The 103,293-nt window shown below is 46.0% G+C and overlaps 1 protein-coding gene across 4 annotated transcripts; it reads right to left on the bottom strand.

Annotated features, from left to right (window-relative positions):
• Positions 1 to 9,576: 9,576 nt before the first annotated feature.
• On the bottom strand, positions 9,577 to 95,064 carry ZC3H7B (zinc finger CCCH-type containing 7B). Of its 4 annotated transcripts, none has more exons than XM_060189032.1 (23): positions 95,020 to 95,064; positions 57,664 to 57,722; positions 53,871 to 53,904; positions 53,556 to 53,753; positions 52,653 to 52,811; positions 47,116 to 47,196; positions 46,135 to 46,191; positions 35,563 to 35,605; positions 34,753 to 34,946; positions 31,086 to 31,407; positions 30,144 to 30,199; positions 28,987 to 29,086; positions 23,373 to 23,534; positions 21,014 to 21,219; positions 19,226 to 19,326; positions 18,155 to 18,336; positions 16,139 to 16,224; positions 13,834 to 13,967; positions 13,599 to 13,704; positions 13,387 to 13,495; positions 13,043 to 13,176; positions 12,752 to 12,915; positions 9,577 to 12,407 (listed from the first exon to the last, which is right to left on the bottom strand). In XM_060189032.1, the coding sequence occupies exons 2-23, from the start codon at positions 57,714 to 57,716 to the stop codon at positions 12,155 to 12,157; spliced, it is 2,934 nt and encodes a 977-aa protein (XP_060045015.1). In that variant the 5' UTR covers positions 57,717 to 57,722; positions 95,020 to 95,064; the 3' UTR covers positions 9,577 to 12,154. The 4 variants fall into 4 exon arrangements, with proteins under 4 accessions (XP_060045015.1, XP_060045013.1, XP_060045014.1 ...); XM_060189030.1 differs by lacking the exon at positions 95,020 to 95,064 and adding an exon at positions 84,249 to 84,418; XM_060189031.1 differs by lacking the exon at positions 95,020 to 95,064 and adding an exon at positions 84,130 to 84,417.
• Positions 95,065 to 103,293: the final 8,229 nt, after the last annotated feature.

Here is a 103,293-nt window from a genome sequence, read left to right as displayed (position 1 = left end):
AGAGAAATGGAGAGAGGAGAGGAAGACAGGGGGAAGAGAAAGATAGACACCTGCAGACCTGCTTCACCACTTATGAAGTGACTCCCCTGCAAGTGGGAAGCTGGGGGCTCCAACTGGAATCCTTATGCTGTCCTTGTGCTTGGCGCCACATGCGCTTAACCTGCTGCGCTACCGCCCAACTCCCATTAATTCCAACTTTAAAAAATTATTTATTTATTTATTCCCTTTTGCTGCCCTTGTTGTTTTATTGTTGTAGTTATTATTATTGTTGTTAGATAGGACAGAGAGAAAAGGAGAGAGGAAGTGAAGACAGAGAGGGGAGAGAAAGACACCTGCAGACCTGCTTCACCACCTGTGAAGCGACTCCCCTGCAGGAGGGGAGCTGGGGGCTCAAACCGGGATCCTTACACTGGTCCTTGCGCTTTGCACCATGTGTGCTTAACCTGCTGCGCCACCGCCCGACTCCTCTAGTTTCAACTTTTAAATACAAAATCAGCACATGCTCAAAGTTCAAAACTTTTAATAAAGGTGTGCTTTAGAAATGCCATTCTAGAGTGGTCCGGGAGGGTGACACAGTGAATAAAGCATTGGACTCTCAAGCTTGGGGTTCTGAGTTCAAATCTCCAGCAACACATGTACGAGAGTGATGTTTGGTTCTCTCTCCCTCTCTTGACCCCTCTCCCTCTCTCTTCTTATATCATAAGAAGATAAATAAATAAATAAATAAATATATAAAAAAATATATAAAAATATATTTAAAAAATATATTTAAAAAAATATATATATAAAATATATAAATATATAAAAAATATATAAAAAGTATATATACTTTCATAAATAAATAAAATATCTTTTAAATGTCATTCCTGCAGATATTCTCAAGAATAAAAGTTGTACCCATGTGTCAATAACTGTCCTGTAAACCATTATTTCCCCAATAATATAAAAATAAATTCATGGGAGTCAGGCGGTAGCACGTGGCACAAAGCGCAAGGACCCACATAAGGATTTGGTTTGAGCCCCCAACTCCCCACCTGCAGGGGAGTTGCTTCACAGGCAGTGAAGCAGGTCTGCAGGTGTCTGTCTTTCTCTCCCCCTCCCTGTCTTCCCCTTCTCTCTCCATTTCTCTCTGTCCTATCCAACAACGATGATATCAATAACAACAACAATAATTACAACAACAATAAAAAAATACAAGGACAACAAAAAGGAAAATAAATAAATATTAAAAAATAAATTGATATAAAACAACTGCTCTGTAAACCATTATTTCCTAATAAAATAAAAATAAATTTAGAGGGCTAGGGGGTGGCACACCTTGTTGAGCGTACATTGTTACAGTGCTTAAGGACCCAGGTTCAAGCTCCCAGCCCCCACCTGCAAGAAGAAAGCTTCCCGAGTGGTGAAGCAGTGCTCCAAGTGTCTCTCTGTCTCTCTCCTCTCTACCTCCCACAGCCTCTCAACTTTGGCTGTCTCTACCCAATAAATAAAGATAATAAAAAAATTAAAAAGTAATGTTTATTATTTTGTGAAAAAAATTAAGAATGTATTTAACACTTATCTTTCATATAAATATAAACTAAAATTATAGTCAGTTATATAATATGAAAGATCACAATTGGGCAGGGGTAGTTATGCAGAGACTCTCATGCCTGAGGCTCTGAAGTCCCAGGTTCAATCCCCCACACCACCAAAAGCCAAAGCTGTGCAGTGCTCTAGTATTAAAAAAGAAAGAAAGAAAGGTCACAATTAAGATCATGAAAGTTGTCAATAAGACTATCAGGATAGTTCACTTGGACAGTGTATCTTCTCCATACACGTGAGCCAGGTTAGAGCCCAGCCTCTGCTACATTGAAAGGAATCTCATTGCTGTGACCTCTTTCACTCTCTGCCTCTCTATCTAAAAAAAAGAAAAAGAAGAAAAAAAAAGGAAAGAAAAAAACAATAATCACTAGTAAGTCTCTCATATCCCTAATGAATAGCTCTGCAAAAAGTAGACTATGAAAATAAAATATTGATAAGATTTATATCCTTCCAGTTTTGTTATATATTGTTGACACTTAAAGGGCACAACATTATGATTTGATATATACCTACATTGTGAAATGATTTTCAGAATCAGTAAGTTAACACATGTATCATCTGTGGTCCAGGAGGTGGTGCAGTGATAAAGCTTTGGACTCTCAAGCATGAGGTCCTGAGTTCGATCCCCAGCAGCACATGTGCCAGAGTGATGTCTGGTTCTTTCTCTCTCCTTCTATCTTTATCATAAATAAAATCTTTAAAAAAACTATCATCTCGGGAGTCGGGCTGCAGTACAGCGGGCTAAGCGCAGGTGGCGCAAAGCACAAAGACTGGCATAAGGATCCCAGTTCGAACCCCGGCTCCCCACCTGCAGGGGAGTCGCTTCACAGGCGGTGAAGCAGGTCTGCAGGTGTCTATCTTTCTCTCCTCCTCTCTGTCTTCCCCTCCCTCTCTTCATTTCTCTCTGTCCTATCCAACAACAACAATAACAATAATAACTACAACAATAAAACAAGGGCAACAAAAGGGAAAAAATAAATAAAATAAATATTAAAAAAATTAAAATAATAATAATAATAATAAACTATCATCTCACAGAATTCTTTTTATGAATGAATGAATGAATGAATTATGCCTCCATGGCTATTGCTGGGACTCAGTGCCAGCACTTAAGAATCCATTGCTTCTGGCATCCATTTTTTTCCATTTTGTTGGGTAGGACAAAGGGAAATTGAAAGAGTAGGGGGAGGGAAAGAGGTAGAGAGAAAGATAAACACCTGCAGATCTGCTTCACCACTTGTGAAGTTTACCCCTTGGGGGGGGAGGGGGATAGTGGGGGGGAGACCTAGATCCTTTCACAGGCCCTTAGTATTATGTGTGCTTAATCAGGTATGCCACAGCTGGGCCCCATTGAATTTACTTATGTCTTCTCCTTGCAAATCTCAGGCATTTATGATGTAACTTTAAAAAAAATTTATTTATTCCCTTTTGTTGCCCTTTTAAAAAAATTGTTGTAGTTATTATTGTTGTTATTGATGTAGTTGTTGAACAGAGAGAAATGGAGAGAGGAGGGGAAGACAGAGAGGGAGAAAGATAAGACATCCGCAGATCTGCTTCACTGCTTGTGAAGAGACTCCCCTGCAGGTGGGGAGCCTAGGATTGAATCAGAATCCTTACACCGGTCCTTCGCTTTGCGCCACGTGCACTTAACCTGCTGTGCTACTGCCTGACTCCCATGATATAACTTAAAAAAAATTATTTATGGGCGTCGGGCTGTAGCGCAGCGGGTTAAGCTCACATGGTACTTCTTCTTCTAGCGTTTGCCCTTCTTCCGTAGCCAGTCAGCAGCGTCAGGTTGAGCCTGATGTAAAGATTGGAAACCTCCTTTGAATCTGGAGAGGTGGCAGTCGTTAACTATGTGGGTCATAGTCTGTCTGTAGCCGCAGGGGCAGTTCGGGTCGTCTCTGGCTCCCCAGCGATGGAACATAGCGGCGCACCGGCCATGGCCTGTTCGATAGCGATTGAGGAAGGCCCAATCATAACGTGCTAGGTCAAAGCCAGGTTGACGCTTGCATGGTACTAAACTCCAGTATCAGCGTAAGGATCCTGGTTCGAGCCCCCAGCTCCCCACCTACAGGGGGGTCGCTTCACAAGCGGTGAAGCAGGTCTGCAGGTGTCTGTCTATGTTTCTCTCCCCATCTCTGTCTTCCCACCTTGCTCCATTTCTCTGTCCTATCCAGCAACAACAGCATCAATAACAACAATAATAATAACCACACTGATAAAAACAAGGGCAACAAAAAAGAAAATAAATAAAATATTTTTTTAAATTTATTTTTCCCTTTTGTTGCCCTTGTTTATCGTCTTTGTTGTTGTTATTGTTGTTGTTGTTATTGCTGTCGTTGTTGTTGCATAGGACAGAGAGAAATGGAGAGGGGGGGGAAGGCAGAGAGGGGAGAGAAAGACAGATAGACACCTGCAGATCTGCTTCACCACCTGTGAAGCAAACCCCCTGCAGGTGGGAGGAGATCCAGGGGCTGGAACCAGGATCCTGATGCTGGTCCTTGCGCTTTCTGCCAAGAGTGCTTAACCAGCTGTACTTCCGCTGGACTCCCTTTTTTTTTTTTTTTGCTGAGGCTCAGTGCCTGCACTATGAATCCACTGTTTCTGGAGGCTATTTTTTCCCCTTTGGTTGCCCTTGTTGTTTATCATTATTAAACGATGTGGTTGGATAGGACAAAGAGAAATCGAGAGAGGAGGGAAGACAGAGAGGGGGAGAGAGAGATAAGACACCTGCAGACCTGCTTCACTGCCTGTGAAGTGACTCCCCTGCAGGTGGGGAGCCAGGGGCTCAAGCCGGGATCCTTAAGCCGGTTCTTGCGCTTTGCACCATGTGCGCTTAACCCGCTACACTACCGCCCGGCCCGGATGTACTATATATTTTTAAATATTTATTTATTTATTTATTCCCTTTTGTTGCCCTTGTTGTTTTATTGTTGTAGTCATTATTATTATTGATGTTGTCATTGTTGTTGGATAGGACAGAGAGAAATGGAGAGAGGAAGGGAAGACAGAGAGGGGGAGAGAAAGATAGACACCTGTAGACCTGCTTCACCGCCTGCGAAGCGACTCCCCTGCAGGTGGGGAGCCAGAGGCTCCAACCGGGATCCTTACATCGATTCTTGCGCTTTGCGCCACGTGTGCTTAACCCGCTGCGCTACCGCCTGACTCCCGTAATATTTTTTAAAAAGTCATTTTATGCACATCCCTCCTCCCTGTAACACATTAAGTACCTTATTTATCTTCCTGGTGCCCTTTGCTTCTGTGACGACCCAGGGGTGAGTGTTGGGTGGGTCTGGCTGTATGGAGCCCCTGTGACTTGCAGGTGGTGGCAAGCCAAGACTGGACTGGTACATTGCCCAATCATTGCTACAAGTTAACGTCTGTTGTGCAAGACTGGCTCACCACAAAGGTGGGGTTAGAGTTGTCTGCAGACCGTGATTGCAAAAGCTGCAGGAAGCACCCTGCATGTTCTCAAAATGCCCACCTGCTATGGCTGGGAACAATGGCTGAAGGGCTTCTTTGCATGCCTGAGGCCCCAGGTTTGATTCCTAGCACCACATATACAGGAGGTGTTGCTCTGACTTCTTTCTCTTCCTCTCTCATGTGAATCTCCTATCTCTTGTGATATAAATAAAATACAGCTTTAAAAATGGGCCCACCAGGGAGTCGGGTGGTAGCGCAGTGGTTAAGCGCAGGTGGCGCAAAGTGCAAGGACCAGCGGAAGGATCCCAGTTTGAGAGCCCCGCTCCCGCCTGCAGGGGAGTCGCTTCACAGGAGGTCTGCAGGTGTCTATCTTTCTGTCCCGCTCTCTGTCTTCCCCTCCTCTCTCCATTTCTCTCTGTCCTATCCACCAACAATGACATCAAGGGCAACAAAAGGGAATAAATTAATATATATTTTTTAAATTGTGCCCACCGGTTGCGTGACTGCACAGCCTCAGAGCTTGCTTTCCAGGAGCTCTCTACAGATTCCTTCCAATGTACACAATTCACTAAAGCCTTTAAAGGCCATGAGTGGTGCTTGCTGCAGAGCTGGCACTAGCTAGACCTTGTGAGGAATCCAAAACTAAACCACAGCCCTAGCCAGGCAACTCGCTACTCAGAGGAATCTTCATAAGACTGAAAGCCAGTCCATCCATGTGGCACCTCACTCTGCACAGAGCATCCAGCTAGCAGTGCTGCCTGTGGTCGACCAGGAGCCATATCAGTAGGTTGCTGAGCCAAGTGTCTGGGAGGGCAAACGGAGACCACTTAGCTTGAGACATTTGCAGGTATGGTGAGATCATCTGAACTTCTGGGTCTCCTGGCTCAGGAGTCTGACTGACACCACACGGCAGGTGGTCTGGGGCCCTTCTGGATGATTCTGAATGCATCCCTAGCTGGAGACCCTACTAGGTTTTCATCAATTACATTTGCCCCCAGTTCACCAGAAACAAAGTGTCCTTTTTTTAAAAAAAAAAAATTTTATTTATTACCTTTTTGTTTCCCTTGTTTTATTTTGTGTAGTTATTGTTGTTGCTATTGATGTTGTTGTTGTTGGATAGGACAGAGAGAAATGAAGAGAGAAGGGGAAGACAGAGAGGGGAAGAGAAAGATAGACACCTGCAGATCTGCTTCACTGACTGTGAAGCGACTCCCCTGCAGGTGGGGAGCCAGGGGCTCGAGCTGGGATATATAAGTGAATATATAAGTTCCAGGTCCAAAGGAAGCTACCAGAGGTTGACACACCTTATTGATCACCAGCCAGGCAGGTCCAGTGACTCAAACTGCCCTTGTTGAGGCCTGCAGGCATCTTCCCAGGAGGTGCATGTGGCATTCTGACAGTGGACATTTGTGGATTTGTGGATGCAGTCCCCCCCTGACCAGGGCTGTGAGCGCTCGTGTGTGTGTGTGTGTGTGTGTGTGTGTGTGTGTGTGTGTGCGCCATTCCACTGTTCCCTGCAGGTATTCTATTTTTAAGATTTATTTATGATAGAAAGGGAAGAGAGAACTAGAGCATCACTGTAGCACATGCAATTGGATTAAACTCAGGACCTCATGCTTGTTATATTCAGTGTTTTAATCACTGTACCACCTCTTGGACTATGATTTTTAATTTATTTTTAATTTCAGAAAGAGAGAAAGAGAGAGAGAGGAGAGAGAGAGAGAGAGACATTACAGCACTGCTGCACTGTTCATGATTTTCCCTGGTGCAGGTGCTCCCATGTGGTGGCTATGGGCTTGAAACTGAGTCCTCATCCATGGAAAAGTGTGTGTTCTGTGTGAGCTATCTCCCACCCCACAAGTGCTTTCTTTTGAGAAGTCCCTCAGCAGGGGCCCCAGAAGTCATCCACCTACCTAAGTGGTTTTTGCTCTGAGCAACTTCTGAACAGGGGAGCAGAGAGGAGCCCACTGGGGCACAGGGACTGGCTGCAACTCCCACTCAGGATCAAAGGCCAGAAATAACCAGGGTTGGGGGCTGGACAGTAGCATAGCAGGTTAAGCGCACATGGTGCAAAGTGCAAGGACTGGTTTAAAGACCCCGGTTTGAGCTCCTGGCTGCCCACCTGCAGGGGAGTTGCTTCACAAGTGGTGAAGCAGGTCTGCAGGTGTCTAGCTTTCTCTCCCCTTCTCTGTCTTCCCCTCCTCTCTCCATTTCTCTCTGTCCTATCCAACAATGACAACATAATAACAACAGCAAACAAAAAGGGGGAAAATGGCCTCCAGGAGCAGTGGGTTTGCAGTGCAGGCACTGAGCCCCGGCAATAACCTTGGAGGCAAAGAAAGAAAGGAAGAAAGAAAGAAAGAAAGGAAAGAAAGAAAGAGAGAGAAATAACCAGGGTTATTCAATATTCAAGTCAGCTCTAGCTCCTTGATTACTACTGATGGTAAATATCTAAACTATATTGTACTGGGGAGTGGAGACACATGTGAAATATAATTAAGAGAAAGATGCATAACAGTTAAGTTGATGACAATAATACAGGCTTTTTTTTTTTTTTTAACTACAATTCCATTTTACCTCCTCCAGGAAACCCTCTGGTCCGGAGAGGGGGTGGGGATGTGGCTTAGCTGTATAGTGTGTGCCTGATAGGCACAAGGGGAAGTTTGACCCCCAGGACCACATGCAAGAAACAAAGATAAAACAAGTGGAACTTAATGGGTAGAAGAGCAATGCTCTGCTCTCATTCCAAAATAAAAATTGAGCTGGGGAAATTCTCAGCAGTAGAGTACATGGTGTAAAATTCTGGACTCAAGCCTCAACAATGCACTAAAAAAATAAAATAGGGAGTCGGGCGGTGGTGCAGTGGGTTAAGCGCACGTGGCGCAAAGCGCAGGGACGGGCGTAAGGATCCCGGTTCGAGCCCCCGACTCTCCACCTGCAGGGGAGTCGCTTCACGGGCGGTGAAGCAGGTCTGCAGATGTCTATCTTTCTCTCCCCCTCTCTGTCTTCCCCTCCTCTCTCCATTTCTCTCTGTCCTATCCAACAACAAAGCAACGTCAACAATGGCAATAATAACCACAACGAGGCAGCAACAACTAGGGCAACAAAAAGGGGGAAAAATGGCCTCCAGGAGCAGTGGATTCATGGTGCAGGCACCGAGCCCAGCAATAACCCTGGAGGAAAAAATAAAATAAAATAAAATAATAAAATGAAATAAAATAAAGCTGTCTGATGAGACACAATCCAGATTTGAAAAAACACCTCTCTAGGGGCCAGGCAGTGGATATGTGGCTGAGTGCACACATTACAGTGCACAAGGACCAAGATTTAAGCCCCTGGTCTCCACCTGCAGGGAGGAAACTTCCTAAGTGGTGAAGCAGGGCTGCTGGTGTCTCTCTTTTCCTCTCCTCTCCTTCCCTCTTGATTTCTGTCTCTATCCAAAAACAAACAAACAAACAATCAAACAATCAAACAAACACGGGTGTCAGGCAGTAGTGCACCTGGTTAAGTGCACTCATTACAGTGTGCAAGGACCCGGGGTTCAAGCCCCTGGTCCCTACTTGAATGAGTGGTGAAGCAGGGTTGCAGATATCTCTCTATCTCCCTCAATAAAGAAATTAATTAATTAAAATTAAAAAAACATCTCCCAGCCCAGTAGATATAGGCATCCTCTAGTCTCCTACTAAAGATGAGGAAGGTGGGTCTGGGTGGTAGCGCACGTGGCGTCAAGCGCAAGGACCAGTGTCCTAGTTTGAGCCCCCGGCTCCCCATCTGCAGGGGGGGTTGCTTCACAGGTGATGAAGCAGGTCTGCAGGTGTCTGTCTTTCTCTCCCCCCTCTGTCTTCCCCTCCTCTCTCCATTTCTCTCTGTCCATCCAACAACAATGACAGCAATGACAAGAACACTAAAATCATAATAACAGCAACAATGATAAAAAACAAGGGCAACAAAAGGGAAAAAATAGCCTCCAGGAGCAGTGGACTCGAAAGTGCAGGCACCGCCCCAGTGATAACCCTGGAGACTAAATAAATAAATAAATAAATAAATGAGGAAGCTGGCCCCTATACTTAGGTATCCCCAGCGTCTAGAAGAGTTTGGGGGTAGGGGTACCACATAACAGGGTCCTTCTCCTGCCTGAACAAATCAGACCGAGAAGGCACAGAGCCAGCCCTTTGTCAACTAGACAGGGCAGTGCACACTGCAGGAGCAGGGAGTACTGCTGACGAGCCCCTTGTGAGCACCCTGGGCACACAGGTTGCAGGAAAGCCAGCTAAGGGTGGCGTCCATCCGGGCCACTTGAGCAGAGCACAGCTTGTCCCTGCCAGCTGCAGTGTGCTTGAGCGGGGGCCAACCAGGCTACCCTGTTTACACAGGAACATGAACCTCGGCCCTTACCTCTCACCCCTTGGAATGTGTGCTTGCTTTGAGGCCTGCCAGCTCTGTCCCTAGAGCCCACAGCAGCCTAGGTGCCAGGGAACAAGGGCCAGGCTGGGACGAACAGGAGTGACACCTTGGGGACAGAGGTCAAAGTGCACATTTATTTTCTAGAACAAAGGCTAAAAGAAGCAAGTTTCTTTCATTTTATTTTAAGAAGGACAAAAGTTGTTATTTAAAACATCTACATTATTATCAAGATACTAGACCTTATGAATATTTAATATTAAAGTGTGGTATTCTTAAAATTTTAATACACAGACATTTTTAAAGGACCATTATGTTGATTACTGCTCAGCTGAGAAATGCAGCCTCCCTCTTTGATCCATGCCCCCAAATGGACGCGCACATGAGGACGCCTGCCCCCACTGCCACATCTGCTGTGCTGTCTTGTCCCCTGCCTGCAGTGCCGGGCATAGGTCTCCGATTTCACTCTGAGCCTGCCCACTAGGGTCAAAGCTGAAATGACCACCCATAGTATATTCTGATCTGCCCCACACCCCAGTTCATCCCAATACCTGTGCCCCAATTCTCCTCCTGTTTTGGGGCATCCAGCTTTAGCCAAGCCAGGAGACCCCAGATTTCAAGGTCCCCCAAAGAGTAGCAGGCTAGAGGGGACTCTGGACACTAAGCCTGTGCTTTGAGGTGGGAGACAGACACCAGTCATCTACATTCCCTGAGCATCCCGCTTGCTCTCTGCCCACCTGGCTAGGCGGCCCGACAGTGACTGGGTCAAAGCTGGGTCCAAGCAGGGATCACTGGCCCCCCTGCTGCCCAAATGACCTCTGACTCCTGGTTCCAGTCCCTGAATCCTCACAAATGGTCTGATGGCCCCCACAGTCCTTCTAATTACATTGGATGGCTGCATTTTCTGGCCAAATTCTTTAGCTTTAGCCCTCATTAGAAGTGATTCCTCGGATACCACACACATATATAATATTATATAGAGCGATATATTTAATACCTGTGTATATATGCATCACAGGGGCAACATATATACACACTAAAAACAAGGCTGGTGACAACAGACTGCAACACCACGGACCAGGGAAACAAGTGTCATCGACGTTCACAGCCACAGCCCCCACCTTGGTGTGGTCTCTCTTCCCTCCAGCCACACCAGCAGCACCTGAACACGATGGTGCTGGCCTGCTGGGGGAAGACGGAGGTTTATGCCATGATTATCAGGATGAGGCTGGGCAGTGGTGCCAAGAGAAACTGGGCTCCCTCCAGTCCATTGCCCACCATCATACCAGCTCAATCCTTGCTTGAGGAGGAATAAGGGGTAATTCGTTCTCTTCATCTCACCCCGACTCCAGCCTTGCTCCCCGGTTTCTTCTGGGGGAGGGGCCTACTCCTTGTACCAATGGTATGGGAGCATTCTGGAATGTCTAGGGAACCAGGGGGAGCTGTGTCTGCCCAAGGGGAGTGGGATGGAGAGGAGGGGTGCACGAAGAAACGTCAGACGAGAAGGATGGAGAGGGCTGGGTGGGTGGAGGCAGGGGCTGGGGGTCGGCTGGGGTCCTAGACAGCTGGCAGGGCCAGGGATCAGGAAGGGGCTGGAAGAGGCCACCCTAGTTGTAGGAGAGAAGGAGACGGTTGTGTTGGGGTCCCAAGGAAGAGGGTCCCGGAGTGACCCATAGAACCCAGTCAGGTTCCCCTTCTCTCCATGTCATCATTTCTAGCTAGCCTCCCCTATCTCACGAAGAACCTGAGTTCCTGGCTGGACCATGATGACTGGGACCATGGTGCCCTTCACCGTGATGCCACAGGCACTATTCTCAGGAGGCAGCTGTCCTTCCAGAGGTGCTGGCATGACCCCCTAAAACCTCCCTTCCCAGGCCCCAGCAGTGCTGCCTGGGACCCCAGCTCACACAGATTCAGACTGTCACATCCCTGCCGCAAGCCTAGAGCCTCCTGCTGAGACCTGGCCCTGAGGCTTGACCATAGTGTGAAACCCAGTTCTGCCCCTGTGCTGGGGCTGGAAATCCTAGGCAGATCATTTCTCTTATGAGCCTCAGTTTTTCCATCTGCAAAATGGGGAAATGGGCTGGATCTGCACCAAAGGCTCTACAATCTACAGTCAATGGCCCATGAGGGAGAGGGTTGGGTTGGTGGTCTTGGGAAACTGCCAGGTTCCAGAGATCATGCAACTCAGCCCCTCCCACTCTTCCAACTAGAGGGGAAACCGAGGCCCCAAAGGGAACAGTGTTCCTAGCTCCACTCTGGGGCATCATTTTAAAGCTAACTGGGGCCTCCCACCTTCTGTTGTGATCTGTCCCCAGGAAGGTGGAGGTGGGGTGAGGGAGGGGTAGGGAGAAGGACCCTCCTGCTGTAGATTCAAGTGGGGACCCCAGGCTCCCCAGCCCTGAGCTTTGGACCCCTTGAGGAGCAGACAGAAGTTAAAGCTGTAGGCTGAAGTCAGAGGGATCAGCTAGCCCCTCTGTCCCCAACCAGGTGATCCAGGGTGGGTGGATGTAAGTCAGCCCAGGGTCTCATCAGCAGGAGCACGGGCCCTGGGATGCCAGGGCTGCAGCACGTGCACAATGGGCTGGAGGGGCTGAGGGGACAGATGAGCCCCAGAGAGCTGGGGCAGCCTGATGAGAGGGGTCCCCCCAACCCAGTCCTGGCCCATCTGTCAGACTCTTCATCCCCACCCCGTCCTGCCCCATCCCACCCCGAGGACTTCACCCATAGCCAAGTCCTGGCCCTATTCTCTGGTAACAGCGGCAGCAGCAGCAGCTGGGGCTTCTGGGCTGGCACCAGAGGTGCCCCCATCCTCTTGCAGCAGGAAGTTGTATTTGCCAAAGTCGTCATCCCGTGGACACAGAAGCATGTCCTTGCGGGCCTTGGCCAGCTTCTGCTTCAGCACCTCGCGCCGGTCCAGCCACTCGTTGAGCTCCTCCTGCCCGTGAGCGCAGCGACACTTGTCCCCGTCAGGGCAGGCCTTGCCCTTCTGGAGCCTGTGGGTGGGCAGCAGGAGGCTCACTGCCCCAGCCCCATGCCCTTCCCACCATGGCCTCTACACCCGGGGTTCAGGCTCCCCCCTGACTAGCCATACCCCAGGCGAAGCTTCCACCCCACAAAGCCGTGACCACTCCAGGGTCTGACCCAGGGCTGTGAAGCAGGGGCGGTGTGTGTGTGGGGTGTCCCGTGCCTCTACTGCACCCTCACACACAGCAGGAGCTGCAGCTTCTAGATAATATACCCCAGCAGGATGTCTCCAGACTGGGAAGAGCTGGAACCAACTCCGCCCCCACCCTGCATGTCCCCACGGTGTCTGCCCGAGCCCTGCCCATCCCAGCACCTGTCGCAGAGCCGGAACTCGCCCATGGGGAAGCGGTAGGCCCAGCCGTTGGTGTCGCTGTCCGACGTGAATACCTTCTCCTTGTGCTTCTCCGACTGGATGTGCTGTTGCCACTGCTTCTTGCTGTTGCTGTTCTTGCCACAGAGCCAGCAGTGGTAGCCCATCTAAGGGTACAACCACCATGGGTGCCCACTCCCCACACCTCTGCCAGAACCACCCATGAGGAGGCCCCCCCAGACACACCCCACCCTGTGGCCCACCCACTCAGGCCCCGGAGGATGGAGGCGTCACCATGATGTCGGCATAGTCTGTGGGCATCTGGATTTGCTTCTCCCCTTCCCGGGAAGTGATTGGGGTCCCTTCTCCTGGCTTTCCTGGATTGTGTTTCTTTAGCCACATGTCATAGGTCTGCTGCATGTCCAGGACTGGCGGGAAGTAGGGGACAGACAGAGCACCTGATAAGGAGGTGTCCACCTCCATCTGCTGCACAGACCGGAGCTGACTTTGGGTGTGTCTGTGCCCCACCAACCATGGGAAACCCAGAGCACACAGCTGGGCAGGCACAGCAGACCTGCTAACAGCTTGGGGTGTCTGCTAAGAAGGGAACACTGGGCAATCCCCTCTTGTCCACTCACTCTTGTTCTCCTTCATGAATGTCCACATGTCCCTCTCTTCTGGGCTGTGTGCAAAGGAGCAGTTGCCCACATACTGGCACTTGCGGCCATTCTGTGCGTGGATGCAGAGCTGGGGATGAGACAGAAGAGTCTGCTAAGTATGCCCCCCACGGGATGCCAGGAACCACATCTGAGCCCCCCCTCCAGCCACCCTCACCACTTCTGGTGCTCACATCATATTGCTGTGGAAAGTTTCGAATGGAAGGCAGCGGCCTCACTGACACCCACTTCCTCTTGGCCTTGGACATCACCAGCAGGACCCGCCGCTCCTTGGTCCAGCTGCAGGACAGCACAGGGCACTGGTTAGAGGCTTGGGCTGTGCGACCTCCAGACAGAGCCCTGGCATCTTTACATTTGGTGTGTGTGGACCCCCATCCTGCCCGTGCCCCTGCCAGGTTCCTGCCTCACCAGTGTCGGGCCTTGGCACTGCAGTACTTGAGGTCTTTGTCCGGCTCCACCACCTGCCCATTTCTCCAGCACTGTCCGCACACAAACTTCATCTGAAGGTCAAAGGTGCTGGGCCCATGTGTCCGGGGAGTCCCCTGGGGAGTGGGGGAGGGGAGGGAAAGGGCCAGTGATGTTGCAGGAAACAGGGCTGAGGCTCCACCGTTTGTGAAGCTTCTCTGTACATGGTGATCCCATATGATGTCTGGGTACTCAAACCCAGGTCCTTGTACATAGTAAAGTAGTGATTTATCTCCCAGTCCCCAATCTAATTTTTTAATGTTTTATTTATTTATTTATTCCCTTTTATTGCCCTTGTTGTTTTATTGTTGTAGTTATTATTGTTGTTGTTATTGATGTCATTGTTGGATAGGACAGAGGAAGGGAAGGCAGAGAGGAGGAGAGAAATACAGACACCTGTGGACCAGGAGGTGGCACAATGGATCAACTGTTGGACTCTCAAGCATGAGATCCTAAGTTCAATTCCCTGGCAGCACATGTACCAGAGTTCTTTCTCTTCCCTCCTATCCTTCTCATTAATAAATAAATAAATAAATAAATAAATAATATATTAAAAAAAAAAAAGAAAGACAGACACCTGCAGACCTGCTTCACCACCTGTGAAGCGACTCCCCTGCAGGTGAGGAGCCCGGGGCTCGAACAGGGATCCTTACTCCGGTCTTTGTGCTTTGCACCATGTGTGCTTAACCTGCTGTGCTACCCCAGCTCCCCCAATCTAATTTTTATCAGAGCACTGCTCAGCTCTGGATTAAGATAGTACTAGGGATTGAACCTGGGACTTTTGGTGCCTCAGGCATGGAAGTCTGTTGGAGGGCTGAGTGGTGATACACCCGGCAGAGTGCACATGTTACCATGAATGAGAGCCTAAGTTCAAGCCAATGTTTCTCACTTGTGGGGGGAAGCTTCACTGTTTCTCCTTGTCTCTCATTCTCTATAAAAAAATATAAAAGAAAGGAAGAAAATAAAGAATAAGGAAAAGAATGGGGAAAAGATCACCAGGGACAGTGGAGTTGTACAGGCACACAGCCCCAGAGATAACCCTGTTGGCAAAAAGAAGAAGAAAAAAGACAGGGCGGGTTGTAGTGCACCAGGTTAAGCGCACACAGTACAGAATGCAAGGATCCAGGTAAGGACGCTACTTGGAGCCTCTGGCTCCTCACCTGCAGGGGGGTTGCTTCCCCAGTGGTGAAGCAGGTGTACAGATGTGTTCCTTTCTTTCTCCCTCTCTATCTTACCCTCCTCTCTCAATTTCTCTCTGTCCTATCCAAAAAAAAAAAAAAAAAAAGGCTGTAGGAGCAGTGGATTCATAGTGCAGCATGGAGCCCCAGCAATAAATCTGGAGGCAAAAGAAAACAAAATGTGTTGAATTACCAGTGGAACTATCTTCATGACTGTCCTTATTTTTAGGAAGAATACACTGATACACTTAGGAGTCACAGGGCACCATGTCTGCAACTTACTTGCAGATGGCTCAGGAAGGAAAGTGTGGGGCCAGGAAGATGGCTCACCTGGAAGATGGCTCGCCTGCTTTTCCATGCACAAGACCCAGCCCCTATGCGTGGTGGAGGGGCGGTGAGAAAGGGGGGTGGGGTGGGTAGGCTTTGGTGTTACAGTGTTTCTACCTCTGTCTCCATCTGGAAAAGCTGGTCCAAAGTAGTGAAGCTCCAAAGACAAAAATAAATAAGTGGGGAGTCGGGCTGTAGCGCAGCGGGTTAAGCGCAGGTGGCGCAAAGCACAAGGACTGGCATAAAGATCCCGGTTCGAACCCTGGCTCCCCACCTGCAGGGGAGTCGCTTCACAGGCGGTGAAGCAGGTCTGCAGGTGTCTATCTTTCTCTCCTCCTCTCTGTCTTCCCCTCCTCTCTTCATTTCTCTCTGTCCTATCCAACAACGACAACAACAATAATAACTACAACAATAAAACAACAAGGGCAACAAAAGGGAATAAATAAATAAAATAAATATTAATAAATAAATAAATAAGTGTATGATTGTTTTTTATATATGCAACTGTGTATTTGTATATGTGCATAAAGAGAAAGAGACAGAATGACAGACTTGGGATGACACAGTGAATCAGTGAATGTGGAACGTTCTGCTATCTGGAGAAAACAGAAAAAAGTAAACTTGCAATCTTTGTACTGTCCGTAGAATGCTCTGGTTAAGTTTAGAATACGTCTAAGTGAACAGATGGGGGATGGCCCTTGTGAGGCTGGAGCCTACTCCCAAATGCCCACCCAGGGTCTTACCAAGCTGCTATTGGCTTTCCCTGCATGGATCTCTATCTGCTGCCAGTATTTCTTGGATTCTTGTACGATGTCTTCATGGGTCATTCCTGGGAAGGGTAGAAGAACACATGAATGTCACTGAAGGAGAGGAAGGAGACCCGCTAGACACCAGTGCCACCCCCAGGCCCAGGTGGAGGAGCTCCATTCTCCATTTCAGCCCTGCCACAAAAAAACATGGGATACAGGGAAAACATGTCTCCTTGGGGCATATCTGTTCTTCTGCAACTGGGAATAGAAGCCGGCTCCATACTCTGATGGACTGAAAATAAAATGCATTGGGAACAGGGAAAAGCAAGAGAAAAGTGTTGGCTCCGCAGCATAGCATGGTGACCCATTGCCCCCCCACCAGTGAACTTGTGTCTTGGCCCAGCTGTTTGACAGACTTTGACTTCCACCACCTCAGTGAAGCTTTAAGACTGGCCCCTGCTTGCAGGCTTTCAGCACTAGTTCTTAGGACTCTGTGCCTGACCCATCCTGGCTCACCCTCCAGGGACCACAGCTCTTCTCTGGCAGCAACCAAAGGGCAAATGACCCAAGCTGGTGGCCTACATGCCTCCAGCCTCACTGCTGACAGTAAGCCAATCTCACACTGAGCAGGGAATGAATCCTGTTCTTCCATAAACCTGCTCTTCTCCAAATTCCCTCCAATTTTACAGTCTTATTCCCACAACTGATTTCACTTGATAAAAACTTGTCCTATAAATGCTGCTCCATGGCAGCTAGAGATTGACAATGAAAGTATTTTCCTATTGATGGTTCCCAACTGTACAGTTCCATCTACACCTCTCCTGTGAGTCTCCAGACTCCCAAATGGGGTGCTTGGTCCACATTGCTACTCTCTAACTCCATGCTAAGCCCCAATGTGCTCCCTCAAACCAGCTTTTCTGACAGTTCAGAACCCCATTCTTCAGATTTGCTACTCAAAAATCTTAGAGTTGACCTGGATGCCATCTTTGTCTCATACTTCATAGCTGGTCCCTCAACAACAGCTTCACTACCAAAATACAGAATCTGACCAGCAGCCAGAGCAATTGGAAAAAAAAAAAAGTATAATGGTTATGAAAAGAGACTCTGATGCCTGAGGTTCCAAAGTCCCAGGTTCTATCCCCGGTACCACCATAAACTAGAGCTAAGCAATGGTTTGGTTAAAAAAAAAAAAAGCAATTAAAAAAAAAAGAAAAGATCGGGAGTAGGGTGGTAGCACAGTGGGTTAAGCACACGTGGTGCAAAGCGCAGAGATCAGCATAAGGATCCCGGTTCAAGCCCCCGGCTCCCCACCTGCAGGGAGTCACTTCACAGGCGGTGAAGCAGGTCTGTAAGTGTCTGTCTTTCTCTCCCCCTCTCTGTCTTCCCCTCCTCATTTATGCCCCCCACACAATGAAAGCACTGCTAATTAAATCATGATAGGCAATGGGGGGAACGTGCATCCCAGAAGGATGGAACGCAGCATTTAGTGCTGGCGCGTTTGTTGTCTATCTGCCTCACAGACAGGCATCAGTGCTAAGAGCAAAGACCGGAACTGGAGAGTTCTTGCTCAGCCCCTGCTAAGAAGCAGGAGCAGGTGCTCAATGGATCCTTGGCAGATGAGTGAGCAAGTGAAGAGCTCTTAACAACTCAGCTCAGAAACAGAGATTATGATCCGTGTTTCACAGAGAGCAAGTGGAGGTTCTGGGTGATATGGTGATGAGCACCCCAGCAGCTGAAGGAGCCAGCCCCCAGGTCTGCCTCTCTCCCCTTCCTGTGAGCTCTGCTGGCAGTGCTAAGCAGGGGTGAAACCAGGGACTTCTGAGCCTGGAAGTTCCCAGAGAGCAAAGCCCTGGCAGCCTCTAAGATGTGAGGAAGCCCTGGCACCTCCAGAGCCCCAGCCACCAGTAAAGGCAACCCAGTTAAGCATCCCAGCCGCCCCCATCAGCCCTGTCACCCTGCACCTGCACTCGGTGGCACCCCATATGCCCAGCAGCCCTGCTTGCCCCGCACCCGAGTACTGCTGCAGCAGCCAGACTTTGAGTTCGATGAAGCTGTGGGCGAAGTGGCAGCTGTCCTCCCGCAGGCAGCCGTAGCGCACCTCATGGCGGCACACGTCGAACTGGAAGTGCTCCTGGAACTGGCGGATCTTGGAGTACTTGAGGGAGGTGGACCGGACTATGTGCACCAGGCATCTAGAGACAGGGGCAGGAGCAGGGGAACAAAGTCATCTACAGCCCATACCTCCCTCATCATTCCTGGCAGGGCTGCCCTCCCCAGTGCCAGGCTAGCCCAAGGGGAGGGGCTTATTCTTGGCACCTGCTTCCTTATTAACCGTCCTTAGAATATGGATGGTAAGAGTTGGAAGTGATGCTCTCAGGAAGTCCTGGGTTTGAGCCCCAACTCTGCCTCTCCCCTGGCTGCAGCAAGAGAGGCACCAGATCCCACCAGCTAGGAGGCTAGAAGAAGGAGCATTGCCAGCTCCATGCTCCAGAGCTGGCCCCGCGCCCTGGAGAACAATAATGGAGCAGCCACCTCTGGGTCAGGAATGTTGATTATTCTCACAGCAACCTTAGAGGGCTGGAATCTTTACCGAGGAGGGGAAAAAGCTAGAGAGGCCAGAGGACATAAGACAGGCCACCAAACAAGATGGGACCGGGACCTAGGTTCTGTCATCCAAATCCTCACTGGGGCAGAGCCAAAGAGGAGAGAGCAAAGGTGGTTGTGGGACCTGACTCAGTCCCTCCCACTCACTGTTCACTGTTGATGTCATGCAGGGAAGGGCAGTGGACAGAAGTCAGAGACCTGGAGCCCACCTGTCTGCTACTTTCAAGTCTCAGTTTCCTCATCTGTATGATAAACAGTAAGTTCTCACTCACAGGACTTGCTGCAGCAGATCTTCAGTAAATGAGGTTCCATCCTTTCAGGTTGAACAAGGGATCTGAGACCACACTCTGCCCCTTACCTGGACACCTGAGGTCCACCATCTGGCTTCAGCTATTTCCCAGACATCTAAGCTGTCCCTGGGGGTCTCTTGACCTACCCCACACCCTCACCCTCACCCAGGCTGCAGGTCCCACTCACTTGTTGTTGTAGAAGCTGTGCTTGGCAGCCAAGTTGGAGCAGACAGATGGAGAGTCCTTGGTGCCTTTGCTGATGATCCGAGGTTTACTGTCAAAGCAGATCTGCCCAGGGAGACAGTGTGCTGGGTGGGGCCGGGCAAGGACACCAGGGTAACAGACCCGGCCCCTGTAAGCTCTACCCCAGGTCAAAGCAGGGAATCCCAGAGTCTGAGGCCCTGCCTCTCTGGCTCTGGTTCACAGATAATCTGGCCCTTGTCTCTCTTCCTCTTTCTGCTCTCACCACTCAACTGTCTGAGGTGGGTGGTTTCAAGTCTCTGTGCTCAATCTTTTCACCTATATAGACTGGAGATGACCAGTTGTTCTGTCCTTCAGATTCACTGTGAAGTTAAAAAAAAAAAAAAAGGATGTAACAGGCTAGGGAGACAGCATAATGGTTATGCAAAGGACACCCATGCTTGAGGCTGTTAAGTCCCAGGTTCAATCTCCAACACCACCATAAACCAAAACTGAGTAGTGTTCTCTCCACCTCCCTTCCTCTGTGTCTCTTTCACTAAAAAATAAATAAAACATTACAAATAAAAAGATGTAAAAGGACTGCAGGTGCTTTGTAAAGTGTACCCAGTGCCTGGCTGTGAACTCTAGTCTCCAGGCCTCCTCATCCTTGGGAGAAGTAAGTGGTCTGGCTGCTCTGAGTGGAGAGTGGGCTGAGCTGCACCAAACCCTGCCAACAATCTGGACTCAGACCTCGCTTCATAGAGGCGGCAACCTAGTGTGCTCTGACTGGGTGGGGAAGCAGAGTCTTGGAGCTGATCTTCAGAGGGTCTGAGACATGGAATCATGGGGAGAACATGCCAGGGAGAGCATGTGGCCTAGACACAGTCTGGGAGGGGACTAGCAAAGCTTCAGATTGATGCTAGCGTGCAGTTAGACAAGGTATCAAAGGGGTGTGTGTGTGTGCGTGTGTGTGTGTGTGTGCACGTGTGTGTGTGCATGCACTTGGAATACATGTCTAAAGCACCTGGTGGGGCTAAGACATAGCCCACCATGCAGAGCACATGAAGACCTAGGTTCAAGACCTAACACCACATGGAGCACTGGGCATGGAACAAGGGATAGCTCTGTGAAAGTGAGACAGTGTTGTGGTGTTTCTCCTCTCTTTTTGATGTTGAAAGAAAAAAAAAGTCCCAGGAGCCATGAAATCATGTTAGCAACAGGCCTCAGCAAAAAATAAAATAAAATAAATCACCTGACCCCCAGCCTGTTCTATGCCAGTTATCAGAAAGAGCAGGGGAGTTTTTTTTTTTTTTTCCTGGCCTCAGTTTCCACTTCTGCAAGGTGCTAAATGGGTTCTTTTTGTTAAATATTTACTTATTTACATTCCCTTTTGTTGCCCTTGTTTGATTATTGTAGTTATTATTATTGCCATCATTGTTGGATAGGACAGAGAGAAATGGAGAGAAGAGGGGAAGACAGAGAAGGGAAGAGAAAGATAGACACCTGCAGACCTGCTTCACTGCTTGTGAAGCGACTCCCCTGCAGGTGGGAGCTGGGGGCTCAAACCGGGATCCTTATGCCGGTCCTTGCGCTTTGCGCCACCTGCGCTTAACCTGCTGCACTACCACCCAACTCCCCGCTAAATGGGGATCTAACATGATGAGACCCTACAAGCCTTACTCTGAAAGCCCAAACAGCTGTTGACTCTCAAGTCAGGCCCCTGAGCCCCTCGCTACCACCTCTGTGCCATCGCCTGGAGGAGACAGGTGGTGGTGGGGTTCGGACAGTCAGGTACCTCGCAGAGGAAGGTGAAGATGCCCTGGTGTTCTTTAAGGAGTTTGGCAATGGTGAGGCTGCCACGCTTGACGCCCCCAAGTGGGTCAAAGAGTAGGTCTCGGTTGAGGGTGCCCTTCCGCTCCTCAGTCCACACGTCGATCTCCTCCTGATGGTAGGCGAAGGTGCAGTTATCTCCGTACTTACAGTCCTGCTTGTTAATCATGTCTGCAAAGAGGCAACAGGACATGCGTTCCGCCAGGCAGGACGGTAGCCCGCAATGCCCCCACGAGGGGCAGGCAACAACCTGGGGTTCAGGCTCCCGTCTCCCATGGTGGCTGGTAGCCTGCAGGCTACAAGGACTTGGAAGGGGCAGAGGTCAGACCCCTTCTTGACTCTATACCAGTGGGTGAGGGGAAGTGTCAAAGTGGGTGATCTGCTTGTGCAAGGCATGGCAGTCACCAGGCCCTACCACCCCCATGGCTGCTTCATGTCGGTCAGGAAAGAGGAGAGGCCTTGTGGATACATACAAGCTGCCACCTAACACGTAGAATCTGCAGCTATTCTAGTGGGAAAATGTTGGGGGACTAGACCTTGCAGTCCAGCAGACTGAGATTCTCTGTATACCCCGAGTCACTGTCCCTTATGTGGTAGAACACTGGGGCACAGGGTTGTAATGAGGATTAAGTGAGATAATAAATCAGGGGTTGGGGAAGTGATTTAGTGGACAGAGTTATATATGTTAAGACCCTGGGTTTGATCCTTGGTCACATGGGTGTAACAAACACAAAATGAGGAGAAGTTGGTAAATTCCCTGTCTAGATAGATAGATAGATAGATAGATATTTTTCTCATAAAAAATTTGGCCAAGGGCTGCAAAGCCAACTCACCTGGATAGTATACCTACTTTATGTGTGTGTGACCCAGGTTCAAGCCTGGCTCTCACTGCACTGGAGGAAGTTTTGGTGCTGTGGAATCTTTTTCTTTCCCTCTTGTTTGTCTATCTGAAAAACTTGGCTCAGGTGAGCCGATGGTGCACCCAGTAAAGTGCACACATTACCATGTGCAAGGGCCCAGACTCAAGCTTCTGGTTCCCACCTGCAAGTGAATGCTTCACAGGCAGTGGAGCAGTGCTGCGGGTGTCTCTCCTCTCTGTCTCTTATCCTCTATCATAAAGAAAGAAAAAGAAACCAAAAAATGGCCACCAGGAATGGTTTAGTATTCATGTAGGCACCAAGCCCTAGTGATAACCCTGGTGACACCAAATAAAAAAAAATTGGGGGTGGGGGTAAGTAGCATAATGGTTATGCAAAGAGACTCTCATGGCTGAGAATCCAAAGTCCCAGGTTCAATCTCCTGCACCACCGTAAGTCAGAGCTAAGCAGTGCTCTGGTAAAATAGTTATAATAGTAATGATAATAACAACAATTTTTTTGGAACTGTGAAGTCCTAGAAACAACAACAACAACAACAAAACAGGAAAAAAAAAGTCAAAGAAATGGCTCAATAGAAGGGCACATGAGTGTGATTCTGGGTCCAAGCTCCAGCAACATCTAAAATTAAATAAATATGTCACCTGGAGACAGACCAGCAGACTCAGAACCTAAAGGCCTGCCAGGTCCTGGGGTGAGAGCTGTTTACCCTTCTCTCCCTCCCCTGCTCCTGTCTCCCTACCCCATCCCCACAGCAGGCACACAAGGAGGAGCAGCTGGATACTGGCATGGCCAGACTGTCCTCCACACCAAGGGCGATTCTGCAGGAGAGGTTCCCCTTGCCAGCCCGGCCTGAGGAGGAGCAGAAGATGGCTAAGTTCAGAGGGCATGGGGTGTGCAGAGGAGTCAGGGTTCAAAGCTTGGGGAATGGCTAAGGGAGAAGGGGGGCTGTAGGTCTCCTACAATCTAGACTTTACTTACTGGGCAGAGCCTAGAAGTGACATGTGCTTAAGAGCTTGTTGGGAAGATGAGAGGCTGATCAACAACATCTGGCAAGGCCCTGGCTAGGCCCCCAAAGCCTGAGCTTCCTCACCCTGAGATGGGAAGAAGCGCAGTGGTAGGAATTAAAGGGCCACCTGTGGAGGGTTTAGCAGAGGGCAGCTATTCATCATCTGTCTGCCCTTCACATTCAGAGTCCAGGCTGCCCTGGGGCTCCAGCTCAAATGTAACATCCAAAATGTTCAGCCCAACTATGGGCTTCTGGGGTAGGCCTCCACCGTGACTGACCTCCAGTCTCCTCTAGGACCCAACTCTCTACCAGGAGCCTCTGCATCCCAGCTTCCTAACCCGCCCCCATGGCCCTGGGCCATACCTGCTTGGCCTGTCTAGATGTGATGCAGAGCAGAGCTAGGCCCTGCTGTGTGGCCTGCCCCTTCACAGTATACTCACCTTTGCACAGGTAGTAGGAGCCCACAAAGCTGGTTTTGGTGGGCCGGGGCCGGATTCGCTTCCAAGTCTGGTCCTCCACACTCCGGAGCCGGCCAAGCAGGGTGTCCCGCTTGCATTTGTGCTCCAGGCCCTCTCGGTAGGTGTAATCACCTGCCCTGGGGCCTGTAGTGCAGGGGAGAAAAGGGGAACGGGCATGACTTCAGAGGAAGTACTGAAGTGTGCCGGAGAATAGGGGGCTGGTCCTCCTGCTAGGAAATCACTCTCCCTCTGTGGGCCCCCGCCAGCCTGCCACATGCTCCCTGTGACAGCTAGCCCTTGTAAAGAGCCCCTGCTTGGTATCCACACCCTTCCAAATCCCACCATCCTGACTTCTGTGTGATCCTGGCCATTCATTCCCGTGTTTCCTCGAAACAAACCATGAAGACTGTGCCTGGTAGAGAGCAGACACCTGCCTTTCCTGGGAGGGCACTCCAGAAGACTGAGCAGAAATAGTCTTTGTGGGGACCCCATGTGCTCCAGCTGCACCAGACATCACCAAGTGCAGCCTAGCTCATGGAGTTTTAATCTGCTTCCCCAGGGCAGGGGTACAGAGGCAGCCTTTGGGGTAGCCAAGGGAGAATGTCTTTAGCACAGTCATCCAAGGAGACAGCACTCTGTCCCCACTCCCGAGGGCCCAAAGGACCTTTGGCATGATGGCTCTTAGTAAAGGGGGACACAAGGACCTTTGGCATGATGGCTCTTAGAAAAGGGGGCTCAAGGACCTTTGGCATGATGGCTCTTAGTAAAGGGGGACACAAGGGGAGGGGGTCAGGCAGAGGCCTTGCAGTGGGTGAGTAACAGTGTCTAGATGACTCCAAGGACCTGTCAGCACCAGAACTCTAGGTTGCTAAGATTCTTTTTTTTTTTTTGCCTCCAGGGTTATTGCTGGGGCTCGCTGCTTGTCTGCACTACAAATCCACTGCTCCTGGAGACTATCTCCCCCTTTTGTTGGCCTTGTTGTTTATCATTGTTGTTACTACTTTTATTGTTGTTACTGGATAGGACAAAAATTGAGAGAGGAAGAGAAGACAGAAGGGGCAGAGAAAGATAGACAGCTGCAGACTTGGTTCAATTGTGAAGTGAAGCAACCCCCCCCCACCACCACCACGCAGGTGGGGAGCCAGGGGCTTGAACCCGGATCCTTATGCCGTGCTAAGGATCTAACTCAGGATCTCATGCCAGCAAGGTCAAGGCTTTTTTACCACTATGCCACCTCCTCGACTGTTTGCTTGTTTTGTCATCACTGGCTTGTCACCATTCTGACTAGACTTTTGTAGTTAGAGAGAAGAGAAGGGGGATGGGCATTGGTATACCTGGTACAACATGCATGTTGCCATGTCTAAGAACCTGGGTTCAAGCTCCCAGCCTCCACCTGCAGGGAGGACTTCATGAGTGGTGAAGCAGTGTTACAGGTATCTCTCTCTTTCTCTTTCCCTCTCTCTCCTCCTTCCCTCTTGATTTCTCTGTCTCTATCCAATAAATAAATAAATGAAAGAGAGAAGAGAGACAGAAAGAGACCACAGCACTAACACTTCCTCCAGTGCAGTAGGGGCAGACTCAAACTTTTTATTTCTAAGGTTTATTGTGTTTTATTTTTTGCCTCCAAAGTTATTGCTGGGGCTCGGTGCCAGCACTGCAAATCCACTGCACCTGGAGGCCATATTTCCCCCATTTCCCCCCCAATTTTTGTTGCCCTTGTTGCTCTGCTTGTTATTATTGTTTTGTTTTTTTAAAATTTTTATTTAGTTAATTGGATAGAGACAGACAGAAATTGAGAGGGAAAGGGGTGATAGAGAGGGAGAGAGGCAGATAGACACCTGCAGCCCTGCTTCACCACTTGTGAAGTTCTCCCCTGCAGGTGGGGGCCGGTGGCTTGAACCTAGGTCCTTGTGCATTGTAACACGTACGCTCAACCAGGTGCACCACCACCTGGCCCCTATTATTATTTTTCTTAATTTTTAGAAAAGATTTTATTTATGAGAAAAACAGGAGGAGAGAGAAAGAACCAGACATCATTCTGGCACATGTGCTGCCAGGGATCGAACTCAGGACCTCATGCTTGAGAGTCCAAAGCTTTACCACTGCGCCACCTCCTGGACCACTATTATAATTGTTATTATTGTTACTGATGTCATTGTTGTTGGATAGGACAAAGAGAAATGGAGAGAGGAGGGGTAGACAGAGAGGGGGAAAGAAAGATAGACACCTGCAGATCTGCTTCACTGCCTGTGAATCGATCCCCCTGTAGCTGGGGAGCTGGGGCTATAACTGGGATCCTTAGCCAGTCTTTGCACTTCGCATCGTATGTGCTTAACCTGCTGGGCTACTGCCCCACCCCCAGTTAATTATTTTTTTTAATTATCTTTATTTACTTATTGGATAGAGACAGCCAGAAATAGAGAAGGAAGGAGGAGACAGAGAGGGAGAGAGACAGAGAGACACCTGCAGCCCTGCTTCACCACTTGTGAAACTTTCCCCCTGCAGGTGGGGACCAGGGGCTCGAACCTGGATCCCTGCACACAATAACATGTGCGCTCAACCAGGTGCGCCACAGCCCTTCAGTTTATTTATTTTTTTATTCATTCATTTATTTAATGAGAGTGACCAGAAAACCTATCAGGTATATATAATGGCAGAGATCAAACTAAGATCTCATTCAGGCCAGTTCTACCCAGTGTTCTACGCAGTGTCAGCTCCCTGGTTGTCATTATTTATTTTATTTTTTTTACTTAAAAAAGTAATATTTATTTATTTATTTATTTTCCCATTTTGTTGCCCTTGTTGTTTTTTATTGTTGTTGTAGTTACTATTGTTGTTATTGGTGTCGTCATTGCTAGATAGGACAGAGAGAAATGGAGAGAGGAGGGGAAGACGGAGAGGGGCAGAGAAAGATAGACACCTGCAGACCTGCTTCACCACCTGTGAAGCGACTCCCCTGCAGGTGGGAAGCTGGGGGCTCAAACCAGGATCCTTATGCGGTCCTTGCACTTCGTGCCACATGTGCTTAACCCGCTGTGCTACCTTCCGACTCCCATTGCTAAGATTTTTAAACCTTTGGGATCCCCAAAATAATTTTTTTAGACTAAGTCACTGGCAAGCAGGAGAAATGGATCAGTGGATGTACAAGTACAAAGTAGGTTCTTAGTCTTTTTTTTTTAAAAAAAAATATTTATTTCCTTTTGTTGCCCTTATTGTTTTATTGTTGTAGTTATTATTGTTGTTGCTATTGATGTCATCATTGTTGGATAGGACAGAGAGAAATGGATAGAGGAGGGGAAGAGAGGGGGAGAGAAAGACAGACACCTGCAGACTGGCATCACCGCCTGTGAAGCAACTCCCCTGCAGGTGGGGAGCTGGGGGCTCGAACCGGTATCCTTATGCCGGTCCTTGCACTTTGCGCCAAAATAATTAAAAAAAATTTTTTTTTCATTAATTTTATTTTTGAGAGGGATGCAGAGAGAGACACACACACAGAGAGAGTAACACCATAGCACTGCTCAGCTCTGGCTGATGGTGGTGCGGGGGATTGAACCTGGCACTTAGGAGCCTCAGGCATGAGAGTCTGTTTGCATAACCATTATGCTGTCTCCACTGCCCGCCAAAATAATTTTTTAAAGCATTTTAAGATTATGGAATTCTGGGGAATAAAATTCTGAGATTCTAGGTGTGCTGAAGACTAGCCACGGACATAGGGCATCTACTTTCAAGTGCTGTAGTCTTCCTTGAATTTGGGGGCTGGGAGCCAAAGAACTATATTTCTAATACTCCTTTGCCACTTGGGTCTGGGCAACATTTGAATCCTGAGTGAGATGCTCTCAGGTGAGAAATGGATCTAGAGGTGGAAAGTGGGAGAAATCCGGCTGCATTTGCTCTGGCAGATGTATTTTGGTAATGGCTTGTTGGACCCTGCTTTTTTTTTTTTTGCTATGTGCCCATCCTGTTCCTTGGCCCATTAAGGCACTCAGTGAAAGGATGTTAAAGGTGAATAAATAGATAAGCTCAATAGGTAGCAATTAGAGTAAAATCAATTCGGCAAACCTTGTTTTGAGTGTGAGAGAAAACACAATAGTTGTAAATAGGAGGGAATATAGAGGTAAGTGTTCATCCCCAGACCAGTGGTGCCTTATTCCTCCTTGAAAGAAATAGTCCAAACTTAAGAATTCTTTTTGGATCATTGATCACTTTCTCATAAAACTGTGAGAAACCTGTGCAATGTCAGGGCTCCCTGAGCATTATGCTAAAATTAAGGTCATGGTTGGCAAAATGCACAACCTATAGCAACCCTGCATCTCTCTCTCTCTCTCTGCCTTCAGTTACTAGAGTTTGGTGCCAGCACTACAAATCCACTGCTCCTGGCGGCCATTTCTTTCCTTTGATAGGACAGAGACAAACTGAGAGGGGGCAGGGGAGAAAGCATGTTTATGCAAAAAGACTCTCATACCTGAGGTTTCTAAATCCCAGATTCAATCCCCCATCCCACCATAAACCAGAGCTGAGCAGTGCTTTGGTAAAAAACAAAACAAAACCTCCAGGAGAAATTGTGAGGGGAGAGGGAGATGGAGAGAGACAGACAGACACCTGTAGACCTGCTTCATTGTTGATGAAGTGTTCCTGCTGCAGGTGGGGAGCAAGGGCTCGAACCTGTGTATTTGCATGAGTCCTTGCACATTGTATTATGTGCACATAACCTGGTGCACCACCACCTCCTGGCCCCAACCCTGCATCTCACACTAGATATCATCCTCTGAACTGTAGAGCAGCCAGGAAGCTGATCAGACTTGCCAACAGGCTCTCTACCCCGTGTGAAAGCACTTTAACTCCTGATGCCAGGGTGGTGGTGAAGTGTCCCAAAGGCCTGGTACCACCTTCTAGTTATTGCCCCTCCAGTCTTTCTTTTTTTTTTTTTAACTTTTTTTTTAATTAAGTTTTTTTTTATTTATTTATTTTCCTTTTTGTTGCCCTTGTTGTTTAACATTGTTGTGGTTATTAATGTCGTTGTTGTTGGATAGGACAGAGAGAAATGGAGAGAGGAGGGGAAGACAGAGAGGAGGAGAGAAAGACAGACACCTGCAGACCTGCTTCACCGCTTGTGAAGCGACTCCCCTGCAGGTGGGGAGCCGAGGGCTCGAACTGGGATCCTTACGCAGGTCCTGGCAATTTGCGCCACGTGCACTTAACCCGCTGCGCCACCGCCCGACTCCCCATCTTTCTTTTTTTTTAAAAGATTTTATTTATTAATGAGAAAGGAGAGAGAGAGAGAGAAAAAAAGAACCAGACATCACTCTGGTACATGTGCTGCCGGGGACTGAACTCAGGACCTCATGCTTAAGAGTCTAGTGCCTTAGCCACTGTGCCACCTCTCGGACCACCCTACAGTCTTTCTAAAGGTTCTGAAAGTTCCAGAGTCCTATATGGCATCCCTTCCTGTTCAGAATATCATGAGGGACTTGTGTGCCCTGAACCCCCACATTTATCTAGGATGATGAGCTCAATTATTTTATTCTGGGAGTCTCTGCTCCTGAGGTTCCTGGCATCTTGAAGGCAGAAGGGCAGGAGTACAAAGGTATAGCATTACCTGTTTTAGGGTAGCAGAGCTGGCAGGCCTGCTTGAACTCGTGGGTGGCAGCCAAGGGATTCTTGATGAGCAAGGCGGTGTTGGGCATGGAGGGTTCAGGCTGTGACAGAAGGAGGTTGGTCATGTTGATCTCTGGACAATGACTGGATTAACTGGGGCCAGCCTGGGTTCCAGAGGTGAGTGGTTTTATGACCAATCTCTTCCTACCCATGAGTACAACTGTGGGCCAGGACCCTCCCAGCAGGGGAGCCAAGAGCCTAGAACACCCAGCAGGAATCAGCCTAGTGGGAATGTGTGGCTGACAGTGGCCCTGGCCCGGAACTTTGAGAGGAAGCCCAATGTGGAAGCAAAATAACAGACATTTTCATCTCTTCTCCTCCCCCCCCCCCATTCTCTTTCTTCTTCTTCTTCCCTTTCCCCAGCTTCTTCTTCCCTTTTCCCTCCTCCTCCTCCTCCTCCTTCATGTGTGTGTGTGTGTGTGTGTATGTGTGTGTGTGTGTGTGTGTATTTGTGTGTAGTTAGGAGCTTGCATGTGTGCTTTCACCACCCTGGGTCACTTTTTCATTCAGATAGAGACTGTAACACCAGACCTTCCTCCAGTGCCAGAGCACCTCATGTGGTCCTGGGGCTTAAACCTGGGTAGTACACAGGGCAAGGCACACACCCTACCTGGTAACCTTATCTCTCTGGCCCAGAAATAACAGGTTCTTAATGGGGCTTATGCACATGCTCACCCTCTCCCCGAGTGCATCAGCAGATAGGGCTCAGAGAGGTGTGGTGACTTCCCCAGAGCTACACATCACAGGAGACACAGTGACTACCTAGACTGAAGCCTGACTTCTTGGTCCCGTGAGACCCTACACTCAGAACCTGCTGGGTACTGAATCTGGACAGGTTACTTAACACTTCTGAGCCTTACGGGCCAGTCAGGCTGGACCCTGCTTTCTGCTTGCTTGGTGAAGATGGATAGGGAGAAGCCATCTCTGACCCATCCAGTGTGAGGGGTCCCTCCTTGGGGGATGTGACACTCCACACTCCAGAGGGCCCACTCATACTCTGGAGCCCACAGTCCCATAACCCCTCATCCCCAGCCCAGCTCATTCCAATCCCTATAGGACAAGGGGTATCTGGTCACAGACCTTGGCCAAATCACTCACCGAGGAGGCTGGTTTCTGAGTACCGCTCAGGGGATGATCCTGTGAGCTGGTTTCCTCTGGGCAAGAAGACAAGAACAGGTCACCTGCCCTGCTCTGAAAGGTCTTAGGGCCTTCTGAGGACTAGTCCTCTATTATTTATATTGTGCCCAATTCTGTCCCTCCTTTCTATCTCCACAGCCACTGCCTTGTGCCAGAGGTATTGCAGCCTAAGCATGTGTGCCCTGTATTCTACCTCCAGAGGCCCTGCAGCCCTAGTAGGGACCCAGGCTCCTTGGTTAGGCTCACAGGTCCTGGAACCAGCCAGCTCTCCTATCTGGCTCCGCTCACCTACTAGTGCTCCCACCATGGGGTGGGGAGGAAGTGCTCTCTTTGTCCTCCAACGACCTCTCCTTCAAGACCCCACCCAGCACAGCCCCTCCAGGAAGTTGATCCCTGCAACTCCATAGCACCTTGGGCTAGGCCTGATGGTCTGGAAGCCCGTCCTGCATAGGCACAAATGGGTCTGCTTCCTTTCTGGGTCCCTGGCGCCCAGCCCAGGATGGTTCTGAGGGAACTCGTGGTCTTTCCCACTTCCCCTAGTCACAGGCTCATCTTCCTGGAAGCCCACTACCTGTGAGTTAAGGGTCCTGGGAGGCCCAGCAGAGAGCACCAGACAGAGAGTCTGGAGCCCTGAGCTGTCCCAGCCATACTAATCTGATTGTGAACAAGACACCCAGTCCCACATCCTCAGCCACAGACTGTCTGCTGAGCATCACAGGAGACACAGTGACTCCGAAGTTGTTCCACACTACCTGGGAGGAAGTGGTGGGTTTTGGTAAAAGAGTTATCATTCCAACTCCACTCTCCAGAGCCCAGAGGTGTGACTGCTTCACAAAATGCCAAGCGAGTGTGTGTGAGTGGCGGTGGGGGCTGGGGGTTGAGTGTGTCTTGGCCATGACTTACCCATGAAGGAGTCAGGCTGGTCCAGAGAGCCTCGGGCTGACCCGAAGCTGTCAAGGGCGTCCAGGCGGGTCTCGGAGTATGGCAGCAGATCTAGGGAATCCCGTGTGGAGCCTGGAGGGTCCAGGGCATCCAGCACTGAGGCAGCCAGCTTCTTGGAGGGGTCCATGACGAGGCCAAAGGAGGCAGGGGGCAGTGGGCTGGACACAGGGATGGAACCACCCACCACGGGTGGCAGCAGGGGCGTCCCACCAGGGAACACAGGTATCAGCTGAGGCAACTCGCTGGGCACGCCACTGCCAGGCAGGCCACCCTGGACCAGAGACTGCAAAGTGAGAACAGAGAAACAGGGAGGAGGATGTGACTGACTGTCCAGGACTGGGTAGAGTTGGCACTGAGGCGCTAGGCATGTCATATCCACTCTGCAACTCAAGCCCCACCTGCTCCACGGGGTGGAACCAAGGTATTTTAGTTAATTGATTAATTGTTCCTATCTGGACTCATGCTTATTCAATGCCAGTGGGCTTTATTTACTTATTTATTGTCTCCAGGGTTATTGCTGGGGCTCGGTGCTGGCACTATGAATCCACTGCTCCTGGAGGCCTTTTTTCCATTTTACTGGACAGAACAGAGAGAAATTGAGAGAGGAGGAGGAGACGAAGAGGGAGAGAGAAAGATAGACACCTGCAGATGTTGCTTTACCACTCATGAAGTGTGCCCCTCTACCATAGGTGGGGAGCAAGGGATCTGCTCTGGATCCTTGCATAGGTGCTTGTGTTTAGTACTATGTTCACTTAACCAGTTGGCCACTGCCCAGCCCCTGTGGACTTGAGAGACAGAGAGGAGACACCACAACACTGCACTACCATTCGTGGGGTTTCCCCTTGGTGCTACACATGGTGCTCTCAGGTGGTGCTTTGTGTTCAAAGCCAGGTCCTCTTGCAAGTCAAGGTGTGCTCTCTACTGGGTGAGCCACTCCCCGGCATTTATAATTTATTTATTTAGATGAGTCAGGTCTCACACATATGCAGTTTTACTAAGTTATTTTTTCATTCATTTTCTCTCTTTTTACCAACACACTGCTCAGCTCTGGCTTACAGCAGTACGTGTGTGTGTGTGTGTGTGTGTGTGTGTGTGTGTGTGTGTGTGTGTGCGCGTGAGGGTTGCGGGGTTGAACCTGGGACTGCTGGTGCTTCAGGTATGAAAGACTTCTTCATTCTGATAGAGACAGAGACCACAGGCACCGGAACTGCCCCCCATACTGTGGATCTCCCACGTGGTGCTGGGATTCAAACCTGGGCTTCACACATGACAGGGTCAGTGCACTTCCTAGTGATCCAGCCTCTGGAACCAGGGATTTTTTTTTTTTTTGCCTCCAGGGTTATCACCGAGGCCCAGTGCCTGTACTATAAATCCACTGCTTCTAGAGGCCATTTCTCCCATTTTGTTGCCCTTATTGTAGTTGTTATTATTGTTGTTGTTATAGGATAGGACAGAAATTGAGAGAGGGATTCGACTTCCGGAGGTGGAGCTACGAGCAGCAGATCGCTTTCTCTCCTCTCCTCTCCTCTCCCGGACCAACTAGGAATACCAAAGGAGACCACCCGGACCGAAACAAGACAGGACTAGAATGACCACAGGAACCCAGTAAATCACCCGTGAGTACAAACACGCGTGGCTGGTGACAGAGAGGAGAGAGGGGCCTAAGGAGAGATTAAGTGGCTGCTAACAGTTCAGCAGTTTATCAGTGGAGACACCACCTCCAGTCTGCTCCACAACAAGGGGACAGCTGAAGGGAGGAAAGGACTCCCCAGAGACTCACTAAGTGCGACTCTGAGTCTCCATTACTACTGCCCTCAGAATCTGGAGCAGCAACAGGGAGGGACACCAGGGGACAGAGATCTAACCAGGAAACTCAGGAGAAGACCTATACCTCGGTGGCATAGCTGAGGGGCTGTGAAAGTCTCTTTGCATAACCACTGGATTATCTCTGCCACACCCTGCTGGCACATGGGAGCAGAGTCTCTTCAACAAATGGTGTTGGAAACAATGGGTTGAAACATGCAGAAGAATGAAACTGAATCACTGTAATTCACCAAATACAAAAGTAAATTCCAAGTGGATCAAGGACTTGGATGTTAGACCAGAAACTATCAGATACTTAGAGGAAAATATTGGCAGAACTCTTTTCCGCATAAATTTTAAAGACATTTTCAATGAAACGAATCCAATTACAAGAAGACTAAGGCAAGTATAAACCTATGGGACTACATCAAATTAAAAAGCTTCTTCACAGCAAAAGAAGCCACTACCCAAACCAAGAGACCCCTCACAGAATGGGAGAAGATCTTTACATGCCATACATCAGATAAGAGTTTAATAACCAACATATATAAAGAGCTTGCCAGACTCAACAACAAGACAACAAATAACCCCATCCAAAAATGGGGGGAGGACTTGGACAGAATATTCACCACAGAAGAGATCCAAAAGGCCGAGAAACACATGAAAAAATGCTCCAAGTCTCTGATTGTCAGAGAAATGCAAATCAAGACAACAATGAAATATCACTTCACTCCTGTGAGAATGTCATACATCAGAAAAGGTAACAGCAGCAAATGCTGGAAAGGGTGTGGGGTCAAAGGAACCCTCCTGCACTGCTGGTGGGAATGTCAATTGGTCCAACCTCTGTGGAGAATTGTCTGGAGAACTCTCAGAAGGCTAGACATGGACCTACCCTATGACCCTGCAATTCCCCTCCTGGGGATATATCCTAAGGAACCCAACACATCCATCCAAAAAGATCTGTGTACACATATGTTCTTGGCAGCACAATTTGTGATAGCCAAAACCTGGAAGCAACCCAGGTGTCCAACAACAGATGAGTGGCTGAGCAAGTTGTGGTCTATATACACAATGGAATACTACTCAGCTGTAAAAAATGGTGACTTCACCGTTTTCAGCCGATCTTGGATGGACCTTGAAAAAATCATGTTGAGTGAAATAAGTCGGAAACAGAAGGATGAATATGGGATGATCTCACTCTCAGGCCAAAGTTGAAAAACAAGATTAGAAAAAAAAAAACACAAGTCGAACCTGAAATGAAATTGGAGTATTACACCAAAGTAAAAGACTCTGGGGTGGGTGGGTGGGTGGGGAGAATACAGGTCCATGAAAAATGATGAATGAAATAGTGGAGGTTGTACTGTTAAATGGGAATCTGGGGAATGTTATGCATGTACAAACTATTGTATTTATTGTTGAATGTAAAGCATTAATTCCCCAATAAAGAAATAAATTATTTAAAAAAAAAAAGAAATTGAGAGAGGATGGGGAAAAAGAGAGAAGAATAGACACCTGCAGACCTGCTTCACTGCTTGCCAAGCAACCCCCCTGCAGGTGGGGAGCTGGAGGCTCGAACCGGTATCCTTATGCCGGTTCTTGTGCTTCATGCCATTTGCACTTAACCTGCAGCGCTACCACCCAGCCCCCCAGGGATCTTTATAGTTCCTTCTGGTTGCACATTCTGTAGCTTCTATCCCTAGCTGCTCCCTTTCTCGCCCAAGGCCTCAGTTTCCCTGACTGACATGGGAATGGGGCTTCCAGCTACTCCTATAGGGCCACACAGATAACTTTGAGGGGATGGAGGGTAGGCAGCAGCATAGCTTACCAGTGAGTCTAGGAGGGTGTCCAGCTCTGGACCGAAGACATCTGCATCAGAGAAGTCATCCAGGCTATCAGTGCCTGGGAGGGGTCTGCTGCTGCTGTCCAGGGGGGCCAATAGGTCCAGCACATGAGGGAACAGTGGCATGGTAGGAGTGGAGAGGAAGGGAGCTGGGGAGCCACGTAGGTCCAAGTAGCAGTCTGTGGGGGAGTGGATTCAGTCATTGCGAGGGTCCTGCTTAGTGGGATGGGGGCCAGGTTCCCGGGGCCCTCGGTCCTTATCCAGCACTTTTCTGTCTCTTGCTCCTGCCAGTAGCTATGCCTGCCTGCCCATGTCTGCTTTCACAGTGTTAGTGAAGGTGGGCCCCACGGGGAGGAAGAATGCCCTTCAAGACTGCCCCACAGGCCTGGCTCAGAGCCTGTACATCCTACCTACCTATGGGATAAACAAAGTTCCCCAAGAGATACTTTAAGATGCAAGCCTTCCTGTGAGTTAGTGAGGATATGGGGGTGGGGGACTCTGGAAGACCTGGCTTCTATGGGTGAGGACAGACCGAGAGAAGAGGGCAAAGGGCTGGGCGCTGCCCCACTTTCAGGCTGGAGAGATCCTCTCTCTCCCTTCCCTGTAGGGGACCCCACTAGTTGTCCTCAAGCCACCATTCACTTTCTTATCTCAGGGCTTCGCCAGAGCAGGGAGCCTGCAGAGCCCCTGATTGGAGGGCTTGATATTCCTGACCTCCCAGGAGTCTTGTGGGCTTGAGGCTGGTCTCTCCCTGGGCCCCATCCCTACCATGTCCCCTTGTCTCAGGATCACTACCTGTTTCGATGTCATCTATGGACCCCAATCCATTGGAAGTTCCCTGTGGGGAGGAAAGACAGAGTGGGTCAGGCAGCTGTGGACTGGGAAGGGTGAGTGCTAATACTCAAGGTCTTTGCGCCCATTCCGATGAGCAGCACTGAGCAGCAGGGAAAGCCAGCAACAGCAGCCACCCCCCTGCCAGGGGGCTGGACACACACAGGCCAGGAGGCGGCAGGTCACATTCATCACATCTGCCCTCACTGGGAAGAGCACCTGAGGTGGCCAGGGTGCTTCACTTTTGAGCATTATACCCACCCCCCTCTCTTATTCTGGGGGGCCAGGGAAGGTGCTGAGGGAGTAACCAAACATTCCTCCATACAGCATGCCTGAAGACAAAAGTGCCACCCCTTGAATCAACAGTGTCTCCCCTCCGATCTGAACCCCAGGCTGAATGAGCCCAGGTAGATCTCATTGCCATGCATAGTGCCCCTAAGTGGTGCCCAGTGACTTAACCCAGGTTCTTTTCTGTTTTGTTTTGTTTTCAAAGATTAGCTTCACCAGTTTTCACCCTTCTTTTTTTTTTTTTAATATTTATTTACTTATTCCCTTTTGTTGCCCTTATTGTTTTATTGTTGTAGTAATTATTGATGTCATTGTTATTAGATAGGACAGAGGAAAATGGAGAGGAGGGGAAGACAGAAAGGGAAGAGAAAGATAAACACCTGCAGACTAGCTTCACTGCTTGTGAAACGACTCTCCTGCAGGTGGGGAGTAGGGGCTTGAACCAGGATCCTTAAGCCGGTCCTTGTGCTTTGCGCCACCTGCGCTTAACCCGCTGCGCTACCACCCAACTCTTTTAAGCCAGGTCCTTGACGTTGGCTTGGGTAAACTGGGGGTTCCCATTCACTACCCCATGCTCCACGCCCCATCCCACTGAAGCACAGAAGCAGGACCTGACCTGGTTCTCTCCACTGTGGTGACTATTCCGCCCAGCCCTGTGACCAGACATGACCTCTATGTGTATAAAGGGAGCTCCAACAACCCTGCAGGCTCAGTGGGCACTCAGAGCTTGGTCTTGGCAGAGCTGGGTTTTCACACATACTTCCCTCTGGCTGTCATCATTCAGTCACTCAACAAATATCTTTTGAGCATCAGCCATGCCCACCCAGCAGCTCTGCTTGCTCTAGTGCATTCACCATAGTTATAATGTTCTATACACTGTCTCACTGGCCTTGTAGACCTAGAGGCAGGATCCCCCATTCAGGTCCTCAGGAAGGGACTTGCGAGCTAGAGCAGAACAATAAAGTAGTAAGCACCAGCCCTGCTGTGGGCAACATATTGCTCCCTGCTTGGCCTGTTCTCACCTCATCCATGCAACCCACCCAGGAAAAGGATACAGTTGTGATCATCCTGTGGTGCCCCCAGGCTCAGGGGTAGAACGGTACCACCTGACAGTACCAGGGACATAGTGAGTGAATGCAGTTTGCTGGATGGTAGAGCAGTGCTTTGCTCTTGCACACTCTCTCCCTCTAGCTCTCTCTCTCTCTCTCTTTCATAAGAAAGAGTCATGCTGAGCAAGGGAGCTGGCTCAGCAATAGACCACAAGACCTGCATGCCTGGGTGGTCCAGGAGGTGGTACAATGGATAAAGCATTGGGCTGTTAAGCATAAGGCCCTGAGTTCAATCCCCAGCAGCATGTATACCAGACTGATGTCTGGTTATTTCTCTCTCTCCTCCTACCTTTCTTATCAATAAATAAATAAATAATTTTTTAAAAAAAGACTTGGGGGTCAGGCGGCAGCACAGTGGGTTAAGCACATGTGCCACGAAGAGCAAGAAATGGCGTAAGGATCCTGGTTTGAGCCCCCAGCTCCCCACCTGCAGGGGAGTCGCTTCACAGACAGTGAAGCAGGTCTGCAGGTGTCTATCTTTTTCTCCCCCTCTCTGTCTTCCCCACCTCTCTCCATTTCTCTCTGTCCTATCCAACAATGACTGCTATAACAACAATAATAACAACAAGAAGGGCAACAAAAGGGAATAAATAAATAAAATAAATTAAAAAACTAAAAAAAAAGATTGCATGCCTGAGACCACAGAGGTACCAATATATGCCATCTCTGGTCTCTTTCTCTCTCTTTAATAAAAACAGACAAATACAAAAAAAAAATACATAAAAAAATCAATAAACATTTTGGGGGCTCAGTGCCTGCACTACGAATCCATTGCTTTTGGAGGCCATAGTCCCCATTTTTTGTTCCCCTTGTTGTTGCGCTTGTTATTGTTATTGTTGTCGTAGCTGTTGTTGGTTAGGACAGAGAGAAATCGAGAGAGGAGGGGGAGAGGAAGACAGAGAGGGAGAGAAAAAGCTAAATACCTGCAGACCGCTTCACCTCTTGCAAAGCGACCACCTGCAGGTAGGGAGCTGAGGGCTTGAACTAGAATCCTTACGCCAGCCCGGGATCCTTACGCCAGCCCTTGCACTTGGTGCCACGTGTGCTTAACCCGTTGTGCTACAGCCCTGCTCCCTCAATAAACCTTTAAAAGTCCCAGGTTCAATCCTCCACACCTTCATAAACCTGAGCTGAGAAGTACTCTAGTAAAAAAAATAATAATAATAATAATAAATAAACCTTAAAAAAAACTGTAGTGGCTGGGGCAATGCCTCAGCAGATAGAATGCTGGCCTCTTGCATGGTGAGGCATAAGGTCCAGTCTTGAGCACTACGTATGCACAAATGGTGCTCTGGCCTTTCACAGAACAAAGAAATAAATCTGTATATTTTAAAAGGGGGAGAAACAAAAAATAAACAAGACAGGGAGTCGAGCAGTAGCACAGTGGGTTAAGTGCACGTGGCTCAAAGAGCAAGGACCGGCTTTAGCATCCCAGTTCGAGCTCCGACTCCCCACCTGCAGGGGAGTCGCTTCACAGGTGGTGAAGCAGGTCTGCAAGTGTCTTTTTCTCCCCCTCTCTGTTGTCCCCTCCTGTCTCCATTTCTCTCTGTCCTATCTAACAATGACAATAAAAATAACTACAACAACAATAAAAAACAAGGTCAACAAAAGGGAAAATAAATAAATATAAAAAACTTTAAAAATAAAGAGTAAATGAAATTTAAAAAATAATAATAAGGGGGGAAGGATCACCAGTAGAGCACATATTTTACACCATGAGCAGGGTCCGAGTTCACCTCCTAGTCAAAACATAAGAGTATCATGCAAAGAGGAAGTTTCAAAAGCTGCAAATAAAGCACTGGAGTCCTGAGAAAGAGATCTCCAGTTTGATCCCCAACAGCAAATGTGCCAGAGTGATGCTCAAGCATTCTCTCAGAATAAATAAATGTTTTTTTTTTCTAAATGAGTAGAATCAATGTTATCCCCCATGATGCTTTCCCAACACTTTACGAAGACTCAGCTTTTTTTTTCCTTGCCTCCAGGGTTACTGCTAGTTCTTGGTACTATGAATCCACTGCTCCTAGCAGCCTTTTTTTCTTCTTCCTGTTTTATTGGATAGGACAGAGAGAAAATGAGAGGGGAGAGAAAGATAGGGAGAGAAAGATAGACACCTGCAAACCTGCTTCACCACTTGTGAAGTGACCCCCTGCAGGTGGGGAGTTAGGGGCTTGAACTGGGATCTTTGCATGGGTTCTTGAGCTTCATACTATGTGCTTAACCTGGTGTGCCAGACCCCAAGACTCAAGTTCTCTTCAGCATTGAAGAAAGCATAAACTGTCAGAAAAAGCCTGAAACCACCACCTTTCTTGGACATTTGTGTGAGTCAAAGTCAGAAGGCAGGGGCTTGGGCAGTGGTACACTAGGTTAAGCACATAGTATGAAGGGAGCACAAGGACCTGTTCAAGGACCCCAGTTCTAGCCCCGGCTCCCTACCTACAGGGGGGGTCACTTCACAAGTGGTAAAGCAGGTCTGCAGTTATCTCTATCCCCTTCTCTGTCTTCCCCTCTTCTCTCAATTTCTCTCTGTCCTATCCAATAAGACGGGCCACCAGGAGCAGTGGATTTGTAGTACAGGAACCAAGACCCAGAGATAACCCTGGGGGCAAAAAAAAAAGTTTGTCTCTATATGTAACTCTTTTTTTCAGCCACCAAGTTCCAGACGCTAACATGATGCCAACCAGACTTCCCTGGGCAGACAACCCTACCAGTGTGTCCTGGAGCCCCGCTTCCACAGAACCCCGCCCCACTAGGGAAAGAGAGAGGCAGGCTGAGAGTATGGATCGACCTGTCAACGCCCATGTTCAGTGGGGAAGCAATTACAGAAGTCAGACCTGCCACCTTCTGCATCCCACAATGACCTTGGGCCCATATTCCCAGAGGGATAAAGAACAGGAAAGCTATCGGGGAGGGAATGAGATATGGAGTTCTGGTAGTGGGAATTGTGTGGAGTTGTACCCCTCTTTTTAAAATATTTATTTATTTATTTATTTATTTTCCCTTTTGTTGCCCTTGTTGTTTTCAGTGTTTCCTTTTTACAAATAAAAATTTTAAAAAGAGAGTTGGGCGGTAGCGCAGCGGGTTAAGTGCACGTGGCACAAAGTGCAAGGACCAGTATAAGGATCCCGGTTCGAGCACCCGGCTCCCCACCTACAGGGGAGTCGCTTCACAGGCGGTGAAGCAGGTCTGCAGGTGTCTATCTTTCTCTCCTCCTCTCTGTCTTCCCCTCCTCTCTCCATTTCTCTCTGTCCTATCCAACAACAACGACATCAATAATAACCACAACAATAAAACAACAAGGACAACAAAAGGGAATAAATAAATAAATATTTTTTTTAAAAAAGCCAGAAGATAGTGAGTCTGGTTCTGGGCAGAAGCTGCACCCCAAATCTCCTGACTCAGTGAGGGAGCAGGGGCACAGTGACCTAGGACGTGATCATTAACCATCAGAGACACAAGTAACAGTTCCTGAGACCTCAGTTCCCAGCAGAAGGGATTGACAGAGTAGCTAGAAACAAAAAAATTAAGTGACTTGTTGGTTGCCTCAAGCAGAGACAGCACTGAGTCATGACTGATACTATCTAACTCTTGCTAAGATGTAACTCTTTAGCTACTACTTCATAACCTCTCATCAGTTACACAGTTGTGTAGCACCAAGACCATCTTTGGGTTCAAGTTCCAAGCTTGAGCTCTCAGTTTAATACTCTGAATAAAAAAAATCTAAGTTTGGGGCTGGAGAGTTAGCTCACCAGGTAGGGTACTTGCACTGTCATGTGCATGACCCACATGTGAGGTGCTATGTCAACAGAGATAACAGTGCTATATCTCGTGTCTCTGTCTGAATGAAATAAAAAAGTAGCCTGAAGCAGTGAAATCATACATGCACAAGGTTCCAGTTTAAAAAAAAAAATGAGGGCCAGGTGGTGGTGCACCTGGTTAAACATACACATTACAGTGCGTAAGGACCAGAGTTCAAGCCCCTGGTCCCCACCTACAGGGGGAAAGCTTCACAAGTGGTGAAGCAGGGCTGCAGGTATCTCTCTGTATTTTCTCTCTCTCTTTCTCTCTCTCTCTCCTTCTGCCTCTATCTCTTCCTCCCATCTCAATTTCTCTGTCTCAATCCAATAACAAATAGATTTTTTAAAATAATTAGCATATCAAAAGAGAAACCTTTTTAAAAAATATCTAAGTTTGGGAGTCAGGCGGTAGCACAGCAGGTTAAGCGCAGGTGGCGTGAAGCACAAGGACCGGCTTAAGGATCCTGGTTCGAGCCCCCGGCTCCCCACCTGCAGGGGAGTAGCTTCACAGGCGGTGAAGCAGGTCTGCAGGTGTCTATCTTTCTCTCCCCCTCTCTGTCTTCCCCTCCTCTCTCCATTTCTCTCTGTCCTTTTCAACAACGACATCAATATCAACAACAATAATAACTACAACAAGGGCAACAAAAAGGAATAAATACATATTAAAAGAATGATTTAAAAAAATATCTAAGTTTGACGGGCTGGGCAGTGGTGTACCCAGTTTAGTACACATAGTAGGAAGCACAAGGATCTGATTTCCAGTCCCCGGCTCCTCACCTGCAGGGGGGATGCTTCATAAGCAGTGAAGCATCCTATCTTTTCTCTCCCTCTCTTTCTTCCCCATCTCTCTCAATTTCTCTCTGTCCTACCCAATAAAATGAAAAAAATGGCGACCAGGAGCAGTGGATTTATAGTGCAGGCACTGAGCCCCAGCAATAAACAAAACAAAACAAAATCTAAATTTGTTCTGTTTTTTTTAAATGTATTTTATTTATTTATCCCCTTTTGTTTTATTGCTGTAGTTATTGTTGTTATTGATGTTGTTGTTGTTGGATAGGACAGACAGAAATGGAGAGAGGAGGGGAAAACAGAGAGGGGGAGAGACAGACATCTGCAGACCTGCTTCACCGCCTATGAAGCGACTCCCCTGCAGGTGGGGAGCCGGGGGCTCAAACCCTTGCCCTTTGCACCACCTGTCCTTAACCTGCTGCACTACCACCTGACTCCCATTTGTTCTGTTTTCTAGCTAATGCCAAGGAACAAGGTGACTTGGCATCACTACCTCCCACACCGGTTCCTCCTGATCTAAGTGGAAACAGGGAACAGGACTTTTGTATGGCTTTTCCTTTCTGTCTGGAATGCAGTTTTACCAGTATGCTGAGACACTAGGTTCAGTCCTGAGCACCACATATGCAAAATGGTGCACTAGCCTCTCATGGAACCTGTAGGTTCTTAACCTTCACTTGTCAGCATAAAGGTCACTGAAGCCCCTTCTAATCAGGCTTCTCAGTTCTAATGTGCCAGAAGCTCTTCACACATGGCCTTTATAACTTCCACCACAGTCCAGCAGTTGACTGGTATGTTCTGCGTGTTTTCTTCCCACTCTCGACTCACATGTTAAGGCCAAAATTGATGGTAGTAGGAAGTGTGACCTTTGGGAACCGATTAGGTCACCAAGTGTATTCCTCACAGGTGGGTTAGTGACCTAATGAAAGAGACTGGGGACAATTCTCCTGTTTCTTCCGTCCTGTGAAGCCAGGCCTCTGAGGCTGTCCAGAAACCAGGAAGTAAGTACTCACTGATACTGAATGGACCAGCTCTGTGATCTTGTATTCCCCAGGCTTCAGGACTGTGATAAGTGAGTTTCTGGTTTGGTTTTGTTTTTAACTTTTTATTAGTGATTTAATAATGATTAACAAGATTGTAAAATAACAGAGGTACAATTCCATACAATTCCTACCACCAGAGTCCTTCCTGTGTCCCATACCCTCCATTGGAAGCTCCCCTATTCTTGTGTTTTTAAAAGCTGCATGGATTTTGGCATATTATTTTATGTTTTAAATATTTATTTATTCCCTTTTGTTGCCCTTGTTGTTTTATTGTTGTAGTTATTATTGTCATTGTTGTTGGACAGGACAGAGAGAGGAGAGGAAGACAGAGAGGGGGAGAGAAGAGACTCCCCTGCAGATGGGGAGCCGGGGATTCGAACCAGGATGCTTACCCGGTCTTTGCACTCTGTGCCATGTGCGCTTAACTCACTGCACTACCACCCGATTCCCTGATTTTTGGCATTTTATAACAGCAGCCTAAGCAGACTAAGGCATTCACTCAACTGTTTTTTTTTTAATATTTTATTTATTCCCTTTTGTTGCCCTTGCTTTATTGTTGTTGCTATTAATGTCGTTGTGTTGGATAGGACAGAGAGAAATGGTGACAGATGGGAAAGACAGAGAGGGAGAGAGAAAGATAGAAACCTGCAGACCTGCTTCACTGCCTGTGAAGCAACTCCCCTGCAGGTGGGGAGCCGGGGGCTCAAACCCGGATCCTTATGCCTGTCCTTGTGCTTTGTGCCATCTGCGCTTAACCTGCTTTGCTACCGCCTGACACCCTCACTCAATTGTTTTTTGGTTTGTTTTGTTTTTTGTTTTTTAATGTGATGCCAAGGAATGAGCTGAGAGTCATACACATGTATGTCACCACCCCTGATTGGCCTCCTGGGTCAATTTTCCTTTTTTTTTATTTTTAGAGCAGAAGCAAATGATAGAGGAGATGCCATATCACCATCCATGGAGACCCACCCCTACCTCAAGCACTACTGTCCCTGGTACTCCCATTTGGTTCTGGGGTGTGATCTCAGGGGTTCATGCACAGCAAGGTGTGTGCTCCATTGGAACAAGTATCTTCTGTTCCCTCACTTAATTTTAGTTGGGTTCCCAGTATGTACCAGCCCTAAAATTTCTGGTTATCAGTCACGGGGAATGCTGTCATATCTGTTTCTCTCAAAGTTTAGGACATCCCCATGTGCAAGAACACATTTAACTCAGCATCAGCCCAGTGGCCACTCCAGGACCAAAAAGGAGTTCCCTAGAAATTATTTTTCCTAAAAATTTATTTTTATTTTTATTTAAAATATTTATTCCTTTTTGTTGCCCTTTTTATTGTTGTAGTTATTATTGTTGTTGTTATTGATGTTTTCATTGTTGGATAGGACAGAGAGAAATGAAGAGAGGAGGGGAAGACAGAGGGGGGACAGAAAGATAGACACCTGCAGACCTGCTTCACCGCCTGTGAAGCGACTCCCCTGCAGGTGGGGAACCGGGGGCTCGAACCGGGACCCTTATGCCAGTCCTTGCACTTTGCACCATGTGCACTTAACCCACTGAGCTACAGCCCAACTCCCAAAGATTTATTTTTTTATGGGTGGGGAAACAGAATAATGACTATGTAAAAGACTTTCATGCCTGAGACACCAAAAGACTTTTCATCCCTGGTTCAACCCCCATGACCCCATAATCCAGAGCCGAGCAGTGCTCTGATAAAATGAGACAAAGGTAAGTAGGGCACCATTCTGGGACATGCAATTGTAGAGATCAAACTCCTACTCCAGAGTCCAGTGGTTTATTATCCATTGCACCAGCTCCCAGGCCGCCCCCAGGAATTTTTGAATGAACTAATGGAAGTACTATAACACTCTGGAGGGAGGGAGGCTGCTACTGCTGTGCCTCAGTCTCCCTCTGTGTACCAGGAGGGATCAGGAAAACTCTTAAAAGTCCACATGAGCAGTTCCTGTGCAGTGAGTGGTGTGTGTGTGGGGGTCTTATGTGGTGGTGGTGGGGTGCTATCATCCTCAGGACAAGGCCTGGGGGTGGTCTTCTTCTTCCTACTATATATAATTTTTAGTCATTCATTCATTCATTCATTCATTCACTGGCATTCATTTGGCAGAGAAAAACTGAGATGGAAGGGGGCAACAGAGAGTGACTACTTCAACTGTCATGAAGTTTCCCCTGTAGGTGGGGATGGGGGACTTAAACCTGGGACTTTGTGCACTGTAATGTGTATATTCAATTAAGTGAGCCACCCCGCCCCCTATTCTTTTCTCTCTCTCTTTCTTAGAATATTTTCTTCTTCTTTTTTTAATGTTTTTATTTATTTTGGGTAAAAAGAGAAATTGAGAGGGATGGGGAAAGATACCTGCAACACTGCTTCAATGTTTATGAAGCTTCCCCACTCCAGTTGGGGACCAAGAGCTTGAACCAGGGTCCTTGCACACTGTGATATGTGTATTCAACCAGGTACACCACCCCCAGCCCCCAGAATATTTTATTTATTTTCATTTAGGATAGAAACAGAGAGACCTCCTTTCTTTTGTAATAGCATGCCTAAGCTTGCCACCTGCGTGATTCTTTATTTTTAAATATTTTATTCATTTTCCCTTTTGTTGCCCTTGTTTCTTGTTGTAGTTATTATTGTTGTTACTGATGTCATCATTGTTAGCTAGGACAAAGAGAAATGGAGAGAGGAGGGGAAGACAGAGAGGGGGAGAGAAAGATAGACACCTGCAGACCTGCTTCACCGCTTGTGAAGCAACTCCCCTGAAGGTGGGGAGCCGGGGGCTTGAACCGGGATCCTTACGCTGGTCTTTGCGCTTTGTACCACATGCACTTAACCCGCTGAGCTACTGCCCAACTCCCCACCTGCATGATTCTTCTGCTTTGGGGAGAGTCTCTTTTAGTCTCTATCTAATCTGAGATAGAGAGATCAAGAGATGAGCAGAGACAGAGAGATACCACAGTATCAGCCATGATAGTGCTCTCACATGGTGCTGGGGACTTGAACCTAGGTTCTCAAACAAGATTAAGTGTGCACTCTACCAGGTGAGCTATCTCCTGCCTGTCCCACACCCACTGTTTTTCTATCTGGTAGAGAATATCCACAAGTTCAAGCAGGCCTTCAGCTCTCCTGGCCCCCAAACATGTAATGTCATACCTTTGTACTCCTCCCCTTCTGCCCCCAAGATGCTAGGAACCTCAGGACCAGAGAGCCCAGAATAAAAGAATCTACCCCGTGGTTGCAGGAAGCACCCACCTCTAGGGAGATGAAAATGCTACGTTCTCATGAACCCAGGAGTAAGTTGTCAGACACCCCCTCCTCCCAGTGTAGATCTCTGCTCCCAGCAGTGGGAACAAGGTCAGCTGAAAGCCTACTCTTGAGTCTGAGGTCCCTTCACCCATTGCTTCAGGTCATTTCTACCCCCAAGTGAATCCAGAGCTCTCACAATGGATCAACACAGAGTTTAGTACTGAGGGCGGGAAGGGAGGTTTAGGGTCCTCACTCCATCCTACCTGATCAGCCACACCTGTTGTAGTGCCATTACTGAGCAGAGAAAAGGTTTCCAATTCCTGCCAGAAAGAGGGGAAGAGATGAAGATTATGGGAAGAAGATGCTATGGGCTCCAACAGCCAGTGCAGCAGGCAGCTGGGGTCGGTGGTGCCCTCCAAGACTCTTCTTCCAGAGTAACCTGCCCTGTCTTGCTAGGTCAGGTGTGTGTGCTTCTTCCTATAACCACTTGTGATCATGTGGCTACTATGTGCCAAGTGCTGTATCAAATGTTCTTTCATTTAGATAGTCCCACAAACCTGCCAGATAGGATAATTAGTTCCATGTTCTAGAGGCAGAAACCAAGATAGACAACCAACCAGCCTAGGGTCTCAGCAGACTCTTCACTCAAACTCTGTCTTATGTGCAGCATCCTGGTACATGGAAAGTGACAAGCAAATATATATGGGTCTGACTACACCAAACAGACACCAACATTTCATGTAAGTGCCACACTGGACTTGTTTGAGAACATGAGGTGGGGGGGGGTAGACAGCATAATAGTTATGGCAAAGAGACTTGAGGCTCCAAAGTCCCAGGTTCAATCCCCACACCATCAGCCAGAGTTGAGCAGCGCTCTGGTTAAAAATAAATAAATAAACAAACAAATAAATAGAAAAAAAAGAGAGAGAGAAAGAAAGAAAGAACATAAGACTGAAGGACACCAGTGCCAACTCTGAGCATTTAGGCCACGAGCACAGAGGAGGGAGAAGGTTGTAATAGCTGGTGTCTAAGGTAAGCTGCAAGGCTTGGCTGTTCATTCCTTTTTCCAAGAGGTTCTGGAAGTTGTTTCAGGGCCTTTACCAACAGAATCACCAGCTGCCACTGTGCTCTGTCCTGACATGACCCACTTTTCCCACAGGCACCTTGGTCTTGCCTTCAGACCTTACTAGCAGCCCCATCCAACCCACCCACCCCAGCACTCAGAAAACCTAATGTCCACCTACCTGGGGTCTCTTATATGCCTTCCGAACTCGAAGCCCAAGCTTCTGAGCCAGCTCCTGACCAAGCTGAGTTACACTTTCATCCTGGGAAGGCAAGACAAAGCGTTGAGTATGCAGTCCTGCCAGCGGGGCTGCCGTTAGCCCATGTCACAGACAAAGAAGAGTGGCCTTGGAATGTGCACTGTGTCACACAGTGTGCTTGAGGGACTGCGACCAAGAACTGCTGCTTCTGGATTTTCCTTTATTTTTTTTAGGGAGGAAAATGATTTTTTTTCTTGGCACATGTGGCTGAGGGTTTCTTTTTTTTAAATGTTTTATTACAAGACAGTTGTCACATGGGTAAGGAATTATTTTAATAATCTATTTCTAAAATCAGCAGCAATAAGAATGTCACTAGAAGGCTGGAATGTCAGCAAGTACTTAGAGATCACCCTCACCCACAGCTCTTCCCCAGACAGAACACACCTGCTGGGTCTGCTATGTCTCCTTACAGCTTTCCAAGGAATTTACATAAGTGCATATGGACCTGTAAAGGACGCTTAGTTTTGCTCTTTTTGGTCCTTTCATTTTAGTAGGACTGAGAGAAAATTTGAGAGGGGAAGACAAAAAGAGAGAGAGACACATGCAGTCTGGCTTCACCACTTGTAAAGCTTCCCCCTTACAGGTGGGGGTCAGGGACTTGAACCTGGAGCACAGTTTTGCTTTGTGGGGATTTTTATCTTTCTTTATATATAAGTAGGATCATATTAAAACTACTATTTTGGGAGTCGGGCTGTAGCGCAGCGGGTTAAGCGCAGGTGGAGCAAAGCACAAGGACCGGCATAAGGATCCTGGTTTGAACCCCGGCTCCCCACCTGCAGGGGAGTCGCTTCACAGGCGGTGAAGCAGGTCTGCAGGTGTCTATCTTTCTCTCCTCCTCTCTGTCTTCCCCTCCTCTCTCCATTTCTCTCTGTCCTATCCAACAACGACAACAACAATAATAACTACAACAATAAAACAACAAGGGCAACAAAAGGGAATAAGTAAATAAATAATTTTTTTAAAAACCTACTATTTTATGGGAGTCGGGTGGTAGCGCAGTGGGTTAAGCTCATGTTGCACAAAGCGCAAGGACTGGAGTAAGGATCCGGTTCAAGCCCCCGGGCTCCCCACGTGCAGGGGAGTCGCTTCACAAGCGGTGAAGCAGGTCTGCAGGGGTCTATCTTTCTCTCCCCCTCTCTGTCTTCCCCTCCTCTCTCCATTTCTCTCTGTCCTACACAACAACGACAACATCAAGAACAACAACAATAATAACTACAACAATAAAACAACAAGGGCAACAAAAGAGAATAAATAAATAAATAAATAAATATTTTAAAAAATTTTTAAAACTACTATTTTATAAGTTAATCTTCAGGAATGTCTTAGAATTCTTTGCAGGGGCCAACAGTGGCATATCTGGTTGAGCACACTCATTACTGTGCACAAGGACATGGGGTTAAGCCTTCAATCCCCAACTGCAAAGTTGAGAAATGCTCTCACCTGCGAATTAAACTGAATTAGAAGCTCTATATCTCCCCCTGCCCTCTCAATTTCTCTCTGTTCTAGTAGTAAAGGAAGCAAAACAAAACAAAAGGCCTCTGGGAGCAGTAGATTCATTATGTAGGCACCAAGTCTCGGTGATAACCCTGGTGGGAAGAAAAAAAAACAACTTATGGTTGGGGAGACAGCATAACGGCTATGCAAAAAGACTTTCATGCCTGAAGCTCTGAGGTCCCAGGTTCAATACCCAGACCACCATAAGCCAGAGCTGAGTAGTGCTCTAGTCTTTCTCTCTGTATCTCTATCTGTCAATCTATCTATTTTTATATCTCTCTCATTAAAATAAAATATCTTTTTAAAAAAGTTTTAATTTATTAATTTATTTATTCCCTTTGCTATCTCCCCATCCCTCTCAATTTCTCTCTGTCCTATCAAATATAATAGAAAGAGAAAAAAATGGCTACTCGGAGCTATGAATTTATAGTGCCTGCACTGATCCCCCATAATAACCTTGTTGACAAAAAAGAAACAAAAAACTCTGCAAATGAGGACCCATGGATTATGCAGAAGATTGTTATAAAGACCTCTAGGGGGGTAAAGAAATAATTTTTAGGATGGGGGTATAGCATAATGGTTATGCAAAGCAACTTTCATGCCTGAGGCTCTCAAGTCCCAGGTTCAGTCCCCCACACCACCATAAGCCAGAGCTGAGCAGTGCTCTGGTAAAACAAGAAAAAAAAAAAGAAATAAAAAAAAAAAGAAACTAAAAACAAACAAAAGATCTCTGGGGGTGGGGGGGGTGGGCGGTGGTATACCCAGTTAAATGTACTTACTACTAAACACAAGCATCCGAGTAAAGATCTGGGTTCCAACCCCCAGTCCTCACCTGCAGGGGGGAAGCTTCTCAAACCGTGAAGCATGTCTGTAGGTATCTATCTTTATCCCTATATTTCCTTCCTCTCTCAATTTCTCTCTGTTCTATCCAATAAAATGGAAAAAATGCTACAACAATAAAACAACATGGGCAACAAAAGGGAATAAATAAATAAATAAATAAAATTTTTAAAAAAAATATGGGAAAAAAATGGGCACCAAGGAGCAGTGGATTTTTACTGCCGGCACTGAGCCCCAGTGATAACCCTGGAGGCATAAATAAATAAATAAATAAATGCCTTGAGGGGCCAGGCTGTAGTGCAGCAGGTTAAGCGCACATAGTGTGAAGTGCAAGGATCCTGGTTAGAGACCCCGGCTCCCCACTTACAAGACGGTGGGGGGTTGCTTCACAAGTGGTGAAGCAGGTTTACAAGTGTCTTTCTCTCCCCTTCTGTCCTCCCCTCCTATCCCAATTTCTCTCTGTCCTAACAACAACAAAGAAAAGAAAAAAAAGATGGCTTTCAGAAGCAGTGGATTTGTATTGCAGGCACCAAGCCCAAGCAATAATCTTGGAGGCAGGAAAAAAAAAAAAGCCTCAAGGAGCAAAAACTCACCTGGTCCAAGTCTGTGATGTGTCCAAAAGTGAAATCTGGCCAGAGACACCAGTTACAAGACAGCCTCACAGAGGCCCAGTCCAGTGGAAGAGCCCAATCAGCAAACAAGGTAACAGTGTAAATGGTGTGAGCACTGGGGATGCTGTGGCATCTGTGGACTTGCCCACCCCAGTCCCGCCCTGCTGATAAGCCCTAGGGCTGAGCCATCTCTGGTCCTGATGACCAGTAAAGAACAGGGCTCAGGAATAAGCTCAGGTGGTCCAGGAGGTGGCGCAATGATTCAAGTGTTGGGCTCTCAAGCATGAGGTTCTGAGTTCAGTCCCCAGAAGCACATGTACCAGAGTGATATTCTGGTTCTCTTTCTCTCTCTCTCCCTATCCCTTTAATTAAATAAATAAATAAAATCTTAAAAAAAAAATAAAAGGAAAAGGAATAAGGTTCAGGCAGTATGTGGCCATACAAACTTGGAAACAAAGCAGTTCTCCACCTCACCAGCAGGGTCCTCACTTGGGTCCTTTGCTATAGAAGAGAGACTAATCCCCCCTGGTCCCCACTTCCCTTCCTCACAGAGAAGTAAAGCTGTCGGCTTTCCACTAGTGGAGAGTCATGAGATCTGGATGTGGGCCTGCTGTAAAAGCTGGAAAATGCTCTTTCAGTTGGGGACAAGTGTCAATAAGAGATGCCCTCAACTATGAACTAAACTGAATTAGGGAAATAAAAATAATAGACAAGGGAGTCGAGCCCGCTCAATGGGTTAAACGCACGTGGTGCAAAGCGCAAGGACAGTAGAGTAAGGATCCCAGTTCCAGCCCCCAGCTCCCGACCTGTAGGAGAGTCGCTTCACAGGCAGTGAAGCAGGTCTGCAGGTGTCTATCTTTCTCTCCCCCTCTCTGTCTTCCCCTCCTCTCCACATTTCTCTCTGTCTTATCCAACAATGACGATATCAATAACAACAACAATAATATATACAACAACAACGAAAAACAACAAGGACAACAAAGGGAAAATAAATATAAAAATAAAATAAAATAAATGCTTTAAAAAAATAATAGACAAAAAGCATCACTGTGAATGTTTCCTAAACACTCACTGTGTCTGGTCCTTGTGCCAACTGCCTTGTAGGACTTTGTTTCTTGTTGACCACTGTGCATATAGCCTCCTTTCTCTTTTGCCCAAATCCTTCCTGCCTCTTCCAGCCACATCTCCTCCAGAGAGTCCTCCAGGATTCCAGCCACTCCTGAACCCTCTCCACCCTTCTTGGGCAACATTTACCCTTCTCTGAATCCTTTCACACTTATTTCAGGGACTAGGAAATGTGTTTTACAGACACAGAGTTCATGTAGAGAGAGGGGTCATGCCATGGGTCAGTGGTGGAACAGGCTTAGAACCCAGTGCTATATCCCTTTATCTCCCAATGGACTGTGGGTTCCTGATGGCACAGAACTGGATACTAGGGATCCGGTGGTGGTATACCTGGCTGAGTGCACATGTCATAATGCACAAGGACCTGGGTTCAAGCCCCTGCCCCCACCTGCAGGAGGAAAGCTTTGCAAGTAGTAAAGCAGTGCTGCAGGAATATTTGTCTCTCTCCCTCGCTATCTCTCCCTCCTCCCTCGATTTCTGGCTGTCTCTATTTAGTAAATAAATAAAGATAATTTTAAAAAGAGAGAGAGAGAGAGACATCTTGAATTTAAAAAAGAACTGGACAGTCTAAGTGCTTATTAAGTGAATGAATACATGGGGGAGAAGGGTAGGTGCCAGCCATGGTGGGCTGGGGCAAGCAAAGCTTATTCTCATTTCCTATTCTCTTCACTACCTAGTGGCAGAGTAAACATGAGAACCTCAGCACACATTGATGCTTTTAGACGATCCAGCTTAAGAGTCTGAATCTAGGGTTGGTCCACAGATCACCTGGTTAAGCGCACATATTACTATGCACAAGGACCTGGGTTTGAGCCCCCACTCCCTGCAGGGGGAAAGCTTCATAAGTGGGGAAGCAAGTCTGCAGGTATCTATCTTTCTCTCTCCTCTATTTCCCTCCCCTCTCAATTTCTCTCTGCCCTATCAAGTATAATAGAAAAGAAAAGAAAAAAGGGGAAAAATGGCCACCAGGAGCAGTGGATACATAGTATTGGCACTGAGCTCCAACAATAACCCTGGTGGCAATAGGATTTTTAAAAAAGTGAGAATCTAGGATCAGACTTCCTCGAAATGTCAGCTCTGCCTCCTAGCTCTTCACCTCCTAACTGTGACCTTGGGTAATTTCCTTCCTGTCCGTGCCTCAGTCTCCTTGTCTATAAACTGGAGGAGATAGCATCTACCTCTCAGGGCTGCTGTGAGGATTCCATAAGTTAACTACACTTGCATTTTTGGCTATGATTGGCACACCACCAGTGCTCAGGATTAATATCAGCACCTGCAACTCCATGTCACAGAGAACGAAACAGACTTGAGAAGATCTGGTGGGTCAAGAGATGGCTTGAAGCCTGGCCGGGGAGCCCGGTCTTCCCTTGGACTTAGCACTTCACTCACATGGGGCAGGGTGAGGGAACAGCGACTGCTGCACTCATAGGCCTCCTTGTGGCGTCCCAGCTCAGTGAGGGCACGTGCCTTGCGGAATAGTGCCCGGATGTTCTCGCCATCTAGGCCTAGGGCCTTCTCGCTGTCCTCCAGTGCCTTCTCATACAGACCCTGTCAAGAGTAACAGGCACATCAAGTCAGCACCCATCACCCTCCCTCCCCAGGCTTTCTTCTCACCCCAGATTGCCTTCCTTCCCCGCAGAAAGGGAGGATGCTTGAGGACCAACTCAGGATGGGCAAAGAGAGCTCCAGCCAGCAGCTCTGGTGTTCAAGTTCAGGCCAAGGGCAGTTGTGTGTCCAGCCATAGAGGCTGCTAACAAAGGGACTGAAATGAACAAAGGCAATACTACCTTATGTGCTATCTACCTCTGCCCCTGCAAATCTTCAGAATAATAGTAGTGCTCAACCCTTATTCAAGGTGAGTTAAGTAAGAATCTCAGTGCTCAGCTTGCAAGTGTAAACACACACACACACACACACACACACACTTTTCTGCAAACATCAGACCTCCCTCCCCTGCTTCTCCCTCCTGGCTCTTCCCCCCCCACCCACCCACACACACCCTCCTCCCTTCATTCTCTCTATACTTCTGGTCTCTCTCTCCCCTTCTTAATTCTCCAGCCTCCCCTCTTCTCCATCCTGCTGGCTCACTGACTCATTCATTCATCAGATGGAGGCAGTATGTGTGGGCTCCTCGGAGGGTCCAGTCACACCTTTGTAATCCAGAGCACACTATCCTGGATAAGGGATGGCTGGCCATACTGTTCTAGATACTGAGCTGCCTTCACGATTTCACTTCTGGGTCTGCTGGGCATCTGGGGGAGGGGGTGGAGGAGAAAACAGGGTTCAGCTCACCATGGAAAAGTAGCAGGCTGCCCTGTTGACATGCAGTTTGCACAGCAGCTCCTGAGGCAGGGCCACCTGGTCGGAGGCGGCGTAGTCAGCCACATTCAGTCCCTCCATGTACTGCACCAGAGCCTGCTTGTAGTCCTTCTCACGAAACAGGTCATTGCCCTCAGCAAACAGATTCTGTACCAGCTTGAGCAGAAAGGCCTGCCAGGGGACAGGGCACAGAGGCAGCTCAGGGAATGTTCTCCATGCAGCCCCACAGTCCCTTCTCCATGACTCCCCGGCCTTTTGCCTCCCCCAAGCCTGGCAGCTGACACTCACCTCATATTCTTCTTGCTTTAGGGGAAGTGTCGACCTAACAGGAGAAGGAGAGGGACACAAGGTCTAGGTGAGCCCTGGGGTCCCAGTTTCCTGGAGGCCCCAGAAGTCAGAGATCATGCCAGGAGTGGATTCCTCCAACTCAGACCTTCCCTGTCACCTTATGGATTGGGGTTAAAGGGAAGTGTTTTATTCCTCCCTGAGTCAACACCTGCCAGCCTTCCTTTTCCAGTGAAAGGGCTGGAAGAAGGCCTGGTGTTTGTCTTTGGGCTTGCCAACACAAACCTTGGCCCACAGGCACTACCAAAAAGTTGACCCATGTTTACTTAGTCTGGAAGTCTCTGCCCTTCTCCTGCTCCCTCTCACAAAACACATGGCCCCAGATGGTGCCACGTATCCACGTACAGTTAGAGCCTGTCAGCCTCTCACACCAGACTCAGCAGAGTAGGTGTTGTTGTTGTTTCTCCTAGAGGCCAAAGAACCAACAGCTCAGGGTGAAAGAATGTGTGCCCAGGAGAGCTGAGGCATGACCACCAGCCTAATGGCAAAGGTGCAAGAGAAACTAGGATTTATCTCTTGGTCCCTCAAGTTACAAAGGAGAAATCAGACACTCAGAGGAAAGCAGTGGCTTGCCCAAGGTCACACAGCAGGTCAGCACAGCACAGGGTTCTTGACATTGTCCTAAGGTACCACCACCATTTGGACAAGAAAGACTAGATTGAGCTGGTGAGAATGAGTGAGAGGAGATACTGAGGTCCCCTGTATGTGAGGGGTGCTTGATGGTGTCATCCCACCCTCTCACTTGTCCCTGCACCATCAGAGGTCAGGACCACACCTCCTTTCCTACACTACTATAGGTGTCTGACCCCCTCCTCCCACCTCCATGCTTCCCTGACCCAGGCCCCCACCATCTGCTTCCTGACTGGTTTCACACCTCCAGCCTCTCCCTTTCCACCATCAGTAATGTCTTTAATAGGTCACACCCTGTCCTAAAAGTCAGCTCATCGTGGTGTGAAAGAAAGACAGAGAGTGAGTGGTCTGGAAGGTGGCTCAGTGGATAAAGCATTGGACTCTCAAGCATGAGGACCTGAGTTCAATCCCCAGCAGCACATGTACCAGAGTGTCTGGTTCATTCTCTCTCTCCTCCTATCTTTCTCATGGATAAATAAATAAAATCTTAAAAAGAGAGTAAGACAGAGACTGAGAGAGAGGACTCAGTTTGTGTGACAAGAGAAAAGGCAGATATATATATATATGTATATATATATATATATATATATATATTTTTTTTTTTTTTTTTTTAATTAACTAGAGAACTGATCTGCTCTGGTTTCTGCTGGGATTGAACCTGGGACATTAGAAACTCAGGCATGAAGGTCTGTTGTGTAAACTGCTTTACTATCTGCCCAGTCTAGCGTGTTCTGTTTTATAGATCAGTTTTATAAGTGAAAGAAAAAAAGAAAAGAGGATCATACAAGAGTATGGAGATGCAGGTTCTTGTTCTGTGGGCAGTCTTATTTAAGAAAAAGAATATAAAAAAATAAGACAAGTCCATGAAAGATGATGAAAGATGATGAATGACATAGTGAGGGTTGTATTGTTAAATGGGAATCTGGGGAATGTTATGCATGTACAAACTATTGTATTTACTGTTGAATGTAAAACATTAATTCCCCAATAAAAAATAATAAATAAATAAATAAAGGAAGGAAGATCGAGTGGGAGAACTGGCCAAGCCCTTCCTCCCCTCGGAGGTCAGCAAGCCAGACGAAAACAAGCCTCAGTATAAAAAAAAAAAAAAAAATAGTACTGATAATGTACTCTTGTCTTGTTCCTGTTTCAAAAAGGAATAATTTGTTTCTCCATTAAGTGTAATTTTGACTTTTGGCAAAAAGAAAAAAAAAAAAAGACAAGACAAAAAAATAAAGACATAAAAAACTAAATCCATGTGTCCTCCTAAAATTAAAAAAAAAGCAAAAGAGGAGGCTGGATGGTAGTGCAGTGAGTTAAGTGCACATGGTTCAAAGCACAAGGATTGGCTTAAGGATCCCAGTTTGAGCCCCTGGCTCCCCACCGGCAGAAGCATCGCTTCACAGAGGTGAAACAGGTCTGCAGGTGTCTATCTCTCCCCCTCTCTGTCTTCCCCTCCTCTCTCCATTTCTCTCTGTCCTATCCAACAACAACAACAGCAATGGCAACAATAACAATAACAACATGGGCAAGAAAATTGGAAAAAATGGCCTCCGGGAGCAGTGGATTCATAGTGCAGTCACTGAGCCCCAGAGATAACTCATGCCTTAGGCTCCAAAGTCCCAGGCTCAATCCCCTGCACCACCATAAGCCAGAATTGAGCAGGGCAATAATAACTATAACATTAAAATAACAAAGACAACAAAAGGGAATAAATAAATAAACAAAACAAATTAGGAAGCCTTTCTGAGCTTTAGAAAAACCTGTGTAAGTGATGAAGGATCCCAAAGCTTGTTTTTTTAAAGATTTATTTACTCATTAATACTGCAGGGTAGAGAAAAAGAAGCACAGCATCACTCTGGTACAAGTTATTTCAAGGAATAAATAGAACCTGGAACCTAATGCTTAGAAGTTGAGTGCTATGGTCCAGGAGGTGGCGCAGTAGATAAAGCACTGGACTTTCCAGCATGAGATCCTGAGTTCAATCCCTGGCAGCACATGTACCAGAGTGATATCTGGTTCTTTCTCTCTCTCCTCCTTTCTCATTAATAAATTACATATATATATATATATATATATATATATATATATATATATATATATATATATATATGTTCAGTGCAGTGGTCCGGGAGGTGGCGCAGTGGCTAAGGCACTAGATTCTCAAGCATGAGGTCCTGAGTTCAATCCCTGGCAGCACATGTACCAGAATGATGTCTGGTTCTTTCTCTCTCACTCTCTCTCTCTCTCCTATCTTTCTCATTAATAAATAATAAAATCTTAAAAAAAAAGGGAAGTTCAGTGCTCTAGCCACTGCACCACCTCCTGCACCACCCAAAACTTATTTCTTTTGTGTCATGATAAATGTGCATCTGATCATCTATTTAAAAGAAAAAAGGACAGGAGAAATAGCATAATAATTATGCAAAAGACTTGCATGCTTGAGGCTCCGAGGTCTCAGGTTCAATCTCCAACACCACCTTATGCCAGAGCTGAGTACTACTCTGGTTAGGAAGGAAAGGGAGGGGAGGAGGGAAGGAGAGAAGGAGGGCAGGGAGGAAAGAGGATGGGAAACAGTAAAAAAAAAAAAATATTTGCAAAGAAATAAATTAAAAACAACAAATATGACATATGAGTTCTAGGTGGCACACATGGATTAAACTGCATTTTTGAGACCTGAGCTAGAATCATGTCGTTATTAGTTGTGCAACCTTACACAAGTCTCTTAACCTCTCTAAGCCTCAGTTTACCCTTTGGCAAAATGGAGATAAGACTACCTGCTTTATTGAGCTGTAGTGAAGATTAAAAGGATGATGGATAGGAAAGGCAGGCTCAGTGAGTGGGTACTGCTGATTTATCCTAAGACGTGCACAACAAGCAGGAAAGTAGCAGAGGCTTTGAACATCTATGGAGGGGGAGGGCAAAACCATCTTCTGGACAAGACTGACTCCTGGCTAGATCCACCCCCTGACCCCAGCCCTGTAGCACCACCTCTTTACTCTTGAATACACATGGGGCCTGAGAGGGAGAGCTGGACAGAGCATGCATGCTTCGGGGATCACCTCTGAGGACACGCCATGTGTGCACTGCCCCACTGCAAACTTACTGAATGAACTGGAGCCCCTTCTCGATGTCCGCCTTTCGTCTCTGCCTCTCCATCAGTCTCTGGGGACAGAAGATCCATCTCTCAGTCAGCAGTCAGCAGCAGCGCCACACCCCTTCATGCACTCTTTCTCTCCCCACATTTCACGGGTGGAGGGAGCCTGGGAAGGACCATCAGGGTCCAAACCAGCCACACAGCTCCCGACCCCTACACCCACTGTGCAGTGCCCTTGATGGGTGAGGGCTGCCTGGAGGCTCCCTGCCTTCCCACACACAAAGCACAAACCGCTGGGCTTTGCTACTGAAGGGGTATCCTCAAATTAAAAAAGAAAAATATTGTTTTACCACGAATTCATTTGAAAAGACAGAAAGCAAAAACAGTAACCAAGTAATTATAACATATAGCACAGCCAATGAATACAATGTAGCACCAAGTCCTGGGTCAGGCACTCCAGAGAGAATGTTCACAGCATCAAAGCTTCCTTTAATTTGGTTTGGGCCAGGATTCAACTTGGGTCAAGTGGTAAAGTGTTTTTGTTTGTTTGTTGTTTTTCTTGAAATATTTATTTATTTCCTTTTGTTGCTCGTTTTATTGTTGTAGTTATATTATTGTTGTTATTGATGTCATCGTTGTTGGATAGGACAGAGAGAAATGGAGAGAGGAGGGGAAGACAAGAGAGGGGAAGAGAAAGATAGACACCTGCAGACCTGCTTCACCGCCTGTGAAGTGACTCCCCTGCAGGTGGGGAGCCGGGGGCTTGAACCAGGATCCTCACGTGGGTCCTTGCGCTTCGCGCCACGTGTGCTTAACCCACTGCACTACCGCCCGACTCCCTGTTTGTTTGTTTTGTTTGTTATTTGTTTATCAGAAAACTGCTCAACTCTGCTTACATTGATGCCGGGGATTGAATCTGGGACCTTTGGTGCCTACGGCATGAAAGTCTCTTTGCCTAACCATTATACTGGTTCTCCAGCCCAATAATAAGTTCAAGCAGGTGCCATTCTGTCTCCTTCTCTCCAAGGAGAAAACTGAACATCAAGAGCTGGCATGCAGCTGAGGCAGGATTTGAACTCAAGTCACACTTCTGTCACACCAGCAAGCCCCCACTCAGTCCCCATATCCCCAGTGCATGTGAGTCAGGTATAATGAAGTCTCCACAGATTCCATCCCCAGCACCAAAACATACCAGAGCTGAGCAGTGCTCTGCGCTCTCACTCTATCCTCTTATTCCCTCTCATAATAAACAAGTAAGTAGAGCATTTTTAATAAGATAGTGTGGAGCCAGGAAGGTATATCAGTGATAGAGCATGTTTTCCATGTGTGGGAACTGGGGTTCAATTCCCAGCACTATACTGGGGCCTAAAACAGAGAAAACAGAGACAAGTGGAACTCCATGAATGACACTACAGTGCTATATATATATATATATATGAAACGTATTCCGGAAGGTCGCACAGTTGATAGGGCATCGGACTCTCAAGCATGAGGTCCTGAGTTCAATCCCCGGCAGCACATGTACCAGGGTGATGCCTGGTTCTTTCTCTCTCCTCCTATATTTCTCATTAATAAATAAACAAAATCTTTAAAAAAAAAAAAAAGGAAACATTGACAAAATCATAGGATAAGAGGGGTACAACTCCTCACGACACTACAGTGCTTTGATGCCCCTTTCTTTCTCCCCTTTTTCTCTTTGTTTTTAAATAGCTTTTTATTATTATCTTTATTTATTTATTGAATAGAGAAAGCAAACAATTGAGAGGGAAGGGAATGGCAGAGAAGGAGGAAAGTTAGAGAGACACCTGCCATACTGCTCCACCACTCATAAAGCTTTCTCCGTGCAGGTGGGGACTGGGGACTTAAACCTGGGTCCTTGAGCACTAAAACATATGTCCAACCAGGTGTGCCACCACCTGGTTTCCCAACCCTTTCTCTCTGAAAAAAAAAAATGTACCAGAGTGATGTCTGGTTTTCTCTTTCTCTTTCTATTCCTCTCATTAACAAATAACTAAAATATTTTTTAAAAGAAGAGGAGGAGGGAGAGGAGAAGAAAGTAAAGGAGGGGTGGAGTTGGGCAGTAGTGCAGCGGGTTAAGCACAGGTGGCGCAAAGCACAAGGACCGGCATAAGGATCCTGGTTCAAACCCCTGGCTCCCCACTTGCAGGGGAGTCACTTCACAGGCAGTGAAGCAGGTCTGCAGGTGTCTGTCTTTCTCTCCCCCTCTCTGTCTTCCCCTCCTCTCTCCATTTCTCTCTGTCCAGTCCAACAACAATGACATCAATAACAACAACAATAACTACAACAATAAAAAAAAAAAGAAAGTAAAGGAGGAGGGGGAGGAAGAAAGAAATCAGTCACAGCCAGGGAAATAGTTCAACTGGGAGAATATCATATTTGCAGGACTAAGACTCCTGGTTTGATCCCTGATGCTGCATGTACCAGAGTGGTGCTTAGTGTCTCTCTCTTTCTTCGTGTGTATCTCATGTAAAACTTGTTTTCTTTTTTAATTATCTTGATTTATTTATTTGTTAGAGATAGCCAGAAATTGAGAGGAAGGGGGAGATAGAGGGAGAGAGGCAGAGAGACAGCTGTAGCACTGCTTCCCCCCCCACAGGTGGGGACTGGGAGCTTGAACCTGGGTCCTTGCACATTGTAACATGTGCACTCAACTAGATGCACCACCACCGACCCCCGAAATTTGTTTTCTAATGTGAGGTATATATACATATACATATTTCTCCAACCCCCCCAAAATCAGGGTTATCACCAGGGCTTAGGGTCTGCATGACAAATTCATACTCCTTTGTTTTTCTTTTTTTCCCTTCTTCTTCTCCTCCCTTTTCCTTTCCTTTTTCTTTTTCTTTTCCTTTTCTTTTCATTTCTTTTCTTTTTTTTTGCCTCCAGGGTTATCTCTGGGGCTCAGTGCCTGTACTACGAATCCACTGTTCGTGGAGGCCCTTGTTATTGTTGTTGTTGGACAAGACAGAAAGAAATCTAGAGAGGAGGGGAAGACAGAGAGGGGGAGAGAAAGACAGACACCTGCAGACTTGCTTCACCACTTATGAAGCGACCCCCCTGCAGGTGGGGAGCTGGGGGCTTGAACTGGGATCCTTACACTAATCCTTGTGCTTTGTGCCATGGGCACTTTAACTACTGCCTGGCCCCCTCTTTCTTTAATTTTATTTCACAGGACATAGAGAAATTGAGGGGGGGATAGACAGAGAAGGAGAGAGAAACAGAGACACCTACAACACTGCTTCACCTGTCACTAAGCTTCCCTGCAGATAGGGACTAGGGACTTAAACCTGGGCCCTTGCACATGATAACATGTGAGTTTAACCAAGTATGCTACCACAAGGCTCATAAAAAAGTAAACCGTGGGTTTCGAGCATTGCTGCAGCCAGAGCAACTGGAGCTGACGTGGAGACACTTAAATTAACTTTAGCAGAAGAGAAATGGGGGCGCCATAGAACATTAAGAATGAGGGAGTTGGGCGATGGTGCAGCGGGTTAAGCGCACGTCACGCAAAGTGCAAAGACCAGCCTAAGGATCCCGGTTCGAACCGCTGGCTCCCCACATTCGAAATCCCGGCTCCCCACCTGCAGAGGCATCACTTCACAAGTGGTGAAGCAGGTCTGCAGGTGTCTATCTTTCTCTCCCCCTCTCTGTCTTCCTCTCCTCTCTCCATTTCTCTCTGTCCTATTCAACAATAACGACATCAATAACCACAACAATGTTAAACAACAAGGGCAACAAAAGGGAAAATAAATGAATAAATATAAAAAAAAATTTTAAAAGAACATTAAGGATGAATTCTGGAAGAACTGAGACCATGGAAAACTTGCCTGCTCTCTACACTATTTTTTAAGGAGAGGTCTGGCTCATTGATGACATGGTGACATGTGAATTCGATGAACCAGGCCATTTTGCAAAGGGTTGTCTCATGCAACCAGTGGGGAGCAAATACTCTGGTACCTGATGAAGAAGAAAAAGAGGAGGCAAAGTCAGCAGAGTTTGAGGAGCCTGACCCTGCAAGGAATTCTTCTAGAGAAAGAAAGAAGGAAAAGAAGAAAAAGAAACACAAAGACAAAAAAATCATCTGACTCTGACAGCTCTGACTCTCAAAGTGATACAGGCAAGAAGAGAGCAAGGCACTCACCAAAAGACAGCCAGGCATCAAAGAAGAAGGAAATGAAGAAACACAAGGAATGAGTGGATAGATTGGGGGGCGGGGGAGTGACTGAGAGAAGGAGCCTTGTGCTTAAAGCCCTTAGCAAGACTCGCCAGTGTGAATATGGCCTCCCACCCCATTGAGCTGTCTCCCATGGGAGATGGTTTTCCCAGTTGCAGAAGGCGGGTTTGGGACGTCCAAAATACCTGCCTGAATGAGTTATTGTTTCCTTATCACTCCTGGTCCCTTTGCAAGTGGCCCCTGCAGCTCACCTATTCATTCATCTAACTTCATTCAGTAGGAGGTCCTATTACCTTCTCCAGCTGCCACTGCCAGAGCCAGATTCCTGTACAGGAGTTCAGGCGAGAACCAAAGTCACCGCTGTAGAGGTGAGTCTGGCTGTAGTTGGAGAAAAGAGTGATGGGCCCCTCCTTTGCGGTTTACTCTGTGCTGATTGGTTATCTCTGCTGCATCCAACCTGGTGGCATAGGGAGATGGGCAGTATGTGGGGAATATGGCAAGAAGTGGTGCCACTCTTTCCATTCCCCTGACATGATTCTGTACTAGATAGAAATGACAGCCAGTGTTCACCACGAGAAAACCATTGTTCACAGTGACTGGGCTTGTGTGTGATATTCCATTCCACCAGGTAGCTCAAGTCAAAATCATTGCTCTGTTTTGTATTTACTATTATAAATGTGTGAGTCAGTTGGTTCCAAAAACACAAAAAGTAAATCTTGGGGGCCAGGCAGTTGACACACAGTTAAGCACACATATTACCATGTGCAAGGACTTGGGTTTGAGGGCCCCAACCCCCACCTGCAGGGGTGATTAAGTAGTGCTGAAGCAGGTCTACAAGTGTCTATCTTTTTCTCTCCTTCTCTATCTCCCCTCCCTTCTCAATTTCTTTCTGTCCTATAGAATAAAATAGGAGAGGGAGGGAAAAATGGTCCCCAGGAGCAATGGAGTTATAGTGATGGCACCAAGCTCCAGTGATAACCCTGTGGCAATAATTTTATATATATATATATATTATATTTTTTAATTTATTTTATTTATTTATTCTCTTTTGTTGCCCTTGTTTTTTATTGTTGTAGTTATTATTGTTGTTGTTGTCATTGTTGGATAGGACAGAGAGAAATGGAGAGAGAAGGGGAAGACAGAGAGGAGGAGAGAAAGACAGACACCTGCAGACCTGCTTCACCGCCTGTGAAGCGACTCCCCTGCAGGTGGGGAGCCAGGGTTCGAACCGGGATCTTTATGCCGGTCCTTGTACTTTGCACCACCTGCGCTTAACCCGCTGTGCTACAGCCTGGCTCCCAATAATTTTTTTTTAAAAGAGAGAGAGAAAGAAAAGAAATCTTAGAAAACATCATCAACAGGGCTGGGGAGATAGCATAATGATTATGCAAAAAGAATACCAATACTGAAATACCAAAGGTCCCAAGTTCAATGCCCAACAACACTATAAACTATAGGTGACAAACAACAATAATAACAACAACAATAAAACAACAAGGGTAACAAAAGGGAATAAATAAATAAATATTTTTTAAAAACATATAATGGGGGCTCAGGTGGTATGCAGTGGATTAAGTGCAGGTGGCGCAAAACACAAGGACCAGCCTAAGGATCCGGGTTGGAGCCCCTGGCTCCCCACCTGCAGGGGAGTCGTTTCACAAGAGGTGAAGCAGGTCTGCAAGAGAAATCGAGAGAGGAGGGGAAGACAGACAGGGGGAGAGAAACATAGACACCTGCAGACCTGCTTCACTGCTTGTGACTCGACCCCCTGCAAGTGGGGAGCCAGGGGCTCGACCAGGATCCTTAGGCCGGTCCTTGCGCTTCGCACCATGTGCACTTAACCCACTGTGCTACTGCCCAGTCCCAACTATCTCAATTTTAGAAAAGTCATGACCATGTGGGGAAAATATCTTTAAATGTTAACATTAAAATTTCTACTTTAACTGGGATATTTCTGCTTAACTACGAAATTATCAGTACAGCCAGCCATTAGCTGTCATTCATAGCTGAGGGTTTTTATTTATTTATTTATTTTCCTTTTTGTTGCCCTTGTTGTTTCATTGTTGTAGTTACTATTGTCGTCATTGTTGGATAGGACAGACAGAAATGGAGAGAGGAGAGGAAGACAGAGGGGGAGAGAAAGATAGACACCTGCAGGCCTGCTTCACCACCTGTGAAACAACTCCCCTGCAGGTGGGGGGCCGGGGGCTCCAACCAGGATGCTTCTGCCGGTCCTTGCACTTTGTGCCATGTGTGAGGGTTTTTTTTTTTAATATAATCATCATTATAAAGTGTTTAGGAATCCTGAATTTAACTTTAGGAACAAAGTGTTTAGCAAAGTTAATTAATAATAATTTTCATTGTTCTGGCATTTCAAAAGAGAGTACTCTTGATTTTCAAAACTCATCTTAGTCCTTTTATAATAATTAAAATGGTTTAATAAAAACCTGTAACAAAGAAAAAAGAGGGGCTTGGTGATGACACACCTGTTTGAGCACATATGTTACGATGCTTAAGGACCTGGGTTCGAGCCCCTGTCCCCATCTGAGGAGAAAGCTTTGCAAGTGGTGAAGCAGTGCTGCAGGTGTCTCTCTGTCTCTCTTTTATCTCCCTCTTCCCTCTAAATTTCTGACTGTCTCTATCTAATAAATAAATAAAGATAGTTAAAAAAAAAAAAAAAAAGAAATGAATCTTCCCAAATCCTATAGAAGCACTTACTTATACTTAGAGGATGTTTTTCTTTTTCTTTCTTTCTTTTTTTTTAAAGATTTGTTTTATATACAACAAAGACACCCAAACTTCATATAAGAGCAAAAGAGAGAGTAGCCAGAGCACCATTCAGACAGATGTATGCAATGCTGGGGGTCAAACCTGGAGCTTCAAGGACTCAAGTCTTCACTGAGCTGTTTCCAGGTCAGAAAGAGGTTTTTTTTATTTTTCTTTTCTTTATTGGGGGATTAATTTTCCCCCATCTTGTTGGATAGGATAAAGAGAAATCAAGATAGAAAGGGAAGACAAAGAGGGGGAGAGAAAGATGAACACCTGCTGACCTGCTTCACCACCATGAAGTGACTCCCCCTGGATCTTGTACCGGGATCCTTATACTGGTCCTCTGCTTCCCGCCATGTGCACTTAACCTGCTGTGCTATCACCCAGCTCTGGGGAATTAATGTTTTGCAGTCAACAGTAAATACAATAGTTTGTACTTGTATAACATTTCCCAGTTTTCCACACAGCAATACAACCCCGACTAGGCCCTCTGCCATCACGTTCCAGGATTTGAACTCTCCCCACACACCCACCCTTGAGTCTTTTACTTTGGTGCAATACACCAACTCCAGTCCAAGTTCTAAACCTAGAGTTTCAAGGACACAAGTCTTCAGTGAGCTATTTCCATGTGAGAAAGAGGTTTTTTTTTTAAGGGAAAATAAAAAAACCAATGTCCATTGGTAAAGAAGTAACTTAATTCTAGTATACCCCTAACCATGGAATAGAATACAACTATTCAATCTGTATTCATTGTCATGGATTCATTGTCCGTAAAAGGCTGAGAAAGAAAAAGTTATCTCAGAACATTTTATGTTGTTTGAGCACATCTGTGTGCAACATGTGTTTATATAAAGGACTCTGAAAAAAAAATCTCAAATTTAACTGAATTCTCTCTGGGGAGTGGGATCTGCCAAGGGCAACAGGGTACAGAACAAATTCTTTTCAGCTTCAAATATCTCAACATGGTCTGGATTTTTTGCACAAGCAACTTGTGGTCCAAAACAGAACATGAGATGACTGACTTAAGGTCCACTCAGAACAAAAGATATGCACCAAAACTGATACAATGAAAGCTTGACAAAATATACCACACATAGATTGTTCTTCCCCAGCAGACCAAAACCACTGATGGGAGAACCACAAAGGAAATTTATTATTTTTTTTTTTTTATTTTTATTTTTTTTTTATTTTTATTTTTTCCACTTTGTCTTTTTTTTTTTTTTTGCCTCCAGGGTTATCGATGGGGCTCAGTGCCAGCACTGTCTCAAGTGGACTCCCCCAGGGCTCTGTTCTGGCTCCTACGCTATTTAATATTTACATCAATAACCTCCCAGAAACTTCTTCAAGGAAGTTCATTTACGCCGATGACATCTGCTGTGCAACTCAGGCATCCAAGTTTGACATCCTTGAGGAAACACTCACGAAAGACATGTCTCTGATATCTGATTACTGTAAAAAATGGCAACTAATCCCTAGCACTGCAAAAACGGTATCATCTGTTTTCCATCTACACCATGCCTCGGCCTCGCGTGAGCTTAATGTGCAGCTTGGCGGTACGAGAATCTGGCATGAAGCCCAGCCAGTCTACCTTGGCGTTACTCTCGATCGCACTCTGTCATTTCACGAACATCTCATAAAAACTGCAGCAAAGGTGGGCGCGAGGAATAACATCATTGCAAGACTGGCCAGCTCCTCATGGGGCGCGAGCGCTTCCACACTACGATCATCATCTCTGGCATTATGCTATTCCACTGCAGAATACTGCGCCCCAGTATGGTTCCGTAGCCCCCATGTCCACTTGGTCGATTCCAAATTATATTCCTCCATGAGGATAATTTCTGGAACCATCCGTTCCACCCCGGTTCCATGGCTGCCAGTTCTTAGCAACATCGCCCCGCCAGATATTCGTCGGGATGCGGCATCATCTAAGTTCATTTCCCACGTCTACGCTCCACCAGACCTGCCAATATACGCGGATATCTTCGCCCACCCTGTCCAACACTTGGCGTCTCGTCACCCAATCTGGTCCCCTATGCCTACACTGAACTTCTCTGTTCCAGTCTCTTGGAAACAGAGTTGGCAGTCAGCTGAGGTAAAGAACAAACACCTCATCACAGACCCCTGCAAGCGTCAACCCGGCTTTGACCTAGCACGTTATGATTGGGCCCTCCTCAATCGCTATCGAACAGGCCATGGCCGGTGCGCCACTATGTTCCATCGCTGGGGAGCCAGAGACGACCCGAACTGCCCCTGCGGCTCCAGACAGACTATGACCCACATAGTCAACGACTGCTACCTCTCCAGATTCAAAGGAGGTCTTGAAACTTTACATCAGGCTCAACCTGACGCTGTTGACTGGCTACGGAAGAAGGGCAAACGCTAGAAGAAGAAGAAGTGCCAGCACTATGAATCCACTGTTCCTGGTGGCCATTTTTTCCACTTTATTGGATAACACAGAGAAATTGAGTGGAGAGGGGAAGTCAGAGAGGGGGAGAGAATGATAGACACCTGCAGACCTGCTTCACTGTTTGTGAAACTTCCCCCTGCATGTGGGGACCCAGGGGCTCGAACTGGGATCCCTGCACAGATCCTATATTCACTTAACTGGGTGCGCCACTGCCTGACCCCCTCACTTTGTCTTTATTTGATGACAGAATTTTAAAGATTCAGCTCTTCATGCAACCAGAGACTATGTCAGCTTCTTCAATATCTCAATGCTTGACCCTGGCGTGGCACAGAACAAGTGCCAGTAAATGGATGAACTGATATCAACTCATCTGACTCAAGCATTACACTGATAAGAATGAATGAGTAGCTACCATGTGTCAGGTACGATCACGATCACTTTATGTTTAATATGTTCCTTAAGGCTTGCACAATACTATGCAATAAGGATTGCCGTCATTTCCATTTCACAGAGGAGGAAAACAGAAGCACAGAGAAGTTGAGTGGCTCATCCAAGATGCCACAGCTGGTTGTGGTGGAGCTAATATCCAAACCCCAGGAATCTATCCCCAGAGTCCACACACATCACCATCACTCATCACATTATCAGACCCAGTACCAGGACCCCTCAATGCTCAACCTTTCCCCAGACCTAACAGCATCCCCTCTCCCTCCCTATACAGCCCTCTGATTGTTGTACAATGGCCTCCAATGTACGGTCATAGTTTGTAAAGAATTGTCTCTGCTATCTCCATACTCTCATATCCCACTCTAACTCCCAACTCACAGCAATCCAACTCTCATATCAGCAAAGGTGTTCACCAAGGGTCCTCCCCATCCCATGGTGCTTCTTCTTACTAAATCCAACAGAGGGACACTTTTTCACTTGCCTTTTCTGGGTGTCTCAGCTACAGCCTCCAGGTCCTCTGCTCACCTGGCTGTCCTGTTTGCCTTTGTTGGGGTTTTCTTCCTCTGCCCAGGTCCCAAGACCAATGCTTCCAAGCTTTCTTTTAAGGGACAGTACAGCTCTCCTCACTCCACTCTCTTCTCAGATGAGCTCTTGCATTTCATGATCTCATGAGTCATGTTGATGACTCACAGATCTATTCTTCCTGTCACTCTTGCCCCCTCCCCCAATATTTCAGATTTCTCTCATAGCTTCTTGGCAGTGTTACTGGGATGCCCAACATGCAAGCTGCTTATGACCTCCCTGTCTTTCCTAATTCTGGACCCTCTACTGGGAATGCCCTTCCCCTATACACACACCTACCCAACTCCTACTCATCCTTCAAAACCCAGCTCAGCCCCAGGCTTCCACCTGCAGGGGGGAAGCTTCATGAGCAGTGAAGCAGTACTGCGGGTCTCTCTCCTCACCCCCCACCATGTACCACTTCCCTCTCAGTTTCTCTCTGTATCAAAAAAATATATATATATATATATACATACAAAAAGATTTTTTTAAAAATATCCAGCTCAGGGGCCAGGCAGTGGCATACCCAGTTAAAGTGCACATAGTACTATGTGCAAAGACCCATTCAAATATCCGGGTTTGAGTCCCCACTCCCCACCTGCAAGGAGGATGCTTCACAAATGGCAAAGCAGGTCTGCCGGTGTCTATCTCTATCTCTCCTCCCCTCTCTATTTTTCTGTCCTATCCAATTTAAGGGGGGGGGTGGCCAACAGAAACAGTGTATTCATAGGATGCAAAAAAAAAAAAAAAAAAGCTAAGATGTCTATGTGTCTACGAAGTCCTCCAAACTAGGAAATGTTATGCATGAACAAACTATTGTATTTACTGTCAAATGTAAAACATTAATTCCCCCAATTAAAAAAAAGTCTAGTTACATATCAATGCCACTTTTCTGGGCTGCTCATCTATGACAGCTGTGTAAATTATAGCTGAGGGGCCTGGGTGAAGGGAACTCTTTGTACCTTCCTGTGGATAAAGAGTCAAAAAACAAATAGAACCTTTGTGACATTTTCCCAGGAGGACAAAGGTCAAGCTGCTCACCTGAGGTACACAGTCCTGTGGGCTGGGTCAGGCCAGGCTGAAATGCCACTCTCCTGTAATGTGGGATCACCCAGCTTCCCATTAAAGCCTATCTGGAATGACATCATACATACTGCTCTCTCCCACTCTGCCCAGTGGTGCACCTGCTAGAATACATACATTACTATGTGGAAGGACCTGGTTTCAAGTCCCTGGTCCCAGTGGTGGAACAGTATTGCAGAAGTCTCTCTTTTCCCCCTCCTCCCCCCCCTTTTTTTTTTGCCTCCAGGTTTACTGCTAGGGCATGGTGCTGGCACCACAAATCCACTGCTCCTGGAGGCCATTTTTTCCCATTTTATTATATTGGACAGAAAGAAATTGAGAGGGGAGGGGAAGACAGAGAGAGGGAGAGAAAGATACACATTTGCAGGCTTGCGGCTTGCTTCACCGCTTGTGAAGCACCCTCCTCACCCCTCCGCAGGTGGGGAGGTGGGGAGCTGGAAGCTCAAACTGGGATCCTTGTGCGAGTTCCTGCGGGTTCCTACTATGTGCGCTTAACCTGGTGCGCCACTGCCCAGCCCCTCCCTTTTCTTTACCACTCCCTTCCTTTCTATTTTTCTCTGTCTCTATTTAGTAAAATCAAAAGGCTCCCCCAGACCAGTGGAACTGTCATGTAGGCACCAAGCCCAATGATAACACCAGGGGCAAGAGAAAGAAAAGAGAAAAGAAGAGGAGAAGAGAAGAGAAGAAAGAAAAAGGAAAGAAGGAAAAGGGAGGGAAGAAGAGAGGGAAAGACAGACAACAGACATACGTACTATCATGGCGCTGGAGGTGGCTCAGTGGTAGAGTATAGGATTTGCAAGACATTTTGAAGCCCAAACTGTGTATGTGATGTTGTGGCAAGTCAATTATTTTTTGTAAAAGAAAGAACTATTATTAATCCAGTCTTACTAAGGAGGAAACTGAGGCACAAGGAAACAAAGTAACCTGCCAGGCTTCCACAGTAAGTCAGAGTGAGGATCTGAAGCCTGGCACTGAGGCTCTGGAGCCTATACTCAGTCACTTCAGCTCCCCCAAGGCAGCCTCTGGCCTCAGCCCACTCACAACCCTCCTGCCCCAAGTTCCTGACAGAAAAGCAGGCAGTGTAGACTGCAGACATGCCACATAATGCATGAGCCCTACCTGAGATTTCTCTCTCTTCTCCAAAAGCACCCAGTCCTCCTGACTCACCAGGCCCCAGATGGCTTACTCAGAGACCAGGAAAGGTTAAATTCCACCATCCATGACTTCAGCGGTCAGCAATCCAGGTCTGAATTTATCTCTTCCCTAGAGTCTTTTTTTTTTTTTAAGATTTCATCATTTCTTTATATATATATATATATATTTAGAACATATAATATAATAAACACTACATATTGATTTATAAATATTATATTTATGTTATAAATATAATTAAATCATTTATATTAATTTATACATATTAAGAATATATTTATAATATAATATATAAATATTTATTTTCCCTTTTTGTTGCCCTTGTTGTTTTATTGTTGTAGTTATTATTGTTGTTGTTATTGATGTCATTGTTGGATAGGACAAAGAAAAATGGAGAAGAGGGGAAGACAGAGAGGGGGAGAGAAAGTCAAGGCACCTGCAGACCTGCTTCACCGCTTGTGAAGCGACTCCCCTGCAGGTATGGAGCTGGGGGCCTAAACCCGGATCCTTATGCTGGTCACTGTGCTTTGCACCACATGCACTTAACATGCTACCACCCTACTTCCCCCCACAATCTTTATGCACCCTGTCAGCCCACCCAGATGTTCCACCGCTCAGCTCATACCTACCACCCCTCTCTCTCTGTTTCTATCTGCAAAAGTTGGTCCAGAAGTGAAAACCTCAGTCAGAAGAACAAAAAGATCTGGCAGTAAGTCTAATGTAACTATCATGATCACCACATTGTGATGAGTCTGAACAATATTTTGTTATGTGTGCAGTACATCTGGTAAAATGCAAATGTTACAATGTGAAAGGACTCCAATTCAAACCTCTACCCCACCTGTAGAGTGGAAGATTCACTAGCAGTGAGGCAGTGCTGCAGGAATCTCTTCCTCTTTATCTCCCTCTTCTCTTTCAATTTCTGTCTCTATCCAAAATAGATGACATTAAATTTTTTTAAAAAATTAAGTACAGTGGTCCTGGAGGTGGTGCAATGGGTAAAGAATTGGACTCTCAAGCATAAGGTCCTGTGTTCGATACCCAGCAGATTTACCAGAGTGATGTCTGATTCTTTCTCTCCTCCTATCTTCTACATTAATAAATAAAATCTTTAAAAAAAAATTAAATACAGTTATAGTTCAAAATATTTTGTTCCTCTGTAGTTCTATACATTTTACTTTATGCATTTGGGCAGGTGGTATTGGGAATAACAGCCAAGTTCTCATATTTGCAAAACATACTCTTTATCACTTAGTCACATCCCTGGCCCCTATTTACACATTTAAATGCAGTATTCTAAGTAGGCATTCATGGACTCCCCCAAGATGCCCAACCAGGTGTAGGTACCTTAGAAACTTTGGGCTAAGGAGTCAGGAAGTAGCACAGCGGGTTAAGCACACATGGTGCAAAGCGCAAGGACTGACCCAAGGATCAGGTTCGAGCCCCCGGCTCCCCAACTGTAAGGGAGTTGCTTCACAGGAGGTGAAGCAGGTCTGCAGGTGTCTATCTTTCTCTCCCTGTCTTCCTCTCCTCTCTTCATTTCTCTCTGTCCTATCCAACAACATCAATAATAACTACAACAATAAAACAACAAAGGTAACAAAAAGGGAAAATAAATATATATAAAATTTAAAAAATAATAAATAATAAAAAATAAAATAAATTTTGTTCTAAGTGCTGTAACTCTTTTGAAATTTGTATAGTAGATTTTCTGGGTCTTAGCAAAAGATCTCCCTCACCCCACTGGAGGGGGAAAAAACCCTTGTCTGTAGAATCACCTTATTTATCCTCTATAATAATCTTCAAAGGTGTAGTTATTTCCAATTTCCAAAAAGAAGCAAAGTTTAAAAAAAATGAAATTGTTAGGAAAATCAGTGGGGCTTGGAAGAGTCCATGACTACTACTATACTAGAAAGGCTATTGGCCCTGCCAAGCTCTGGCAGGAACTACCTGCCAGGAAATGAAAGCAAGACAGAGGCCCACAGACTTCAAAAAAACCTGTGATCTATTTTTTTTAAGATTTTATTTATTTATTTATAAGAAAGATAGGAGTTGAAAGAAAGAGCCAGACATCACTCTGGAGCGTGTGCTGCCGGGGATCGACTCAAGACCTCATGCTTGAGAGTCCAAAGCTTTACCACTACGCAACCTCCCGGACCACTGGTCTATTTTCTTTTAAATGAGTTTCTCACTTGTGTGTCCTTATTTTATTTTGTGTACTCATCTATTTAAAATATTTTTTTTTATTTATTATTGGGTAGAGACAGAGAGAAACTGAGAGGAAAGGAGATCGATAGGCAAAGAGACAGACACCTGCAGCCCTGCTTCAGCACTCATGAAGTTATCCCCCTGTAGGTGGGGACCAGGGGCTTGAACCTGGGTCCTTATGCACTTTAGTGTGTGCGCTTGATACGCCACCACCAGGCCCACAGTTTTCTTATAAATGACCACTGCTTAACAAAAAACAAAGTTCAGGAGACTTTACCTCGGTCTCCTCCACCCCTCACCATAAGCCAAATGAAGAGTCAGCAATTTATTCCCCCTCCCAGCTTCAGAGTTCTGGTCACAAAGCATCCTTAACTTTCATAACCCTGTCTCAGCTCCTCCAGCACGCGCGACCCGGGTCCAGTGTGCACAGGGAGTCTCACTGTCTCCAGAGGCCAGACTCCAGCCTCTCCATCTATCCCACCAGCTCAAGTGAGATACTTAAGTACTAACTTTTTAAAAAATATATTTATTTATTTATTCCCTTTTGTTGCCCTTGTTTTTTTTTATTGTTGTTGTAGTTATTATTGTTGTTGTATTGATGTCATCATTGTTAAATAGGACAGAGAGAAATGGAGAGAGGAGGGGAAGACAGAGAGGGGGAGTGAAAGATAGACAGCTGCAGACCTGCTTCACCACCTGTGAAGTGACTCCCCTGCAGGTGGGGAGCTGGGGTCTCGAACTGGGATCCTTATGCCGGTCCTTGCGCTTTGCACCACATGCGCTACCACCCGACTCCCACTAACTTCTTTAATTAACAAGAGAGAACACTTATGCTTAAAGTTCTGAGGCCCTAGTTTCATTTCCCAGCACCACCATAGGCCAGAGCTGAGCAGTGTTCTGGTAAAACAAACAAACAAAAAAAAAAAACAGCCAGCCAGGTTGAGTAATGGATAAAAGCATTGGACTCTTTTTTTTTTTTTAATATTTTACTTATTTATTGGCTAGAAACAGAGAGAAATCAGGAGGGAAAGAGTAGACAGAGAGGTAGAAAGAGAAACCTACTGCACTGCTTATGAAACTTCCTACTACAGGCAGGGGTCAGGGACTTGAACCCAGACCCTTGCACACTATAATATGAGAGCTTACCTAGCCCCAAGTATTCATTTATTTTTTTTCTTCCTGTTATTGCTGGGACATGGTACCTGCACTATGGCCTTTTTTTTTTTTTTAATTGGAGAGGAGTAAGAGAAATGGAAAGAGGAAGGGAGACAAGGAGAAAGACACCTGCAGACCTGCTTCACTGCTCATGAAGCATCCCACCTACTCCCCCCTAAAGGTGGGGAGCAGGGGCTCAGACCTGGGTCCCTGTGCATGGAAATATGTGCACTTAACCAGGTGTGCTGAGTAAGTACTGGATTAAACCTGAGGTTCTGAGTTTGATCCCCAGCGTCACATGTGCCAGAGTGATGCTCTGGTTTTCTCTCCTCTCCTCCTATCTCTCATAAACAAACAAATCTTAAAAACAAACCCAGAAACTATCCAGAATCCCATAGCTCAGATGACATTCAACAGTAAATACAATAGTTTGTACATGCATAACATTTCCCAGTTTTCCATATAACAATACAACCCCCACTAGGTCCTCTGTCATCCTTCTTGGATCTGTATTCTCCCCACCCACCTACCCCAGAGTCTTTTACTTTGGTGCAATATGCCACTTCCCGTTCAGGTTCTACTTGTGTTTTCTTTTCTGCTCTTGTTTTTCAACTTCTGCCTGAGAGTGAGATCATCCCATATTCATCCTTCTGTTTCTGACTTATTTCACTTAACATGAATTTTTCAAGGTCCATCCAAGATCAGCTGAAAACGGTGAAGTCACCATTTTTTACAGCTGAGTAGTATTCCATTGTGTATATATACCACAGCTTGCTCAGCCACTCATCGGTTGTTGGACACCTGGGTTGCTTCCAGGTTTTGGCTATTACAAATTGTGCTGCCAAGAACATATGTGTACACAGATCTTTTTGGATGGGTGTGTTGGGTTCCTTAAGCTATATTCCCCAGGAGAGAAACTGCAGGATCATAGGGTAGGTCATCCATTTCTAGCCTTCTGAGAGTTCCCCAGGCTGTTCTCCACAGAGGTTGGACCAATTGACATTCCCACCAGCAGTGTAGGAGGGTTCCTTTGACCCCACACCCTCTCCAGTATTTGCTGCTGTTACCTTTTCTGATGTATGACATTCTCACAGGAGTGAAGTGGTATCTCATTGTTGTCTTTGTTTGCATTTCTCTGACAATCAGAGACTTGGAGCATTTTTTCATGTGTTTCTCAGCCTTTTGGATCTCTTCTGTGGTGAATATTCTGTCCAAGTCCTCCCCCCCATTTTTGGATGGGGTTATTTGTTGTCTTGTTGAGATTTGCAAGTTCTTTATATATTCTACTTATTAGCCGCTTGTTTGATGTATGGCACGTAAAGATCTTCTCCCATTTTGTGAGGGGTCTCTTGGTTTGGATAGTAGTTTCTTTTTTTTTTTCCTCCAGGGTTATTGCTGGGCTCAGGGCCTGCACCATGAATCCACTGCTCCTGGAGGCCATTTTTCCCCCTTTTTGTTGCCCTAGTTGTGGATAGTAGTTTCTTTAGCTGTGCAGAAGCTTTTTAATTTGATGTAGTCCCATAGGTTTATGCTTGCCTTAGTCTTCTCTGTAACTGGATTCCTTTCATTGAAGATGTCTTTAAAATTTATGTGGAAAAGAGTTCTGCCAATATTTTCCTCTAAGTATCTGATAGTTTGTGGTCTAACATCCAAGTCCTTGATCTACTTGGAATTTACTTTTGTATTTGGTGAAATAACAGTGGTTCAGTTTCATTCTTCTGCATGTTTCAAACCATTGTTTCCAACACCATTTGTTGAAGAGACTCTGCTTTCCCCATTTAATAGTCTGAGCCCCTTTGTCAAAGATTAGATGTCCATAGGTGTGGGGGCACACTTCTGGGCTCTCAGTTCTATTCCACTGGTCAGTATGTCTATTCATGTTCCAGTACCAAGCAGTTTTGATGACAATGGCCCTATAATACAATTTGAGATCTGGGAGTGTGATGCCTCCGGTTCTGTTCTTTTTTCCCCTCAAGATTGTTTTGGCAATTCTAGGTCTTTTCGGGTTCCAGATAAACATTTGTAGGATTTGTTCTATTCTCCTAAAAAATGTGGTTGGGATCTTGATGGAGATAGCATTAAATCTGTATATGGTTCTGGGTAGTATATTCATTTTGATGATGTTAATTCTTCCAACCCATGAACATCTTTCCACTTCTTTATGTCTTTTTCAATATCTTTGAGTAGTGACTCATAATTTTCAGTATACAAGTCTTTCACTTCTTTGGTTAGGTTTACTCCTAGATATTTTATTGTTTTTGTTGCTATAGTAAAAGGAATTGATTTCTGGATTTCAACTTCTTCTAACTTAGTGTTTGCATAGAGGAATGCCACTGACTTTTGAATGTTAATTTTGTAGCCTGACACCTTACTGTATTGCCTGATGATATGCAAAAGCTTCTTGCTGGATTCCTTAGGTTTTTCTATGTATAATATCATTATCATGTCATCTGCAAATAACCTCTCTCCATTTCTGTCTGTCATATCCAACAACAAAACAGCAATAACGAGAACAATAATAACTACAACAACAATAAAACAAGGGCAGGGAAAAGGAATAAATAAATATTTTTTTTAAAAGTGTTGACAGGGAGTCGGGCGATAGCACAGCGGGTTAATTGCAGATGGCGCAAAGCACAAGAACTGGTGTAAGAATCCCAGTTCAAGCCCCCGGCTCCCCACCTGCAGGGGAGTCGCTTCACAAGCGGTGAAGCAGGTTTGCAGGTGTCTATCTTTCTCTCCCCTTCTCTGTCTTCTCCATTTCTCTCTGTCTTACCCAACAACAATGACATCAACAACTACTACAACAATAAAACAACAAGGGCAACAAAAGGGAATAAATAAATAAATAAATAAATATTAAAAAATAGTATATCAGTATCTTGGATGTGGCAACAGAAATAAAAATCTATCTTTAAAAAAAAAGTGTTGACAATTTATACAATTATCCTTGAGTACTTTTCAAACAACACTGACTTCTTAAATATATATACAGCTTCTTTTATTTATTTATTTATTTATTTATTTTTGCCTCCAGGTTTATCGCTGAGGCTCAATGCCTGCACTACAAATACACTACTCCTGGTGGCCATTTTTTCCATTTTGTTATTGCTGTCATTGCTGTCATTATTGTTCTTGTTGTTGCTGGATAGAGCAGAGAGAAATGGAGGTAGAGATAGACATCTGCAGATCTGCTTCACCGTTTGTGAAGCGAGCCCCCTGCAGGTGGGGAGCTGGAGGCTTGAACCGGGATCCTTACTCTGGTCCTCGCACTTTGCACCATGTGTGCTTAACCTGGTGTACAGCTGCTCGGCCTCCCTTCCTTTATTATTATTTTTTTGTAAAGATTTATCTATTGGTTTTATGAGAGCATGACCAGAGCACTGATCATCACATGGTACCAGAGGTAGAATTAGCAAGGCCATTTCACAGAACAGGAGACTGAGGTCAAGCCTTGTGAAATTACCATTTACCAGATGCTGCAGTCAGAGTGTACTGGAGCTGGAAATGAAATTTGGAACTTTCAATTCCCTGCGCAGCCTCCTCTGCCTACTACAAAGTGGACATGACACAAAATGCTTACAGATCAGGAACACAAACAAACTGCTGAAAAACCCTAAGGGTCACACATTCAGCCTTGCCTACAACCTCAAAAAAGTGTTCATTGGCTGGTCCCAACACTCCAAAGGACAGGGCCCTCATCCTGAGAATCTGACACAGTTCCCTTTCTGAGTCACACTGTGGACAGGGTGAGAAGAGCCAAAGAGTAGATAGCCTCTCAGTTTTCTTCTTCTGAAAAACACAAATATCTCTTACTCTGTCTGAATGGGTTGTCATGAGGATTACATGAGACTGGCCACAGTGAGATATAGATGTTAGATAATTAGGATTTCCAGAAAACAAGAAAAAAGCATCTGGAGACTTAAATAATCTGGAAGGCATCTCTTCTGCAGAGCAGCTAAACCCCCAAGGTCCAACTTCACCACAACAGTGTGATCTCAGAACCTCAGTCTCCTCCTCTTTAAAATGGGGCTGGCTAACAGTCCTTTTTCCCTCAGAGAGCTATTGAACAGATCTCTTAAGAGAAGGCACAGAAGAAGTCGGTGGTAGAGCAGCGGGTTAAGCGTAGGTGGCACAAATCGCAAGGACCATTGTAAAGATCCCGGTTCTACCCCCCCCCCTCCCCACCTGCAGGGGAGTTGCTTCACAAGTGGTGAAGCAGGTCTGCAAGTGTCTATCTTTCTCTCCCCCTCTCTGTCTTCCCCTCCTCTCTCCATTTCTCTCTGTCCTATCCAACAACAACATCAATAACAACAGTAATAACTACAACAATAAAACAAGGGAAACAAAAGGGAATAAATAAATATTTTTTAAAAATTAAAAAAAAAGAATTAAAAAAAAAAGTCTTCAAGAAGGTAACACACTGGATAAAGCACTGAACTCTCAGGCATGAGGCCCCAAACCCAACCCTTCATATTGCATGTATCAGAGTGATGCTCTGGTTATCTCCTTTCTCTCCTCTCTCTTTCATTAATAAAATGTTATCTTTTAAATACTTATTTATTCTCTTTTGTTGCCTTTGTCCTTGTTGTTTTATTGTTGTAGTTATAATTATTATGGTCATTGTTGGATAGGCCAGAGAGAAATGGAGAGAGGAGGGGAAGACAGAGAGGGAGTGAGAAACATAGATAACCTGCAGACCTACTTCACTGCCTATGAAGTGACTCCCCTGCAGGTGGGGAGCGGGGTGCTCGAACCGGGATTATTACGCCGGTCCCAGGACCACCTGCACTTAACCCGCTGCTTTACCTCCCGGTAAAATGTTATCTTTAGGGGGCTGAGCGGTAGCGCAGCAGGTTAAGCGCACACAGCGCAAGCGCAAGGACCAGTGCAAGGATCCGGGTTCGAGCTCCCAGCTCCCCACCTGCAAGGGAGTCACTTCTCAGGCGGTGAAGCAGGTCTGCAGGTGTCTATCTTTCTCACCCACTCAGTCTTCCCCTCTTCTCTGTTGCCCTTGTTGTTTTATTGTTGTAGTTATTATTGTTGTTGTCGTTGTTGGATAGGACAGAGAGAAATGAAGAGGGGAGGGGAAGACAGAGAGGAGGAGAGAAAGATAGACACCTGCAGACCTGCTTCACCGCCTGTGAAGCGATTCCCCTGCAGCTGGGGAGCCGGGGTTTGAACCAGGATCCTTATGCCGGTCCTTGTGCTTTGCGCCACCTGCGCTTAACCCGCTGCGCTACAGCCCGACTCCCTAGAGGCCATTTTTTTCCCTTTTGTTGCCCATCGCTGTTGTTATTATTCTTGTTGTTGGGTAGGACAGAGAGAAATCGAAAGAGTAGGGGAAGACAGAGAGGGGAATAGAAAGATAGACACCGCGAGTCGGGCGGTAGTGCAGTGGGTTCAGCGCAGGTGGCGCAAAGCAAAAGGACCGGCGTAAGGATCCTGGTTCAAGTGCCGGGTTCCCCACCTGTAGGGGAGTCGCTTCACAGGCAGTGAAGCAGGTCTGCAGGTGTCTGTCTTTCTCTCCCCTCCTCTCTGTCTTCCCCTCCTCTCTCCATTTCTCTCTGTCCTATCCAACAACAATATCAATAATAAATACAACAATAAAAAAACAAGGTTAACAAAAGGAAATAAATAAATAAATAAATAAATAATAAAGATAGACACCTGGGAGTCCTGCGGTAGCGCAGTGGGTTAAGCACATGTGGCGCAAAGCGCAAGGACTGGCGTGAGGATTCCGGTTCGAGCCCCCATCTCCCCATCTATAGGGGAGTCTCTTCACAGACGGTGAAGCAGGTCTGCAGGTGTCCCCTCCTCTCTCGATTTCTCTCTATCCTATCCAACAATGACGACATCAACAACAATAATAACTACAACAACAACAAAAACAAGGGCAACAAAAAGGAAATAAATATTTTTTTAAATCTTAAAAAAAATAGTTAAAAAATAAAAAAGAAAGACACCTGTAGACCTGCTTCACTGCCTGTGAAGCAAACCCCCTCAGGTGGGGAGCTGGGGGCTCGAACCAGGATCCTTAAGCCAGTCCTTGTGCTTCCTGCCATGTGTGCTAAAGCCACTGCCCCCATCACCTAATTTCTAATCTCTAATCTATCTACCTATCTCTATCTCTTTCTTAGCAGAGTACTGTTCAGCTCTGGTTTACAGTGGTGTGGAGGATTGAACCTGGGACCTTTGGTGGTTCAGGAACGAAAGTCTTTTTGCATAAACATTATGCTATCTCCCCAGCCCCAGGCCCTAATCTCAGAGCTTGTTTTCAGGCAGGGAAATGGGCCCACAGAGTGCCAGGAGACACTGTGGCAGAGGCAGAATTGAACCATTTGCACACATGCCACCAATATTGTGGCTGTGCCAGATGCCCTGTTCCTTCATGCTGCCTGCTTGTATCAAGTCAGAGCCTCTCCCTAGAATGCCCTTTCACAGCCCATCTTTCAGATATTCAAATGACACTTTTTCTAGGAAGATCTTTCATCCCCAGGGCAAAATAAACCTTCCTCCTCCACACTGGGGCATAATTCAATTTGACAACACAATAACTGACCGTGTCCTCTTGGCACTTCCACTGGGGCCCCGGGCCCAGGGCATGAATCAGACTCAGTTCCTGTCCTTGGGAAGCTCAGGTTAATCATCCGTATCTGTCTTCCTCCCAAGCTATGAGCTCTTGAGGAGCAGGCAAGGCAACCAACCTAGCAAGCACAGAGGAGCTCAATTTGCTTATATCTACACACTCAGTGGCTGCCTTCCCCAGGCATGCTTCCAGAAATCTACTGAGAGGACGTCCAAGAGAACCTGGAACACAGGTCGAGCTCAGTAGAACTCATTGGACAGGAGGATCTTGCAGACTGTTAGCTTGAGTCCTTACCCTTGCAATATTTTCCCCCAAATTCAGAACGTTCTGGTCTCTGTTCTTGTCACAAATTTTAGATGGAAGTGGTCTAATTCTGACACCATTTCTGATGAGGCACACCCAAGTCACACAGGCCAGGATTCAAATGCAGCTGGGTGACCTTGGACCTGTCATGTAAATTCAGCGTTCCTCAGTTACTCAGTCTGAGAACTGGAGATAATAATGCCCTCCCCCTCATGATGCCACCTTAATACTTGGAAAGAAAGTGAATCAGCCTCCAAGAACAGAAACAATTGTGGCAAGCACAGGAAGTCCCTTCCTCTTCTGTAGCATAGCCAAAATCCCCCAATCTTTCTGGCTCAAACTCCACTTCCAGCAAGAAGTTTTCCCCAACTTTTCCAGTGTATCCTGAGAATTCTCTCTCCTTTCCACTTGCACTGCATTGGCTCTATGTTCCTTTGTTCTCTTCTGGTTTCACTAGAGTTAACTTTCTCTTTCTGATCAGACCATAAATGACAAACGAAACCCTGGTCTGCCCCCAGGGCATCTCATCGTGCTCACAAAGAGACCTTACAAATTTATTTGTCCAGTAGCCAAAGACTGTAAAAAGTAAAATATATGGAGCCTTAACTTTTTAACATTTTTTATATTTATTTATTTATTTATTCCCTTCTGTTGCCCTTGTCTTTTTTATTGTTGTAGTTATTATTGTTGTTATTAATGTCCTCATTGTTGGATAGGACAGAGAGAAATGGAGAGAGGAGGGGAAGACAGAGGGGGAGAGAAAGATAGACACCTGCAGACCTGCTTCACCACCTGTGAAGTGACTTCCCTGCAGATGGGGAGCCTGTGGCTGGAACCAGGATCCTTACACCGGTCCTTGCGCTTCGCGCCACCTGCACTTAACCTGCTGCGCTACCGCCCGACTCCGGAGCCTTAACTTTTCTGTGTAGCTTTCCAAGGATAAACTCAATTCTCTAAATCGTGGCTTGGTTCTCTGGAAAAGGAGGACTGAAAAATATCTACCTGACAGTTGCTAGGAAGGACAGATGAGCCAGCATATGTGACAGCCCTTTTGTTATAAACTAAAAATTGCTATTGAAAAGATTATAATTGTTAGATTGTTAAATATAAACCTACTAGTGCTTCAATATTCCTTACAAGACTCAAAAGACTAGTTTATCATAACATGTGCACTACCACTCAGCCCCAAAAGACTAATTTATCCACAGAGCCTTTTAGCCCACAAATAATTCACCTAAACCCACATATATATTTAAAGATTAACTGATTAATGAGTGAGGAAGAGAGAACCAGAGTATCACTCTAATGTGTGCAGTGTTGGGGATCAAAGAGTCCAATGCTTTATCCATTATGGCACCTCCTTGGCAGCCCAAACCCATATAATTTTTTTGCCTCCAGAGCTATTGCCAGGGCTCGGTGCCTGCAACACGAATCCACTGGTCCTGGAAACCATTTTTTCCCCTTTTGTTGCCCTTGTTATTTTATCATTGTTGTGGTTATTATTATTGTTGTTATTGTTGTTGTTGCTGTCACTGGATAGGACAGAAAGAAATGGAGAGAGGCGGGGAAGACAGAGAGGGGGAGAGAAAGAGAGACACCTGCAGACCTGCTTCACCGCTTGTGAAGCGACTCCCCTGCAGATGGGGAGCCAGGGGCTCGAACCCAGATCCTTACGCTGGTCCTTGTGCTTCGCGCCACATGCCCTTAACCCACTGCGCTACCACCCGACTCCCCTAAACCCATATTTTTAACTGCCCAGCCTAAACAAAAAGTCATCAGCCAAGTATTCACAGCATCCTATTGAATACACACCTCACCCCAGTTCGGAGACCACAAAATCCTCAATGAATCTCTTCCCTCCTGGACACACTTTTCTCCTTCTCAGCTGAGAGCATTCTCACACCTCAAACCTGCCCCAACTGCATTCTAGCCAAGCACTGTTTCTTTCTTTCTTTTTCTTTTTTAATTTTTTTTATTATATTTATTTATTTATTAGATAAAGACAGCCAGAAATCGAGAGGGAAGGGTTGGATAGAAAGGAAGAGAGACACCTGCAGCACTGCTTCACCACTCGTGAAGCTTTCCCCCTGCAGGTGGAGACCGGGGACTCGAACCTAGGTCCTTGAGCATTGTAACGTGTGCTCAACCAGGTGCACCACCACCCGGTCCCCCAAGCACTGTTTCTAGCTTGTGATCCAATTTCTGTGGGAAAGACCACAGATGAGTATATGCACTTTGCCTATGGAGAGACGAGTGGAGGAGTCTTGGTAGCAGAACTAAAGATTCCACTAGAATTTTGTGTCCAACAGTTGCTAAATATACTATAATTATCACATTTGTGTGAAAATGCAAGGTTCTGCATTCTGTTATTTTCATAAGACTGGATGAATCGCAGGTGTTGAGAATGGCAAAAAGTTGGGGTACCTAGGAACTAAAGTCTGTGAGCAACGCTCAGAAGCGGAATTTCTGACAAAGCTATCTATGGTCAGCCCCCAGAACCTCGCTACAATCCCAGCCCCTCCTCTAGTCTCCAGACCCCCCTTTTGGCACTCAGTCCAACTCCAGCTCCAGTGTCTGTCTTTCCCTTTAAATCCATGTGAGCACCACAACCATTAGGATTTCTCAGTGCAAACCATTTCTACATGACCCCCCAAAACTGCTTTGTCTCTGAAAGACCCCCCCCTAAAAAAAAACCAATAATAACAAGCACCGTGTAAACACACTAGGCACATTTTCAGGGTAAAGGAGGCAAAGGAGCAGGTCTTTAGGGATTCCCGAGACTCACAGAGGACGGAGGGGAGTCAAGAGACCTAGGTTCAGCGAGTTGAGGGCACCCATCTTCCTGCAGGGACACCCCACCCCCAGCACCCGCTCCCCCCGCCGCGGCAACTAGGGTGCCGCACCTAGGTCCCCAGACACGCCGGCGGGTCTCTGAGCCCTAGAGGCCCCCGGACCGGAAATGCCCCCTGAGCAGACCGCGCCCCCCTTTCCTACGGCCCCCTCCCCCGAGCCTGCCCACAGGCCCCGGATCCCCGGGCTCGCGTGATGGTCGCAGCCGGCAAGGGCGGCTCTCGGGCGGCCGCGGTCTTCTGCCCTCGCCGCGGTCCCTCCAAATCCCGGGGCTGCGGGTCCAAGGCGCACACAAAAGGCAGGGACGCGCGGCCGGCAGTGCCCCTCCCGGCCCCGAAAACCTTCCGGGATGCCTTTTCGAGGGTGCGGGTCAAGCATGCGCGATCCCCCCACCAAAACTCCGAACACCGAGCTGAAAGCCCCTCACGGAAGAAAATCCCAAGACACCCCCCTGGGGGGCGGCAGGGGCGGCCGGATCACCCCCGGCAGGTGCCCCCGCCGCACAATAACTTTGAAACTTCGGGGACATAGAGCCCCCACACACCCCAGAAGCAAAGGCGATGGGGGGGGAGGCTATTTCTTCATTTCTGCAAAAAATGCACTTTCCAGAGGGGGTGGCCTCGCGCGGCTTCGGCCTCCCGCGCTCCTCGCGCCCCGTTCTGGCCCCGCGCGGCCGAGCGCCCGCAGCCCTCCCGCCCCGGCCGCCCGCCCGGCAACGCGGCCACAGGCCGCCGGCGGGCCGCGCGCAGCACTCACCTCGGCTGGGCTGCGCTCCCCACGGGCCTGCGCCGAGCCCGATAAGTGGTATGCTATGACTAGAGGTATGATTACGTTATTATTATTAGTAATAATAAGAGTAAATGCTATTTAATTACGGGCGGCCGCATCCTGCTCCCGGCGCCGCCGCCCCGGCAGCTCGGTCCACGCGGCTCCGGAGCGCTTTACTTTCATTTCCAGCCCCTCGGCGGCCGCTGGCGGCTGCACCCGCGGGAGGCTCGTCTCCCCGCAGCTCGGCCTCCTCGGGTCCTAGAGCGCGGCTCCCCTTGCCTGGCGCCCGGGTGGGCGGCGCGGGCTACGCACCTGGGGGCGGGGAAGTCCCCCGTCCCTCTGGACGGCCCATGCCTGGGATTCACCTTTATTCTCCCTGAAAGGCGCCTTCCTTTTCAGGGCTTTTTCTTGCGGCCATTCTGCATTTCTGTGCTTCTTCTTCTAGCGTTTGCTCTTCTTCCGTAGCCAGTCAACAGCGTCAGGTTGAGCCTGATGCTGGTCATCCCCTAGGTGTGGAAAAAGCCCCTCTCCTTCGACCCCGCCACCCTCATTTTCAGGTGCATTCATCTAAGCCCTCCACCTCCTCCCCCAAACTCGAGTTGCTTTGTGCCTTTTTCTCAGATGTGCCTTTTTCTCAGTGAAGACTCTGCTGGTGTTTTTATGTCTAGGACCTTTCCAGAAACCATCTGAGGCTGCATAGGAGACTAGTGAAAGTAGCTGTAAGCATTCCTGGCACTGCCTTAGTGCTGATCAGGGCCAAGCTGGATTTGAATCCAGGGCTTTGGATCCCAACCGCTACCGGCTCCTTGATTCCTGAAGAGCCCACATTCCTGTGAACATTCTCTCAAATTTCTTTCTTTCCCATAGCTGTTTCACACATATTATGTATGTGCATGTATATGTATATATACTTTAAATTATTAATTTGTATTTATACACACCTATAATTATGAGAGATAAGTGCTTACAAACATAGGTTAATGTTGACACACATTGATATGTTTATTTATACAACTTATTATTATTAAATACCTTATATTTATATGCATTTATAATTATTAAAGATCTTGAGAACTGGGGATACATCTGTGGGACAACTTTTTAAATATTTTTTATGTTTATTTTTATTTATTTATTCCCTTTTGTTGCCCTTGTTGTTTTATTGTTGTAGTTATTATTGTTGTCATTGTTGTTGGATAGGACAGAGAAATGGAGAGGGGAGGGGGAAGACAGAGAGAGAAAGATAGACACCTGCAGACCTGTTTCACCGCTTGTGAAGCGACACCCCTGCAGCTGGGGAGCCGGGGTTTGAACCAGGATCCTTATGCGGGTCCTTGTGCTTAGCGCCACCTGCGCTTAACCCGCTGCGCTACAGCCCGACTCCCTTTTTAAATATTTTTTAAAATATTTATTTATTTCCTTTTTGTTGCCCTTGTTTTTATTAGTGGTTATTATTGTTATTGTTATTGACATCGTCATTGTTGGATAGAACAGAGAGAAATGGAGAGGGGAGGGGAAGATGGGAAAAGAAAAATAGACACCTACAGACCTGCTTCACCGCCTGTGAAGCGACTCCCCTGCAGGTGGGGAGCCGGGGGCACCAACCGGGATCCTCACGCTGGTCCTTGTGCTTTGCACCACGTGCGCTTAACCCACTGAGCTACCACCAGACTCCCTGTGGGACAATTTTTTAACATACTGTGACTAATAGAGTATATGCTCTGTATGCCTGAGGTCCCGGGATTGATCCCCAGCACCAAAAACCAACATGCACATTATGTACTAGGATAGACAAAAGCTTGGGCCTTTTTTTTTTTAATATAGACAGAGGCACAGAGAGAATAAAAGACCACAGCACTGAAGGGTCCTCAGTGATGGCAACCAGGCTCAATCAAGCCTGGGTCAAGTACAAAGCAGTGCACTATCCAGGTGAGCTATTCTGCTGGCTCCATGTACTGTTTTGTTTGTTTGTTTGTTTGTTTGTTTTTGCCATCAGCTTCTTGCTGAGGCTTGATGCCTGCATGACTACCATATCTACAAGTAGATTTTTTTCTTTTCTTTTTTTTTTTTCATTTCTTTAGGATAGAAGGTAAGACAGAAAAAAATAGGCAAGGAACAAAAAAAGGTGAGAAAAACAGAAAGAGAGGCACCTGCAGTACTGCTCCACCACTCATGAAGCTTCTCTGCAGGCGGTGACTGAGGGCTTAAACTCAAATCCATACACATACTCTATGAGGTAAGCCACCACCCAGAATTTACCTTTTTTTTTTTTTTTACAGAGAGAGAGAGACAAAGAAGTAGAGAAATCACAGCATCACAGCACTAAAACTTCCTTCAGTGTGGTAGGGCCAAGCTTGAATCTTGGTTGCACACACATTAAAACAGTTACCCAAGTAAGCTATTTCACCAGCCCAGTTTTTTTTTTTTTTGCCATCAAGCAACATTTTGAATTTATGTCAAAGATAAAATGAGATAGAAAGTATACACTTAGGGCTAGGGAGACAGCACAATGGTTATGCGAAGAAACTTTTATGCCTGAGGCACCAAGGTTCCAGATTCAACCCCTAGCACCACCATAAGCCAGAGCTGAACAGTGCTCTGGTCTCTCTCTCTTCTCTCTGTATCTCTCATTAAAATAAATTATATATATATATATATATATATATATATATATAGAGAGAGAGAGAGAGAGAGAGAGAGAATGAGAGAGAGAGAGCAAGTGCAGAACAGTAACATTAACAACAATGGAAAAAAATGGCTTCCAGGAGTAGTGGATTCATATTGCAGGCACTGAGCCCCAGTGATAACCCTGGAGGCAAAAAAAAAAAAAGATTTTCATGTCTGAGGCACCAAAGATCCGAGGTTGAGCAGTGCTCTGGCAAAAAATGTGTGTATGTGTGTGTGTGTGTGTGTGTGTGTGTGTGTGTAATGTGTATTTCCGACCACAAAAGGAAATTCCAGAAGTTGATGCTTGTTTGTTGAATTATATCACATATAAACCACAGAAAGGTAATACTCCAAATATATATCCATTACAGTAACTAAAAATTCAAAGGTTAAATGCTCCCAATATAAATAAATATGTGTAATAACTAGAATTAATCAACATTATAATGAAGGATTTTATTTTATTTTTACCAGGGCACTGTTCAGCACTGGTTTATGGTGGTGTAGAGGACTGAACCTGGGACTTTGGATCCTCAGGCATGAGTGTCTCTTTGAATAATGTTTATGTTATCTTTTTTTTTAATATTTATTTATTCCTTTTTGTTGCCCTTGTTGTTTTATTGTTGTTGTTATTGATGTTATTGTTATTGATGTTGTTGTTGTTGGATAGGACAGAGAGAAATGGAGAGAGGAGGGGAAGACAGAGAGAGGGAGAGAAAGACAGACACCTGCAGACCTGCTTCACCGCCTGTGAAGGGACTCCCCTGCAGGTGGGGAGCCGGGGGCTCGAACTGGGATCCTTACACCAGTCCTTGCGCTTTGCGCCAAATGCACTTAACCTGCTGAGCTACAGCCCGACTCCCATGTTTATGTTATCTACCCCTGCCCAGGCCTTTATTTTTTTAATGACCAGTCAGTGGGACAATAAAGTCAGGGCCTTGTGCATGCACAATCCCACTCCTCAGTCACTTGCACAACCCAATTTCTTTATTCTTTTTTTTTTTTTGGGGGGGGGGATTGTGGAGAGAGGGAAGACAGACACAGAGAGATACCACAGAACCACTCCACCACCCACAGAGCTTCCACTGGTACTGTCCATGATGCTCCCATGTAATGCTGGGGCTCAAACCTAAGAACTCACACATGGAAGACATGTGTTCTTCCTAGTATGCTATCTCCTGGGCCCTGTACTTACTTCTTTAATTTTCACAGTAATCTTAGAGGTTGGTTTTAACTTGCTCATTTTACAGATAATGAAAATGAGGCCCTGGCCTCCAGCTCTGGCACCGTGGACTGCACAAAGGAAAGTTCTGTGGTCTGGGAGGTGGTGCAGTGGATAAAACATCAAATCCTAAAGCATGAGGTCCCAAATTCAATCCCCGGTTGGCAGCACGTGTACCAAAGTAACATCTGGTTCTTTCTCTCAATCTCCTCCTATCTTTCTTGCTAGTAAATAAATAAAATCTTTAAAAAAGGAAAAAAAAAGGATAGTTCTATGGAAGGTTTGACCTGAGATGTGATGCCTTCTTCTGTGTGTCTCCCTCTTCTTCTCTCAAAAAGAAAAAAGAAAATTGGACCAAGGAAGCCACTCAGCAGTATTATGCATCTGTAATCCATTCATTCATGCCACATGAGAAAGGGGGGTGTGGCTGGGCAGTAGTGCAGCAGGTTAAGTGCACATGGAGCAAAATGCAAGGATGGCCTAAGGATCCCAGTTCCGGCTCCTCACCTGCAGGGAGGTCACTTCACAAGCAGTGAAGCAGATCTGCAGGTGTCTGTCTTTCTCACCTCCTCTCTGTCTTCTCCTCTCCTCCAGGAGAGTGGATTCGTAGTGCAGGCACTAAGCCCCAGCGATAACCCTGGAATTTAAAAAAAAAAAAAAGACAGAAAGATCAGAGAGCATTCACCCAGTAGAGCACACACTTTACCAGGCTTGAAAACCTGGGTTTGAGTCCACAGCTAGCCACATGGGAGCACCATACAGAGGGTGGAACAAGTGCTATCTTTCTTTCTTTCTTGAGAGACTGAGACTGCCAAGAGTGGTGGAATCATGCTGGCATAAAAACCCTGGCAAAAAGAGAAACAAGTGTTCATTGACCCTTAGGCTCACTGCCAGAATAAGATCTGAAATTGAGACTTCCATTTGATGCAGCTATTCGACTTCTGGGTATTTCCTTGAAGAGTACAAAAAGCCCTACTTTGAAGAAGTATATGCACTACTTGTGTTTACTATAAATTTAATTGTTCATTCAGTATCTTAAAATGAACTCAGGGCATGTGCATGCATGATATCATCTCTGAATTGTCTAACTGGACTGGCTGGCTGGCTGGCTGGCTGGCTGGCTGGCTGGCTGGCTCTCTTTTTTTCACCAGAGCACCTATCAGCTTTAATTTTGTGACTCTGAAGTTCCAGGTTCAATCCTCAACACCACCAGAACTGAGCAGTGCTCTGGTCTCTCTCTTTCTCTGTATCTTTCTCTCTATACATGACACTCTCCTTAAAAAAAGATACATTTTTTTTTTCTCCTCCAGGGTTGTCTCTGGAGCTTGGTGCCTGCATTACAAATCCACTGCTCCTGGAGGCCATATGTTCCCATTTAGTTGCCCTTGTTGTTATAGCTGTTGTTGAATAAAACAGAGAGAAATCAAGAGAGTTGGGGGGAGACCAAGAAGGGGAGAGTAAGATAGACACCTGCAGACCTGCTTCACCACCCATGATGCGATACCCCCCCCCCGCAGGTGGAGGGGGAGAGGGCTCAAACCGAGATCTTTACATTGTTCTTTCTGCTTTGCGCAACATGCGCTTAACCCGCGCTGCGCTACCGCCCAGCCCCACCACATTTAAAAGAAAGAAAGAAAGATGCCGAGGCCTAAAGAAAACTCAAAGAATTGTACAGTGAATACTCACATGCTTTAGATTAGTCTTCAGCTGTTAACTTTTACTGTATTTACTGCATATTTTATCCATCGACCCACCCACCCGTCTACATGACATTTTTGCTCTTTAGCACATACGCATACACACATATGTATTGATGCCTGCTTTATTTTATTTTATTTTTTAATTTTATTTATGTATTTATTCCCTTTTGTTGCCCCTGTTTTATTGTTTTAGTTATTATTGTTGTTGTTATTGATGTCATTGTTGTTAGATAGGACAGAGAGAAATGGAGAGAGGAGGGGAAGACAGAGAGGGGGAGAGAAAGACAGACACCTGCAGACCTGGTTCACCGCCTGTGAAGTGACTCCCCTGCAGGTGGGGAGCTGGGGGCTCGAACAGGGATCTTAACCCTGGTCCTTGTGCTTTGTGCCAGGTACACTTAACCCACTGTGCTACCGCCTGACTCCCTTATTTATTTTTAATGAGAGATACAGAAGGGGGAGGGAGAGATACCAGAATACTGCTCAGCTCTGGTTTATGATGGTACTGAGGATTAACCCGAGTTAACCTGAGACATTGGAGCCTCAGGCATTAAAGTCTCTTTGCATAACCATTATGCTGTCTCCCCAGCCCTGGATTGCCACTTTCTTTCCTTCCTTCTTTTTAAATTTCAGATAGAGAGAGGAAGAGAGATAGAAGAGGAGAAACACTAAAGCACCATCTCACTGTCTGAGGAGTTGACCCTGGTGCCACCCAAGATGCTCCCATGTAACGCCAGCGTTCAAACGTGGGTCCTTGTGTGCAGTAACACATGAATTCTACCAAGTGAGCTATCCCAGCCCCTGAAACAAAAGAATTCTTTTGTTTATTTTTTCTTTTATTATTTATTTGGATAGAGACAGAGAGAAACTCAGAGGGATGGGGGAGATAGAGAGTGAGAGACACATCTGCAGCCCTGCTTCACCACTTGTGAAACTTCTCCCCACCCCGTCAGTGGTATCTCTCTCTCTTTTTTAAATATTACCATCATGGTTACTGCTAGGGCTCAGTGTAGTATGAATTCACCACTCACAGCAGCCATTTATTCCCCCTTTTTCCTGTTTTATTTGCTAGGAAAGAAAAAAAAATTGAGGGGGGAAAAGAGAAAGAAGGAGAAAGATAACTGCAGACCTGCTTCACTGTTCCTCATATGTCCTCCCTGCAGGTGGGGAGTTCCAACCTGGGTTCCTGTGCATGGTAATGTGTACACTCAACCAGGAGTGCCACCATCCAGCCCCAAACAAAAGAATTTAAAAAATATTTATTTATTCCATTTTGTTGCCCTTGATGTTTTATTATTGTAATTACTATTATTGTTATTACTGATGTCATTGTTGTTAGATAAGACAGAAGAGAAATGGAGAGAGGATGGGAAGACAGAGAGGGGGAGAAAAAGACACCTGCAGACTTGCTTCATCGCAGGTGGGAAGCTGGGAACTCGAACTTGGATCTTTACACCGGTCCTTGCACTTTGCACCACGTGCACTTAACCTGCTGCGCCTGACTCCTCAAAAGAATTATTATTATTATTATTATTTTTATATTTTTGATTTATTTTATTTTATTTATTTATGAGAAAGATAGGAAGAGAGAGAAAGAACCAGACATCACTCTGGCACATGTGCTGCCGGGGATTGAACTCGCGATCTCATGCTTGAGAGTCCAAAGCTTTACCGCTGCGCCACCTCCCGGACCACAAAAGAATTATTAAAAGAGAAAAATCTAAGGAGTTTTCTAGGCAATATATATATATATAGAGAGAGAGAGTTCTCCCTCTCAGAATATCAACAGACTGATAATAAAAGTGTATAAGGCAGTAGTCCAGGAGGTGGTGCAGTGGCTAAGGCACTAGACTCTCAAGCATGAGGTCCTGAGTTCAATCCCTGGCAGCACATGTACCAGAATGATGTCTGGTTCTTTCTCTCTCTCTCCCCTATCTTTCTCATTAATAAATAAATAAATAAATAAATAAATAAATAAAATCTTTAAAAAAAGTGTATAAGGCAGCATAGAATGTATCATTGATATTCTTTTTGAAAATGGGCATAAAACAAAATTGTAAACAGGAAAAAAAATTTTTTTATTTCTTTATTGGGGAACTAATGCTTTACATTCAACAGTAAACTATACAATAGTTTGTACATGCATAACATTCCCCAGATTCCCATTTAACAATACAACCCCCACTATGTCATTTATCATCCTTCATGGACCTGTATTCTCCCCACCCACCCACCCACCCCAGAGTCTTTTACTTGGGTGCAATACACCAATTCCATTTCAGGTTCTACTTGTGTTTTCTTTTCTTTTTCTTTTTTTTTTTAAAGTAACTAAAGCCACCTGGAGTGACTAGTTTAGAAAATATCTGTTTTTTTCTTTCTCACTGGGAAGACTGTAGAGAAAGGTTAGTGGTAGAGCACTGGGGAGATTAGCCAGCACTGCAAGGAGCTGACCTAAAGAATACAAAACTATTGGCCACAGGTGATCATAGATCACAATTTATAGAAAGATTTTGTGTACTAAACAGTTCTATTCATGTTCTTTTGAAGAGGAGAACTATCTCTCACAATCAGCTATAATTATGTAAGTGATGATCTGAGTATTAGTGTCACCTAAAATCAAGTTCTTCACTTGTTCGCTTTCAGTTTATTTTTTAATGTTTTATTCGTTTTATTTTAATGAGACAGAGAAAAGGAGAGGCCCCAGAATACTGCTTAGTTCTGGTTTGTGATAGTACCAGGGATTGAACCTGGAACCTCAGTGGCTCAGGCATGAAGGTCTTTTGCAGAGACACCATGCTATGTTCCCTGTCCTAGTTTCTTTTCCTAAGAGTCCAATGAAAGACTTTTTTAAAAAATTATTATTATTATTATTATTTATTTATTTTATTTTTTATTTATTTTTTTTTATTTAAGAAAGGATTAATTAACAAAACCATAGGGTAGGAGGGGTACAACTCCACACAATTCCCACCACCCAATCTCCATATCCCACCCCCTCCCCCAATAGCTTTCCCATTCTCTATCCCTCTGGGAGCATGGACCCAGGGTCATTGAGGGTTGCAGAAGGTAGAAGGTCTGGCTTCTGTAATTGCTTCCTCGCTGAACATGGGCGTTGACTGGTCGGTCCATACTCCCAGTCTGCCTCTCTTTCCCTAGTAGGATGGGTCTCTGGGGAAGCTGAGCTCCAGGACACATTGGTGGTGTCTTCAATCCAGGGAAGTCTGGCCGGCATCCTGATGACACCTGGAACCTGGTGACTAAAAGGAGAGTTAACATACAAAGCCAAACAAATTGTTGAGCAATCATGGACCCAAAGCTTGGAAAAGTGGAGAGGAAGTATTAGGGAGGTACTCACTGCAAACTCTAGTATACTTCTGCTTTCTTACTTTGGTGCCATACTCCAAACTCAGTCAATTTCTGCTTTGCGTTTCTACTTCTTTTTTTTTTTTTTACATGCATAACATTCCCCAGATTCCCATTTAGCAATACAACCCCCACTATTTCATTCATCATTTTTCATGGACCTGTATTCTCCCCACCCACCCACCCACCCCAGAGTCTTTTACTTTGGTGTAATACTCCAATTCCATTTCAGGTTTGACTTGTGTTTTCTTTTCTAATCTTGTTTTTCAACTTCGGCCTGAGAGTGAGATCATCCCATATTCATCCTTCTGTTTCTGACTTATTTCACTCAACATGATTTTTTCAAGGTCCATCCAAGATCAGCTGAAAACGGTGAAGTCACCATTTTTTACAGCTGAGTAGTATTCCATTGTGTATATATACCACAACTTCCTCAGCCACTCATCTGTTGTTGGACACCTGGGTTGCTTCCAGGTTTTGGCTATTACAAATTGTGCTGCCAAGAACATATGTGTACACAGATCTTTTTGGATGGATGTGTTGGGTTCCTTAGGATATATCCCCAGGAGGGGAATTGCAGGGTCATAGGGTAGGTCCATTTCTAGCCTTCTGAGAGTTCTCCAGACTGTTCTCCACAGAGGTTGGACAAATTGACATTCCCACCAGCAGTGCAGGAGGGTTCCTTTGACCCCACACCCTTTCCAGCATTTGCTGCTGTTACCTTTTCTGATGTGTGACATTCTCACAGGAGTGAAGTGGTATCTCATTGTTGTCTTTATTTGCATTTCTCTGACAATCAGAGACTTGGAGCATTTTTTCATGTGTTTCTCGGCCTTTTGGATCTCTTCTGTGGTGAATATTCTGTCCAAGTCCTCCCCCCATTTTTGGATGGGGTTATTTGTTGTCTTATTGTTGAGTCTGGCAAGCTCTTTATATATGTTGGTTATTAAACTCTTATCTGGGGAGTCAGGCTGTAGCGCAGCGGGTTAAGCGCAGGTGGCGCAAAGCACAAGGACCGGCATAAGGATCCCGCTTCAAACCCCAGCTCCCCTCCTGCAGGGGAGTCGCTTCACAGGCGCTTCACAGCTCTCTAATAACCATGAGATAATTAGAATTTTCTTCCATATTCTCATTTGTTGTTCCTGCATTTCTGATTACAATTTTTTCAAATTCTTTACTCACTCCTGTTATTATTTCCTTAGCTAATGTTTGGATGTTGAACTCGTTGTTTTGTGCTTCACCCTCTGGAGGAGTTTTAGCTGGACTCTTGTCCTGGTTCGAGTCTCCAATATTTTTTCTTGTTGTTTTAACCATTTTATATATTATGAGTTCCCTTTATCAGTACTTTTCAAATTATTGATTACTATTGCCTGGATTGACTTGTGTCTAAGTAATTTAATTAAAGGGTTTACCGTGGTGGAAATTAACAGTTTTTTCAATCCCTGTGTTGGAGCTCAGTGATGTAAAAGCCTCTTTTTTTTTTCTTCCCTGTAGGCTATGGGAGCCTGAGGCCTTTTAAACTATCAATAGGCTTCTTAGCTTAATCACTAACTCCTGACCAAGAGATAAAGCAGGGTGTGGCAGAGATAATCCAGTGGTTATGCAAAGAGACTTTCACAGCCCCTCAGCTATGCCACTGAGGTATAGGTCTTCTCCTGAGTTCCCCTCTGTCCCCTGGTTAGATCTCTGTCCCCTGGTGTCCCTCCCTTTTGCTGCTCCAGATTCTGAGGGTAGTAGCAATGGAGACTCAGAGTTGCACTTGGTGAGTCTCTGGGGAGTCCTTTCCTCCCTTCAGCTGTCCCCTTGTTGTGGAGCAGACTGGAGGTGGTGTCTCCACTGATAAACTGCTGAACTGTTAGCAGTCACTTAATCTCTCCTTAGGCCCCTCTCTCCTCTCTGTCACCAGCCACGCGTGTTTGTACTCACGGGTGATTTACTGGGTTCCTGTGGTCATTCTAGTCCTGTCTTGTTTAGGTCCGGGTGGTCTCTTTTGGTATTCCTAGTTGATCTGGGAGAGGAGAGGAGAGGAGAGGAGAGGAGAGGAGAGGAGAGGAGAGGAGAGGAGAGGAGAGGAGAGGAGAGGAGAGAAAGCGATCTGCTGCTCGTAGCTCTGCCTCCGGAAGTCGAATCAGGAAAAAATATTTTAAAATATGAAAACAGCCTTATAAAATTAAATATTTGAAGTGACCAAGAAAAAAAGAGAGAGAGAGAGAAGGGAGTCAGGCAGTAGTGCAGTGGGTTAAGCATACATAGCACAAGGAATGATGTAAAGATCCCGGTTCGAGCCCCCAGCTCCCCACCTGACAGGGGAGTGGCTTCACAGGCAGTGAAACAGGTCTGCAAGTGTCTATCTTTCTCTCCCCCTCTGTCTTCCCCTCCTCTCTCCATTTCTCTGTCCTATCTAACAATGACAACATCAACAACAATAATAACTACAACAACAATAGAAAACAACAAGGGCAACAAAAAGGGAAAATAAATATAAATGAATATTTAAGAAAAGAGAGAGAAAATCTACCCAGAGCATCTAGTACCAGTAGACCCTCCACAAGCCATTGGATGCAAATTTAAGCTCCTCTTGAGACACTATCCCTCCCTCCCTCCATCCTTCCCTCTCTTCCTTCCTTTCACTTGAGCATCACTCTGGCACATGGGACGCTGAGGACTGAACTCAGGACCACATGCTTGAAAGTCCAACACTTTATCCACTGCACCACCTCCCAAGCAACAAACACGATAATTTTCTCATTGGTTGCTGGATTCTCAATAGCTGGAAAAGTGCTTAACACGGGAGTGGGGCGGTAGCACAGAAGGTTAAGCGCACTGGTGCTAAGCCCAAGGACCAGTGTAAGGATTTCTGTTGACCCCCAGCTCTCCAACTGCAGGGGAGTCACTTCACAGGCGGTGAAGCAGGTCTGCAGGTGTCTGTCTTTCTTTCCCCCTCTGTCTTTACCTCCTCTCTCCATTTTTTTCTGTCTTATCTATCAACGACATCAATAGCAACAACAACAATAACTACAACAACAATAAAAAACAAGGGCAACAAAAGGGAAAAATAAATAAATATAAAATAAAAATATATCTGCTCTGGTAAAAAAAAAAAGCGCTTAACACATAGTAAATATTCAGGGCTAGGTGGTGACACACCTGGTAGAGTATATATATTACTAGGCATGAGAACCAGAGTTCAAGACCCTGGTCCCTCCCTATAGTGGGGAAGTTTCAGGAGCAGTCCAGAGCAGAGCAGTGCTGAGGCTGTCTTTCTCTTTCTCTATTTCTCTCTGTGTCTATTAAACGCAGACAAGCACACACAAAAATACTATATACAAGTGGACTGTTTGAGTTATTTTAATTATGGTAGTTAATGAAAGGTATAATAATGAGTTCTACTTTGGTTGTGGAAACTGTATGGAATTATACCCCTGTTATCTTACAATCTTGTTAATCATTATTAAATCACTAATAAATTTTTTTAAAAAATCTAAAAAAAAAAATGAGTTCTAATGGGAGCCTTAGGTTTGAGTTTAGGGTGGGAGGGATATGGTCTATGTTGACTTTTTTTTTTTTTTTTTTTTTGGTTTCTGTTGTCTTTAACATGATAGAACAACCTTCTCCCACCAGGGAAGATGAATTTTGGAGTAGGGGAGGGGAGATAGCTCTCCTATAAAGTTGGCAGATCTGGCCCACTCTTCTCCTCCTGGCTCAAGGGGCAGATTCCATTGGACTTTGGACATTTCTCTTCACATTCCTCACGTGCCTGACATACTTCAAGCATTTGTTTTTGATCTGAATAACGGTAAGTCTGCAGCCTTAGTAACTCTTCAGGAAACCAGTATAAAATAGTTATTTACCCAATCTACAGTTGGCAATTAAGTGTGTTTTTAGGCACCACAATGGAATTTAAAGCACTCAGTTAAAGTAAACCAAACTAATGAAGGAAGCCTGATGTTATTTTTTCTTCAAAACACTCTTTAAAAGAAGAGGGAAAAGTCTCCTTTTAGCCCTGTACCTAATACCTCCCTTACATTCACAAAGTGACTTGTTCTGTGAGTCTGTTCCAAAGCAATCTTTCACTGTATCTTTTCTAAATTGTTGTGTAATTTGAGCAGGTTATTTGACCTCTGAAGGGTTCTGTGGAAGTAAGGAAAAAGGTGGTATTATCCTTTTGTCAAAGGCAAACAGACTATCAGGTGATAATTGGGAAGAGAAAGGAGAGGTGAGAGAAAATAGGACAAAGAAATTGGTTGGGCAAACTGATGTTTCTGGATTTGTCTTATCATTATGCACCTTTGAAAAATGCTCTTTTGGGGAGGGGAGTTGGAATCAAACCTAGGGATTCCTACATGCAAGACATGTGCTCAACAATTAAACTACACCGCTGCCTCTCCTCTTTTATTAAATGCAAACACTCCCTCCCCATATATATTATTTGACAGGACAAAGAGAAACTCAGAGGGGAGGGGAAGATAGAGAGAAATATAGATACCTACAGACCTCCTCTCTCCCATAAGTAACTAAACAAATCTTTAAGAAATATTTATGGGGGTCAGGCGGTGGCACAGTGGGTTAAGCGCATGTGGCGCAAAGCGCGGGGACCCTCATGAGGATCGGCGTGAGGATCCTGGTTCGAGCCCCCAGCTCCCCACGTGCAGGGGAGTCGCTTCACAGGCGGTGAAGCAGGTCTGCAGGTGTCTATCTTTCTCTCCCCCACTCTGTCTTCCCCTCCTCTCTCCATTTCTATCTGTCCTATCCAACAATGACATCAATAACAACAACAACAATAATAACCACAATACAACAATAAGGGCAACAAAAGGGAATAAATAAATATTAAAAAATAATAATAATAAAAATAAAGTATTTATTATTGGTTAGAGACAGAGAAATTGAGAGGGAAGAGAAGATAATATAGAGAGACACCTGTAGCACTGCTTTACTGTTGTAACTTTAACTTGAAAAGGGGTTTGTGGGGCTGCTGTGGCACATAAAAAGGATTCGCAGTGGGGAGCTGGGAAGGGGTTTAAACAATATAGGGTGAAACAGGTAAAAGGCAAAATAAGCAATTATCATCAGGGGTTAAGAGTACTCTAGGTCCATAAAATCTGAGTATAGTTATCAAAAGTTTAGTCCCATAAGATTAATAATTATCAGCTGAAGTAAAAGTTGCTGATGGCTGTAGAGAGGTCAAAAACTTTACCAGCTAGCAGAGTCACACGTGTTCAGTTCTCAGGGGAGGTAGCCATGGCAGATACCTGGAGCACCAGGAGAAGCAGCAGCAGCCAAAGAGAGTGACCTGCTCCAAGTCCTAGGTGGACAGTGGATTGCCCAATGAAACCCATTTTTACAGCGTGGACATTTAGCAGATGGGGGGTTTGAATATCTGTCATTTCTATTTAATGTATAACTAGGCCGTGAGAAATTAGCTTTTCAGCCCTTTTAGATATGACCCTCATTGTTGCACTTAAAGCAAACTTCCCTGGACAGACAACCCCACCAATGTGTCCTAGAGCTCTGCTTCCCTAGAGCCCCACCCTAGCAGGGAAAGAGAGAGGCAGGCTGGAGTATGAATCAACCTGTCAATGCCCATGTTTAGCAGGGAAGCAATTACAGAAGCCAGACCTTCCACCTTCTGCAACCCACAATGACCCTGGGCCCATACTCCCAGAGGAACAAAGAATAGGAAAGCTATCAGGGGAGGGGATGGGACACGGAGTTCTGGTGGTGGGAATTGTGTGGAGTTGTACTCCTCTTATCCTATGGTTTTGTTAATGTCTCCTTTTTAAAATAAATAAATTTAAATAAATAAATAATTATAAAAACAAAACAAAACAAACAAAAAAAGCCCAAATTGGTGTTGGGTGGTGGCTCACCAGGTTCCCCCAACCCCATTCCACCCACCCCCACCTGGAAGGAAAGACATTCACAAGTCTCAGTGAAACAGTGATGCAGGTGTCTCCTCTCCCTTTCTATTTCTCTCTAGGGGGAAAAACAGTGGGAGTGGTGGAGAGTAATAGCCCAGGGAAAAGCCTAGTGAAAAGCAAAAACCAACCAACAAAAATTGCTTTGGGACTTGCAGCTTGTTGTGGTGGAGGGTGAGCAGCAGAAGATGACTCATTCTAAAAGGCATGTAGAGAAACTTCCTGGAGTAGGTGGCATTTGATAAGGGCTTTGTAGGCTAGGAGAGGACCTTCTTAGAGGAACTGCATCTCAGACACTTTGTGAACTAGGTTCTAGGCCTCAGTGTTCTCATTCTTGTGCTGGGCAGGGTGGTGATGAAACTCATTTCCTCCATGATTTTAAAGGTTAACTGTGTATGAGGGCTGGGGAAATAGTGCACAGGATTTGCACGCCAGACATCCTAAATTTGACCCCTGATTTATTTGTATTTAGTTATTATTGGATAGAGACAGAGAGAAATTGAGAAGGGAGGGATAGCTAGAGAGGGAAAGAGGGCAGGGATAGATAGCATAATAATTATGCAAAGAGACTTTCTTGCCTGAGGCTTCTAAGTCCCAGGTTCAATCCCCTGCACAACCATAAATCAGAGCTGAGTGGTCTGTGAGGTGGCACAGTGATAAAGCTTTGGACTCTCAAGCATGAGGTCCTGAGTTCAATCCCCAGCAGCACGTTTGTCAGAGTGATGTCTGGTTCTATCTCCTCCTATCTTCCTCATTAATAAATAAAATATTTTAAAAAAACAAAAAACAAGGAGTCGGAGTCGGGTGGTAGCACAGTGGGTTAAGCGCAGGTGGCACAAAGCACAAGGACCGGGGTAAGGATCCCGGTTCGAGCCTCTGGCTCCCCACCTGCAGGGGAGTCGCTTCACAAGCAATGAAGTAGGTCTGCAGGTGTCTATCTTTCTCTCCCCCCTCTCCATTTCTCTCTGTCCTATCCAACAATGACAACATCAGTAGCAATAACAACAATAAAATAACAAAAGTGAATAAATATTTTTAAAAAACAGAGTTAATCAGTGCTCTGGTTGAAGAGAGAGAGAGAGAGAGAGAGAGAACAGAGAGACACACTTGCAGCCCTGCTTCCCACTTGTAAGTTTTCCCTGCTGCAGGTGGGGACTGGGTCTTGAAACTGGATCCTTGCACAGTGTAATGTGTGCATTTAACCAGGTGTGCCCCGCCTGGCCCACAATTAATTAATTTTTAACAGAGCATTGCTTAGCTCTGGTGGTGTAGGGGATTGAATTTGGGACTTTGAAGCCTCAGGCATGAAATGTTTTTTCTTTTTAATTTTTTAAAAAGATTAATTTTTTATTTTTTAATATTTATTTTCCCTTTTGTTTCCCTTTTTTCATTGTTTTTGTAGTTATTGTTGTTGTTATTGATGTTGTTTTGCTGGATAGAACAGAGAGAAATGGAGAGAGAAGGGGAAGACAGAGAGGGAAGAGAAAGACAGACACCTACAGATCTGCTTCCTGCCTGTGAAGTGACTCCCCTGCAGGTAGGAAGCCAGGGGCTCAAACTGACTTTTTAATCTTTTAAATACTTATTTATTTATTTTCCCTTTTTTGCCCTTGTTATTCACTGCTGTTGTAGTTATTATTATTGTTATTATTGATGTCATTAGCATTGTTAGATAGGACAGACAGAGATGGAGAGAGGAGGGGAAGACAGAGAGGGGGAGAGAAAGATAAGACACCTGCAGACCTGCTTCACCACCTGTGAAGCGACTCCCCTGCAGGTGGGGTGCCGGGGGGATCTTTATGCCAGTCCTTGTGCTTTGCAGCACCTGTGCTTAACCTGCTGCGCTACCGTCCAACTCCTGAAATGTTTTTTTTTTAAATTTCTTTATTGGGGAATTAATGTTATAGATTAATTAAGTACAATAGTTTTAAATGCATAACATTTCCTAGTTTTCCATATAACAATACAACCCCCACTAGGTCCTCTGTCATCCTTTTTGGACCTGTATTCTCCCCCCATACCCACCCAACCCAGAGTCTTTTACTTTGGTGCAATATGCCAATTGAAATGTTTTTTTCATAACCATTATGTTACTTCCCCCAACCAGTGTTCTGATTGAAATAACAATAAAAAACTGTGTGAATGGATGTGATACATAATGTATTTAACTAAGATTTGCAGATAAAATAAAAAGTATGTGTGTAGGCTAAGGGGTGAGAAGTGACTGGAAAAGCCAGCTTCATGTATTGACATTGATTATTGGGTAATAGCATTTCTAGGTAATGTTTGCTTTTCTCTTTATCTTGTTCTATGTTGGTTGAAGTGTTTATAAGGACATATGCTATCCTTTTTAAAAGAAACTTATTTGTGTTTTATAAAAGTCAATCTTGGTGTATCTGGGAGGTGGCACAGTGGCTAAAGCACTGGACTCTCAAGCATGAGGTCCTGAGTTCAATCCCTGGCAGCACATGTGCCAGAGTGATGTCTGGTTCTTACTCTTTCTCCTATCTTTCTCATTAATAAATAAATAAAATCTTTTTTTAAAAAAAAGTCAATCTGGGGCTATGAAATAGCTCAACAAGTAGAATACCAGAATTTGGGTTTGAGTTCCTGGCCATTACATGAGAACATCATGCACAGGGGAAGTTTCATAAGTGATGGAGCAGTGCTACAGTATGTTGCAGTATCTCTCCTTCTCTGTCTCTCATCCTCTAAGGAAAAAAAAATTCAACCTACAGGAAAATAGCAAAAATGTCCATAGAACTCCTATACACATTTTCACACAGATTCACTTACTAACATTTAGCCTCATTTACACTATTTTACATATTATGTATGTATATTATGTGTATATACCTGATATGCATGTGCTTATACATATTTTGGGGAAAACACTTGAGAGTGAAGTTGCAGACACCATGCCCCTAATCATTTCAATCCAAAGTTTCCAAAAACAAGGTCAGTCTCTTACATAACCCATAACGTAACTCTTACCGTACAACAATAATAACTGTTGGGTAGTATGCCACCTCCCCCTGGCTTCTGCTTAACCATATGCCTATATAGGGATTTACTGATCCTATTCAAAGCTTTGGTCTATTTACATAAATCACTTTTACATTTACATAAAGCACTCCCTCCAGGGCATTGGTAGTTCAGTGATAGGATTCTCGCCTGTTCCACCCCCTCCTTGTCACACTGATTTTCACCAGTCACTTTTCTCTCCACCCTCTCTATATCACATCCTGTTTCCACCCTACTTGGAGAGTATAAAAACAGCTGCTCTTCTGATTAAAGACACTTGGAAATTGCTTTCCGGCTCCGAGAGTTCCAGAGTGTATCTCCTGCAAAGTTGGTGCGGCACGAGTTCCTGATCCCTCTCCCACGCAGCAGCCTAGATCGGCTCCAGTTGAGTTCTCTCCAAGCCAGAGAGCACTAGCTTGGGAAGAAGTACCCTCAGGCTATCCCGGCAAAAATCAATACATTTAACATTGATAGGATATTATTTAGTATCATCAAATTCTGTACATTGGCTCAGTAATGTCCTTTATATAATCCCCCTTTGAAAATCACTCAGGATTGTATGTAATATTTAGCTGTCTCATTTTAAAAATATTTATTCCTGTGATCCCGGAGGTGGCACTGTGGATAAAGCATTGGTCTCTCAACCATGAGGTCCTGAGTTCTGTCCCTGGCAGCACATGCACCAGAGTGATGTCTGGTTCTTTCTCTCCTCCTATCTTTCTCATTAATAAATAAATAAAATATAAAAAATATATTTATTCCCTTTTGATGCCCTTGTTTTATTGTTGTAGTTATTATTGTTGTTGTTATTGATGTCCTTTGTTGTTGGATAGGACAGAGAGAAATGGAGAGAGGAGGGGGAGACAGAGAGGGGGAGAGAAAGACAGACACCTGCAGACCTGCATCACTGCTTCTGAAGCAAGCCCCCTGCAGGTGGGGAGCCAGGGGCTCCAACCAGGATCCTTATGCCGGTTCTTGAGCTTTGTGCCACCTGCGCTTAACCAGCTGCGCTACCCCTCCGACTCCCCTAGCTGTCTCTCTCTCTCTCTCTTTTTTTTTTTTTTTATACCAGAGCATTGCCCAGCTCTGGCTTATGGCAGTGCGGGGGATTGAACCTGGGACTTGAGTAGCTGTCTCATTTTTAAGATTTATTTATTTATGAGAGAACCAAAGCATTACTTATGTACTGTGTTCTGACTGAACTCATCTTGCAAGTCCAATATTATGAAACCTTCCTGCCCCAAACTTTCCCACCCAC

This window comes from Erinaceus europaeus, chromosome 4 (genome assembly GCF_950295315.1).
Source record: "Erinaceus europaeus chromosome 4, mEriEur2.1, whole genome shotgun sequence".
NCBI classification, from domain to species: domain Eukaryota; kingdom Metazoa; phylum Chordata; class Mammalia; order Eulipotyphla; family Erinaceidae; genus Erinaceus; species Erinaceus europaeus.
This window is presented reverse-complemented; position numbering and strand designations above follow the sequence as displayed.

Coding starts and splice junctions, on each gene's coding strand:
- ZC3H7B (XM_060189030.1), bottom strand. Junction 53,905..57,663: donor AAGGGGCTCCAGTTCATTCA/GTAAGTTTGCAG, acceptor TTCTCCTGTTAG/GTCGACACTTCCCCTAAAGC. Junction 12,916..13,042: donor CAGACTATGCCGACATCATG/GTGACGCCTCCA, acceptor TTGTACCCTTAG/ATGGGCTACCACTGCTGGCT.